The sequence below is a fragment of the Zalophus californianus genome, chromosome 5, assembly GCF_009762305.2.
Source record: "Zalophus californianus isolate mZalCal1 chromosome 5, mZalCal1.pri.v2, whole genome shotgun sequence".
Classification (NCBI taxonomy): domain Eukaryota; kingdom Metazoa; phylum Chordata; class Mammalia; order Carnivora; family Otariidae; genus Zalophus; species Zalophus californianus.
In genome coordinates, this window is record NC_045599.1 from 54,200,776 (window position 1) to 54,338,208 (window position 137,433).

Consider the following 137,433-nt stretch of genomic DNA (forward strand, 5'->3'; position numbering starts at 1 on the left):
TCATGTCACCCTTGGAGCAGCACCAGTGGACGCATGTGGATAATTGTGCTTCTGTTTCTTAGCCAGTATGGAACATTGATTCTTTCAATGACTGTTGTGTTTACAGTATCTACAGGTACCCTTATCCATGGGCTCCCAATTTTTAGAGAATAGACTTTTTTAGTGATTTTTTTTTAGATTTTTTTTATTTATTCATGAAAGACAGACTGAGAGAGAGAGGGAGGCAGAGGGAGAAGCAGGCTTCCCGCGGAGCAGGGAGCCCGATGCGGGACTCGATCCCAGGACCCCGGGACCATGACCCCAGCCGAAGGCAGACGCTCAACCAACTGAGCCACCCAGGCACTTTTTAGTGATTTTTTAAACTAGAGAGCCAAACCCTCTATTGAGTTTCAGCTTATTTACTTCCAAAGGCTCTGGAAAATATCTAGCCACACACTGAACATTTTCTAGATCGGCAATTTTACATTTCAATTTCTTTTTTATTAGCAAATTTTCTCTTTCAGATTTAATCCCATTTACAAGAGAAGATACATCTCTACTTTAGCTGTGGGTGTACTGTAGAATATTTCCTGAAGGCTATTTTTTCATCTTTTGTTTTATTTACAATTTGAACCTTTTCACAATCTTTCCCTTAAAGTAATCATCTCTGAAATTACCTTATCATAGTAAATTTTTTATTTTTATTGCTCCTTTAAGTCAGTTTTTTAAGAGTTCATGTAAGTGAGTGATTTAAATCTTTTATTTCCTATCTTTCCACTTATCAACAGTTTTTCCTATCTGAGAGGCTAAGCGTTAGCTGAACAGATCTGCAGTAGAGGAAATGAAGTATACAACAAAATAGGAAATTCTGTAACAAACTTCTGCCTGTATTCTGAAAGTTTAGGAAAATCCTTAATTATGTTCCTCAACTTGGCTCGACAAAAATTGTAATTCAACCTTCTGACCTAGAAATTTTACAATATAATTGTTCTTTCCTGAAGAAAACCTTGGAAAAAGAATAGCTCATTTAGAAGATCAAGTAAAGCTGACTAAAACAAAAACAAAAATAAAACTGCAAAATGAACTGTTTTCAAAAGGTTAAAAAGTCTTTGAGAGAAACTGTCTTTTGAGTTAGAGGTTTTTTTGTTTTGTTTTGTTTTTGAGGCCTTAGCATATCAGTTGAAGAAACTAATTACTGATCATTTGGTATTTTGGCTCCTATTATTTTTAGAGTTTCTCTTAATGATATTAATTTAGAGATTTGGACGTTTTCTGAGAAAAGTGCAAAAGTTAGAATTGCAGCACTTCTTAAAGGAAATAGACTCCTTCCAGGAAGAAGATGGGACTTTGGCAAAGGTAAACCCATAGCCCACAAGGAAGACTAACCTTTTGGACAGTGCTTTTGGACTTTTTGAAAGGTTCTGGGTTCCCTAAGCAGGCAGAGACTGGAAAGGGGCTGTACAGTCGATAACCTGACAACCCCTGATGCTTGAGTATGGACAAAACAAAGTGAGCTTCTTTCGCTAAATAACAAGAAAGAAGGTACCCTCATGAAGGTTTTGTGGGGGACCCTAGACAATGTTTGACAAACCCTTTTTTCACACATTGATTGCTGATCTAACAGACCTCTAATCATGAGCCCTCAACACTGGCCTAACTTGAGCTGGAAACTTATCAGGCTTATGTTTCAATCTGTTCCCTTATACATTCAAAAGAAATAAAGCAAGCCAGTACAAAACAAAAACATGAAACAAGACTTTGTCCATACAGCTGAGCAGCAGCAAAAACAAGGCATTCAGCAAGAGAAGATACAGGTTAATGGCAAAAACATTTCTCAAATGGCACTCCTCCAAAACAAAGGTCCAATGATCTTGTACAAAGATGTCCATCTAATCATTTACCAAAGCGTGTACCTCTAAACTAAGAGGTCTAATTGCTGCACACAAAGGTCTAGGCCTAAACAAAGACCTATTAGATTACAAATCCTGGACTAACAAAATAAATTTAGCAATATAAACTCAATGAAGCTAGTAGAGATCAGATTGTTACTGAGACTGACTGACTTGAAAACATATCTCCAGAGTAAAGAGAATTTTGCACCAGATGCCCGTGAGTGCACTGGGAATGTTGGAATCCACAGTTCCCTGGAATGCCGCCAAATGAGGGTCTTCTAAACAATCTTGGTGGAACCTCCAAAAACGTCCAATGAGACCATTACTCAACACCTGAAATAAAAAGGTAAAACTAACTCATGGCTTGTTAGGGTAAGAGATGCCAGTGAGGCACAGTCTCTTCAAGCAGAACTAATGGCCAGTCTTAGGTAAGGTTTAGGGGAAGCATGAGGTTCAGGAATTAGTGGACTCTCAGAGGCATGAGTGAGTTGACATCATCTATAGAAGCCTGGTTACGCAGGTGAGATGGTTGTTGGTTAGGTACCACTCAGAGGTGTGCTGTGGAGTGAGTCTGTCCCTGACTGGCTGAGATTCAGGGGTGAGCGACTGACAGAGTGGTTAGCTTGTGGAAGTGCTTTTACCAAGGTGAGTTATTGTTTCACCGAACAGATTTAAAAGCAGTATGGTGGTCACTTGTTACATGACCAGAGTAATCAGTCTTTTCCGACATTTGTGACTTTTTATTCCCGAGTTCAAAAATAAGATAAAAGAAGGAAGAAACAATAAGAGAAATATTGGAAGCTACTCATGATATCAAAAATGGTACAGTTTAGCACTGTGTAACAGGTGCCATCCTTTAAGTTAGATAGTGAAGTCTTTGGTATGAGTGATACTTCTGTGTGTATGGTTGTACTTTATATGGTTGACCAGTAGAAGAAGGAAAAAGGAGATGATTCTGGAAAATGGGTTCTGATTTTGGTCAGTACATATTTTTACATAATTTCAAATTTTCATTCCCTACTGCCATCAATGCTTATTGTACACAATATTCTTCTTTATGAAATATATTTGTAAAACATGTAAATTTGTTGAGAGGATACCCTGTATTCTGCCTGTACATTCCCTTACTTGGTTTTTCTTCTTTATTTCATCATTACAGCAAGATTCTCTTCAGAAAACTTCTTAACTTCACCTGTTTTTCATATTCAATATTAATATCATCAGCCACTTCTAGTTTTAATTTATGATACCCTCTTCATTTCCAAGGCAACCAGTTATAATGTTATTTGCAATCAGAGAGAACTTCATCATAGAGCTAAACATTAGAGAAGGAAACTTTAAATTTATTTTTGGAAAAGAAGAAGAAGAAAAGACAGTATCAGTATGACTAACAGCTTAATCTCTGGATTCTAGACAGATCTGAGTTTAAGTCCTGGTTCTTCCATTTATGAATTGTGTGACCTGGGGCAAGTTACTCAACTGTAACAAGCTTTGTGTTCTCATCTGTAAAATGGTGATAATAAATAACACCTACTTTATATGGCTATTGAGAGGGTTAAAAGCAGTAAATTATGTAAGGAGCTTAGCCTATTTCCTGGTACATAGTAGACATCTGACAAATGGGATGTATTATTTTTGTAATTAATAGGAAAACACATGAAGAACCATGCTAAAATAGATAATTTATGTGTTTCTCTTCTCTTGTTTCAATGTTGTTACTGTGTAAATAAAAATTAGTTGTAGTATTTTGAAACTCTTTTCCTAACATTTATAACACAAAACCCTACTTGGATCTTCACAGCCCTTTAAGGTAAGACATACATTGATAACTATATTAACATATTGTAGTAAGAAAGAGCTTTACCTGGGTAAGGTAACAACGGTGAGATTATAAGGCCAAAGAAATGTATGAGTTCATTTCATGTGGCTAAGGTGTCCAGGGAAGATGGTCATTTATCCTCCTAAAGAACTTTTACTCCAGCCACACTCAGCCCATCCAATGACATAATATGTGGAGCCACGGGCTGCTGCAGGAGAAAATAACAGAGTGCCCAATTAGGACAGGGCCTCCTGGTCCTTATGAATGGCTCAAAGATATAGGGACAGAGAGAAGGCTTGCAAAAAGCCAAGTAATGTTTTTGTGACGTTGGTGGCTCAATCCATTGCACCCTAGGAAAACGAAAGTTCTGACCAACCCTGGTTGAATAATTATCCATTGAATGAATGTACTACAGTATGTTTCACCATTTCCCTTGTGGAACATGTAGTTTTCCCCCAAATTTTTTATGTCATAAATGGTGATGCCACAAGCATTTTTGTAGATAGAAGTTTTTTTCTTCTAGTGAAGCATCGTGATGCAGTGATCATGAGTCCAAACCTGGAACCTTCAAATCTCAGCTCTGCCATTAGCTAACCATGGGATCTTAAGCAATTTGGGCATTCCTCAGTCTCCTCATCTGTAAAATGGGGAGTAATAAAAGTACCTACTTCATATGCCTTCTGTGAAGACTGAGTTAATTTATATGAAGCACTAAGAAATGTCCTTGGCACCAAATGACATTCTAGATAGTAATTAACTATTAATGGTGAAATTTTGTCTTAGGATGAATCTTTGGTTGTAAAGGCATTTATGTTTTTATGCTCTCGATATTTAATGCTAAGTCACTTTTTAAGAAATAACTGTCATTCCATCAATTTATACCAGCAATAGGAAGGTCTGGGTTGTTACTTTTCTACAGCCTGTTCATAGTTTTATGATATTTCTTATACTTTAAAGTTCATTAAATGTGAGATATTACCTTATTGTTGCTTATTTATTTATTTATTTATTTGAGAGAGCGAGAATGAGAGAGAGAGAGAGCACATGAGATGGGGGGGGTCAGAGGGAGAAGCAGACTCCCCGCTGAGCAGGGAGCCCGATTCGGGACTCGATCCCGGGACTCCAGGATCATGACCTGAGCCGAAGGCAGTCGCTTAACCGACTGAGCCACCCAGGCGCCCTTTATTGTTGCTTTTAATGCAAATGTATTTAATTGCCACTGAAGGTATTTTTTAAGTTTTCTCTTGCCTGAATGCTGTTAAAGTCCTTTTGTTCTTTTAGGGATTTGACGTTAGGCTTTAGCTTTGACTGAAGACTGATATATTTAACAATTTTTAGCTCATCTGCCATATTTAGCACAAGTAATTCCCTTTGTTTGTTTTCTTTTTTAACTTCATTAATTTTCATTCTATAGAGACTTAAAATGTTTATAGAGTCATATAGATTCATCTTCTATTTTTTTTCCATTTCTGTTTTCTCTCCTATTTTCCTTATTTTCTTATACTTTGGCTTGTTAATATTTAACTTCCTGGAGTTTTCTCCTAAAAGGTAGAGACTCAGTTAGTCACCATGGTATCCAACTGCCTAGCCCAGTCCCAGCACATGGTGACCAACCTGTAAATATTTGTGGAATAAATGAAGAAGCGAAGGGGCAACTGAATTGGCCACAGTAGTTCACAGACCACATAAAGCTGGGACTACATACTAAGGTCACATTTCCTTCAGTAGCCAAATGACAAAAACCATGAACCATTTCATAGACTCTAAGAAACCCATTCTTCCTTGGGATTTCTCTCCCACAGACCTACTACATGGTCCCCTAAATCAGTCCTCAAGATCATTTCTCACCACTGTTGAAGTCCAGAGGGTCCACCAGCTTCTGATGATCAGCTTCTCCAGAATGCCATTCTCTCCAACCAGTTTCTCTCCCAGGATGGGCACTGATTTCTCCCTTAGTTCACCAAGAAACAGCCAAGACAAGAGTTAAACAGTTAACAAAAATGTACTGTGGATTCAGGGATGCAATAATGACATTCAGTATAGATTACAAACACTGCTAGAAGGTGTTACTTTTAAAAGTTTTTTATTTTAATTCCAGTGTAGTTAAATACAGTGTTATATTAGTTTCAGGTGTGCAATACAGTGGTTCAACAATTCTATTCATTACACAGTTCTCACCATGATAAATGTACACTTTAATCCCAATCACCTATTTCACCCATCTCCCCCACCTCCCCTTTGGTAACCATCAGTTTGTTCTCTATAGTTAAGAGCCTGTTTCTTTGTTTGTCTCTCCCTCTCTTTTTGCCCTTTGCTTCTTTTGTTTCTTAAATTCCACATGAGTAAAATCATATGGGATTTGTCTTTCTCTGACTGACTTATTTCGCTTAGCATAATACTCTCTAGCTCCATCCATGTTGCTGTAAATGGCAAGGTTTCATTCTTTCTTATGGCTCAATAATATTCCAGTGTGTGTGTGTGTGTGTGTGTGTGTGTGTGTGTGTACACCTCTTCTTTATCCATTCATCTATCAATGGACACTTGGGCTGATTCCATAATTTGGCTGTTGTAAATAAGGCTGCTATAAACATAAGGGTGCATATATCTCTTTGAATTAGTGTTTTTGTATTTCTGGGTAAATACCCAGCAGTGCAATTGCTGGGTCGTAGGGTAGCTCCATTTTCAACTTTCTGAGGAACCTCCATACTGTTTTCCGCAGTGGCTGCACCAGCTTGCATCCCCACCAACAGTGCATGAGAGTTTCTTTTTCTCCACATCCTTGCCAACCCCAACACAGTTCAGCCTGGTGTTGTTGATTTTAGCCATTCTGACTGGTGTGAGGTGATATCTTGTAGTTTTGATTTGTATTGCCCTGATGATGAGTGATGTTGTGCACTTTTAGAACACCCAGTGTGGCAGTGGCCAGCTGAGCTCCACCCACAACAGAAAATCTCCAGGCATTGCCACACATTAGAATACTGTCTCCAGAAACCCCTGTGGTGGGAATGGGAGTGTGACTGTATATGTGTTCATCCGTGTGTGTGTGTGTGTGTGTGTGTGTGTGCGCGCACACACATGTACATGCACACACAGGAGAAAGAGAGAGACAGAGATATTCAGAAAGAGAGGTCTCCTCTCCAAATCCATACCCTGCCTCCTGTGGCTGTTGTAAAGATTAAGTTAAACGAATTAACCATTTGGCAGTGGGAACACCCACACATTCAGACTGTAATCTGGCTCCCATGGCTCACACAAGGCAGAAATAAAGGTCAGCAGCGCATTTCCTAGGTTGGAGTTATTCTGTCTTAAATAACACTATGGGAAGGGCACCAGGGTCCAAACCAAGTATTCTTGTACCGAGTCCAGTCTCACTGATTTCCCTTTCACACTTTTTATCTCTAGCATAAAAAGATCAGGCCTACCCAACCCTCTTTGAATGGTCCAGTATAAAAATCTCCCATAAGCAATTAGTTGAACAAAACACACACACTCACTCTATCTGTCCATCTCTCTCTTCCAAAAAAGATAAATAGTACTTTGCAAAGACAGTTCAGCCTAAACCCATATTCTGGGGTGCTATAGTTTGAATGTTTGCATCCCCTCCAAATTCACATGTTGAAATCCTAATACCCAACGTGATGGTATGGAGCAGGTGGGGTCTTTGGGAAAGTGCATAAATTAGAAGGCAGAGCCCTCCTGAATGGGATTAGTACCTTATTAAAAAAAGGTTCCGGAGATACTCCTAGGCCTTCCCACCATGTAAAGATACAATGGGAAGTCTACCAGCAGGAAGAGGGCCCTCATCGGACCCAGCTGGCACCCTGATCTCTGACTTCCAGCCCCCAAAACTGTGAGAAATAAATTTTTGTTGTTTATAAGCTACCCAGTCTGGTATTTTGTTATGGCAACCTGAACAGCCTAAGACAGGGTGTTTTTTCCCCTCTGATTTCAAAAGGACATACACCAGTGAATAAAACCAATTTATGCTTCAAAATCAAATTTGTCAGCTTAGTGGAGACTTCAATTTCCTCCAAAACCAACAATTAAGTACTTGTTCTACATTTATGTAATTAAAAGGGTCTATTCTGCTGCTTTCCTCAAAACTAAGGAAGTGTTCTCCAAGAATGAATTGATGACTCCATCTCTACAAGAAGAAAACTGGAAGCTTTTAAATAATGCCAGCTTTCAAAAACAGTACAATCCTGATGGGCAGCCTCCTGCGGGAGGGATAAAAATGTAGTGTGAGGTGAAGTCCTAAGTTGATTTTTCTTCATATTAATACCTGGTATTCTTACTAGCTCTTAAATCATCTCCGTCATTTGGGTAGACTGAGCTTATATATTAAGTATTTATATAAACTGGGTTTTCTATTCCTTTTGAATACCCTTTACTTCATTTTTTAACTAATACTATATCATTTCCATTCATTTCCTTTAAAATTCTAGTATCTACCAAATATTGTGCCTCCTTATTGTTCCTTTTTTTTTTCCTTTAGAGTGCTATAGTTGACCATTGAAGTATTAAGGGCATTGACCCCCTGCACAGTTGAAAATCCACTGTAACTCTTGGCTTCCCAAAAATTTAACCACTACTAGCCTACTGTTGACTGGAAGCCTTACCCATAACATAAACAGTTGATTAACGCATATTTTGTATGTTGTATGTATTATAAACTGCACTCTTACAATAAAGTAAGCTAGAGAAAAGAAAATGTTATTTAAAAAATCATAAGTGAGAGAAAATACATTTACGGTACTGTACTATATTTATTTTTTCAGTTTTTATTTAAATTCCAGTTAATTAACATAATTAGTATATTAGTTTCAGGGGTGCAATATATGTACTATATTTATTTTAAGAAATCCATGTATAAGTGGATCCACCCAGTTCAAACCTGTGTTGTTCAAGAGTCAACTGTATTTGATAATTCTGTCCATTCGTTTTGCCAAAACAGTTTTGGAGTCACTTTATTGAGCTCTATATTCTTTAGTTTTTAATGGGAATATGTTAAATTTATATATTAATTTGGGAAATATCATCTCTGCTATCCACAGTCATGGTGTGTCTCTGCATTCATTGGTTTTTTTTAATTCTTTCATTAAAGTTTTTTTTATAGTTTACTTTATGTGCCTTACACTTTTCCACATTAGTATCCGTGTATTTTATAATTTACTGACATTGCTAATAAGATCTTTTTAGTTATATTTTCTAGTTGGCTTTTACTGATATCTAGCAAAGATTTGTGTGTTTATAGACTTATCTTGTATTTGCCCATTTCACTGAATGCTTTTAATATTTCAAATAGTTTTGTGGAGGGTGGGAATGGCTTAATTTGGGTCTTCTATTTCTTCAATTAACATTTCTGTTTCCCCTCCTCTACCCCATCAATATTTAGTTCTCACTTCTTTTGGAGATCCTATAAAAATAATTTTCAGGGGTGTATGGCTGAGTCAGTCAGTGACTGTAGACTGTCTTTCCCATGGGGAACATGGCTACCTGGTGTACCCAAGGTTTACTTTTTATGGCTTCAAATATTACGGACCAACTCTCCATTTTCTTCCCCATCCCCCCCAGACCCAAATTCCTGAGGATGAGACTTACTGTTCCTGAAGGAATGAGGTGTCCAACTTGGACCACAGGTGATTAACTGTGGCCAGAAGGAAGAGTCACGTTGCAATAGGACAGCCCTGCTGTGGTTGCATTATAGTGGGAGGGGGGGAAAAAGGGGGGAGCAGTCTTGATCTAAGTCATAGAGATCATTTTAGCTGTACTTTAGAAAGCACAAATTTTACTAGTTAAGTTAATGGAAATCTTTCAGTTTAAAAGAAGTAACATGAACAGATAACCCAACTCTTGGGTTGGGGTCATGAGTTTGAGCCCCACGTTGGGCATAGAGATTACTAAAACATATATTTTATATATATGTATGTATATAATTTTTAGCATTATATTGGAAAATAGTGGTGACACAGAGCACCTTTGCTTTTTTCATTTTTTTAAAAGGAAATATTGCTGGATTTGCTCTACCATTTATAAATCAACTCCATTTTAAATTCTTAGTTTTTCCTTTTTTATGTCAAGAAAGAGCACACCTGTGTCTCACTTTTAAGGTGTTTAAGACTGGATGTTGAATTTTATCAAATATCATCTGGGGCTTTTGTTGCTATGAGACTTTATGATTTTATTAGTGAAATTATTGATATGTGGCTTTTGTTTTGATTTCCCTTTGATTGAATCATTCATGAATTCAGAGACAATTTCTTTGATTCCCCAATCTTGAGTAGGCTTCCATCTCTCTGTCACATTTCTCATTTTATTCTCTTCGTTGGCAGTTACTGCTATCTGGAATTCTCTTGTTTTTTGTTTATGTATTTATTGTCTGTCCCCCGTGTATTGGGGCTTTACTGGTATTGTGGCTTTGAAATTCTTACTGGTCAGATCGTCACTGCCATATTAAATTGTCATATACCCTGATCTAGCACCACAGTGCTATCTTGGAGCTGATGAAATCCAAAGCTGCTTCCTAAATCCTGGTTTTTCCTACAGATCTGTTTGCAAGTCATCTCTGTGCAGAAGTGGCCTTTCACTCAGGAGAGAGCCCTGCATGGAACTGATAGTTTTCAGTTTCTGAGCTAAAGTTCTAAGCCACTGTTAAGTCTTGCTGCCACTGGACACAGCAAGATCAGGGATTTATATATACTTTTATTCAGAGATTGTACAAATAAGACATCATATGTAAGTTTTTCTTAGCAAAATAAAAACCATTTCTAAGCAAATAATAAGATCAAGATTATCAGCACTAGATAAGAAATAACACTTGGACTCCAGCCCAGATATTTTCATTTATTTACCATGTGACCTTGGTCAAGTTATTTATCCTCTTAGATTTCTCCTCTGTAGAATGAAGGAACTGCATTAGATTTATCAATGCCTTCCAGCTGCAATTGAAAATGAATAATTTATTAGAATTTATAAAATTAATATTAATAAACTGCTCTTTTTATATCTAAGTAGTTAAAATAAACCTTGGTAAACCTTTAGGTACTGTCATCTTACCAGAATATGATGGTAGCTTAGTGGGATTCCCCCTCCCCCCCGAACAACAAATCATCTCTTCAAATTAAATCACATGAATCAAATGATTTAGAGATAGACTTCTGCAGTGGAAAACTCTGAGGTAATCTCCTGGGCCCCACTGCTTATTCTAGAAACTGCTCCCCCCCTCTTTTCCCCTCCCACTATAATGCATCCACAGCAGGGCTGTCCTATTGCAACGTGACTCTTCCTTCTGGCCACAGTTAATCACCTGTGGTCCAAGTTGGACACCTCATTCCTTCAGGAACAGTAAGTCTCATCCTCAGGAATTTGGGTCTGGGTGGGCGGGGAAGAAAATGGAGAGTCGGTCCCTAATATTTGAAGCCATAAAAAGTAAACCTTGGGGGGCACCTGGGTGGCTCAGTTGGTTAAGCAACTGCCTTTGGCCCAGGTCATGATCCTGGAGTCCCGGGATCGAGTCCCGCATCAGGCTCCCTGCTCGGCAGGGAGTCTGCTTCTCCCTCTGACCCTCTTGTCTCTCGTGCTATCTCTCATTCTCTCTCTCTCAAATAAATAAATAAAATCTTAAAAAAAAAAAAGTAAACCTTGGGTATACCAGGTAGCATGTTCCCCATGGGAAAGACAGTCTACAGAAACAGGACGCAAGCAGACGATCTGACATTGTTGGTCCAAGGACGAACTATATTACTGTCCCTAGCGTAGATTGTTTAACTCTTCTTTGAGAAATACCTCAGTATACATTCAATAAGTTATTTTTGCCTTAGTTGGTCAAAATCTGGTTTTGTTGCCTCCCTTCCCCCAAAAATCTAACATAACACAACTTCCATCCAAAAAAATCAGAATCTCTTGTCTGCAGAATATTTCCCTGCCAAGGATGACTACTTTGTTCATAGCCTTGTTTATCTCTGTGACTTCTGTAATATTGTCTTGGGTTGTCTGTTCATGTTACTCCTTTTAAATTGAAAGATTTCCATTAACTAGTAAAATTTGTGCTTTCTAAAGTACAGCTAAAATGATCTGTATGACTTAAGAGATATTTTCACCTTGTTTCTTTCACTTCTGAGCCCTTTTCCTTCAGATTCTGTTACACAGAGCACTATAGTTTCCTGTAAAGGAAAACTCTATAGACACAGATCAATAGACGATATCTATATCTATCTATCTATATACTTCTGTTGCACCTGTAAGAAGGGCCTTAATTTCATTTGCTCAGATCTTGATGTGAAAGAAAAAAATAAAAGATGTGTAAGAAATAGTCATTTGAGGCAAAACAACTCAAGATATATTAGAATCATGGTAAATCATCCAAATGGCAATGGGATGGCATCCTGCCTCCTTGCAATCCAAATTCCAGTATTCCATCCATTTTTAACAGAGCAATTATGTACTCCATATATTGGAACATAGTTCTGAGGAAGGAATGCAAATTATTTGAGCAGAATTATTACTAACAAGCATAGAAAGAAGGGTTAATGAGGAAATGGGAAAGGTGTTAAGGGACATAAATTAATGGCTTATCCACAACTATTATTGAAATTTTCCTTTGTTTTGATTTTTCAGATGTCTTATCAGCTTATATGTTCTTCATAATTAAATTCCCTAATGGTTTTTCTTTCTAATTTCTGTGAATACGCATCCCCTCAGAAAAATCCGATTCCAAGTTAGAAAGCCTTCCTTCTGTTTAGTCCTTAGAGACCCTGAGATATGTTTTCCCCCACAGGCAACACAAGTCCTGTGAGATGGAAGCACAGCTTTTATGCCTTAAAATTCACTTATCTGAATGTATAATCATGATCAGTATAGGCAAAGCAAATCCAAATTACCACCTCCACTTTAGGCCAAGTAGAGAAGAGATAGCCCTCATTTCAGAAATCCTTAAATTTTCCCTGACAGGAGTACTAAGAAAAGCGTATTATACGGAATCATAAATTGGTCTTTTGACAAACTGCCAATCGAGTGACTCTTAAAGGAAGAACAACAGGGAATACCAACGATAAGACAAAAGGAATGGCTGAGAGCTGCAGCTGAAAATTGAACTAAAAATGCAGAGAAGGGCCTGAGTGGAAAGAAGCCAGTCCAGCATATATGTAACTTCAGAGCCCCAAGGGAAAATTTCATGAGGAAATCTTTCATTGCTTTAAAATTTATGAATAAATACAGCAGAGAGTCCCTGTGGTTTGGTGGAATGCTTCAATATTATAACCCCAGAATTTCTGGTACAGAAATTAAAAGTTAGAAAAAGAGTTTCCTATTTTCTGTCTCCAGGGATGATTTATTTGAAAACATGTGCATATATATTTAATTTGTAAGTTTTGCTATGACAGTCTATGTTTAACAACATAAATCTTTCTGGACAGAATATCTTCCTTGGATGAGAGGTGAAGATTCACTTGTAAATTAATTTTGTGAGGAATTTTCATGACATACAAAACATGAAAAATTATAGGGCAGTTTATTTGGATTGATTTAAAGGTATTTGGGGGGGTTGATTTAAAGTTGTCCTCCATGGGCTGTAATAAAATCATAACAGGACTCCTAAGATATCAGTGGAATTAAGCCTAAATTTTTGATATTCAATTCCCAGTTGCTAACCGAATCTACTGACTCAAATTACATCCATTGAAATACTTCATTTCTTACTCAAAATTTAAAATGAAACCATGTCCAGTGTATTATCTACCATTTACTTTTTTTATGGTTTTTTTTATTATTATGTTGTTAGCCAGCATATAGTGCATCATTAGTTTTTGATGTAGTGTTCAACCGTTCATTAGTTGCATATAACACCCAGTGCTCATCCCCACATGTGCCCTCCTTAATACCCATCACACAGTTACCCCGTCCCCCCACCCCTGCCTCCCTTCTGTAATCCTCAATTTGTTTCTTGGAGTCCAGAGTCTCTCATGGTTTGTCTCCCTCTCTGATTTCTTCCCATTCAGTTTTCTCTCCCTTCCCCCATGATTCTCTGTGTTATTCCTTATGTTCCACCTACCATTTACTTTTTTAAAAGCAGGATCAGAATTTCTGGTTTAACCGTTAGATGTATTTTTCTCTCCTCTCTTGTATGAAATCCCCTGAAAACGGCAGTAAAGGAAATTTTCTAAAATGTGTAAGTCCACAAGCACAAGGAGAGCTGGAAAGACTACAGCAGACAAGGAATGTTAAATTTGCGAAGATGGAAAGCAGATGAAGAAGTGGAAACTGGCTTAGAAGAACAGAGAAACCTGAAATCTAAATGCCTAATACCAAAATGAGGCAAGCTGATTCTCTCTGTAGAGCCGAGGAAGGGTTCAGGAACTGGTGGTACTGAAACAGGCAGAGATGCAGAATTTGACTGACAACAGAAGAACCTGTTGAAAAGAACTCACGAACCCTATCTATGAAGCTAGACCAGGACTCCTGGCTCACCTTAGAAAAATGGGAGGTTTATTCTCCCCAGTAATTGAGCTAGAGAGGCCCTAGACTTGAGGATTCTAGACCCAATAGAGGGCAGGGATAAGGCACCAAAAGGAAAATAAATCCGAGTTAGGCATGATGACAGATGCAAGCTCGCCCCTCCATCCCTGGCACCCCTTCCAGATACCGTAACACCCACAGGCTTGCTCATTCCTCCTAGTCAAGACGTCAGAACACTTGTCAACTTAAAAGTTGTCTCAGTGCCCCATCACACAATGAAGACACCCACTTGTCCATAATTTCTCCAGCACAACAGAGCTTCCAGTCAGCTTTTCGGTGCCTTACTCTTAAATATGCCTGAATGGTGAGCAAAGTCTCACCAGATATTTAAGGAAAGCTCCAAAGTGAAAAGATGAAAGGCAGAGACAAAAATAAAAAGAATTTGGGGTAAGGGGGAGAATGCAGGCAGTAGAAGAAAACTTCATTTTTAAACTTTGATCAATATCCTCCAAGATATAAGACTAACCCTGAATGTTTCCTGCCATGCTCTCCATAAAAGAGCTGGATTTGAGATCCCTTTAGGTACCACTCTCACTAAGTTCTGCCACTATTTGCCACTATTTCTGCTTTGTTGGGACTAGGCACTCTGCCCAGGCCATCTTTATCTTTAGTAGAGTATAACACAATTGCTCAAAACATTTATCAAAACAGAGACATTCTTACAGAAAAAAGTTTGCATCCCTCTATTATATGGTTAATAATATTGGGGAATGAGCATTATTTTCAGTTCACTGAGCAAAAATCATCACCTGTTCCAAGAAGTACTGAGTGCTTACTTTGGGCTGGGCACTCTTACAGACTATGGACAAGCATAGTCTCTTGTCATGCTCTCCACAGCCTTAGTCGGTGGGTACTGCTATTATTCCCATCGTACAGACACAGAAACCAAGGATACTAAAGGTCACTCAACATCTCCAAGATGACAAAGGATTTGAATCTACCTGTGCCGGCACTAAAGCTTTGCCTTGAGCCTCCATGTTCACTACTTCTCAAAGAAGAAAAAGGAAATCAAATTTGTATCGTAAGGGTGCAAATGGAAGGGGATGTAATGGTATACCGGTGCCATATGTCATTTGATAGATGTATTCCTCAAAAGTCTTGCAAGTTGGGGATGCCTGGGTGGCTCAGTTGGTTAAGTGTCTGACTTCAGCTCAGGTTGTGATCTCAGGGTTCTGGGATCGAGCCCCGTGTCAGGACTCCACACTCAGCGGAGAGTCTGCTTTTCCCTCTCCCTTTGCCCCGCCCCCCCAACTCGTGTGCGCTCATGCTCTCTCTCTCAAATAAATAAATAAAATATTTTTTTTTAAAAGTTTTGCAAGTTGAGGATAAAAATAAACCTAAAGATGTTACAGAGGAAGCAGAGCTGTTCTCCTGGACAGGGCCTCACACAGGGTCTTTACCTTGATAGGGTATTGATAGGGTTACCATGGTCCAGGACACTTATAGGAGTCTTCCCAACAACACTGATGCAACATACTGAACCCTATATCTATTTTATAATAGAAAGGTCAGAACTTGGCAGTTTGCTCATTGTGGTGCCCAAACTCCACATAGTAAACAGCCCCAGTCTATTCAATGAAGTCTGCCTCTTCTATTCTGGTGAACCACTCACTTGACTGAATGTTGTGTTTCTCTGACATAAGATATGCAAATGCATTCTCCCTCCAACCCTAAAAAAACTTTGAATTCGATGGAATCTTGCATTCTTTCTTAATGTAGGACCCCACAACTCTTACAAATAGTAAAATCATACCCAGTTTAAATTAGCAAAAGTTGTGGTTCCAGTGGAGAGGGAAAGGTTGAAGATACAGGAGAGAGGAGCCTGGAAGATCAAGCAGAGGGGAATGGCCTTTGCTAGAAGAAACCTGGGGTAGGCTTTTTTCACTCAGTGTTCTCTGGAAATCCATCCAGGTTGTTGTGTGTTTCTTTTTATTGCTGAGTAGTATTCTATGGTAACCATTTATCTATTGAAGAACATTTGGGTTGTTTCTAATTTGGGGCTGTTACAAATAAAGCTGCTATAAACCTACAGGTTTTGTGTGAGAATAAGTTTTCACTTTTCTGGGGTAAATGCTCAAGAGTGCAATTGCTGGATTATATGGTAATCACATGTTTAGTTTTTAAGAAAGTGCTAAACTATTTTCCAGTGTGGCTATTCCATTTTATATTCCTAGCAGCAATGTGTGAGTGATTCAGATTTGGGTGATGTTGCCTTTTCTATTCTTTTTTCGTCAGCCATTCAGATAGGTGGATATCTCATCTTTTGTGGTTTAATTTGCTTTTCTCTGATTGCTAATGATGTTGACTAGTTATTATTTTGGGGTTTTTTTATTTTACTTATTTCTTTATTTGAGAGAGAGAGCGCGCACTCGCAATCTTTGTGTCTTTTTTCTCAGTCTTGTTAGAAGTTTATCAATTTTACTGATTTTTTTTTCCCAAGAAGCTTTTTGTTTCATTGATTTTTCTCTGTTGTTTTCTGTCTCCAAATTCAGTGATTTCTGCTCTTATCTTTATTATTTCTATTTATTTTCAGCATGCTCTTACATTATATTTGAAGTGAGTCTCTTGTAGACAACAAACACTTGGCTCAAATTTTGATCCACTCTGCCAATCAAAATACAATGATGTTTATACACCATTTATGTTTAATGTAATTATTGATATGTAAGGGCTTTGAGTCTGTCATTTTACTTTCCATTTTCTGTCTGTTCTGTTTTTAATTTTTGTTTTTCTGCCTTTCTATGGGTTACTTGCACATTTTTTGAATTCCATATTGAGTTACCTATAATGTTTTTGAGTGTATCTCTACATAACTTTTTGACTGGTTGCTCTAGTTATTACATTATATATATAGTTATAATTATATATTGTGTGTTATATATAATATATGTGTTCTATATAGTAAATATTATGAATGTATAAGTTATCCCAGTATACTGGTAGTGTCATTTTACCAGTTCAAGTAAACTGTAGAACCCTTATCTCCTTTTATATCTCTTTACCTTCTCCATTTAATATTCTAATTATGTTAAATATTTCCTCTTCACATTAGACAATGTTGTAATTTTTGCTTCAACTGTCAGACATAATTTAGAAGACTCAAGAGGAAAAGGAAGGGGCACCTGGGTGGCTCAGTCAGTTAAGCATCCGGCTCTTGATTTCCCCTCGGGTCGTGATCTCAGGTCTGTGAGATTGAGCCCCACATCCAGCCCCACATCCAGCCCTGCACGGAGCTCTGTACTCAGCGGGGAGTCTGCTTCTCTCCCTCTCCCTCAGCCCCTCCCCCCAATCACGTGCTCTTTCTCTCTTTCTAAAATAAAAATAAGTCTTTTAAAAAAAAAGAGAAGGGAAACCTATTATATTTACCCATATTTTTGCCTAACTTAAGCTTTCTTCCTTCTCAGTGTTCTTACATTCTTTATTTTACAATTTCATTTCTGTTTAGAGAACTTCCTTTAGCCATTCTTTTATGAAAAGTCTGCTAGTTACAAAAATCTTTTAGTTTTCCCTTTTTCTGAAAATGTTATGATTTCCCTTTCACACCTAAAGGATATTTTTGCCAGATATAGGATTCTGGGTTGATAGTTCCTTCCTTTCAACACTTGAAAAATGTAGTGTTATTTCCTTTTGGACTCCATGGTTTCTTTTTTTTTTACACAGATTTTATTTATTTATTTGAGAGTGTGTGCATGAGCAGGGGGGGGGGCGCAGAGGGAGAGGGAGAAGCAAACTCCCCAGTGAGCATGGAGCCGACGCGGGGCTCAATCCCAGAACATTGAAATCAAGACCTGAGCCAAAGGCAGACACTTAACCAACTGAGCCACCCAGGAACCGCCCACCCCCATCCCCCGAGTCCATGATTTCTGATGTGAAATCATTGTCATTCAAATTGCTTTTCCCTTATAGGTAAAATGTCATTTCTTGCTCCTTGTCTTCAAGGTTTTTTCCTTTGTTTTTAGTTTTCAGAAGTTGAACAGTGGGTCTTGCCATGGATTTCTTTGGGTTAATCCTATTTCATTTGTTTATTTTATTTTTTAAAATAAGTTGTATTGAGATATAATTTATATATAATAAAATTTGCCCTTTTAAAATGTACCATAAAGGGGCACCTGGGTGGCTCAGTTGGTTAAGCGACTGCCTTCGGCTCAGGTCATGATCCTGGAGTCCCGGGATCGAGTCCTGCATGGGGCTCTCTGCTCAGCAGGGAATCTGCTTCTCCCTCGGACCCTCCCCCCTCTCATGCTCTCTCTCTCTATCTCATTCTCTCTCTCAAATAAATAAATAAAATCTTTAAAAAAATAAAAATAAAAAATAAAATGTACCATAAAGTGGTTTTTAGTATATTCATAGGCTTGAACAACCTCCACTATCTAATTTTAAACTCCTTTCATCACCCCCAAAAGAAACCCTATATCTACTGGTAGTCATTCTCTATTTTCTCTCTTCTAATCCTGGAAACCATGAATCTACGTTCTGTCTCTGTAGATTTGCCTATTCTAGATACATATAGAGATATATATGGTCTTTTGTAACTGGATCTTTTCACTAGGCATGTTTTCAAGGTATCATATATTAGTACTTTATTCCTTTTTTAGTACCAATTAATATTCCACATATGGATATAATATATTTTATTTATCCATTCATCAGTTGATGGACATTTGAGTTGTTTCCACTTTATGGCTCCTATAAATAATGCTACTGTGAACATTTGTACACAAGTTTTGTGTAGAGATATGTTTTCATTTCCGTGAGGAGTGGAATTGCAGGATGATATGGTAACTCTATGTTTAATTGTTTGAAGAAATGCCAAACTGTTTTCCAAAGCAGCTGCAGCATTTACATCCCCACCAGCAAGTATGAGAGTTCCAATTTCTCTACATTTTTGCCAATACTTGGTATTACCTGTCCTTCTTATTATAGCTGGGTATGAAGTGGTATTTCATTATTTTGATCTGCACTTCCCTAAAAGCTAATTATGTTGTGTATCTTTTCCTATACTTATCAGCCATTTGTATATCTTCTTTGGAGAAATACAGATTCTTTGCCCATTTTTTAGTTTGGTTATTCATCTTTTTTTATTATTGAGATGTAAGAATTCTTTATTCCAGACACAAGTCTCTTATCTGATAGATTATTTGCAAATATTTTTTCTTATTCCGTGGATAAACTTTTTACTTCCTTTCTTGCTGATATCCTTTGAAACACAAATGTTTGAAATTTTGGTGTAGTACAATTCATCTAGTTTTTTCTTTTGTTGACTGTGCTTTTGGTATCATATCTAACAAGTCTTTAGTTTTCCTAACTGAAGGTCATAAATATTTACTTTCATGTTTTCTTCTAAGAATTTTATAGTTTTAACTCTTACAGTTAGTTCTGTGATCCATTTTGAGTTAATTTTTGTATATTATATGAGGTAGAGATCCAACTTTATCCTTTTGCATGTGGATACTCGGTTGTTTCAAGACTATTTGTTGAAAACTGTCTTTCCCCATTTTATTGTTTTGGCACCTTTGCTGGAACTCTGTTCAACTTCTTAAGTCTGTAGGTGTATGTTTTTGTCAAATTTCTCAAGTTTTCAGCTATTATTTCTTTATTTTTTAGTATCACCCTCTTTCTTTTCTCCTTCCAGGACTCAGGACACGAATGTTAGACCTTTTGTTAATTCCATGAAACTCTATTCATTTATTTTTTCAATTTATTTTCTCTCCATTGTTAAATTGGGCAATTTCTATTGCTCTATCTACATTTTCACTGATTCTTTCCTCTGTCTTCTCCACTGTGTTGCTGAACCCATCCACTTTGTTTTTTATTTTGATTATTGCATGTTTTAGTTCTAAAATTTGATTCAGCCATTCTTTACCTCTTCTATTTCTTTGCTGAGACTATTTTTTCCCTGTTTCAAGTGTTTTTGTAGTTGCTCGTTGAAGTGTTTTATTTCTGCTTTAAAATCTTTGTCAGATAATTCTAACATCTCTGTTGTCTTGGTTTTGTCATCTATTAGTTGTTGGGTTTTTGTTTTTCTTTTTTTTTTTTTTTGTACAGTTTGAGATGTTTCTGGCTCTTGATAAGATGAGCACTTTTCAACTGAAACCTAAACATTTGGGGGTATCTTGTTATAAGACTTTGGATCTTATTTAAATATTGTTTTAGCTGGCTTTTTCTGACAAAGCATTGTTAGAGGAAGTGGGGGTGGGGAGCAGGTACCACCTCATTACTGCCAGGTTGGAGAGTAGTCTAAGTTCCTCACTTGGCCTCCATTGACACCCAAGATGAAAGTGTCTCTCTCTCTCTCTCTCTCTCTCTCTCTCATTACTGGCCAGTGGGTATGAAAGTCTTGGCTGCCTGCTTAACTCTCTGACACCATGGGATGGGAGATGGGGTTGGGGCCCCTGTTACAGTCTGGTGAAGGTGGAAGTCTAGGCTTTCCCCTAGGCCTTTGCTGACTTGAGTCGGGGCTGGGGAGGAGTGGTCATGATATTTTCCTGTAGTTTGCTTTTCTTTAGTTTTATCGGTTATTGTCTAAGTGGTTTTCTTTGTTTGCTTGGTTGGTTGTTTTTTGTTTTTGTTTTTTCTAATCTGTTATACTGCCTCTTTTCTGGTTCTTCAGCTAAAGAGAGCAGTATTTTGTTGGGGATTTTTTGTCTGAACCACTGGCATTTTCATGTTTCCGGCACCTTCCATGTCAAGTCTGGGATAGATGAGGCAAAACCAAAACAGAACAAACAAACAAACAAAATCCCCCAGGGAACTAACCATAGTGCTGACTTTGGGTCTTGAGGTCCTTGCGGGTCTGTCTTCTCTCCATCTTTCAGAGTCTTCTTATGTTTGTTTTATACGTAATGTTTAGGGGCTTGTAATTGTACTTACTGGGAGGAATAGGAAAAAGTAGGTCTACTCCATCTTCCCAGAAGTAGAAGTCTAAGTTGACCTTTTTATAAATAGAATCATATTTTAATGACGGAGAGACATTCATAGTTAAAGAAACTTTGAGGTTAATCCTTTCCCAGATAATAATAACTCTCTAATTTATCCTTTTTGTACATTCAAACAGTATAGTGGGTTTGCTTTAAATGAAAAATGTCTATAGATTATTTACACATTTCTAAATATTGACTATAGCTGTTCTCTTTCAGAATTTGAATAAATTCTTCTAAATAATTACTTTTAAAAATGTTTTTTTTTCCTTAATGCCAATCTGAAGATGTTGCAATGGAAGGCAATTCCTTAAACTGTATACTATTAAAGGTTATAATGAGAATTCCCACATCATTCCCAAAGTATATGATGAGAATATTTCTCAGAAGTATTTATTCTCTTTTAGGGGTGCCTGGGTGGCTCAGTTGTTACGCGTCTGCCTTCGGCTCAGGTCATGATCCCGGGGTCCTGGGATCGAGCCCCGCATCGGGCACCCTGCTTGGCAGGAAGCCTGCTTCTCCCTCTCCCAACCCATCCCCGCTTGTGTTCCCTGTCTCACTGTCTCCCTCTCTCACTGTCTCTCTCTCTTTCTCTCTCTGTCAAAATAAATAAAATCTTTAAAAATAAATATTTTTTTTAAAAAAAGAGGTATTCTCTTTTAGAAGATTGCCTGTATCTAAAAGATTGTTTCACATCTTTTACTGTGTTTCTATATATTCACCAACAATTGCCTATTAAAGATATTTAACAATTTTTTGGGGTGCTGGGTGGCTCAGTTGGTTAAGCGACTACCTTCTGCTCAGGTCGTGATCCCAGGGTCCTGGGATCGAGCCCCGCATCGGGCTCCCTGCTCCACAGGGAGCCTGCTTCTCCCTCTCCCACTCCCCCACTTGTGTTCCCTCTCTCGCTGTCTCTCTGTCAATTAAATAAATAAATAAAATATTTAAAAAAAAACAAGATATTTAACAATTTTTAGATTTCCAAACCTATAATTTTTTTTCAATCACCATTCCTCCTTCTCAAACATTTGTTCTTTTATATATATTAATACCTAGTAATACTATCTTTTATTGCCCTCTAACTATCTGCCAGGCACTCTGCTAATGAGCTCTTAATATACTTTATCTTATTTAATCCCATTTAAGACAAGTGAAGCTCAGAAAGGCTGAACTGGAATCATCTGCATACAGGCCCTCTGCCTCCCAGCTTCACGCTTATTTTGACAATGCTACATCTGACAGAGTAAGCATCTTTTTCTTCCAAGGGGAAAGCTTATAGGTATGTTTCTCCCTTAATGCTATTTTGTAATTTCTACCATTCTTTGATTTTTTTCACCTAAGAAAAGAATTAATAAAGAAATTTTAAACATAGGTATCTGTAGTAGGTTTGGGGGTTAAAAATCTAAGTTATTTACCACTTTTAAGTATATGTCATTAAAAATACTGACAAAGTTTTCCTACAGGAGTTCTGCTGTTTTGTATTTAGGTATAAAGAGAAAACATTACTGAATAGCTGCTATTTCATGTGCAAAGTGTGCAAAGGGTAAACAAATAACAGAAAAAGTAAGATAAAATAAGCTACGTTAATAAATCCTTGTTAATGGTAAGAAGATCTACTGTTTAAAACATGTATTTTTAATTTAACCTAGAAGGTAGAGACAAAAATGCTGTATGTATAAGTATCTCTTCATTCAATGCAGAACTATTTCATACTAAATATTTAATTCATTTTCATTTAAATTTCATAGACATGAATATTAATTTGCTCAGTCTCAGTTTCACATTTGATAATATCTTTTCTTTAAAAAGATTTTGGTCAATAAATCCTCTTATATCAAATAATACTTCACTTTTTAAAATTAATTTCAATTATTACATATAATAATCCAAAGTATTATTCAGGTGAATTCCTGACTAATTGCTTTGTCAGTAGTTCTTTACATCCATCATTATTTGCTCAACCTTTACATTTAGAAAGTATTCCTATTATTTTTCTTTAGCAAAGTGAAATGCAGATGCCACACATCCCCTGATTGATATGGCTCAAGGCTCCCTTGATGTCCCAAAAAAGTCCCACACTGGGACTTTTCAAATGTAGAAATAAGCCCTTTTTGTTATTTGGATAAATATACATATTTTGGATAAATGTTCTTGCAGATACACTAAACTACCATTTCAGAAGGTTTACATTAAGTTTTTTTTCTTGCAATCTGTCCCTATTTGGAGACCTCCTTTTGCTGCATGCTCCTGTATCCAAGTGCTATCGAATTAACATTAGGAAATGGTGGGTTCATAATTACGAGCATTTCAGTTATTAAAAATATTTTTTCTTACTATGTTCCACTTCCTAATGATAAAGATAGTCCTTCTATACTCAACATTTAAGTGAAATAAATTGTTTTGTAAAATGACTTGTTGCAAATGAAAATTATTAGCAAGTTTGTTAACAAGCTACATCAATATAAATTTTTTAAAACTTTCTAGTATCGGTACTAGACTTTTATCTAGAATATGCCTGCAAGGCAACAACTGCTACACATTTTCAAAACATAATATATACAGCACTTGCAAGTAGGATAGTCGAAATTGCCGGCATTTTACACGTGTCGATCTTATGAGGAAGAATATTATCAACGGCATCATCACCATAGGATACAATGATTATCCAGCTATGCAAATTAAAAATATTCATATATAGTAAATTTATATATAAGAATAATGTGGGGAAAGGAACTGTTATTTATCAATTCATTACTATTATTATAACTGAGTATAAAAATATCTACCTCTCCCATTTTGAATTATGTTGTTTAGAAAACAGAAGACATTTTAATTTCTCGTGGCGGCTGCTTACGGAGAGGAGGGCTTGTTATTTCTAAGAGCAAGAAACTAGTTTTATTTGAATACACACTCGGACATGTAAAACTTAATTTTATAAATCTTTTAATTTTAACAAACACAGCAGTTGATATGCCAGGTGCAGTATACCTCAAAAGTCAATCACGCAACATTAATGAGCAGGCAGCCTTCTGCCCATATCCATCTAATGAAGCCGTTTGTTTTTCTACCAGCGACGTTGGACCTGTATTATTGGGGGATATGCGGCATGTTCCGTGTTTATATAGGCTCCCGGGGCAGGGCTGTCACTTGGGAGATTACCCCGGGGTACGGAAGTTCGCTGGTGTAGGGTGGTCCTGCTAGGAGGCCCTGGACAACCCCCAAGCATGCACACACGCAGGGCCATTTTGGTCGAGGCCTCACGGCGCAGAGCAGCGGGCTGCAGCGCAGCTTGAACAACCGCTGCCGCACGCCGCCGGGCACAGGTCCGAAGGCCTGGCAGGCCGGGGCCCGGGTTTTCCCAGCCGCGCCGCCGTTGCCTAGGCGACCGCCGCCGAACGTTCCCGAGGCGGGCCCCGCCCCCCGGCCAATCGGACCCGCGCTCGCCGGAGCCCAGATTCTCTTTGTTCCGCAGCCATTTCAGGCCCCGGACGGGAGGCAGCGCCGCTACGGCTGAGGGCCCGAGCGCCAGAGACCTCTGGGATGGTGTGGGACCGGGTAGGTGGCGTGAGGGTGCGCGGCCCCAGCCTGGAGGGCGGGAGCGGAGGCCAGCTGTTCCGAAGCTGCCTGACGGGCCGCGGGGAGAGGCGCCGGACCGGCCGCCCTCCCGGCCGTTTGGAGCCCGGCGGCGGCGGCGGCGGCGGCGCGGTTCTAAGCCCAACAGCTGCCGGCCGGGGCGTCCTGCGGGACACGGGCAGGGGTCGGGCAGCGCTCCTCAGATGTCGGAGGTCAGGGCCTAGGGCCCGGTGGGGACGGCGCGAAGGGGAGAGCCTTCTCGCCGGGGAGCTTTTTGTTACACGCGGCGTTTGAGGGTCCTCGTGTCGCGATCGCTGCCCCAGGACGGCTGCTTCCGGCCGGTTCTGGGCGCTTTGGGACACTGCGGGGCGCTGCCCCGGATGGCCCGTCTTTGTCCCCCCGCCCGGCCCTCTCGGCCCTGGGGTGCCCGGGGCCCGCACACCTTCGCCTCCACACTCAGCTGGCTGATCGCTTTCTCTGGGCTGTTCTTGTCCCTTGGGGGCCTCTTGGCCTCACGACATATTTACATAATTTTAATGTTTGTACGAGCTTTGCGTGGGTTTGGTTTTTGCACTTCCACGCTTTTGTACTCCCATGCGAACACGCAACAGGGAACAGCTGCTGAGGAGCAGACCGGCTACCACAGTTAAAAAGAAACGGCTTTCTTCCTTTTTAAAAATGATCACCTATTTGTCTACTGACTGTAAAAACCAACTGGATGTTGCAAGGATTGCTTACAATTTAAGTCCGTTATCTTAACAATCACTAATCAGTTTGGTTCATCAACAGATGTAGAAATTTAAACTTGGCGGCTGTCTACAAATTGATTTTGACAGTTGTACTAAGGAGCTTAATAACAATCCTGCCTTGAAACAGTGATGACTTCAACGATGAGTTTATAAATAGTACTTTATTTTTCAGCCTAAAGAAAAGATGTTTTTTTTTAAAAAAAAAAAAGTTGTGTCGTCTAATAGCTATTTGGAAATGTGAGGTTGTAAAATGGCTATCGTGACCCACTCCTTTTTAGGATAACAAAAGTTCCTTTTGGATTTTAAGTTTCCCTGTTACATCAGAGCTTTCATATTAGAATGGCAAAGAAGTTATACTTAATGAAGCAGGGGAGCATTCCGTTTTTTGGAGGAAACAGTTTTGTTTTCTACTTTTACCCTGCTCTGCACACCATTCTTAGAGAATGGTTCCACCAAGTTGAAAACTTGTAGCCGCAAAAGGGGAATATTAGTTTGAAGGTGCAGATTTCTTTTTTACTCCCCCGCATATGTAGTCATAAATGAGTAACAGTTTAGCAATCCGGTTTTTACTTCACCTAATTTAATGTGAACCTAATGAACTATTGGTGCTCCATTTTCTTTTTCCTAAAAGGGGCCCCCACCTTGATCAGCCTTGATGTAGTTACATTTTTTTCCTAGGTACTCAGGGAATTAATAATTCCTCCTGCTGAAATATCTATAAAAATCTTTTAAAGTAATCAGGCTTATTACCATTACATACTCTGAGCAGGATAAGATTTTGGTAAAAATATATATGATTCTGGTTGTAAATACTTCCATTATCAACACTTGATATTGTATTCATTGTTTTTATGACTAGTTTTTCTTTTTTATATAATGTTAAAGCCATCACATGAACTCAGGTTTTCTGAATACTGTAAATGAACTGCATTGAAATGTAAATGTACTATCTTTAGAAGAATTGCTTGCTTTTATCCATGTTGGATTCTGCAAATACTGTTTTTAAAAAAGAAATTTGGTTAATAAAGGAAGGCAAAACAGGTGACATATGTCATGAAATGGATTTATCAAGTGTAAACTGCAGAGAGGAGCACAGCAATTAAGTGGGAGTTGTTTTTATTGCCCAGGGTATAAGTTGTGAATATTTCTTTCTGGGGTTGATACTTGAATATATATATTGGTGCCAAAAAGGTCTTGTTCCAAAAAACCAATTTGGTTTACCAGCAAAAGTGAGAAAGCTGAAAGAACCAAAATGATTGATTAACTGATGATTGTTTTCAGAAACAATAGAGAATAATGCCATCTTCAAAAATCGGGATCAGGGACAAAAAATTCCCCAAATGTTGGGACTCTTTCTTAGTTGGTCCCATTCAACCAGGGTCAGGGTAGATAATCCAGTGAGAGTTGGGAGGTGAGGAGTGTCTCCTGGGTCACAGGGCAGATGAACTTTATGATGGAAGATGGATGTCTGTAAGGGTGGTAACTAGATTTGTAGTTTTATGGATGGGTGTTAGTGTAGGAGAGAGTTCCTAGAAGCCATGTCTGGTTACCTCTGGACCTCCTTACTAGAATTCTTTGAAGTACTGAAAATAGGTGTAATAACTAAGAATGGTTAAATGAGTCTTAGTGGTTAAATGAGATAATGGGACAGGAAATAGGGATGCAGATTTGTCTTGGAATTTTCTGGAGTGTATAGAACCCATAGAGGAATGGTGGCTATGTCTTATTCCAAAATGGCACCTAATGGCAGAGCAATTATTTGATTTCAGAACTGAAGGAAAGCCTAAAGCTAAAAGAAAGCTGGTAACTGAAAGACCACAAGATTTGAGGAGAACCTTTTTAATGGTTAAAATTTAAAAGCAAAGCAAATCTTCGAATGTTGCAGTTAGGAACAGAAGCTCTAGGGCCAGACTTCAAATTGTGGTACCTTCTGAAATTATGTGTGAATTTGGGCAAATTACCTAATCTCACTGTGCCTCAGATTTTCTCATCTCATAATTCTGTGAGGATTAAATGAGTTAATAAAGTATGAGTTAATAAAGTATGCTCTTAGAACTGGGGCTGATGTGTCTACGGCCATACGGCCCTGAATGTGCCTGATCTCGTTTGATCTCGTTAGCTAAGCAGGGTCAGGCCTGGTTAGTACTTGGATGGGAGAACTGGGCCTGATGTAGTGAACACTCCATAAATAATAACTGCTATTATCATCATCATGATCATTAATATTTTAGAAAACAACTCATAAAATTATAATCACTAGTATCTAAACAATGAGATAACTACTGTAAACCCACTGATATATTTCCTTCCAGTATTTTTTCTCAGTTTATTTGATTTTTACATAGTTGAGACTTTACTATATGAATAACTTTGCATTCTGCTTTTTTCACTTAGCATCATAAGCTGTTTCTCAAAATAAGCTATTATTTTGTCAGCATCTTTTAAAATGACCACATAATGTGGCTTTCTCATAATTAAACATTTTCCTTTCGGACAGCTAGCAAGTTTCTGATTTTTTTTTTTTTTTTTTTTGCAGTTCTAAGAAACACTACACTGAGCATCCTTTGTACATGAAAAAACTTCTGTGTTTTAGATTATTTCATTAAGATAGATTCTCCAAAGTGAAAATATTGGGTTGGAGTATATGAACATCAAAAGCTCATGGTCCATATTCCCATATTGCTTTTAATTAAGGGAATTTAATAATGGGCTTAAAATAAATTGAGGAGCACAGCATTTATTGCCCTTATTATTGCTTGAGATGGAAAAGAAGAGGGAGTGAATTAACATTTTTTCCATGTAATATACAAGGCATTATTTGTAGGCATTTATCATACATTGTTACTTTTACATTCATTTTGCTCCTTAGCCCTGTATTATGCATGGGAGTTACCTATAGATAGGCAAGTACTTTGTCCATGGACTCATAAGAGTGTTCAAGGTGAATCTGAATCTAGATCTGCCTGATAGCAAAGCTTATGTCCTTTATTTGTAAAATTTCATGTAATATACATATTAGGAATCTTATAATGAATACCTATACATCGAATGAATACGTATACATCGAATGAATACAGAACCTTATAATGAATCTTATAATTTAGTATAGTGGAGCTACTAATTGTAGATCATGGACCACATTATGAAGATAGTAAAACTTGACCCGGAAGTGATGAATTGGTAAATTACAAAGTTAAACCAGACAGGACTTAAGTATCTGCATATATTTTACAAAAGGAAAAAATATCCTTACCTGAGTGAGATGTAATTGGTAATGAATATATAAAGCTCGTTTCTAAAATGATTTGTGGTGAAACACTCTTAGTAACGACCTCAACACAAATAGGGTAGAAAAAAAACAAATCTATCAAATTTGGGGTGTCTATATAAGAAGTGACAATGGCCTATTAAGTAACCAAATTGAAAAATACATTTAGTAAAACCCCTGCTAAAGTTAACTAAGGTCTTAATAGAGAAATAATAAAAAAAAAAATCAGATATTCCAGTTAAGGAGAAGAAGACTACCCACAAGCTGTTAGAAATTAATTATATACTGAAAACTAAAGGAAAAAAAATTTAATTGGATTTTACAGTTGACTTTGAAGCACTCTGAAGCCATTAGTAAAATAATATTCGACAGAGCCCCTTAATCCTCAGGTGTAGAAGTGGCTGCCATAGATAAAAAGGGTCATCTCAGAAAGACTAAGATTTCATTGCTTTTGCCTTTACTAAGGAAGGAATCAAAGCAGAGAAATACTTTATGAAATTGTGACTATTCTAAATAGATGCAAATGAATGATTAGAAATAGGTAGGTGGTATCCACCAAAACTATAAAGAAATAGTCATAAAATTAATAATATGCTGCTATTAAAAATAATGTTTTTGAAAAATAATGAAGTAAAAATAAAAATAGCATAGGAAAGCAGGAAAATTATGGCAAATTTTGATGGATTTATTTTGTGTGCCATTTATTCATTTGCTAAACATTTATTAGTGCTGGGATTGTCCCTTTTCATTAAGAGATTTACATACTACTGAGGAGAGAGAAGTAAATGAAAAAGGTACAACAAAGTGTAGTTACAGCTTTTTGATATAAATCTGTGGAGGCATCCAGCGAGGTTAGTAGTGGCTTCCAAGCAGAGAGTGGGAGAAATGGCTCTGGCATTTCAGGGGAATAGGAGTAGCACTTCAGAGAGTATGTCAGCAAAGATAAGGACCTACTGTGTTCTTGAATCTCCCAGTAGTTCAGGGGCCCTAAACGGTACAGAGCAGGAGTCCACAAACTTTTTATGTAGAGGACTAAATACTAAATATTTTCTGCTTTGTGAGTCATACCATCTCAAATGTGGTACAAAAACAGGGACGGTATGGAAACTGAAGGGTTTGACCAATTTGACTGGTGGGTCTTAATTATCTCTATAGTTTATAGTAGAGGGATTTGATGAAGAGATAACCTACTGGGCCTAGCATGAGCCATTGGAAGATTTGAAACAAGAAACTTACAACATTGATTTGCGTTAAGAGTGGAATAAAATAGAAAAATAGTTTCTTTCCAAGCACTATAAACCATTAGGAAAAGACAACTCTGTCTTTTCTACATAGAGGTTTTTAGGTGTATGAAACTTGGCTGTTTTATCCTCATAATGACCCCATGGTTAATTATTCTTTCTCTGACTAATAAGTGGCAGGACAGGAACTCAAAATCAGGCAGAGAAACTCCAGGATTTCACTTTTTTTTAAAAGATTTTATTTATTTGTCAGAGAATGCACAAGCAGGGGGAGCGGCAGGCAGAGGGAGAAGCAGGTCCCCTACTTAGCAAGGAGCACGATGTGGGACTCGATCCCAGGACCCCAGGAACACCACCTGAGCTGAGGGCAGGAGCTTAACTGACTGAGCCACCCAGGCGTCCCTAGGGTTTGCATTCTTAAGCTCTGTACTACAGTGCCTCTCAAGTAATGCATGGAAAAATCTGAAATTCCCTGTTTGAAATGGACAGGTAAGTCAAACATATAGATCAGAGGCAATGATCCTTATATCGAGAGGATGATTTTAACTTTCTAGATCTGGATTATAACTCTTCGTAGTGGTAGATCAGAGTTTAATATGTCACCCTGATGAGCTTTAGGACAAAAAGAAAAGCAAGGAAAGTAAAGATATTTAAACTTTGTATGTAAAACTTACCAGAGTTTGGCATACATTATATGTTTTCAGGGTTATTGGTGCTGATTGTTTAGAAAGGCAAAATAAAATACTTGGTTAATTCTTTTGTGATAGAGTTCAGTTGGCAGTATATGGGCGTGATCTAAAGAGCCCTGATCTGTGTTTCAAAGAGTTTGTTTAAGCTCATAAAAATGCTGCTTATCAAACCTTTATTAGAAAATATTATGAGACTTAGTTTAGGAAAAGAGCATTAAACAGTGGATCATTGAAACCACAGGTGCTCCAGAACAAGAATTAGAATGCTCCATTAGATTTTTTTTTAAGATTTTATTTATTTATTTATTTATTTATTTATTTATTTATTTATTTATTTGAGAGAGAGAGCGCATGCATGAGCAGGGGGGTGGAGCAGAGGAGGAGGGAGAAGGAGGGGGAAAGATGCTCAAGCAGATTCCACGCTGAGTGCAGAGCCCAACCCAACCGTTGCAGGGCTCTATCTCATGACCCTGAATCACATCCTGAGCTGAAACCAAGAGTCTGAAGCCCAACTGACTGAGCCACCCAGGCATTGGACTTTTAGTTGATTAAGTAATGCTTTACAGAGTCTCTGTTACAGTTTTAAAGGGATAATGGGTAAAGACTTCTGTTGGATAGAAACCCAAGTTATGATAAAACATTTTTGGACATTTTCAACTAAAGATTGTTCATGCTATTGAATGTGACTTCTGTAAGAAGTGACCTAAGACTGATACAAGAGCCCAAGTATTTGCAGAAAGAATCAAATGCCATATAACTTAGTAGTCCCATTAACTACGTTTGAATGGTTGAGTTGAACACAAGTTTCGCTGAAGGCTTGGAGAATTTGAGTAGCAAGTATAAAGAAGAAAGTCTGGCTTTTATGTGTGGAATATGACCAGACTGTTTATAATCAACAAAATGTTTCACTTCTAGAGAAAGCTGGGAGGACCATGGTCTTTAGTTGCTTTATAGCTGGGGAAATGAACCAAATGCGTGTAAGTGATTTGTGCAGGGTTGCCAGCCAGCTCTTCTTCCTGTAGAGAAGAACTGAGACAATCACCCCAGATCTCTGATACGCCTTTTTTCCTGATGTTATTTTGGCTGTGGATGGCACAGAAGGCTTAAAGACCCGTGATCCGAAAGCAGTTGGTCCTAAAGCTCCATGAGTTACACTGGGTTTGTTAGCTCCAGAAAGGCTGTGGCTGTGATTCAAAGGTCTGTGTCGCCCATCCTTCTGCCCTCACACTTTATCCTTCTGTAAGTCAAGGATGAAACACTGGAAAAACTGTAAAGGTAGGAGGTTTTCTCGGAGTCTTGTTTTAGTGCAAATAGTAAGCTCAGATTCATGAGTGTCGTATAGTAGTTTAAGATTTAATGTAGGGATTTGATGGGGAATTTTAAAAGCCAGTAGAGAAATAAAAGGTTGAAGCATGAAAAGGAAAAGGCTCTAATAAAAATCCCAGCTTTACTTTCCCCTTATTTCCTAGAGGGCTAGAGGCTTTTGTTTTGTTGTTGGTACTTGCTGATCAGGTACACAGCAGGCAATTTTTATTTGTAAAACAATTGATACATTCATACTTCCATGAGATTCTAGTAGAGTTTCAGTTGCTCAGCAGTCAGGACAAAATTGTGATTTCAGGTAAAATTATCATTTTCTGAATCTTGGAAATACAAACTCCTGGACATCTCAAATGTTTTGAATCAGGTTCCTCAAATACCTTACAACACATTGAATTGTTGAACTTAATAACATAAAGAAATCTTAGGAATTTGTGTTTGTAGTTTCCAGCTATAAAATCCTGCATATATCAGTGCTTAATGAATGTTTGCTTATTGATTTAATTTCTGCAGTTCCTTCCTTCTAGAATATGCATAGTACTGTAAGAAAGCATAATGAAGAGTTGACTGGAGATTATGTATTTTATGAACTGTAAATGTGGATTCGTTGCTATATGAAATTTTATTTATTTTTTTAAAGATTTTATTTATTTATCTGACAGAGAGAAACACAGCGAGAGAGGGAACACAAGCAGGGGGAGTGGGAGAGGGAGAAGCAGGCCTCCCGCTAAGCGGGGAGCCTGACTCAGGCTCCATCCCAGGATCCTGGGATCATGACCTGAGCAGAAGGCAGACGCTCAACCAGACACTCAACGACTGAGCCACCCAGGCGCCCCTATGAAATTTTTTTTAATGGAAATATTTCATGTGATTTAAAGATTTACTTTCTTTGCACCCAACCCTATTCCAAGGAAATCATGTAGGAAAAGTGGTTTTTTTAATAATAAATGAATCAATTTTTTTTCCTAAGAATCAGTTTAGTATAATGGAAATAATGTGTGCTTTTGAAGCATTTCATTAGACTCCTTTGTCTACAAATTACAAGTGTATGCTCATGGATGATATCTATCTCATAGACTACATAGGTACACAGAACTTTACCATTGGTTTCAAGTGAAGATGATTTGTAAACATGTATTTGTTTTCCATCCCTTCTTAGTTATTACATTAACTTCCTTAGGCAGAAAAATATATTAAGAAGAATCCATTGATGATTCTAACAATTTTTAAATTTTAAACAGTTTTTATTTACTGTTTTCTGACAGTTTTAATTTTAAATGATTTATGAATTATTTTCTTAAAGAGTAAAATAGTATATGACACAAATGATTGAATAGTAAAATGAAAAGAACCAGAACTCTAACCTTTATCAGTTTAGTATATGCTACATGACACATTATTTGTAGTATGTGCTTATTTATTTCTACAATTGAAATCTTATTATCATACATTAGTAAATTTTGCTTGTAATATTCATACTTGTGATTACTGAGAGAATCTTTAGAATTTATTCCCACAAAAGTCTTAAGAACCATTGAAGAAGAATTATAGACCCTCTTTTCTAAGCTAAAATTTATTTTAATTTGCTTTTGGCTTTTACATTTTCGTGGGATTTTCATTTCTTCTCATTCCACATAGGGTTTAATCAAGCTATTTATTGATTTTTTTCTTAAATGGTACTTCTGGAATTATGTACAGTATTTTGAAAAATTATGAACTTGATGAGAGGTGATTTGAAAAAAATTTTCTTAAGTAATCTCCAAGCCCCGTGTGGGGCTTGAACTCAAGAACCCAAGATCAAGTGTCACATGCTTTACCAACTAAGCCACCTAGGTGCCCTGAAATTTTTTTATATTAAACAAAATGTTGGTATTCTTCTTTTAAATTTTTTAGTAATCTTACTTTTCTGTATATCTTTACTTAGTATTTCATTTAAACATTTAAATAAGTCCTAATATTAATTCATTATCATTACATTAAAAATTTTTCCATGCATATAAGATATTTAAACTGTAATCTAAAAAACTAATCAGAAATGTAGAAACTATAGTAATTTCCATTATCTAAGTAAAAGTTAAACTTCCATTCTTTTTCTGAGACTAGGTCTTTGGGATTATAAAACAACTTCTTTGGTATAATTCTTTTGCTTTACAGAAACTGAATTTTTTTCCATTGTTATAAAGATTTTTTATTTCCACTATCTTCTTTTATATCATTGTATCTACTCATTTTAATGGCATAATCTGGGGAAAAGTTCTGCAAGTACTTCAATTTTCTAATTTTATAAAATTTAACCCTTTAGGAGCCATAACCTTTAAGCATTTTCGCATAAAACTTTCCAAACTATATTTCACACCTTCTTGACTTTTTAACAAGTAAAAAAAGGTGTAATTTAAGCTTTTTGATGATTCTATCATTATTATGAATATTTTCTAAGGTCTTTTGCCCTGTCCTATTTATGACTTCAGTTACACTTTTGGAGATTTTTATTATTTATTTTCATTTTCAAAGTAGTATGACCACAGTATTGAAAATTTTTTAAAAACAAAAAATGCCCATAATCTTAACACTAAATCTGCTAGCTTTTCATTGTTTCCTTCTAGTCTTTTTCATTTAACAATTCTCTTTATCTTATACGTGTTTTACTTATTTGTAGTTGTTCTCTACATACAACTTTTTATCACTTTTTTCACTTTCTAATCATAAGCATTTTCCATGTCATTACAAAATTAATGGTCTTTTTCAATGACTGCATAGTAACATAGTAACAGTTGAATGTTTACCCATATTTTTATTGCTGTATTAGAAATAATCCCAGGATAAAATCTTTGAGAATAACACTTTTTTTTCCTTTATTTAGGATTCTTAGGATACAGTCTAAGAAGTGTAATCATGAGGACAAAGGGTATAAAAATGCGTATGGCTCTTGCTACAGGTTGCTGAGTTGATTTCTGTTGGGTTCTATCAGTTTATTCTACCTTCAGCAATTTGTTGGAGTTGATTCATCATATCTTCAGCAGCATAGGGTATTATTGTTATAAAATTATCTTTGCTAATTAGTCTAAAAATTCTACTTCATTATTACATTTATTGATTACTAATAAGGTTCAGTATTTTCCCAGGTTTGTTTGCTCTTGTATTTTGAGAATTTTCTTTCGTGTGTTGTCTATTGGTTCTAAAATAGTTTACCAGATAATTAATATATTAATATCTTGTTGCATCATCTAACTTTGTATTGCTCTGATATGCTAGGAGCTCCCTTTTTTATTTGTTCAAATAAGTCTTGTGTTTATCCACCATATTTATAAATTGTGGTGCCTCCTGGAAATGTAAGAGATACTGGAGGTTCTTTGACATGTGGACTGTCCTAGCCTTGGGAAACCAGTATTACTTGAAAGCTAACATCATAGTGAGGGTAAATTGCCACTAATCCTACATCTCTCACAGGTGTAAAGTATTCATAAAACGAATATCATGAGGAATTTTTTCCCTTGATGGCAGCAGAGGCAGTGATTGCCAGTGTTCAAAACCAAAATAGTATAATTTGGAAAAGGCAGGGGAAAGGTAGAAGTAAACGAGTAAGAAATTCTGCTGTTTGTAAAGAGGATGTACACGTGGATTGGCAGCTGGTTTTATTCTTGGCTGTCTCTGTCTTCCTACTCAGTTTATTCTCCACCCATTTGGGTATATTCATTATATTCCATATCTCTCAGAGACTTACATGTCAGCTCTCCAATTTACTCTGGTTGTTCAAGCTAAGGAAATGGATTTCCACAATAATCATCAGCCTCCTTACAGTTCCTAGAGAACTCCCTACAAAGTTTAATTCCTTCCACTTAAAGCAAATAGAATTTGGGAATAGCTTGTTATACTATAACATTTAACATATATAATCATGTGATTATATATATAGTAGTTACTCAATATTTCTATTATAATTAAGCTGTTTGGGTTCCAAGGAAGAAAAATGCATCCAAATTGTTTTAAGAGAAAGTGAGAGGTTTATATTTAAGTCATTTGTGGAAGTAGAAAGGCATCACAAGCAAGGCAGCTCCCAGGAGTTGTTAATTCTCAGTCTGGTGGACCATGTAATCTTGCTCAGTGGTTCCCTGCTTCTCTCTGTGCCACCCATTCTCCTCTCTGCTTGCTTAGAATTTCCTCCCCTTTGTAATTTTGTCTTGCATGTGCAATCTAATGATGCCCCCCCCCGCCGCCTATCACATCATAACATTTTAGCATCTTCCTTGCGAACTGGTAAGTGGTAAATGATCCTAGTACTTTCTATTCCTATTTATGAGAAAGGAAATTCAGTTGATTTAGCTCATCCTTTCATGCCAGGATTCATCCTATGCGGGGTCAGGTACCTAGTCTTGGTTTAATCAGTCGCATTTAGGAAATGCAGTCACAACTTTGCCATTAGACCCAATACTTAGGCATGGGCTGAGGGCTACCCAGTTCCCTTTAGAAAAAACTTTTGGATTTACTGGTAGATAAGAAGCAGAAAATCCGAATACTATAAAAAAATGAAGGGGGTTAAGAACTTCATGTTATAGAACTGAATCTTCTATGTTTTTAAAAGTTAAAGTCAGATTCTTCTCTTAATTCATTTGTAATGTTTCTGGGTCTTGGTTTCCCCATTTTTTTTAAATAAAAGGATTGTGGGTGCCTGGGTGGCTCAGTTGGTTGAGTGTCTGCCTTCAGCTTGGGTCATGATCTCAGGGTCCTGGGATGGAGCCCCACATCGGGCTCTCTGCTTGGTAGGGTGGGGGTCTGCTTCTCTCTCCCTCTGTGCTCTCCCTCTCTCTCTCTCTCTCTCAAATAAACAAAATCTTTAGAAATAAAATAAAAGAATTGGATAGATGTCTAATGTTTTCGTTCTGAAGATAGTATGTTATGATTGCTATTCTCTGAGTACAGTTAAAGTTGATGAATTCCAGTTTCATGGGCTGAAGGGGATGGATGGTGATAAGGGCGTGATAATCAGTTGGCTAATAACTCAGTATCTCTATTTGGAAGAGGACAATAAGCTTTTTAAGCCAAGATTCAGTTTTAAGGGTATATTCTTATAAGCTGAACACTTTGTTAGTATATATAGTAGATTAGCATTATTGTTTGTGTCCTCAGATTGCCTTACCATCTCACATTTCATTCTAGGTTTTATATTAATTTTTTATGCCTCAGTCTTGGTTCAGTCTCTGTCACAGAGGAAAACAGACTTGAACACTCACAACATGTATGCTGTTGTTTTTTGTGCTAAATGATTAGTTGTATAGTACCATCTGTTATTATTTCTTGCTATTTTTTTCCATTTGTGGACTACCTCTATGGAATTTGTTTTGTGATATTCTTTTCCTGTCTCATTGCATACTGTGAAGACTACCCTCAATTACTTAATTTTTGCCCGTATAAAATTTTTATAGATTGATTACATTTGTATCTGATTTAATTATTCAACATTTTATTTCTAATACTTTGTTCTTCTTATTCTTATTCCTTCAGTATTTCTGTTTTGATTTTTTTATTTCTTTAGAGACTACCACCTCATTTAAATGACAAGTCACACAGCCTGTTTTGTTGCATATCCTTTAGTCGTACAAAAATAATTTCATCTTTGGGGTGCCTGGCTGGCTCAGTCAGTGGAACATGTGACTCTTGATCTCAGGGTTGTGAGTTTGAGCCCCGTGCTCGGTGTAAAGATTACTTAAAAATAAAATCTTAAAAATAATTTCACCTTCATCTTAATGTCTGATGGTACGAACTACCATCAGTAAATCTGTCTTTTTTTTTAATATATATATTTTTTATTATGTTCTGTTAATCACCATACATTACATCATTAGTTTTTGATGTAGTGTTCCATGATTCATTGTTTGTGTATAACACCAAGTGCTCCACGCAGAACGTGCCCTCTTTAATACCCATCACCAGGCTAACCCATCTCCCTACCCCCCTCCCTTCTAGAACCCTCAGTTTGTTTCTCAGAGTCCGCAGTCTCTCATGGTTCGTCTCCCCCTCCAATTTTCCCCCCTTCATTTTTCCCTTCCTACTATCTTCTTTTTTTTTTTTTTAAACATATAATGTATTATTTGTTTCAGAGGTACAGGTCTGTGATTCAGCAGTCTTACACAATTCACAATGCTCACCATAGCACATGCCCTCCCCAATGTCTTATCACCCAGTCTCCCCATCTCTCCCACCCCCCACCACTCCAGCAACCCTCAGTTTGTTTCCTGAGATTAAGAATTCCTCATATCATGGGGCGCCTGGGTGGCTCAGTCGTTAAGCGTCTGCCTTCGGCTCAGTTCATGATCCCAGAGTCCTGAGATTGAGCCCCGCATCGGGCTCCCTGTTCAGCGGGAAGCCTGCTTCTCCCTCTCCCACTCCCCCTGCTTGTGTTTCCTCTCTTGCTGTGTCTCTGTCAATTAAATAAATAAAACCTTAAAAAAATTCCTCATATCAGTGAGATCATATGATACATGTGTTTCTCTGATTGACTTATTTCACTTAGCATAATACCCTCCAGTACCATTCACATCGTTGCAAATGGCAAGATTTCTTTCCTTTTGATGGCTGCATAATATTCCATTGTGTGTGTGTGTGTGTGTGTGTGTGTGTGTGTGTGTGTGTGTGTGTGTACACATCTTCTTTATCCATTCATCTGTCCATGGGTGGGCTCTTTCCATAGTTTGGCTGTTGTGGACATTGCTGCTATAAACATCTGGGTGCACGCACCCTTTCAGATCACTACATTTGTATCTTTGGGGTAAATACCCAGTAGTGCAATTGCTGGGTCGTAGGGTAGCTCTATTTTCAACTTTTTGAGGAACCTCCATACTGTTTTCCAGAGTGGCTGCACCAGCTTGCATTCCCACCAACCATGTAGGAGGGTTCCCCTTTCTCCACATCCCTGCCAACATCTTTTGTTTCCTGACTTGTTAATTTTAGCCATTCTGACTGGTGTGAGGTGGTTTCTCATTGAGGTTTTGATTTGGATTTCCCTGATGCTGAGCGATGTTGAGCACTTTTTCATGTGTCTGTTGGCCATTGGGATGTCTTTGGAAAAATGTCTGTTCATGTCTTCTGCCGATTCTTGATTGGATCATTTGTTCTTTGGGTGTTGAGTTTGAGAAGTTCTTTATAGATTTTGGATACTAGCCCTTTATCTGATATGTCATTTGCAAATATCTTCTCCCATTCTGTCTGTTGTCTTTCGGTTTTGTTGACTCTTTCTTTTGCTGTGCAAAAGCTTTTTATCTTGATGAAGTCCCAATAGTTTATTTTTGCCCTTGCTTCCCTTGCCTTTGGTGATGTTTCTAGGAAGAAGTTGCTGCCTGTGTTCTCCTTTAGGATTTTGTTGGACTGTCTCACATTGAGGTCTTTCAACCATATTGAGTCTATTTTTGTGTGTGGTGTAAGGAAATGGACCAGTTTCATTCTTCTGCATATGGCTGTCCAATTTTCCCAACACCATTTGTTGAAGAGACTGTCTTTTTTCCATTGGACATTCTTTCCTGCTTTGTCGAAGATTAGTGGACCATAGAGTTGAGGGTCCATTTCTGGGCTCTCTATTCTGTTCCATTGATCTATGTGTCTGTTTTTGTGCCAGTACCATACTGTCTTGATGATGACAGCTTTGTAATAGAGCTTGAAGTCCAGAATTGTGATGCCACCAGCTTTGCTTTTCTTTTTCAACATTCCTTTGGCTATTTGGGGTCTTTTCTGGTTCCATACAAATTTTAGGAGTATTTATTCCATTTCTTTGAAAAAAGTGGATGGTATTTTGATAGGGATTGCATTAAATGTGCAGATTGCTCTAGGTAGCATTGACATCTTCACAATACTTGTTCTTCCAATGCATGAGCATGGGACGTTTTCCCATTTCTTTGTGTCTTCCTCAACTTCTTTCATGAGTATTTTACAGTTTTCTGAGTACAGATTCTTTGCCTCTTTGGTTAAATTTATTCCTAGGTATCTTATGGTTTTGGGTGCAATTGTAAATGCGATCGACTCCTTAATTTCTCTTTCTTCTGTCTTGTTGTTGGTGTATAGGAATGCCACTGATTTCCGTGCATTGATTTGATATCCTGCCACTTTACTGAATTCCTGTATGAGTTCTAGCAGTTTTGGGGTGGAGTCTTTTGGGTTTTCCACATAAAGTATCATATCATCTGCAAAGAGTGAGAGTTTGAATTCTTCTTTGCCGATTCATATGTCTTTGATTTCTTTTTGTTGTCTGATTGCTGTGTCTAGGACTTCTAATACTATATTGAATAGCGGACATCCCTGCCGTGTTCCTGACCTTAGGGGGAAAGCTCTCAGTTTTTCCCCATTGAGAATGATATTTGCTGTAGGTTTTTCATAGATGGCTTTTATGATATTGAGGTATGTACCCTCTATCCCTATACTCTGAAGAGTTTTGATCAAGAAAGGATGTTGGGCGCCTGGGTGGCTCAGTTGGTTAAGCGACTGCCTTCAGCTCAGGTCATGATCCTGGAGTCCTGGGATCGAGTCCCACATCGGGCTCCCTGCTCAGCAGGGAGTCTGCTTCTCCCTCTGATCCTCTTCCCTCTCGTGCTATCTCTCATTCTCTCTCTCTCTCTCAAATAAATAAAATCTTTAAAAAAAAAAAAAAAGGATGTTGTACTTTGTCAGATCCTTTTTCTGCATCTATTGAGAGGATCATATGGTTCTTGTTCTTTCTTTTATTAATGTATTGTATCACATTGATTGCTTTGCAGATGTTGAACCAACCTTGCAGCCCAGTCTTAATGATAATTTTAGTGGGAGGTGAAGTGCAAAGGGAATGAATATTAAGTACCTACCATTGCAGCATTTTGCATTCTCATTTAATCTTCTCTTCATCCCATTTCACAAAAAACTAAACTGTGCCTTAGAAAGTTAAGCTAGTTTTCTCAAAAAGACAATTGGGAGGACTGAGGTTTGAACCCTTATATGTAGGACTCTGGAACCCATGCTTCCTTTATCTTCCAGCTTACCAACAATAAATAGTGTAGAACAATATTCAGCTTAGGAACTAAAATTGTAAAAATTGATTTCCTTTCATAAATTGTTTCTCCTGTCTCTGCTTTCTACAGTTGAAATCTGAATGATATGTGCCTCTGTTAAGTGTGAGAAAGATTTCAGTGAACAAAGGAAAGATTAGGTAAAAGCTAATGGTGATCAGCCTACTAACCACTTACCATTTCTGTTTTTAACCATTTAACCACTACCTTTCTGTTTTATTGGCTAAGGTACTCCAGCCCCTTTTCCAATTCAGCCTTTGCCAAGAGGTATAGTGCTATATCCCTTTTTCTGTTTACACTTGAAAATGTGAACTAGTGAATCAACTCATTACACCATAACAATCAAGGATATAGACATGAATGAGAAATTCTTAGGGCTCTGTCACTTCAGTACTTTAGGAGCAATCTAACCACAATGACACAGTATACTTGTAGTTAACAAAATGATGTGTAATGGTTTTCCTAATGTGCTAATTTTTCTAAAAATTATCAACTTAGATTTCTATCAACTGTATAGTGTCTCACTTTATAAACACATAGATTCTAAAATATTGGCTCATACCTTGTATTGACTTACTTTATAATTTCAGATGTGTTACACAAAAATGTTAGACTATTTGCATCATAGCCCTTTTTTACCAACTCCTTAAATATAGTAAGTGTAGCTATATAATCAGTAACTTGCCTGGTACTGATATATTTTAAATCATTCAATACCAGGATTTTACCAAGAGCTATCAATATATATGTTCACACATAAATAGTGTAGAGCAATGTTATTTTAAAACAAACTACTAATTATGCTTAAATATTTTATGAGCCGTGAATTAAAGGAACAGTTTGGAGTAGAAGAAACATTGGAATAAGAATAGGAAGGCCTCCATTCCAAACCCAAGTCTTTTTTGGTGGGGGGAAAAGGGGGAGAAATAATAGTAAAACACTTATTTATTTTAAGAAAAATGTTTTAGTTTTATTGAGATACAGTTGATATATGACATTGTGAAAGTTTAAGATGTACAGCATAATGATTTGATATATGTATATATATAAAATGATTACCACAGTAAGCTTAGTTAACATCCATTATCTCACATAGTTGTAGTTTTTTAAATTATTACTGTTTTTTTGGTAAGAACTTCTAAGATTTACTCTCTTAGCAACTTTCAACTTAGTTAACTGTAGTCACCATGCTATACATTACATCCCAGAACTTAATCAGCTTATAACTGGAGGTTTGTATCCTTTGACTGTCTTTACTCATTTCCCCTCCCTGCTTTTACCCTGGCAAGCACCAGTCTGCTCTCTGTTTCTAAGATTGGTGTTCTTTTTATTTCTCAAATAGGTAATATACAGTTTTTGTCTTTCTCTATCTGACTTATTTCACTTAGCATAATGCCCTAAAGTTTTATCCAAATTGTCACATATGGCAGGATTTCCTTCCCTTTTTTATGGTAAATAATATTCCATTTTACACACACACACACACACACACACACACACACACACACAGTTGACCTTTGAGTAACATGGAGGTTAGTGGTGCTGAGCACTGTGCAGTCGCAAATCCACGTATAATTTTGACTCCCCCCAAACTTAATTACCGATTGCCTACTCTTGACCAGAAGCCTTACCAATAACATAAAAAGTTGATTAATTATGTTGTATGTATTATATACTTTATTCTTAAAGTAAGCTAGAGAAAAGAAAGTGTTAAGAAAATACATTTATAGTATTTGTATCAAAAAAAATTTGCATCTAAGTGAACCCATACAGTTCATACCCAATGTGTTGTTCAAGGGTCAACTGTTACATTTTCTTTATCCATATATCTGTTGATGGACACAAATTTATTTCCATGTCTTGGCTATTATAAATAATGCTGCAGTGAACATGAGGGCTCAGTTATCTTTTCAACATAGTGATTTTATTTCCTTCTGATAAATACACAGAAGTGGAATTGCTGGATCATATGGTAGTTCTATTTTTAAATTTTTGAGGAACCTCCATAGTGACTGCACCAATTTACATTCCCATCAATATGAGTTCCCTTTTCTCATCATCCTTGCCAGCACTTGTTATCTCTGTTCTTTTTGATAATAGCCATTCTAACAGGTTTGAGGTGTTATGCTGTTTTGGTTTTGGTTTTTATTAGTGGTGTTGGGCATCTTTTCATGTACCTGTTGGCCATTTGAATATCTTTGGAAAAATGTATATTCAGGTCTTTGTCCAATTTTTTATCAAATCACTTGGATTTTTTGCTATTAAGATGTATGAATTTCTTATATATTTTGGATATTAACTCCTTAGCAGATAATGGTTTGCAAAACTTTCTCCCATCCTGCCTTAGCAGATAATGGTTTGCAAAACTTTCTCCCATTCTGAAGGGTGCCTTTTCATTTTGATGATGGTCTCCTTTGCTATGCAAAGGTAAAAGGTAAAATGGTTTTATTGCCTGATTGCTTTGGCTAGAACTTCCAGTACTATGTTGAATAGGAGTGGTAAGAATGGGCATCTTTATTTTGTTCCTGATTTTAGAGGAAAGGCTTTCAACCATTCACCATTGAGTATGTTACATGTGGGTTTGTCATAGATGGTCTTTATTATGTTGAGATATGTTCCTTCTACACCAAATTTGTTGAGATTTACCATGAATGGAAATTGAATTTTGTCAAACGCTTTTTCTGCATTTCTTGTGATCATACGATTTCTTTCATTCTATTAATGTGATATATCACATTGATTGATTTGTCTATGTTGAATTGTCCTTGCATCACAGGGATTACTCCCACTTGATCATGGTGTATGATTTTTTTAATATGCTGTTGAATTCATTGTGTTAGTAATTGTTGAGAATGTTTACATCTATATTCATCAGAGTTAATGGCCTATAGTTTTCTTCTAGTGTCCTTAATGTGACTTCACTATCAGAGAATTGCTGGCCTTGTAAAACGAGTTTGGAAGTTTTCCCTGCTCTTCAATTTTTTGTAAGAGTTTGAGAAGAATTCATGTTAATTTTTCTTTAAATGTTTGGTAGAATTCACTAGTGAAACCATCTGGTCCTAAGCTTTTCTTTATTAGGATTTAACTTGATGCAGTCTCCTTACTTATTATAAGTCTCTTCAGATTTAGTTTTGGTAGGTTATATGTTTCTAGGAATTTATCCATTTCTTCTAGCTTGTCCAATTTGTTGGTATATAATTGTTCATAGTAGCCTTTTATGATCCTTTGTATTTCTGTAGTATCAGTTGAAATAGCTGCTCTTTCATTACAATTTTATTTATTTGGGTTCCTCTTTTTTTCCTTAGTCTACTTAAGGGTTTGTCAATTTTACCTTTCCAAAGAATCAACTCTTAGTTTTGTTGATCTTTTCTATTGTTTTCTTAATCTGTATTCCATTTATTTCTGCTCTAATCTTTATTATTTCCTTCTTTTTTCTAACTTTGGCCTTACTTTGTTCTTTTTCTACTTCCTTGAAGTATAAAGTTATGTTGTTTGATATATTTTCTTGATATATGTCTGTGCTTATGACTATAAACTTTCCTCTTAAAACTGCTTTTGCTGGGATGCCTGGGTGGCTCAATTGGTTAAGTATCTGCCTTTGGCTCAGGTCAAGATCCCAGGGTCCTGGGGTCGAGTCCTGCATTGGGCTCCTTGCTCAGCGAGGAGCCTGCTTCTCCCTCTGCCTGCCACTCCCCCTGCTTGTGCTCACGCCCTCTCTCTCTCTGTCTCTCTGACAAATAAATAAATAAAATCTTTTTTTTAGGGGCGCCTGGGTGGCTCAGTTGGTTAAGCAACTGCCTTCGGCTCGGGTCATGATCCTGGAGTCCCGGGATCAAGTCCCGCATCGGGCTCCCTGCTCAGCAGGGAGTCTGCTTCTCCCTCAGACCCTCCCCCGTCTCATGCTCTCTCTCTCTCTCTATTTCATTCTCTCTCTCAAATAAATAAATAAAATCTTTAAAAAAAATCTTTTTTTAAAAAAACTGCTTTTGCGGCATTCTATAACTTTTGAGATGTTGGATTTCCCTTTTCATTTGTATTAAGGTATTTTTTTATTTCTCTTTTGATTTACTCTTTGATCCATTGGTTGTTCAGGAGTGTGTTGTTTAATTTCCATGTACTTGTGAATTTTCCATCTTTCTATTACTGATTTCTAGTTTCACCATTGTGATCAGAAAAGATACTTGATATAATTGCTATCTTGAATTTGTTGAGGTGTATTTCATTTCATTGTCTAACATATGATCTGTCATAGAAAGTTTTCTGTGGGGATGCCTGGGTGGCTCAGTTGGTTAAGCGTCTGCCTTTGGCTCAGGTCATGATCCCAGGGTCCTGGGATCAAGTCCCACATCGGGCTCCTTGTTCAGCAAGGAACCTGCTTCTCCCTCTGCCTGCCACTCCCACTGCTTGTGCTTTCTCTCTCTCTCTCTCTCTCTCTCTCTCTCTCTAAAAAATAAATAAAATCTTTAAAAAAAAAGTTTTCTGTGTGCGCTTTGAGAAGAATATGTGTTCTGCCTCTCTTGGATGGAATGTTTGTTAGGTCCATTTGCTTTATAGTGTTGTTCAAGTCTACTGGTTCCTTACTGATTTTCTGTCTGGATGATCTACCCATTGTTGAAAGTGGGATGTTACAGTCCCCAACTATTGTATTGCTTTTTATTTCTCCTTTTAGTTCTGTTTGTATTTACATTATATATTTAAGTGCTTGGATGTTGGATGCATCAATATTTACAGTAATTATATAACTTCTTATTGGATTGACCTATTTATATTAATGTAATGAACCTCTTTGTCTGTTTAGACCATTTTTAGTTTAAAGTCTATTTTGTCCAATGTAAGTATTGCTACCCTGCTCTGTTTTGGTTACCATTTACTTGAAATATCTTTTGCCGTCTCTTCAACCTCAGCCTGTGCATGTCCTTAAAGCTAAAGTAAATCTCTCAATGGGCAACATATTGTTGATCTTGTTTTTTTTTTTTAATCTATTCTCCATTGTCTTTTGATTAGAGAATGTAATCCACTTCATTTGAAGTAATTACTGATAGGTAAGGACGTATTATTGCCATTTTGATAATTGTTCTTTTGACTGATTTGTAGATTGTTTCTTTCTTCCCATCAATTGATGACTTTTTATATTGGTATGCTTTAATTCCTTTTTCATAATCTATCAGATTTGTCTTCTATGGTTACCACGAGTTTTACATACAGAATCTTATAAGATCCTGTTTTAAGCTGTTGAAAATGATGTGACTAAAAGTTAAGTGTATGGGAAGTATTACTGCTGTGAGTCTTTTTGATTAAAAATGAAAAGTTTAAGCTAGGCTCTCCTTCAGAATAGAAGTAGAGATAAAAAGCTTCTAGGACAAACAGAAACTAAAAGAATTTGGGATCACTAAACCAGCCCTGCAAGAAATATTAAAAGGGATTCTTTAAGTGACGAGAAAGCCCGAAAGTAACATAGACCAGAAAGGAACAGAGACAATATACAGAAACAGTGACTTTACAGGTAATACAACGGCACTAAATTCATGTCTTTCAGTAGTTACTCTGAATGTAAATGGGCTAAATGCCCCAATCAGAAGACACGGGGTATCAGATTGGATTAAAAAAAAGCAAGACCCATCCCTATACTGTCGGCAAGAGATTCATTTTAGACCCAGAGACACCTCCAGATTGAAAGTGAAGGGGTAGAAAACCATTTATCATGCTAATGGACATCAAAAGAAAGCTGGGGTGGCAATCCTTATATCAGACAAATTAGATTTTAAACCAAAGACTGTAATAAGAGATGAGGAAGGACACTATATCATAATTAAAGGGTCTATCCAACAAGAAGATCTAACGGTTGTAAATATTTTTGCCTCTAATACAGGAGCAGCCAATTATATAAGCCAATTAATAACAAAATTAAACACAATGATAATAATACAGTAATAGTAGGGGACTTTAACTCCCCCCCTCACTGCAATGGACAGATCATCTAGGCAGAATATCAACAAGGAAATAAGGGCTTTGAATGACACACTGGACCAGATGGACTTTATAGATATATTCAGAACATTCCATCCTAAAGCAACAGAATACACATTCTTCTCAAGTGCACATGGAACATTCTCTAGAATAGATCACATCCTGGGTCACAAATCAGGTCTCAACCAGTACCAAAAGATTACGATCATTCCCTGCATATTTTTGGACCACAATGCTTTGAAACTGGAACTCATACACAAGAGGAAATTAGGAAAGAACTCAAGGGCGCCTGGGTGGCTCAGTTGATTAAGCGACTGCCTTCGGCTCAGGTCATGATCCTGGAGTCCCGGGATCGAGTCCCACATCGGGCTCCCTGCTCAGCAGGGAGTCTGCTTCTCCCTCTGACCCTCTTCCCTCTCGTGCTCTCTATCTCTCAGTCTCTCTCAAATAAATAAATAAAAAAAAAAAAAAGGAAAGAACTCAAATACATGGAGGCTAAAGAGCTCCTACTAAAGAATGAATGGGTTAACCAGGAAATTAAAGAAGAATTTTAAAAAATCCATGGAAACAAATGAGAATGAAAACACAACTGTTCAAAATCTTTGGGATGCAGCAAGGGTGGTCCTAAGAGGGAAATATATAGCAATACAAGCCTTTCTCAAGAAACGAGAAAGGTCTCAAATACACAACCTAACATTACACCTAAAGGAGCTGGAGAAAGAACAGCAAAGAAAACCTAAACCCAGCAGGAGAAAAGAAATAATAAAGATTAGAGCAGAAATCAATGAAATAGAAACCCAAAGAACAGAACAGATCAACAAAACTAAGAGCTGGTTCTTTTGAAAGAATTAATAAGATTGATAAGCCCCTAGCCAGATTTACCAAAAAGAAAAATGACCCAAATAAATAAAATCATGAATGAAAGAGGAGAGATCACAACCAGCACCAAAGAAATACAAACAATTATAAGAACATATTATGAGCAACTCTATGCCAGCAAATTAGACAATCTGGAAGAAATGGATGCATTGCTAGAGACATATGAACTACCAAAACTGAACCAGGAAGAAATGGAAAACCTGAACAGACCCATAACCAGCAAGGAAATTGAAGCAGTAATCAAAAATCTCCCAACTAACAAGAGCCCAGGGCTTCCCAGGGGAATTCTACCAAACATTTAGAGAAGAATTAATACCTATTCTTCTGAAGCTCTTTCAAAAAATAGAAATGGAAAAAAAATAGAAATGGAAGGAAAACTTCCAAACTCTTTCTATGAGGCCAGCATTACCTTGATCCCAAAACCAGACAAAGACCCCAACCAAAAGAATTACAGACCAATATCCATGATGAACATGGATGCAAAAATTCTCACCAAAATACTAGCCAGTAGGATCCAACAGTGCATTATTCACCACAGCCAAGTGAGATTTATTCCTGGGCTGCAAAGGTGGTTCAACATCTGCAAATCAATCGATGTGATACAATACCTTAATAAAAGAAAGGACAAGAACCATATGATCCTCTCGATAGATGCAGAAAAAGCATTTGACAAAGTACAGCATCCTTTCTCGATTAAAACTCTTCACAGCATAGGGATAGAGGGTATATACCTCAATAGCATAAAAGCCATCTATGAAAAACCCACAGCGAATATCATTCTCAATGGGAAAAAAACTGAGAGCTTTTCCCCTAAGGTCAAGAACACAGCAGGAATGTCCACTATCACCACTGCTATTCAACATAGTATTAGAAGTCCTAGCCTTAGCAATTAGACAACAAAAATAAAAGGCATCTGAATTGGCAAAGAAGTCAAACTCTCACTCTTTGCAGATGACATGATGCTCTATGTGGAAAACCCAAAAAACTCCACCGCAAAATTGCTAGAACTCATACAGGAATTCAGCAAAGTGGCAGGAATATAAAATCAATGCGCAGAAATCAATTGCATTTCTATCCACTAACAGTGAGACAGAAGAAAGAGAAATTAAGGAGTCAACACCATTTACAAATGCACCCAAAACCATAAGATACCTAGGAATAAACCTAACCAAAGAGGCAAAGAATCTGTACTCAGAAAATTATAGAACACTCATGAAAGAAATTGAGGAAGACACAAAGAAATGGAAAAACGTTCCATGCTCATGGATTGGAAGAACAAATGTTGTTAAAATGTTTATGCTATGTAGAGCAATCTGTATATTCAATGCAATACCTATCAAAATACCATCAACTTTTTTCACAGAGCTGGAACAAATAATCCTAAAATTTATATGGAACCAGAAAAAAACCCAAATAGCCAAAGGAATGTTGAAAAAGAAAAGCAATGCTGGTGGCATCACAATTCCAGACTTCAAGCTGTATTACAAACCTGTCATCAAGACAGTATGATACTGGCACAAAAACAGACACAGATCAATGGAACAGAATAGAGAGCCCAGAAATGGACCCTCAACTCTGTGGTCAGCTAATCTTCAACAAAGCAGGAAACAATGTCCAATAGAAAAAAGACAGTCTCTTCAACAAATGGTGTTGGGAAAATTGGACAGCCACATGCAGAAGAATAAAACTGGTCCATTTTCTTACACCATACACAAAAATAGACTCAAAATGGATGAAAGACCAAAATGTGAGACAGAATCCATTAATATCCTAGAAGAGAACACAGGCAGCAACCTCTTCGACCTCAGCCGCAGCAACTTCTTGATAGACACGTCTCCAAAGGCAAGCGAAACAAAGGCAAAAATGAACTATTGGAACTTTATCAAGATAAAAAGCTTTTTCACAGCAAAGGAAACAGTCAACAAAACTGAAAGGCAAATGAAAGAAGGGGAGAAGATAGTTGGAAATGTATTATCAGATAAAGGGCTAGTATCCAAAATCTATAAAGAACTTATCAAACTCAACACCCAAATAACAACTAATCCAATCAAGAAATGAGCAGAAGACATGAACAGACATTTTTCCAAAGAAGACCTGCAAATGGCCAACAGACACATGAAAAAATGCTCAACATCACTTGGCATCAGGGAAATAAAATCAAAACCACAATGAGATACCACCTCACACCAGTCAGAATGGCTAAAATTAACAAGTTAGGAAAGAACAGATGTTGGCGAGGGTGCAGAGAAAGGAGAACTCTCTTACACTGTTGGTAGGAATGCAAGCTGGTGCAGCCACTCTGGAAAACAGTATGGAGGTTCCTCAGAGGGTTGAAAATAGAGCTACCCTACAACCCAGCAATTGCACTACTGGGTATTTACCCCAAAGATACAAATGTAGTGATCTGAAGGGGCATCTACACCCCAGTGTTCATAACAGCAATGATCACAGTAGCCAAACTATAGGAGCCCAGATGTCCATTGACAGATGAATGGATAAAAAAGATATGAGATAGACGTATACACACACACACACACACACACACCACACACACACACTGGAATACTACTCAGCCATCAAAAAAAAAGAAATCTTGCCATTTGCAATGACATGGACGGAACTAGAGGGTATTATACTAAGCAAAATAAGTCAATCAGAGAAGGACAATTATATGACCTCATTCATATGTGGAATTTAAGAAACAAAACCGAGGATCATAGGGGAAGAAAGGAAAAAATAAGACGAAATCAGAGAGGGAGACAAACCATAAGAGACTCTTAATCTAGGAAACAAACTGAAGGTTGCTGGAGGGAAGGGGGGTGAGGGGATGCGGTAACTGGGTGATGGGCATTAAGGAGGGCGTGAGATGTAAGGAGCACCAGGTATTATATGATTGATGAATCACTGACCTCCACCTCTGAAACTAATAATAAAAATAGTTTACCATTTTGAAAGAAGATAAAGCTTCACAAAGACATCAGACCAAAATATGCAAATTAACTGTATAGTTCTTTAAGGTCAATATTAATAAGCAACCCCCCACAGGCATATTTTGCATTATCTTACTATTCCAATTAATTGCCAACTATTTTCAACTAGATAGTTAACTCAAGTTTGATGTATAGAGATGACTTAGTATGGAGAACCATAGTTTCCTGATCTGTATAGACATAAAATTTAAGAAAACCTTTGTGTGTAATGAACACATTTCGCTAACGTGATTTTAAAACCAGTGTGAATTTTTGTGCTTGGGCTGTGAAGTAAAGATAGTAGGTATGTATTAAAGGTATTTTGATATAGTGCCTTTATAATAAACTAGTCCATAAATTTAAAAAATAAATAAAAATAAAAATGAGTAGTTTAAACTCTGTAGCGCCTGACTGGCTCATTTCGAAGCGTGTGTAACCTGATCTCAAAGTTATGAGTTCGAGCCCCATATTGGGTGTAGAGACAACTTAAATAAATAAAACTTAAGAAAAAGAAAAGTTTAAACTCTGGAAAGAGGAGTTAAAACTCTGAAAAGCAAGGTGCAGTTAACCACACCTGAACTGAAGAAGGTAGACACTAATCAATAGAGTTACTGAATTTTTGGTTATGCATGGAAAAGAGAAGTCTACTCAAGAAGTCTAGCCAAGAGTTCTGTTAATGGTTAGTCACATGTCCATGAAAGTGGCAGAATGAGAATAATACAACAGCATGCTTCAGTGGACAGGCTCTGGAGTCAGGTACATCTGGGCTTAGGACTTGCCTTTGTTCATTATGACCTCTGTGACCTTGGATATACTTAACTTGACTTAAGCCTGTTCCTTTTCTGTAAAATGGAAATGATAATAGTCCCTACTCGTGGAATTCAATGAGATGATACATTTAAAGCACTTAGTGTAATAACTCGCACGTAGAAGTGCTCCGTAAATGATAACAGGGTTGCTGTTATTACTAGGCACAGTTGAGACTTTGAAATCACACATATTTGGTTTTAAATGCCCAATCTGCCACACACTGGCCAGGCAAGTACTTAACCTCCCTCAACCTCAGTTAATACAAAATGGAGTTAATATCTACCTCATACTGCTGTTGTGAATATTAAATGAGCTGAAGTATATGGGAAGTACCTGGTTGTAGATTGGATTGGGTTTTGAGATCGGGTTTTCCTTCTTACCATCTGTTCACTCTGATACTAGACTCCTTTTTTTTTTATTTATTTTTAAATGTTTGTAAAGTATTTGAGTCACATGTCTAGTCATCTTTAAAGGTCTTCCTGAAAGGGCACTCTAAGAATATATTTATTTAAATTTCCCTTAGTACCTGTTTTCCCTTTTCTTTTTTGTTGTTAATCTTTTTTGCTTTTAGATGACAATAAATTGTAATGCCTGAGGATTATAATTTTAACCTCTTAGCATAATTCTTAGAAGTGAACTAGATCATTCAATCAATCAGGGATGATTTAAAACCTGTTATGTGCCTCACACCTTGTAACATCGGAGGAGCCATATGCTGTGGTCCCTTCTCTTTAATCTGAGCGCCTTTCAAATAGCTTGGGCTGCACAGTTGGGTTTTGCTTTTTCTGTTTTTCGTTCCTGAGCCTTGATCTCTGATTACTTTATAGAATCTCTTAAAGGACTTTGTAGATTCACTGATAGCTATAATTTAACAAGCCTGTTGACATTTTGATTCTTTGACATTAAAACGCCTCATTTTTTAAGTTATTAATAATCTGCTACCTTTAGATTTTGCCTTTTTTTCTCTCATACCTGAACTTTGATTTGAGTTCTCATAAAAATTTTATTAAGTATCTTTTTAAAAAAAAATAGTCTCTTCTTAGCCCTTTGGATATCTCTAATTTTTTTTTCTTCCTTGTTCATCATAGCATCTTTTTGTAAAAAGCCAGTATAAGAGACATTGACTTTGGAAGTCTACAAATCTGATTCACATTCAGCAAATGACTTAAGTTGTATTTTGTTTTATCTGTTTGTCAAATGAAGATAATACTTACCACCTAGTTACAACAAAGCGTTGTTATAAAGATTAGATTTAGAATATCTTGAACTTGTGTACTCAGCACTATTGAAATATCTCATTTTTATTATATGTTCCCATATACATACTGCTCTGTTTATTGCTTTTATTTATTTATTTTATAATAGTGAAATATGATTTTTACTTTTCTCTTTTACCTCATGGCAAAGGTATCAAATATATGTTATTCCTTTAGAATACAAATGGTTTTATTTACAGTTAGTTTCCCAGTTTACAGAAATTGATGTTTCTGTTAGGCAGTGTATCAGAGGCTTAGAGACGGGACTCTGGAGCCAGATTAGTTAGGTTTGAATCAGGGCTTCGTTTATTATGTAAGTAACCTTGGGCAAGTTTAAATTTAACTTCTTGGTGCCTCAATTTACTTATCTGCAAAATATAGGTAATTTTAATACATTATAGAGTTCATTTTTTGGTAATTCCTGTTCGATTCTCAGGTAAAAAGTCACTTCTTCAGGGAGGTTCTTTCCTGACCTCCTAAAGGGGTAAGTTTAATGTCCCCCCAGCCCTTGTACTTGTTCTACCATAGTCATTCTCCTACCATAGTGCTGCTGTCTGGGGTGAGTGTGGGGGTCCTAGAATTGGTGAAGTGCTATTGGTATTTAGTCGGTGGGGCTGAGGGATTCTAGATGTTTACCATTAAGAATTATCTTAAGCCCTGAATGACTTTTGACTCTCCCACTTAGATGGTCACATAGGTGAAAAAATGTTAGCCTAAAGCCTAACATGATTTTACATATACACATGGAATTTTTTGCAGGATTTTAATTAAATGTTGGGTTTTCCAGGAATAAAACTACTGTACTATTGAAGGAAGCGTATGCCTTGTGTTCTTTGGAGTTGTTCACCGTTTTGGGAAATTATGTCAATGATAGCAACAGTTATCACATTCTTGTAATTCACCATAGAGGTGGAAACATCTGACTCCTCAGTAAATATTTTTTTGAATGTAATTGAAATTAGAAGGGAAAAAAGCTCTGAACCAAAGGTGGGGGGGTAAAGCGTGTTTCTCTTTCCTGGCAGAATATATTTATGTTCCTCTCTCTCCGTGTTGCACCTTATTCATATTCTTCATTCATAGAGCACACATTTGTCTCTCATTAAATCAGAGCTTAGTTTAGTGAGGGCAAGAACAATATTTTATTCACCTTTGAATCTTTGCTGGTCATTGAGCACATGGTAGTTGCTCAGCTTAATATTCAGTTGAATTAATTGCAACAGCAGTAGTATTTATTCAACAAATATTTATTGAATCAGACTCTGCTAGGCAAAGAGGGCAAAAGACACTGTCCCTCTTCTCAAGGAATACATGATCTATTGCTAAGACAGAACTGGAAATAATTATAATATAATATGATAGTTTCCTAAATGGCGATAGCTATAAACTTTAGATCTGTAATGAAAAAAACATGTAAGTCTTATGGGGAAGTCCTGGAATAATACCATGGAAGAAAAATAGTATCCAGTATTAATCATAGTGCCAAGGAAGACTCTCAATAAATATTTAGAAATTGGATAGATGAGCATAGCTCTGAAGAGTGCAAAGGAGTTTGCCAAATTGTCAAATGTAAAGAGAATATTCCAGTCAGGAAATCCTATTCAGAGGCTCAGAGGTATAAGAGGCTCAGGTGGTACTGGTGGAGCATAAAGTTTGAGGTTAAGTCATAAGAGAGAAAGCTGTTGCTAGAGGTGATGAACCAGATCATGAATGGCCTCTTCCATGAAAAAGAAGTTAGATTTTTATCTTGCAGGCAGTAGAAAACCAATGATGTGACAAGTAAAACTACTATATTTCAGGGGCACCTGGGTGGCTCAGTTAAGCATCTGCCTTTGGCTCAGGTCATGATTTTGGGCTCCCTGCTGAGCGGGAAGCCCACTTCTCCTTCTCCCTCTGCTCTTCCCCCTGAACATTCTGTCTCTTTCTCTTTCTCTCTCTCTCTCAAATAAAGTCTTTAAAAAAAAAAAAACAAACTATATTTCAAATCATACCATATGCCAAGCAGGTACGTATAATCCTACTATAGAGTTGATACAGTCTCATTTGATAGTTGAGAAACTGAACTTCAGTGAGATTAATTAACTTGCCCAGGTTTTCACAGCTACTAAGTGGAAGAACTAGGATTTAAACTTAGGTTGGTTGAGTCCAGACCTCCCATCTGCTTTTTAAACTATATTTTACAGCCCCTCCAGCAGGGAAGAAACTAGATTTATTTTTACTTTTTTCAACCAGTGTCTTTACCTCACATGATTTTTCAACTCTGGCAAGTTCAAAATTTTTATGTACTTGTAAGTTCTTAACAGTTTGGGAGTCTTTCATTTGCTGACGGCCCCAAATGGTATCTTAGAGTAACTTAGCAGACTACTTTCCATTCTGGTGTCATCTTCTATCTAGCTAGTTCAAGTAACTGTCTTGCCTAATGAAGAGTCTGGTTGGTGGGGAGGGTGGTCACCATGGAATGCCATGGCCCAGTCAGCATGATTTGCATACTGTAAAAGAGAAAAATTTGAAGTACTACTTCCCTTTTTTGAAACATCTAGATCTTAGTCTTCAACATGAATAAAGAATAGTATAAAGAATTACTTTAAGAACAGCCAGTGTTAATCATGATATTCTATTTATTATGGATGTAGTTTACTATTTAAATAGTGAGTTCTGCCTCAGAATTCTGGTGTCCTCGGTTAGCTTGAAGTACTTCAGATGTTATCTAGATTTGTGATCCCTCTGGCTACCCTAGCAGAGGATTCTTCCTAATTTTAATGGCTATTAAAATGTGGTAAGTTCTGGAGATAGGGGTTGTAATTGCACAACAATGAGAACGTACTTGATGCCATTAAACTGTACACTTAAAATGGTTAAAATGCTAAATTTTATGTACATTTTACCACAATAAGAAAAACGTGGTATAGAAGTTCAAAATGACCTGAGATCCCTTATCAAGCAGTTTCCAAATATTTTTGAGAATCTTTTGTCCCCAATAACTTGAGTTAGAATCTTCATTCTACCTATCCCATCGTCATAGGCTGATCAAATTAAATGTTCTTAATACTAAACTGTTTGGAAAAAAAAATTATACTTGGGTGCAGGGATAAAGACAGAAGCATGATAATGATATTATGGGGCACTCATCCTCAGGATGAATGTGATAAAGATGCCTTTTGGACTGGCTGCTATTGGCCCCAACTGCACTTATTCAAAAGGGCAGCTAAGGAGTTAAGTAGGCTATCCAAACGTCACCTCCACTGGTGTGATGTGCATGGTTGCAGCTCCAACTCATAACTAAAGTTCAGATTTTTAGGTTCCCTCCTCTTAACCTCTCCCTGCCCCCCTACCCCAGTATCAGGAGCAATTAAGTTTTCACCCATTAGATTCACAAAAATTAAAAGAATGTGCTGGTGAAGATACGGGAAACATCCATATTGTTGATGAGTGTGAATTGCATAACTTTTTAGAAAGTAATGTAATAACTGTTAGAAATTTTTAAGTGCACATACTTTTGGTCTATTAGTCCCACTGGGTTGCCACTACTGTGTAGAGACATTAGTAGAAGATTATTTTTTGTGTGTGTTGTTTATTGTGGTTAAAAAAGAAAAAAAAAGTAGAGGCATCCTGGAAGCCAGTCAAGAAGTGGTTGAACAAATTATGTTCTATCCATTCTAAAGACCCATATGCAGCTATTAAAAATGAGTTAAATCTATACTTTGGCCGGGAATGATGGTATATTATGTGTTTAAAAGTTGTAGGATTAATAATTTGTAGTATGATCCTAAAACAGAACAAAACCAGAACTCTATGTATGTTTGAGAAAGAAAGGTGTAGCAGGATTCATACCAAACTTATAACGGATTCGATCATGGACATAAGCTTGGAGGTAGGATTGAATTAACTTTATGTGGGGGCGCCTGGGTGGCTTAGGCGTTAAGCATCTGCCTTCGGCTCAGGTCATGGTCCCAGGGTCCTGGGATCCAGCCCTGCATCGGGCTCCCTCCTCCGCAGCAAGCCTGCTTCTCCCTCTCCCACTCCCCCTGCTGTGTTCCCTCTCTCACTGTCTCTCTCTCTGTCAAATAAATAAATAAAATCTTAAAAAAAAAAAATTTATGTGTACAACCATGTTGTTTGATGTTATAATTTTTGTAATTTTTAACAAGTTTCTGAAGTAAGAGGGAAGGAGGAGAGATCTATAATGATAGAAATTAATAATAGGGATTACTTTGGATGACTGGGAAATGGGTACAGTGGAGACCTTGGCACTGGTAATGATCTGTATTTTGATATGGGCATTGGTTACACAGGCATCTTCAGTTTGTAATAATCCATTTAGTTGTTTGCCTTTGATTTATATAGGTTGTGTATATATCAAAGTGTATTAAAATTACGTCAGCAATACAAGGGAATATGATTATGTTTTTAAAAAAATACATTCAGTAAATACTTAATGATACATGAAGGTGGGCAAAAAACAGGACAATTCCATTATAAAATATGTACATATAAGCACACAGAGTGAGGACTGGAATAAAAACACAGTATTAACAGATATCATGTCTAGATGATTATTGTTTTTGTTTTTGGGCTTTCACTTTGGGTAGTTTAGAAGTCTGTAGGAGGTGGTGAGCAAAGCCGCATTACAAGATATTAACCAGAAAATAAGGGTGAAGGAAAGAGGAAAGGTTTTAAAAGATAAAAAAGGAAAGAAAAAAAAAAAAAACACAATGCTAACTAGAGACATGCCCTAAGGTCAGGTAATTTTAACCCCTGCTGGGAAGGGACTCCTACCAGGAAGAGACTCCTACTAGGAAGGGACTAATTTCATCTGTCAAACTCTCACGTAGTAATAAAGCCATATGCAATATTCTTTCATCATACTGTTTGGTTTTTACAATTCTTAAGTTTTGTTTTTGTTTAAGCATTAGTTTTAATGAAACTGTGTCATTGATATAATAGTTTCAACTGATTGTAGCAGATGCAACTCTTAGTAGCTTAAGAAACCTATACTCCCCCCCAGTCTTCACTAATTAACCGTGGTAATTTGCTCAGATCTTTTTGAGCCATAGTTGGCACATGGGAGCTAATAATACCTCCCCAGGTTGGCTTGAGAATGAAATGAGAAAATGTATGTGAAAACACTTTAATGGAATTAAATACGATCCACTTATAAAATTACGTTTTCTTGTTTTTCCCTCACCCCAAGTCCTTAATTGTGAAATGTGGTTATTTCAGATGGAATTTATTTCACTTGAGTTCAGAAGTTCATAAAAGAATGCAGTTTTTTCAGTCACGTTCTGCACATGTAAATGCAACATTGTTTATCGAGGTGTGGGTTGTGATTACAATACAAATTTAATATTTTAGACCAAATATTAGTGCTATGTATATCAAGTTGAAATGTAAACTTTTTAATTTTTTCTAAGTATTGTCAGGAATTATCAGGCTTTTTTCCCTATTCCAGTCATTGTTCATTATTCACTATGTTAACTTAAAATGACTAACCCAAAATCAGATCTCTTCAGGTGTTTCGTAGGGTTTCGATAAGAACTCGACTTCTGATGAGTCCTTTAATCAGTAATAATCTGGACAGAACTCCAGTTGGGTTGGGTTGGAGAAAACTGCGTGGCACTAGGACCCAGGGGGCTCCCGTGAGCGGATCTAGGGGCCAGATTGCAAATTCGCGGTGACTCAGTCTGGTCGGCTCCTTGCGCTCGGCGGCCGCGGCGGCAGCAGCAGCACCAGACGTTGGCGGCCGAGCTGCTAGGATCAGTTCCCCCGGGTTTCGCCGTCCGAGACTTCTTTCGGGGCACCCCAAGCAGGTCCGAGGCGTCTGGGGAGTAAAGGGGTCGTTCTGGCGGGGAAAGGGGGGTTGCTCGGCGCGGGAAGCCCTCGGGCCTGTGCACGGGGAGTAACATTTGCTCCGTCTCTTCCTGTGTCTGGCTTTATTTGCAGCAAACCAAGATGGAGTATGAGTGGAAACCTGACGAGCAAGGGCTTCAGCAAATCCTGCAGCTGCTGAAGGAGTCCCAGTCCCCAGACACCACCATCCAGAGAACCGTGCAACAAGTATCCTTTCCGAGGCCTTGCCGCCGCCCGCGCGGCTCGCCCCGCGCGGGGCCCGCTCCCGGCGGCCGGGTAGCGCCTGCCGCCCCTCCCCCTCCTCCCGCTCCCCGGATCCCTCCGCCCTCCGCCCGCCCGCCCGCGGGGAGAGGCCCGCCCGCCGCCGCAGCTCCTGCCCGGCGCCTCGCGCACGCGGCCCTCGAGCCCGGTCTGGGGTGCTGCCGCCGGCTTCCGGCCCGCGGGAGGCGGGGGCTCCCAGCCGCCGCCCGCGATCGCGACATGTGCTCCAGCCGGGCCGCCACGTCCCCGCCCGCCCACCGCTAACCTGCCCTTGGGGTGGAGAGCTGCGCGGGCGGGCGCGGCCCGGGGGCGGCGCGGACCCCGGCCCCAGACAATGCGCTCCGCGCCGAGGGGGCGGCGGGCCGAGCGGGCGGCGGGCCGAGCGAGAGTCCGGGTGGAGGGCCGAGCGTCGCCAGAAATGGGGTGGAGCTGGCGCGGGGTTTAAACTGCCGCCGCGTTGGGCCTGGGGTTTCTTCGAGGCCCCTGCCTTAAAAGTGCTGGAAACCTGCAAGTTGGGGGGCGGGGGGTCCTCAGGTCTCATCCCGGAGCTGCTCTTGCTCACACCTGTTGCAAGCTTCCTGGCTCCCTAGTGAAATAGTCCTTTTGGCTCAAAGGCTGACTGCTCAGTTACTCCGTGTTTACCGAGTTTCCTGGGGTAGCGGTCATATTGCTACGGTTTTAGAGACCGAAAAGGTTAAAAGCAGCAGCAAAATCTCTGCCTTGTGTGCTGTCTGTGGTGCCCTGAACGGTGGACAAATGAAAGAGCTCTTACTGGATAGGATAAAGGAGATGGATTCACCCAGTCATAAATAAGCTTTTTCATTAGCTTATTTAGTCTGTTCCTTTGAGGCTAAAGGATTCTTTAAAAAAAAAAACTTAAAAGCTGCTGTTTTTGCAGAAACAATTTGATTTCTATTGTTAGTGAACAGCAAAACTATAGAATTTGGTAAGTAAGCTCTTTAGTGTAGTTTAGGCTTATTTGAATATAATACACTGTAAAGGTGAAATTATATACAATTCCGTGAGAAACTCTGGTAGATAAGTTTTGAAGTCGAAGAAGTACTGCATTGCTGTAAGTTAAAACTTTAAATAGGTGAGGAAGTACCTAGCTTCTTAGTTAATGTACTAATTTAAAACCGGAGGGTATAATGCTGCTAATACTGAGGTAAGAATGGTAGCTTTGGGGTGTGTTGGACCTTGTATCTGAAGCCTTGCTGTAGCCCAGACTTAATTTGTGTTGTCATGGCTGTAGGAATGATAGAAGTTGACATTTAGTGAATTACAGGTAATTGTACGACAGTTATTTCTTAAGTTAGCCAAGCCCATAACCATCTTGTAATTTCTTCTATAGTACTATATATCATTATTTCCTGTTTTGGTATGTATTTATTAAATACCTTTTATATGTCCGGTACTGTGCTTGGGCTGACAATTTTAGTTTATTCTGTGGGCCTGGAGCATAGTATGCCTTCTGCATAAGGAACAAATTAAATTTCAGTAGACAAATAAAAATACACGTTGCTTTATATTTTCAAAGTGCCTAATGATGGATGACTTTGTTCTTTTGTGTGTCCTTAGGAAGCATTTATTTTATTGTTGTTTTTGTATAGGCGTGAGCACCTTTTGCAAGACTATTAGTAATATGGGTAGATCGCCCAAGTTCTAAGAAAGTAAATCTTACAAGGAAGTTTTTATGAAAAATTAGCACATCATCTTGTTAATATTGGCTATTTACTAAAGAAAGAAACCAGTGGTTTTTTCTTGGTCAAAGAAAGTAGACTTGGGAAATTTTCTAAAGAATGTCTTTTGCTAGTTTATTTAATGTTCTGACCACTAACTATTGAGGGTATTCTAGTATGAAATAAATAGCTAATACAATGTACCTAGAGCTTGTACCATGGGTTTAAATAAAAAAACTTTTAGATCTCAGTAAAAACATTTGAATATTTCTGTCTAATAAAACACAATTAGTATTATTAAGAATATTAGATGTTAAGAGGGCGTGAAGAAAGATATAATAGAACATTATGTTACTGTTGACAGCCAACAGAATGAAATACCTGCAAATTTAAGTCACTTAGAAATGTTAGATTTTGGGGAGGTGTGGACAATTGTAGAACTATTGCAATTCAGTAATTTCATACTGACCTTATGTAATAGTATTAGACTTGATACATAGATTTGTGTATAAGTGGCATTTTTATAAAGTTAATTTCTCTAAATGATCTTTAAAGACCTGTTTTCTTTGGAATGCTTTTCATTTTTGTCATTATTTTTATACCTAAATACCATTCTGATTAAGTTTTTAAAGTCAAATAAATAAAAAATTCTGTTTTGAAAGTTTTTTTGCTATGTTGAGCATTCTGAAGGTGAAACTTGGCTTATGTTGTAATGAATATAATTGATATAAAGTATTGAGTTTAATATTTCAGCCATAAAGCGCCTAGGAGATTTAACATAACCATTAGTGTGCGCTTGGAATAGTGTGTTGATGGTTTTAATAAGGTAACTTCATTCTTAAAAGAATGCTAGATTAAAAATATCATGAAAGGGATTCTTGATTTTAAACGCTTAATTTTTTCCTTAGATTACATTGAGAAGTTTCCTTAACTACTGTTTGTTCTAGAAACTGGAACAACTCAATCAATATCCAGATTTTAACAACTACCTGATTTTTGTTCTTACAAAATTAAAATCTGAAGGTAAGTAAGGTTTGTAAAAACTTGGAAAGGTCTTTAAGACCTATTAAAATATGAGAGTTACTCTCATTTCAAAGGTTTGCATTTTGTAGTAACCACTAGTCCCAGTAGACTTTATTCATTTCACAAATATTTATTGAGCACCACTTAACTTCCAGGCTCAGGGGCAATAAAACTAAACAAAATAAGGATCTCTGCCCTCATGGAACTTACATTGTAGCGAAAGGTGTTCTTCATAGAGTTATTTGAGTATTGAAGATTCCTTTCCTGAAACATTGTCATACACACAATAGGCACTAAAATACTATTGAGTAACTGGCCTCTAAATGAAAATATTATACCCTGTTCAGTGATGTTTCAGAAGCCATAGAGCAATTAGTTAAAAAAAAACAAGGGCGCTTGGAGATGGAAAACAAGTCTCAGACACTTACACTGATTCACCTGCCTTGCTTTTTTCAGCTATATAATGCCTGTGTTGGACTACCAGACTCTCTGTAAGGGTTCATCCGCAAGGTTCTAGGGGGTTAATGGCCTTAAGGTGTAGTAAAATCTCACTAATCTTTTTTTTTTTTTTAAGATTTACCCGTTTATTTTAGAGCCACGTGCACAAGTCGGGGGAGGGGCAACGGGAAAGGGGGAGGGAGAATCCTTAGACCTACTTCTAGCTGACCACCCAGGGCTTGATTCCAGGACCTTGAGATCATGACCTGAGCTGAAATCAAGTATCGGCCACTCAACTGATTGAGCCACCCAGGCACCCCTCTTTAATCTTGTATTTGTTAAGATTTTGATAATTTATACAGCACAGTGATTTTTTAATTAATTTCAATATTCTAGCTAATTTTAGGGATTTTAATTTGTGATTGAGGGATGTAGTGGAAACTTTAAAACTTTCTAAATCTAGGTTTTAAGAAACTAGAAATTCTTTCAGCATAAATTTAAATTCAGCAATTAATATTCTTAGTTTCTTAAATATACTTGATACTTTGGTTTCTTAATATAGAAATTCTATTTTTCCCACATACTAATTTGTAATCAAATCAGTGTTACTTGTTTTTTAAAGAACTTTAGTATATAGTAAATGAATTTTTGTAAACTCATTGTTCTACTTGAAAATTTTAAACTTGGGCACCTGGGTGGCTCAGTTGGTTAAGTGACTGCCTTCGGCTCAGGTCATGATCCTGGAGTGCCGGGATCGAGTCCCGCATTGGGCTCCCTGCTCGGCGAGGAGCCTGCTTCTCCCTCTGACCCTCTCCCCTGTCATGTACTCTCTCTCTCATTCTCGCTCTCTCAAATAAATAAATCTTTAAAAAAAAATTTTTTTTTTAAATTTATTTTTCACCAAGCCATCTACTCTTTCATGTCAGTGTGCACATCCTAAATTCCAAATATTAAAGATTGTTAGGATATTATACTTTCTTGAAGCTTTTTGGGGATGTAAGAATAAAGTATTTTTATTTATTTTTTTATTTTTTTGAATAAGTATTTTTAAAAGCAGACATAGAATTCAAATAGCAAGAGAGGTTGTGTGTAACTACCTCCAATTCATTAGTCACCATTTCTCAAAGGACATAGAGCTAAACATTTGTGTAACAGTTAATATTTTTTCTTGTGTCTTATTTGGGACACAAGTTTACAACGTCTAGTTTTCTATTTAAAAGAAAATTGGCATTGGGGTCATCATATTAGTGAAGGAACATAAATGACTTTTTTTTTTAACATTTATTTCAGAGGACACACAAAATGCTTATTTAGTAATCTGTTCACCATTCTCTTGTGAATTTGTTTACACGGAATTTTTACATGGAGTAAAATTTTAGATCTGGAAGAGACCTCAGAGATAAGCCCATCTAACAGCAAATCGAGGTCCAATAGAGTAAAGGCTTACCTTTTTTTAAAAAAGTAAATGGTTGATTGGTGGCTTTTTGGATTTAGGACAGGATATGTTTTACCTTAACTAAAGTAAATATTTTAATATAAAATACTTTTTAATTTTAAACCATTTCTGCTTTGTATTGTGACTTAAGACTATGTTATAGCATTTATTGTAAAAACAGTAGTGACTTATAAACAAATACGTGCCATTTAAGATAAAATTATATGACTGAATTATTAAAGGCTAACTTAGACAAAAGGATTATTGCTTGAAGAAGTTAAATATCTAGATATTCATTTATTTTATGGCAGTTCTAAACTTGCCAGAGAATTTAGAACTGTTTTTGTTTCATTTTAATTTATTCATTGGAATGGGTTGTAATTGAATCCAGAAAGAAGTTTTTTAAACGGTGACAAAAGGTTTTAGAGTATATTGTTGTGATGGCCTGAATGGGGTTTATTTGCAAAGAAACTTTGCTCTCCTTTTGCCCCTCAGTATGTGTCACCCTAGAATATCTCAGTGCCAATCAGACTATGGGAGCATACTGCAACCTAGAATAAGCTCAGAGTATTCTATTTTTTAATAGCGTTTGTAAAACAGTAGTCCTGTAATAGCGTATTCTGTTCACTACACCAGCTCTTCATGTCCTCCAGTCTTGTGAGGAGGGTGATACTGTAGCATGCATCAGAGTCTAGGCTTGAGCCAGACTCCTGAAGTTCATATTTTGGCTTCCCCACTTAATAGCTTTGTGTGACTTTGGCACAGCCCTCAGTTTCTTCATTTGTGCAGTGGGGGTAATAACTCCTGTCTCACGAGGTGGTGAGGATTAAAAGCACACTATTTGGAATGCACTTAGCAGTGTTTAGTACCTAATAAGCATTAAGAAGATAATAACTGTTGCTAATACTGGTGGTGATGTCAATTGGTAAAGCATCAGTTACATTCTACTAGTATTAAATTTCTTAAAAATTTGTTAACACCCATCTAGGGACTAAACTTTTTCATGTAAATTCTATTTTTAACTTATGGAAATTTTAAAACTGTTTTATCCTTTTTTTTTTTTAGCTCAGAGTCAAGTGAGAAACATGATATAAATGAACGTCAGTTATTTGTATGTGAAGGTGATCCCATATATTCTTTGTCCACTTAATTTTTTAATAGGATATTTTTAGTCACTAATACTTTCAGATCTGTAATTTGATGTTTATATCAGGTTCCAATAAAGCTTGAGTACAGTGGCCATATATAAACTAAATTAACTCTTAAACTAAGTCAGTGGTTCTCAACCAGGTGCAGTTTACCCCACCCATCCCACCCCTCCCACCCCTTCAGCAATCCAGACATTATCTGGAAGCATTTTTGTTGTCACAATTTGGGAAGGGTGATACTGGCATCTGTGGCCAGTGATACTACTAAACATCATAGGATGCACAGGACGACACCCAACAAAGAATTATCTGACCCAAAATGTCAATAATGCCAAGGTTGAGAAACTCTGAACTACAAATCATGGAGCTAATCTTTCGATAATCATTTATGATACCTTTTTTTCCCCTGGTTATAGCAAAATTACTGGAATGTTGCAATCAAGTTTTGACTATAAGTATTTTAAAAGTTACTGCTTTTATGTATTTTGAAATGAAAACTACTTTAAAAGTCAATAATACTGTTTTATTACAGATGAACCCACAAGATCATTGAGTGGTCTCATTTTGAAGAATAACGTGAAAGCACATTTTCAGAACTTCCCAAATGGTGTGACAGACTTTATTAAGAGTGAATGTTTAAACAATATTGGTGACTCCTCTCCTTTGATTAGAGCCACTGTAGGTAAGTTATATTTTTATGGTAGTTTGCTTATCCGGTTTGTAACTGGGTTGTTTTTTGAGATGATAGACTATTATAGGAATTTTTGTCATCTGCTTCATGTTGAATTGTGAGGGGGGAAGGGAGTTTTTCATTGCCACTTTTGAAATGTTTTGGAAATAATGTTCATTATTATAGTAAAATCCTTCAAGTAGTGAGACCAGAGCAACTGGTAGTTGCTTAATCAAAGTTCCTTGAAGTGGGACATTAACAGATGATATTAATTTAGGACTGCTGCCTTTTATTTGAGTTCCTTATTATCTGACTTCCTTGTGTAATACATGAGATACAATTTCCAGCTTCACTTTCTTTACATGGAAATAAAACTTCGTAAAACAACTTAAGAATAGGACCTTAGGTTTTACTATTTACTAGGTCTACCCTTGTTTTTAATATTTGCCTTGTCTGTATCTAATTACAGCAATTTTTGAGTCTTTCCAGAGTGTCCAGCTTGAGTAAAAGAACTATCAGTTTATGTAATATTGAATTAAAATGTTTAATTATAATAGCTGGTATAAATAGGTTTGGGAGTAAACACACCGACTTTTGGTAATAGCATTCATGGAAGCAGAAATAGGAGGACTCAAGAGTGGCCTACTAACGGGCAGTATTCAGTATGCCGTGGGCTTTAAGCAGCTAAATTTTTACAAGGACCTGGAAAGCTTCTGTTAATCTGGCAGGTTGGTTGAATGGAGGTCAGTTAAGAACCTTCATAATGATTAAATCATTTTCATTGAAAGTTCTTTACTTTTGTATTTTTTGTCTCATGGTGGGTTTGAAAAGTACCCAGTTCATCTTTTACTTAAAAAGCAAAGGCTCTCTGACATCTCTCAAAATATACATGTCTTAAATACTGTCATTATTAACACTGATTTTAAATGGGATGGAGGGCATTTGTGATTTGAGAAAAGGGAATTCCTAATTTGTTCTAATGGACCCTCATATACCTTCCTAATGTTTTGCCAACTCTTGACACTGGTAAAAAAGAATGGTGAGGGTATGCCAGACTTCTCAAATATTTTTAATCTTAACAGTACATATTAGGAATCTTGCCAAGGAAGTTTATTTGAAAAGACCACATTTCGTTGACTATGTGGTAATCCATTAGACAAATGTAAAATTGTTTCTCTTGTTAAAGAGTGTATGGTTGGGGGGCGCCTGGGTGGCTCAGTTGTTAAGCATCTGCCTTCAGCTCGGCTCAGCTCATGATCACAGGGTCCTGGGATCAAGCCCTGCCTTGGGCTCCCTACTCCGAGGGAAGCCTGCTTCTCCCTTTCCCACTCCCCCTGCTGGTGTTCCCTCTCTCGCTGTGTCTTTCTCTGTCAAATAAATAAATAAAATCTTTTAAAAAAAAAAGTATATGGTTGGTTTGTAATTTTATTATTTTAGTGACTATCCTTTATGTGTGTTTATATAATATGGGGAAAAGATTTTTGGGGGAGTGGATGAAATTATACGGTCCAGTTAAATTTGAATTTGTTGGTCGATCAGCATTCTCTAATGCTCTTCTAGCACAAGTAATGAATGTCAGCTGTCTGTTGGTGCCAAGTTGTAGCTTGGCATTTAATTTTTGTTACTGCTTGTTTTAAGATATGTTTAGTTTTCTTTAGGCAGATCCAGAGCTTTTTTTCACCCTCAATTCTTACAAATTTTAACTTTATGAAAGAAAAATTGGCAAGAAGGAGCAGCCTTGATGCTTTTTGATCTTACTGGAAGACTTTTAAGGGTTATATCTTAAAAATGCTATCAATCCATTGACTCTTACCATATAATTTAGGTTTGGTTTTGTTTTGTTTTTAGTGCAGAGTGCATATTGGGCAACAACTTTACGTTTTTTAGCTCTTTTTGCCACTGGGAGCAACCTTCTCAAAACCGTAAAGACAATTTATATACCCAAACAAATAGAATTTGCTGTTTGGTAGTAATCATTGATTATTGTATGCCAGGCAGGGATTTTGTTTGCATATGTCACTGAATTCTCATAATAACAAGAGAACACTTTTTTTTTCACTTTTACAAATTAGCATTTTGAAGTTTAGAGTACATGTAATTTGCCCACTGTCAGAGTTTATACAGACCTTAATTATGGTACTAAAAGGTCTATAATCATCAAACGAAGAATATTATTCATGTTAAATTGTTAAGGCAGAGGGAAACATTAACACAAAACTTTTGTTATGTATTTGTATATTTGCACATTCATTCACTGTCACAACTAAACTACACAACACGTTGAAACAATCCAGTCAGAGTGACGTGATCAGTGAGCATGTGACTCTCAGCCTCCAAAATCCAAGATCACCTTGCCAGTGATTCATCCTTGATCCTGTAGTGGTGAAAACTGGTGGAGGAGCGTGTGGGTCTTTCCATACCAGAGGGATTGTTGCACACATGGATTATTACCCATTGATGGCTCATCTACTTTCATTCTCCCTACCATGGTCCATGGCTGTGATCCATCTTAGCTTAGATCAAAGAGCTGATTTTTGCTTTATGTATTTTTGTGAAAAACTAACAGACTCATACTCATCACCCAGTGATAAGCACTGCTCATGTTTTGGTATATTGTCTTTGTCTATATATTGTACAATTTCTGTGAAGGAGGAACACATTTGACCCTTGAACAATACAGATTTGAACTGCGTGGGTCTGCTTATGTGTGGAATTGATTTTTCAGTAGGTACAATAAATGTATTTGCATTATGATTTTAATAACATTTTCTTTTCTCTAGCTTTATTGTAAAAACCATATAAAATAATGTCATACACAAAATTTGTTAATCAACTACCATTGAGGCTTCCAGTTAGCAATAGGCTATTAAGTTTTGAGGAGTAAGCAGTTACATGTCGATTTTCGACTAGGGGGCCAGCACTCATGCCCCCCACATTGTTCAAGGGTCAGCTATAATTTTAATGAGTCAACTATTCTTGTTGGAAAAGTGCAAGTTGTATAGACTTTTTGTACAAATAATTGTTAAAAGTACAAAAGAGGGTAAAGTGTTGGAAAACAAGATTAAAAACCTCCAACTTATGCTGTGGTTTTTCTACAGATGTGGTGAAAAGGGGGTCCTTGGTGAATGTTACTATTTATGTAGTTTGGAGGTCTTGGGCTGATGTGGGCCATTTAAATGAATGTGTGTGCATGCGTGCATTCACGTGGCAATATCTAACATAATGCAGTCAGACTTCCTAAATATATGTGTTTTCTTTTAAGGTATTTTGATTACAACCATAGCCTCCAAAGGAGAATTGCAGAATTGGCCTGACCTCCTACCGAAACTCTGTAGCCTATTGGATTCTGAAGATTACAACACTTGTGAAGTAAAGAAATTTGCTTCTTACATTTTCTTCTCTTTTTCTTGTCATGTTGTGGATTTGTAACTTTTGGAAAAAATAACTTCTCTGAGACATACAACTTCAAAAACTTGAAATCTTCAAGTTACCCTCTTATTTTACATTAGTGACCAAATATTTATCTTACAGTTTCTATAAGGACTGTTAAGTTATAAAGCCTCTTTACTATAATTACTACAAGGAAGTATAATCAGTTAATCCATTAATGTGGTATTTTTCGAAGATAGGCTTAAATTTACCAACCATGAGCACTTTTTTGCCTTCTCTAAATTGTTTCTGTGCCTCTTATTTTGTGACATGGCTGAAGTATATGTAATCTAGCTTTAATCATGTAGTAATTATGTCCTGTTTGCCACTGATCAGTAGCAAGCTTTCCATGTGGGAAAGGGAGTCTATGGATTTCTCACTATTTATCAGTACTTTATCAGTTTGTGTAGACATCTGTTTTGAGTGGAAACCATTTTAGGTATTTTGCCTCTTTAAAGGAATAACCTAACAAAAAAGGCAGTTTGTTGCCAGATCTGAAAGAGGGAAAGGCGGGACTGGAGAGAGGGAGTGAGCAAAGGGGTCTTTAAAGTTACGCTTCTCCCTCCCTGAAAAAAAAAAATCTTTCTCATATATACATTTTCTAATAACACCTTAGAAATACATTAAGATTACAGAAAAAATAATACTAGTACTCAAACATTGAGTAAGAGTTGATTAAAATTTAAATTGTGCTTTGGTATAGTGGTAATAATATGAAAGGAGATCAGAATTTTTTTTTTAAGATTTTATTTATTTGACAGCAAGAGCAGGAACACAAGCAGGGGGAGTGGGTGAGGGAGAAGCAGGCTTCCTGCCGAGCAGGGAGCCCAATGCGGGGCTCTATCCCAGGACCCCGGGATCATGACCCAAGCTGAAGGCAGACACCCAATGACTGAGCCACCCAGGTGCCCCAGGAGATCAGAATTTTAAAACAAGCACTTACCAAAAATAAAAAATTAAAACTGCAGTAATCATGGTATTATGGAGCTTCTATATAAGTCACATTTTAAAGAGAAAGTATTCTTCAATTAACTGCACCATGGAAATAGGCACCAGGTTTCTGCTGCTGATGGAATTACAAGCAGTAAATTAGATGTTTGAGGTAATTAGCAGGTTATTGTGTGTAGGAGCTCTAGGTTGGCTCCTTTGGTGTAAAAATGTATAGGGAAATAGTTGCTAGTTTGAATTTTCTGCCCTTTTAACCGAATTTGTCATTATCCAGTGAATGGTTTACATATACATAATTTTTAAATGATGTTAAGACTTTTTTCTGACTTAAAATTAACAAGAATATTTAGAAGTTAGCTTTTTATTGCAGTCTCTGCCAACCAGAATATCCTCTAATTTTAAGTTATTAAATGCTAAGATAAAAACGCACCATTATATTTGGACTGAGATTTTAGATAACTTAGTGGCATGGTGATTTCTCTCTTAAAATTGATGACTAAATTTGTGGATTTTACGAGGCAGTATTTTATGTGGGCTGAGAACATTAATGCATACAAATTACAAATTAGTCAATATTCCTCAGTTTGCTTTTAAAATGGCTTCATTTTTAATTAATTGTAATAATATAAATGTCTTTCACAGGGAGCATTTGGCGCCCTTCAGAAGATCTGTGAAGATTCTGCTGAGATTTTAGATAGTGATGTGTTAGATCGTCCTCTTAACATCATGATCCCCAAATTTTTACAGTTCTTCAAGCACAGTAGTCCAAAAATAAGGTATCTGTGTAGCCAATATTAAATTAATTCATGAACTCTAAGCCTGAACACTCTCTTATTTTGCATCACCTAATATTTTTGTGATTGGCAAAAGATACTGATGTTCCACAAAGGTGAACTTCAGTAGTTGAAATTTACTCCTTTTAATAGCAAAACCCATGAACTGTTAACTTTCTGATGAAATTGTAATTGAACAGGATAGTTCTTTAACTTCTGTATGGCTAATTACATTTGTAGTGATTAACAGGCATGCTTTTAAGGTACTTTGTGTAAGGCTGAAATTCATTGTGTTTTGGGGTTGTTTGTGTTTTAATTTATGGATCTTGCCAAGTTACATGTACCTTCATTTGCAGGTGTGTGGTAAAAATTCCGCCAATATGACATCTGGATTATTTAGTAATTTTAGATTAAGAGTTTTGCATCTGATTAAAAACGTTTTGAGCATGAAGGTGGAAGGTTTTATGAGTACACTTTGAAATCAGTAGGCCTGCTTGGCCAGAAGTTAACCTTGGCTTGCTTTGTTTTCCCGTATATCCCTAGTTTCTTGAACAGTGCCTAGCATATAGTTGTTGAAATACTATATTTAAATATTAAATTAACTTTTGACTAATTTATCTTCTGTTGTCCTATCAAGCTATAATTATCATGATGCTTTCACACTATTTAAGTGTGTAAGATTCCTGTCTGTAACTACACCAGAAGTTCCGCCAAACTGCTGTACTTTTTTTTCCCCTCTTCTCCAATTACATGTTTTAATCTAACTTGTCTTTTGTTTATTGTTACTGTGGAAAAGTCATTGCTGTTCTGATTGTTAGTTGCTTTGATTTTTTGTTGTTTCCAGTTGTCAGTGCTTCGTGTTTTTATGTAGAATGATCAAAAACCATATTACTATTTAAAGTAGAAATTATGCAGTATCCTAGATGTGGTTATTTAAGGATATCCATCCAACAGCATGAACTTTAATGCATATGCTATAACTTAGTTTAGATGTCCTTTAGAGCTTACTCCAAGATTCCAAGCTGTATTCAGAGGATTATGGTTTAAACAGTGTGACCAGAGGGTAATCAGGCATCTTTTTCTTGCTTAAATTCTGTATTTAGTTCTTTTTCTTTTATCTCGTTTAGTTTTACTTTTCATCTTAAGTGGTACTTAATGCAGTGTTGTTCTCAGAGAGGAAACTTTTAATAGATGCTCATTTAGGGTAGTGTCATGCAAATAAGTAGTAACATTTTCAAAATAAAATGCTACTCATCCCTAAATAGTTAATGAGATAGAGTTCATGTTCCCTAGGAAGTTGTCTTTTAATCTTTGAACTAAGGTGATGAAAGAAATTGTGGTAATTTGCCTGTTACTTCTCAGAAACTCAATTTTTTGTGTCCAATTCTTAGCAAGTAAAAGAAAAACAGAAAAATCCAAAAGACATATTCCTGGCAATTATGGCCATTGCTAGACATAAGAGTTTTTTGTAATTTTAATACATTTTTGTAGCTGGTCATTTGTTTAAACTTAACTAGGTAGAGTTTAGTAATACAGAAATGTTTCCATTCAGTGAATGTTCATTATTACCCATTTGAGAATCTGTTCTACGTACCATTAAACATTTTTCTCCATTTTAATGTATATTTGGATAAATGTATCTGCTATATATTTTAGCAGTACACTAAACTCCATCTTTATAGGATTTTATTCTACATTTTTATTTAATAACTTATTTATACAGCTTAACTGATAATTTCCTATGTACTCTTAGAAATGTTTTTCCATCTCAATACCTGTTGAACTTGGAGAATATAGAATGAGGCAAAGGAATGTAGTTTTATCCATCGCATGACTAAGCAATTGAAAAATTAGAGCCATTTTATTTTTTAAATCCTACCAGAGGTACACAAAGTTGGGTTATGATTTTTAGCTCATGACGTTCTCATCATGGCCCACTTCCATTTCGTCTTTATTTATTTATTAAGATTTTATTTGTTTATTTGACAGAGCGAGAGTGCACAAGCAGGGGAAACAGTAGAGGGAGAGGGAGAAGCAGGCTCCCTGCCAAGCACGGAGCCCGATGCGGGGCTCGATCCCAGGACCCTGAGATCATGACTTGAGCCGAAGGCAGACGCTTAACCATCTGAGCCACCCAGGCGCCCCCCATTTTGTCTTCAGTTACTTACTATTTTTAATAATCACTCAAATCTACCACCTAAAACAAAAGCTAAGGTCTTGATGACAACCCACATTTAATCCCAACTTTTCCTTCTCTTGCATTGTTAAAAAATAATTTTTTTTTAAAGATTTTATTTATTTGTCAGAGAGAGAAGGAGCACAAGCCGGGGGAGCGGCAGGCAGAGGGAGAAGCAGGCTCCCTCCTGAGCAGGGCGCCCAACGTGGGGCTCCATCCCAGGACTCTGGGATCATCACCTGAGGCGAAAGCAGATGCTTAACCAACTGAGCCACCCAAGTGCCCCTAAAAAATAAATGTATTGCATATATATGTAAAATGCATGTCTGTGTGTGTATGTCTTTGCTTTTAACTTTATAAAAAGTATTTCATGAATTTAATCTTTGGCAGCTTTTTAAATTTAATATGTTGCTAAGATTCATCCATATTTTGTCATTATAGCTCATTTGTTTTGGCTATTGTATAGTACTTGGCATCGTGATTACACAGTTTATTCATGTTCCTTCCCCCCCCGCCCCCGCCAGCTTTTGGGTGGCTTCCAGGTATTTGCTGTTGTGGTTAGTGCAGCTGAAAACATTTATTTGCTTGTCTCCGTTTGTCTATTTGCAAGAGTTTCTCTAGAAAGACAAAATCTTTGGGGGAGGGAATTTCTGGGACGTGAGGCAAATAACAAGGAAAGAACACCAAAGTTTTCCGGGGTAGTTGCGTCAATTTATACTCTATTAACAAAGCATAAGATTCTCTGGGTACACAGCATTTAGTATTGTCATGTATTTTAATTTTTGCCAGTCAAATAGATAAAAAATTGTGTTTCATTATGAATTTGATGGTTTACCTCTCTGTCATTAGTCATGTTGAACATCTTGTCATAGGTTTATTGGCTGTTTGTAGTACCTTTTTCTTTTGTCTTTTTCTCTTGGGTTATCAGAAGAGGGAGACAGGACAAACGAAATAATTTCATGATGAGTGCTGTGGAAAAATAATGAGAATAAGGGGTTAGACAGTAATTCACAGGTATCATATATAGAAGGTTTTTTGTAAAGGTAACATTTGTGCAGAGACCCTGCACAAAGTAAAGTAGCAAATCTTTGAAAGGTCAGGGAGAAGGACATGTAAGACAGGGAACAGAAAGTATAAAGGTCCTGGAGTTAGGGACAAGCCTTTTACAGTGACAAAAGAAGAAAACTTTGTAGCACGGTAAGAAATGAAGTTAGGAAAGTAGGAGTAACCACACTGTAGTGGAATGTCTAGGCCGGTAGTCAGCAAACTGTGAGCCATGGGGTCAAATTCAGCCCATAACATGAGCTAAGAATGATTTTATACTTTAAAAGGCTGTGTTTGGGGGATGGGGAATGAAGCTGCTGCAGAGGTCTTATAATATTTACCACTTGATCTTTTGTAGGAAAAGTAGATTGTGTTTTTGGAGCAGTCTGTACAAGGGTATAATGTGATGTTACTCATCTGTGTCTAAAAGGTTGTAGTGGGGTTTGGTATAGTGGAAGTCAGAAAACCAGTTAGAGCCTGTTGGAGTAATCCTGATAGGAAATTATGGTTTGGACTGGGAAAGAAGTGATTGGCTTTAAAGGTAGTGCCATTAGGAATTGCTGTGGAGTTGAATTGGCTATGTCTGAACACAAAGACTATAGACTTTTCCTCATTTTTAGTTTTAAAAGGAATAAATAGCCATTATTTTAAAATCTGTAGGTATACAGAACAGATTTCCATTATGCCTCTGTCCACCTTCCCACTCTTCAGAGGTATACACTATTAAAAATGTGCACATGTCCTTTTCAACACTTTACACTTGAAGAGAAGTACTAACTTAATGCTCTGGAACCTGTGTTTTTGACGTAATATCACTTATATTCTGTGTTAAATATACAAAGAAATTTAACTCATGCTTTTCAGGGTGTGTATGTGTTTATACATATATAGGTATGTATAAACACATACAGTATGGTTATACATACACCATAATTATTTTATGGAGGAATAGTTAAGTTCTTGTCAGTCTTCTGTAAATAGAAAAAAGCTGTAGTGAGTATGTGTTAAATTTTAAATTTTATTTCTAGGTCTCATGCTGTTGCATGTGTCAATCAGTTTATCATCAGTAGGACTCAAGCTCTGATGTTGCACATTGATTCTTTTATTGAGGTAAGATTTGTCTCTCCCCCTCCCCCTTTTGCTTTTGGGAAAGTTAGAAAATGTCAAATTATTTCTCATAGTATTAAAATTGGATACAGTGTAGACTTGGTGATTTTTGTTAACTGAAAATAAAAGCATTTTTCCTCTATTAAACTGATTTTTTTACTTATGGTACAAACCTCGATTATGGTTTGTGGGTGTTTAATATCTTAACTAGAAATTTTTTATTTTAATATACTATTCAAATTCCAAATGTAAATTGAGTCTCCCAGTTCATTTGCAGTAGTTGAAACAAAACATTTGAGTCTGAATAATCTTAAACTTAAGATTAACCTTAAACTTACTCTTTATTAAGAATCTGAAGGCACAGACTAATAAAAGGCTGGTGCTTCATTTCCCATTGGTTTCCATTGTAGAATTAGAGGTGTTGGGGGAAATTTGACAATTAAATCTCTGGAAGCATTTCTAAAGGCCCTTTTACCTTTTTGGTAAAAGCAAAAAGTCAAGCATATTTTTCTGGCCATGAGCTCAAAGCAATAGAATTCTTTTTCAGAACTACTATCACTTAATAACAGCTTGTTAAAGTTGTTAAAGTTCAAGTTGTTAAAGTTCCTTAAGCACTTCACTTTTATTTTCAGTGTTCATTAAATGAGACTTAAATAGTCTTTTCCTCTCCAGCTATTTTTTTTTTTAAGATTTATTTATTTTTAGAGAGTGAGCCTGGGTTGGGAGGCGCGGTGGGGAGAGACTCAGACAGACTCACTGCTGAGTGCAGAGCCCAACGTGGGGCTCTATCTCACACCCATGAGATGGATGACCTGAGCCAAAAGAATGGCTTTAGATTATTTATCAAAATCATACTTTTTGGCATTTGTCATCCTATATTTAATTAATTATTCATGGCCTAATATTGCAGGCCTGTTATTCAATTCAGTCTTTATTTGTACCTTATCTTCTTAGGGTTTCTTTAAATGTTACTAATTTACAGATGACTGGTTATTATGTATAAACCTTTCCAATATATTGGAATGCTTAACTAGAAAAAAATGTTTCTCATGCAATAGAACCTCTTTGCATTGGCTGGTGATGAAGAACCAGAGGTACGGAAAAATGTGTGCCGGGCACTTGTGATGTTGCTTGAAGTTCGAATGGATCGCCTGCTTCCTCACATGCATAACATAGTTGAGGTAACACGGGTGACTTAAAAGCGCTCTCCTCCTTTTTCGCCCAAGAAAGATCTTGGGAACAAAATGTATAATGTTAAATTTGTATAACACATTGTTGGCAGTGAACTATGAAAAACAGTTCATGTTTATCTTAAAATTATAAGTTCTCTTTATGGTGACTTTTCTTTCGTGAGATTTAAGGTGTTTATAGAGGGGGAAAGTTATTTAAAGGAATAGCTAGCTTTTAATACGAATAACTAAAATATTTAAATTATTTGTGTTCACTAGATATGTGTTAGGCTAAATGATAACTAGAACTGTGGTAGGTTAAGTGGAACATTCTTGTGTCATTGCAGTTTGGAATTATAAGTGTTTGTTTTCCACCCATTATTGGTAAAGCTGATCTGATCCACTTAACGATTTATGGTAGAAGTGAAATTTCTGAGTAGAAAATACGTAATTGTATAGTTAGTTCGAGCAAACCATTTAGATTTTAAAACTCTTTCAAATCCCTATGCAATTAAAATAATTTTACTAGGAAATTCTGAGTACGTTGATCATTGGTTAACCATATTTAAAGGAAGTAATACATAGTAACAAGATAGAATTATTAGAAGAACAAAATAACTTGTTTGGGCAATACTCAGTCCTGCTAGCTGCAGACTGTACCACCTAATTTTCATATTACTGGATCATAGTACGTGAGTAGTATATAGAGCTTTCCAAGTGTATTAAATAATACATTATTTAGATTCTCCTTTTCACCTCCAGAGATTTATATGGTGTGGAGAGGGAAGATCTTTTTTTAAAGGATGGGGGTCTAAGACCTATTAGCAAAAGGCTAGCATCTACAGTGTATAGCAACTTCTTTTCTAAAACATAAGGAAATATAGTTGTAAAGATATGTAGCAGCATTAGATGGGAATAAGTGACATTTTATCTGATGAACCTGTTCTCTCTGAAGTGCTTAGAAGAATCAGGTCGAGTAGGTTGCAGGTTTAGTGAAAGTTGGAGCTAACCAGAAAGTTAAAGATATTTTATCATTTTCTGGGGCCATGTCACGAGGGGGGGGTGCTAATTTAAAATGCTACAGTTATTTAGCAATACTCAGCATAGTAGGACATGGTGTGGAATGTAATAGGGGTTGGCCTATCACAACTCTTGTGCTGCCACATTTTGCCATGTGAGATGTTTCAGTCTAGAAGAGGCTATGTACAGAGGCTTCATTCAACACTTGACCCCATTTCCAGGCCCAGGTACACTGGGAAATCATATGCATACCTTTGATTGTATATTTTGTTTTTGCACGTGAAGGTTTTTTAAAGAGGGGAAGACACTGCCTTTGAATTTCAGATCAGATGTTCCTACAATTAAGAGTGAATTTGGCTTGGCATGTTGGACACTACAGACTATAGTTGCATTAAGAAACGTCCCTACTTCCAAATATAAAAAAATTAAGTTTTGTAATTGTATAATATGTATATATCACTTTACATATGTGAAAATACATACAAGAGACAGGTTGAATAATTGTTATAAAAAAATCCTTCATTTTTTAATGAAAGGTATAATGGACTTTTTTGATGTTTCTAAGAAAACTGTTTATTAATACATGTTTAAAATCTCAGTGGTTTCAGGGCGCCTGGGTGGCTCAGTCGTTAAGCGTCTGCCTTCAGCTCCGGTCATGATCCCAGGGTCCTGGGATCCATGCTCACTGGGGAGCCTGCTTCTCCCTCTCCCGCTCCCCCTGCTTATGTTCCCTCTCTTGCTTTGTCTTTCTCTGTCAAATAAATAAATAAAATCTTTAAAAGAATAAAAATTTTAAAAAAGTAAAATTTCAGTGGTTTCATAAAAGAAAACACGCCTATCCGGAAGCAGATACACCATACATAGTTGGAACACTTTTCATTAGGCAGCATTCTAAAGCAGTTGTTCTTAAGTTTGACTGCATTTTAGAATTGACTCGGAAACTTTTCTTAAAAAATCCAAAGCTGAGGCTGAGAATCACTGTAGAGTTCAAGGCGATAGCAGAGGACCTTTAACTTGCTGAGAAAGGATTAGGTTTATTCTAATTTTGTGATTTAAACTGATTAATATTAATGCTTCTTTGTTTTCAGTACATGCTACAGAGGACGCAAGATCAAGATGAAAATGTGGCTTTAGAAGCCTGTGAATTCTGGCTCACTTTGGCTGAGCAACCCATATGCAAAGATGTACTCGTAAGGCATCTTCCTAAGTAAGTGTTCTTTCTTTTGAATGCTACCTTGTTCCTAAATTTAACAGTGATTCCTTATTTTTACATTTTTATGTTGCATTCTGCCATCGGGGAATGAAGTTCTAAAGAAGTCAGACTTACTTTTACTTGGCATAACCATAGGTTGTAACTAAAGAGATTTTTCAGGAAGCAGTTTTTTGGTTTTTTTTTTTATTACAGATGGTTTATTCTAAATCATAATCTTAATTTTGGATAATTCATGGCATGGTTCTTTTTTTTTTTTTTTAATCATTTCAGTTTGACTCTAGACTCTGATGGGGTTTTTTTCTTCCCAGAACTGATTTTCCAGTAGTTGTGATGCTATTCAATTTTTGGTTAGCGTATTACTAAGCCTATTTTTAACTCAATGCTATTTTATCAGGTTTTTAAAAATATTTCTTTCCAATTTTATTGAGATATAATTGACATGAAACATTGTATTGGTTTTAGGTGTACAACATAATGATTTGATTACATGTATTAAAATCATTTACTTTTAGAAGAAGTAATGCTTAACCTTTTTTTGAAAATAAAGTAATACAGCCTCATGGAAGAACATTAAGATGTGGAAATTTTCAGGGGCACCCAGGTGGCTCAGTCGATTAGGCGTCTGCCTTTGGCTCAGGTTATGATCCTGGGACCCTGGAATTGAGCCTTGTCAGCCTCCCCGCTCAGCAGGGGAGTCCGCTTCTCCCTCTCCTTCTGCCCCTCCCCCCGTTCATGCTCACTCACATTCTCTCTCTCAAATCTTGCGGGCACCTGAGTGGCTCAGTTAATCATCTGCCTTCGGCTCAGGTCATGATTGCAGGGTCCTGGGATCGAGCCTGCATTTGGGATCTTTGCTCAATGAGGAGTCCGCTTCTCCCTCTCCCTGTCCCTCTGTGACAGCTCTTGCTCTATCTGAAATAAATAAAAATAAAAGCTTTTTTTAAAATTTTCTCTTTTTATTGGGGCGCCTTCCCTGGCTCAGTTGGTAGAACATGCTACTCTTGATCTAAGGATCATGAGTTCAAGCCCCATGTGGGCGTAGAGCTTAACTTTTAAAAAGAAAGGGGAAAAAATTCTCTTTTTTCATTGGCTACATGAGGCTTTAGGAGAAAGCTCCTTTACAATTAGACCTAAAAATAATGATCTGCCATACAAGATTCATTAGACACATGCCGTGTTGCTACGTGGTCACAGTTAATCCCCGAATCTTACTTGCCAACTTCATTTTCTTACCCATCTTTATCAGTCCCTTATTTCCTGCACATCCTTTCTTTCTTTCTTTCTCTGGCACAGACATCAGTGATCCACAAATCAACTCTGTTGACCATAAACGTCCAGCTACCCTGCATCTCTCCTGCTTTGGACTAATAAACTGTCTTTGCGTCTTAGGCTGTTGGGAAAAGTCCACCACCAGGAGGATTGATGGCTATAGAAATCTGTGGTTTTCAGTGTCAAGTGGACCCTTCATGCTGCTAGTTTTTCTTGTTCCAGATCACCTTTTATCTTCCATTCACTAGAGCAACTATTCAAACCATTATTGCTCTTCTGAATTCTCTTCTTTCATTCTCAGCACTTCTGCTTTATAGGGAAAATAAGTGACCCTTCATCTTACCCCAAAACTTAAAGATAGATTTTCATGTGAGTTGTCTTTTACCTAACCAGTGTTTCAGCTGATGGTCTTGGATAGCATAATGTTTTTCTTCAGGCACCTCACTCCATCAAATAGCTATATTCTCTTTGAACTTTCTCTTTCTCTTCTTTCTCCATAACTTTATAATTTTTTCCATCTTAGAATAGACAGGTCTCACTGTCTTTACTTCTTTACTTCACCTCATAGTAACTGCAATATTTTATAGCCTGCCATGTGTCCTCACTGTTTCCCCCAAATTACTGACAGAGATGATAAATGATTTAATTGTTGGTGATTGAAATGGATCTGACTCTGCTGCAAAATGCCTGTAGCTTGTAAAATAGTGTTATTTATTATAAATTTGATATAGTTGTGTGTTTTAGCTATAATGTTAAATTACTATTAATCTGTATTTGAATTTAGAAGGACTTTCAACGTGAAAGTGTGGCTGTCCCACATTTTTTATATCTATTTAGGGAATTTTAAATCCCACTCCTTTTTCCTATTTACTATTCCTTTAGTTAACAAGTGTTTACAAACTTACCTCATGGATGGTAGAGTTGTACTCAAAATTGGTTTTGCACGTATTTATTTAATTGACATTGAAGGCTTTAACTCTTTGAAGTAAGGCCTCTACAAAGGCCTAACACATGAATATAGAGATGAGAGTTTCTTATATCTGGTGTGGGGAAAGAAAATTATTTTTGGAGTCAGGCCAAACTGATTTTGAATTCTGACTCACTCTCCCATTACTTAAAATTAATGACCTTGTGGAAATAATGTGACCTCTCTGAGCCTCAGTTGACTCATCTGTAAAATGAAGATCATAATATCTTTCTCACTAAATTATAAGGAAAGTGCTTATTAATAAACCCACAGCTGGTAGTCATGAGTATGAATTTCTTTTGGCTGTTCACATTTCCCAAGCCACTCAGAACAATTAAAGGTAGAATTCAGAAGCAGAGAACTGTGGACTTTTTTTTTTTTAGATTTTATTCATTTATTTTGAGAGAGAAAGAGAACATGCCAACGGTGGGGCGGGGGGGTCGATGCAGAGAGAAAGAATCCCAAGCAGACTCCCCGTTGAGTGCTGAGCCTGGAGGTCTAGGTGGGGCTTTATCTGCTGACCCTGAGATCATGACCTGAGCCTAAATCAAGAGTCGGACACTCAGCTGACTGAGCCACCTAGGTGCCCCTATAACTGTGGACTTCTTAAATGTTTCTCAAGTTTTCTCAAAACCTTTTATCCTCAGATTTCTAAGTTGTGTCATGGGCCAGTGAGAAAGGAAATCATCAAAACTTAAGAAACTGGTCAAAGCTTAAAATTCTCATAGCTACAAAAGGAACTGAAGTTAGTATTTTGACCTTTTATGTGTTTTGGTAAATTTTTTTTTCCAACTTTTCCACAGTACCTGGGATTCCATGTTTACAGACATCTTGGTTCTGTTTTAATGATTACCTTAATGCTTCAGATTAGATATGATACCCTGATTTAAGCATTTTCTTATTCGAAATTTGTTCTTAATTTCTCTCCAAAAATACCAGTTTCTTTTGTATATTCTTCCTAGGTAGTCTGTTTATACAAGTAATTACATGGGTAATCTCACTGTTCTAACTCCATTGGAACCATGCTAAATGTGTTTTACACGCTTTTGTTTCATTTTTAACTTTACTGTAATTTATTTTCAACCAAGCCCTAAATGACAGACATTCAGATTTTTTGCAGTTTTGTTACTTCATCAAGAAACCTACGTCTTTAAGAATTGGGAGTGTTTCTTAGGATGTTCAAGATAAATTCTTATGGGAGAAATTACTAAATTTTTTGTTACTAGTTTTTTTCTAACCACTATTGACAGTCTACCTTATTTTTGATAAGATTCCATCCGGTAGATCCCATGCGTGAGTATGTAAGGGGCCTGGGATATGTATTAGGAATACTCATCATTTGAGAAGGGCAGACATCACAGAATATGCTCCAAGACCAGATTAGCAGTGGTGGTTGTCTCTTTGGTATTTCTAGTATATGTAAAATCATTAAGACTTCTTAATAATTCTTAAGAGATTTTTAGATCTTTGTTTCATGAATTTATTTCTTTATAGATTGATTCCTGTATTAGTGAATGGCATGAAGTACTCAGATATAGATATTATCCTACTTAAGGTAAGGAAACTGTTTTCTGATGAATAGGCAATGTTGTTTTTTATTGACTTTAGAGTCTTTGAATCTGACTAATAGCATATTTATTTAAAATAGACCCTGTGTAAGTATGTTTCTTTTTATATATTATATGCTGCAGTGTTCAAAGATAGAAGCCAACAATGAATTTGGGTGCTAATGTGCTTTCTAACTTCACTGGAACCAGATGGTGACACTGGTAGAGTTAGCATAAATTTCCTTTTGATTCAAGTTATTTGTAGTTTAATTTAAAATATATTAAATATGGTCTGAATTTTATTCAGGTACTCTGGATTATTCCAGCTGATGGGAGATAGTGTAATGCAGTTAAAAGGGCCTGAACCTAACATGTGTTATATGATAGTTTTTTCTCTCCTCAACAAAGAATTATTTTCTGCAGAGGGGAGTGGTTCTTAATAAAGAGGTGTGGGGGTTACTTCAGAACCATGTACATGGCATCATCTCTCAATATTCTGATTCTTTTACTCACGTATATATTAGCTTATAATGATATTTGAATATCATCAAGATTTTTCTTTAAAAAAAAAAACAAAACAGGGTGATGTTGAAGAAGATGAAACAATTCCTGATAGTGAACAGGATATAAGGCCACGTTTTCATCGATCAAGGACAGTGGCTCAGCAGCATGATGAAGATGGAATTGAAGAGGAAGATGATGACGACGATGAAATTGATGATGATGATACAATTTCTGACTGGAATCTAAGTAAGTCAAAAAGAAAAGTTGCCTTGGTAGCAACTTTATTGAGAACTAGTTCGTACATTGTACAATGCCCTCATGAAAGAGTACAATTCAGTGGTTTTTCATATATTCACAGTTATGCAACCATCACCACAGTAAATTTTGGAACACTTTCATCACTACAAGAAGAAACCCTGTTCTTACTAGCAGTCACTCCCCATTTTCTTCCAGTCCCCCAGCCCAGAACTCCTACCAGTCTCTATTCTGTCTCTGGATTTGCCTATTCTGGATGTTGCCTATAAATGGAATCATACGATATGTGGTCCTTCATGACTGATCTTTCACTTAGCATGTTTTCAGTGTTTGTCCGTGGTCTGGTATGCGTCCATACTTTCTTTCTTTATAATGTGGAAAAATAATGATTATATGGATATACCACATGTTATTTATCCATTCATCAGTTGATGGACGTTTTGTTTCTCCCTTTTAGCTGTTGTGCTGATGCTATGAACATTTACGTAAAGTTTGTGTGTGGACATATGTTTCACTTCTTTTGCAGGTACAGGAGTGGGATTACTGGTCATGTGATAACTCTTTGTTTAACCTTTTGAGAAACTACTAGGCTGTTCTCCAAAGTGGCCCCACCATTTAACTTTCTTACCAGCACTGTCTTTAAAGAGTCCCAGTTTCTCCATATGCTTGCCAACTTTTGTTCACCTTTTTGTTGTAACTATCCTAGTAGATGTGCTTACCTTATTGTGGTTTTGGTTTGTGTTTTCCTGGTGGACCTGTTCTTATCTGATACTCTATTTCTTAAAGACTTCTTACCTCAAATTGTCATTTCTCAAAAGGCCATACGTTTTATTTGACATTATGAAATAGGAACATTGGCCACAAGCTTTTCCTGTTTTCTTAACATAAACTTACTTTTCATGATAATTTGCATGCGTTAGTTAATCATCAAGGATCAGTGTAAAATAGGATAAATTGCTTTTCTTTCATACTTAAACTTACAAAAGAAGTGTTGTAAAATCTCCTGTTAGTTATTAGCCTTGGCTGCAAATCCCTATCTGTTGAAGTGGCATTCTGGGCTACAGTCTAGTGAGATGAGGGACTGAGACCTGTGTTTTGTTCTTGTTGGTGTGCTGATTTTTAAAGCTTCACTGCTCTAGTTCAGGGTTTCTCAACCTTGGCACTGTTGACATTTTGCCACATAATTCTTTGTTGTGGTGGCTGTCATGTACATTGTAGGATGTTGAGCAGCGCCCCTGACTACTCATAGATACCAGCAGCACCCCACCCCACACACAGTTGTGACAACCAACAGTGTCTCCAGAAATTGCCCGTTGTCCCCTGGGAAACAAAATTGCCCCTAGTTAAGAACCACTGCTGCAATTCAGAGTGTTGAAATTTCTAGTAACTGATGAACCAGTTAAAGATATGAATCATCAGCCCAGACTATGTAATTCACTTGGTTAAATAATGTTAATTCCTCTTTCCCGTTTAGTTTCCTGTAACAGTTCCTTTAGAGTGTCCAGTATGCCCAGTACTAGGGCAAAGACTTGGCATGTGCATATCCCATTTAATCTTTACAACAGCCTTAGGTTGGTAAGGAAACTGCAAAAAGAGAAACTTACCCAAGGTTGGCTAATTAACATGGCTAGTACTAACGGCACACTTAATTTTGGAACCCAGATCTCCAACAGTAAGAGAGCCCAAGGTCTTCACAGCTCTCAGATTGTAGTAGCCCCTATTATCTACAGGGGTATATGTTCTAAACCCCCCTCCCCCCAGTCGGTGCCTGAAATCACAGATAGTACCAACCCTTGTATGTACTGTTTTTTCTAACACATACATACCTCCGATAAAGTTTAATGTATAAATTAGGTACCATAGATATTAACAACATTAATGTTAAAGTAGAGCAATTATAACAATATACCATAATAAACATTATGTGATGTGGTCTCTCAGAATTTCTTACTGTGCTGCATTCACCCTTCTTGTGATGATATGGAATGATAAAATGTCTACATGATGAGATGGGGTGATTGAACTAGGCATTATGATACAGTGTTATGCTACTGTTAACCTTCTGGTGATACGTCAGAAGGAGGAGCATCTGCTTTCAGCCTGCACTTAACGGAGGGTAACCGAAACCATGGAAAGCAAAACTGATGCAGTGGGGGGCTACTATACCTCATAGTATATCCCTCCTTTTAGGCTGGAGCAAGATTATAATATAGGTAACTTCACAAATCAATAATGTACATTGAATTGGGGGAGGGAACTACTTCTCTTAACATCCCACCCATTTTTATATCCTTCCAGAAGTTTTTCTATTCACATGCAGGAAAATGTGTGTGTGGTGTGTGGTGTGTGTGTATGTGTGTGTATATATGTATATATATATATATATTTTTTTTTTTTTTTTTTTTTTTTGAGAAGAGGCTGACTTCCCAGCAGTGAAATGAGATTAAATGTATTCTGTTGGTTCTTTTCCATTTATCATATAACTAACTCATTCTGTATCAGTACATAAAGATTTCTTTGTCTTTCATGGTAGTATAGTACTCATTTATATGGATCTACCATACAGTATAACTAAGACCCTTACAGATGAGTAAGGTGTTACTTCTAGCCAATTGAACAGCCTTTTTTCAAAAAGGATTTTAATATTGTTTAATGATTTGTATTCAACTGTTTAGTATGTCTAATCCCATTGGGAAAAATTTTTTATACTTGATTATATCTTTGTTTAAAATTTTTGTTTCTTGATTATTACATTAAATGAAATCTGAATTGATACATAGTTCCATGGCTAATAGTTCCTTTATCTGGAAGGAATGTTTTCTGGCTTACTTAACGCTTCATGTGCTGGTGACTTCGTGAGATTTATTTGCCTAACCTCCTGCTGAGTCATTACGTATTTGATTCTGAATGATCTATCACTAAGAATGTTAAGTAGAAATAATAAATGTATACATTTTACTGCAGGTTTGTAGAAGTGGGCATCATATCCTAGAAGCATTAAATTGAGTGGAACAGTGTTTTGATTTTTCTGTACAGACAAAAGAATCCTAGTGTGACAGTCATGTACAGAATAGAGTATCTTCATAATTAGTTTGCTAATTCTTGGTCATAAAATATTTCTTGTTGATAGAGACAGACTGCCTCCTATTTAATTGAATTCTTTGAAACTCTAGATGTATGAATGAAGTGTTGTAACAGATACAATAATAGGGTTATGATAATAGAGTTTAATGTAATATTTTTGAATTAAATATTTCTTCAGGAAAATGTTCTGCTGCTGCCCTAGATGTTCTTGCAAATGTGTATCGTGATGAGCTTTTGCCACACATTTTGCCCCTTTTGAAAGAATTACTTTTTCATCATGAATGGGTTGTTAAAGAATCCGGCATCTTGGTTTTAGGAGCAATTGCTGAAGGTAAGTCTAGGTCAAAACTGAACTGTGAAGTCCTTAATAGGCCCTAATGCAGATGGACCACTTTAAGGAATGTTATTCTAATAAGCATTGTTATTCAGTCTGGAATTCATACACCTTTTTGCTTTTGTGTTGCTGATGTGGAATAGATGACACTATGATCTATATTAACCTTAAAAAAGATGTTCAAATTCAAAAGCCGTCTTAGCAAAATCAGAGACGGAGACGAACCATAAGTCCTATGACTCTTAATCATAGGAAACAAACAGGGTTGCTGGAGGGGAGAGGGGGTTGGGGGATGGAATAACTGGATGATGGACATTAAGGAGGGCATGTGATAAAATGAGCACCAGTATTATATAAGACTGATGAATCACTGACCTCTACCTCTGAAACTAATAGTACATTATATGTTAATTGAATTTAAATTTAAAAAATAAAAGGAATGAACTGGGAAAAGAGATACCTAATAGCATTAGCAAATGATATGAACAGATAACTAACAAAAATGGAAAGACAAATAGCCCTTAAACACATGAAAAGATGCTCAACCTCACTCACAGTAAAAGAATGCAATTTAAAAAAAAAAAAAAAGCCATCCTAGGATAAGTTTTTACCTTGAACCAGTTAACTATTATTAAACAGCCATAGGCTTATTTCTAACCCCACCGAGATATTTTATAAATGCTTCTGTTACAATAAAAGGAGCAGAATGAGAAGACTGATGTCAGAAGCATCCCCCTTGCTAGAAAAATAATTTTCTCCATTGGTAAGTGCAAGAAACATGGTAGGAGCCTCATTAACCCCCCTAAAGGTTACTGTGTCTTGGAGGTAAGCCTGTATTTACAAGAGTATTTTGTAGGCACTTCTGAAAGCCGTAATTTGTGTAGCAGAAGTAAAATAAGTTTTCCTAACCCTACCAGAAGACCTAGGAGCAAGTAGCTTTCATTTCTTTTTTTAAATTTTGGAACAGATTATTAGAGACTATTTATTGCAGTGGAGATGATCTCAATGTGTTTTCTATTTTTTTTATCTGAATATTTTTCATGGCTGCGTTTATCAGTTTAGTATTCAACTGAAATAATTTTGTTTTAAATGAATTTTTACACTTTCTGAGAGATTTGTTACTTTTTTTTTTTCCAGGTTGTATGCAAGGCATGATTCCATACCTGCCTGAGCTCATTCCTCACCTTATTCAGTGCCTCTCTGATAAAAAGGCTCTTGTGCGTTCCATAACGTGCTGGACTCTTAGCCGCTATGCACACTGGGTAGTCAGCCAGCCCCCCGATACGTACCTGAAGCCATTAATGACAGAATTGCTAAAGCGAATCCTGGACAGCAACAAGAGAGTACAAGAAGCTGCCTGCAGGTGGGACAAATCCATAACATTGTAGATTGTGGGGAAAGGGAGTGGGTATTTCAGTGAGAAAATAACTTTTAGCTTTGTGGTGGAATGTTGGTTTTAAACGATTAATGGAGCTTTTATTACCTGTAGTTTTTATCTGATGATTCTGTAAATCAAAACGTGAGTCAACTAGGTGTCAGTCTTAGCTGTTCCTTCAACTCATTTTTTTTCTCTGTGGCTATGGTAACAGAATTCTCTTTCATCCTAATTCTCGCAGACATCTGGAATGGTGATAGTGGGGGTCTGGCTCTTAAAGGAATAACAAAGTTTGAGCAGATTCACGTTATTAGTTTTAAAGGTCAGCTACCACAACTCCATAGAAAGTCCTACAGTGACTTACCATCTTTCACTTAGTGAATCCACTCCAGTAGCTGCTCTGTCGTTTGGGGCTGTCTGTGTTTTTATATCAGATCAGCAGTTAGTTTCATTACTATAAATATTCCAGTTTTCTGGAACAAACCTTTGTGTTCTAAAAAGGCCTTACATATTTATAGCTCTTAACTTTTTAATTAGAATTGCTTTACTCTTGACTTTGTTAATAAGAAATAGCTGTTGAAAAAGAGGAAAATAAATTTAAGTGGAGTTGTACTTTACCAGATGGGAAGCAAAAATACCTGAAAGCATTCTGATTGAAAGAACATTGAACCAAAAGGGCTTTGGTATTACTAGCACTAACTACATTTTTTTTTTTTTAAATGAGGGGCGGATACAGATTATGTTTGGTTTCCTGCAGATTTTTTTTTTAACTATTAGTTGTTAGGCATATATTAAATGCTGTGTTTACAGTCCCTGCCATCTTAAACTTAGAGGCTAGTATAGAATACTAAACGACTATATATAATCAAAATTCATGGCAAGTGCTGCGAAGGTTATACATAACATAGTTCACAATTTAAGACCAGGCTTTCACTAACAAATGGCTTAATGTTTTAGGAAATTGCTATGAGTGGGTAGAATAGAAAATAATACAAACCTTAATTTTAGAAATGAAAAGCCAGGTACACCTTAGAGTCCAGACAAATTTAGGCCTAAATTGAAGTAACTACTCAGACTCTGGAGTGTTTGCCTTTTGTGTATATTTGTCTTAGTAGGTAAACCATACATAAGGCAAATCTGTAATAACAAACACACTGTGCATTCTAATGTATGGTGTAGAACTTTAGACCAACATTTTTAAGCTTTATTGAAGAAAGATTGACAAAAATAATCCATATATTTAAAATGTACAATGTGATGACTTGATAAACATATACATTATGGAACAGTTAGCAAGATCAAGATCATTAAGACATCCATTACCTCACATAGTTGACATAAGTTTAAGTCTTTTTGTGTGGTGAGAATGGTTAAGGTCTACGCTCAGCAACTTTCAAGTATACAACACTGCATTATTATAGTCCCCATGCTGTACTTTAGATCTTCAGAATTTATTCTTATAACTGCAAACTTGTGCCCTTTGACCACCTGCATCATCCCATTTCCCCCTCCAGCTAAGAGAAACATTTTGGAGGTCATGACACTATGCTAAGTTTGTTGAGTGACTGAATATAAGAACCAACAACAGTTTTAGATTTTACTACTGTGGTGAAGCAAATGCCCATAGGTGACAGCCTCTTTGAAAGAAATAGGGAAGAAATAATAAAAATAAGCCTCTGGTATGGTGAGGTAAAGAGATAGGCATATAAAGTGTAAATGTTCTATAGACTTATTTTCCTATCTCTGTCATAAACTACAGCAGTAATAATATCTCTCTCTCTCTCTTTTTTTTTTTTTTTAACTGTAGTGCCTTTGCTACCTTAGAAGAGGAGGCTTGTACGGAACTTGTTCCTTACCTTGCTTATATACTTGATACCTTGGTCTTCGCGTTTAGTAAATACCAGCATAAGAACCTGCTCATTCTTTATGATGCCATAGGAACTTTAGCAGATTCAGTAGGACATCATTTAAACAAACCAGTGAGTATCTGTGATTAACTATTAAGAAAAGAATATGTACCATATTTATAATCAAAAGGTTAACATATATTTAGAAATGAAATTGGGGAGATGTGAACACTTAGTGTGGGCTACTTTAATAATATAGATCTTAAGATATCAGCAAGTATATTTACTTAGATAATATTACAAGTAAATAAGTTCTTGGTGTGGAAATCATATCAGCATATCACATGAATGCACCAACACTTTCGAGAAAAGGGATGATAAACGTCTTACCTGTGGGTTTCAGCTTTTACTTAATTACAAGTATTTATCTACCACTTCATAAATACTAAAGTTTTAGAGTACCACATCTAGACATTTTTGTTTTCTCACTGGAACTTAGAAGTATGGGGAATATACACTAAGATAAGACAGTTAGAAATTGGGATAATAATTAGTTAGAAATGCTAAATAGTGGTATGGCTAAGGATCCAAACTCTGTTTTTAGTAGAGTTAAAAAGAGGATGGTGGAATTGGCTTTGTTTAAATAGGATTTAAATAATAGAATTTCAGGCTCAGAATTCCCAGCAGAAGAATAGATTACATGTTTATAATTGCTATATGAAAAGTCTTTAAAAAATTATGTATAGAAGTTATACCTAAAATTTGGTGCAGGACACTTCGTGGGTTTGCTTCAGTGTTGGTTGGTTTTGTTAACATAGTATACAGCAAGGACCATACTACATGTTACAAGCTCCAGGACTGAAAAAGTTCAGAGTAAACTTACGCAAATTATCCCTGATTATGATCAAATAGTTTTTGGGTAGTGGTATATTTGTATACATTTTATTTCAAAAAGGATATAAGATGACTTAAAAATAGAACAAGGTTATATAAAAGCAGAAAATGAAAATTTTAAAGGTGCTAAGAAGAGCAGACTGTCTTAAAATGCATTCAGTAATGATTTTACACAATTACTCTAAACAGATTTTAATTTTCATAGACCCAAAATGGACTTGTTTACATATGATAGTGGAGCTTTATGTGTTTTTCACGAATAGGAATATATTCAGATGCTAATGCCTCCACTGATCCAGAAATGGAACATGTTAAAGGATGAAGATAAAGATCTCTTCCCTTTACTTGAGGTATGCTAAGCTGGGTAACCTTTAGTTAATCTAATAGTGTGTTTCATCAAAAACATGTGTAAATATAAAATGTGGGGATGTGTGAGAAGGAAATGTTAATAAATGTACATTTTGAACCATTTCTGTCAAAAATGCTGAATAAGTGTGTAACTGCCCTTAATTATGGTACATCCATACTAAGAAATACTGTTAAATAGAAAAACCATAATGGATGTGTTAAGTTGGTTTTTGTTTTGTTTCGTTTTGTTTTTCTTAAGGTTGTCCAAGGATTATATTACATGTTTTCTCACCTGCTCTGCTTTGCTCTGCTTCAGTGATAATCAGTTATCTTGGAGGTCTTTCCATATCCGCATATATATGTCCTATATTTAATTGTATTTCTTTATATAGATACATATAGCTATACCATGACAATATAGTTCCAATTATGTGTTATATACATACACACACACACACAACTATTTAATGTGTTCTGTACCTATTGTATATAGACACACATAGTCAAATGTGAAGTAGCATTGAGTCTTGATGCTGGTAAGGGAGGGACTTTGTTTCATACCCTTTCTGTCCAGGTTGAGGTTTGATAGTTGATGTTATTCAAATAATTGAACATGCAATTAAATATAACTTAAATGAATTGATACTGGTAAAGCCATTTCAATCATCGTCATTCTTGTTTCCCCTGTCATTTCAGGGGTCATCACTTCTGCCATGGTTTGTCCCTAGCCAGAGAAGTAAAAACTTAACATGACTAAGCAATGGCTGATTCTGGGCCCAACAAACGAGAAAAATCATTAATTTACTTTAAGGCAGGGGCTCAGAATATGCCCATTAAAAGTCCACCCATATCGTTGAGCAGGATGAGAGGATAAACAAATATCTCTTATATTTGATGAAAAAAATAAGCACACATAATAGTTAACCTGGTTCTCTAATGATAATGTTCATTACAGAAACTTTTTTGAGGAAACCTCCCTTTACCAGCAGCAAACTTAACGGCAACGGGTGGCATCTAAAAAGGAGAGGTCTGGAAAAGATAACCTACTATTGTAGAATAGTAGAGCAGGCTCATAAATGACCAGAAACTTACTGAGTATGCTCTTAAGCATTTATCATAATTTTAAGTATATCCAGAAATTTACATTTGTACTTTATTCTTTCTAGTGCCTATCTTCAGTTGCCACAGCCCTGCAGTCTGGTTTCCTTCCATACTGTGAACCTGTGTACCAGCGTTGTGTAAACCTAGTACAGAAGACTCTTGCACAAGCCATGGTATTTTTAAAAAATATTTATATCTACCGTCCCTGGCATCGTAAACATTTTTCTAAGGATAGACATAATGTATACAAATTTTTTAATCTAATTGATTCAGACTAAGTTTTTTAAAACTTTTGGTCTGATTTCAGCTGAACAATGCTCAACCAGATCAATATGAGGCTCCTGATAAAGATTTTATGATAGTGGCTCTTGATTTACTCAGTGGTCTGGCTGAAGGACTTGGAGGCAACATTGAACAGCTAGTAGCCCGAAGTAACATTCTAACGCTAATGTATCAATGCATGCAGGTGAGACTTGTTAAATTAAAATGTATCAAGACCTGATTCTCTGTGTCACCTTGGGGTTAATTTGTTCTTACTCCTTGTAGGATAAAATGCCAGAAGTTCGACAGAGTTCCTTCGCCCTGTTAGGTGACCTGACGAAAGCTTGCTTTCAGCATGTTAAGCCTTGTATAGGTATGAATATTTCCTACTGCTATGATGTGCTTAACATTAGTTTTACATCAGTTATATTTCTGTATTATTAAACTGAAATGTCATGGAATTCCAACATTTATAAATGTACTAGTTAAAGCTGCTCTGAGTGAAGCAGGTAGGATGGAACACCCTTGCTCCCTTGAATTTATAATCACTTGAGCAGCTCATTAGGCTCCAGTCGTATGACTGGAGAAAAGCTGGAAAAGTATTACTTTAGTGTGAAGGACATGCCACCTGTGAAACCTTGGTACAATATGCAAGTTTACTGGTAATTTTGAGTAGCCGCCCTTTTGGGGGGTTAGAGGTACCCACAAGTAATAATAGTCTTTCTCATAAACCAGTGTACTTTTTCAGATATCATAGTAAACTTCAAACAATTTACTTCGAAAGTAAATAATTTGGTTTTGTTTTTGTCGTAGCCTTTTGTGACGGTAATAAGGGATTCCTCGAATAACATAAACTGAATTGCTTTCAAAATCATGGATTAAATGGGTTTTTGGTTTTCTTTGATTTCTATATCCCAATGTTTTGGATGCTAGTTTCTTATGATACACGATTTAGTGGACCATGGTTTAAAGCATGGACCTGAAATGGTTTTTTCATTTGATACAGTTGTACTTAGCGTTTTTTTTGGCTTTCTGCCCCCAGTTTTATTGAGAGATGATTGACGTATAGCATTGTGTAAGTTTTGGGTATACGACATAATTTGATATAGGTATATATTGCAAAATCACAGTAAATTTAGTTAACATCCATCACCTCATATACTTAAAAGATTTTTTTTCTTACTAAGAGAACTTTTAAGACCTCTCTTAGCACTTCCAAATATACAGTACAGTATTGTTAACTATAGTCATCATGTCATACGGTGCATCCCCAGGACTGACTTATAATTGGAAGTTGGCACCCTTTGGCCAACTTCACTTCCCAGTTGTGCCTTTGAATAACAACTGTATTTCTGAACTTTGGATAATAACATTAATTATGGTATATTAAACCCTCAAGTTTAAGCCTAACTACTGTAAATGAGAGTGTAATGAATTCTTATTTTATGGAAGGCTTTTTCTACCAATACTTAACCACCTGATGTAGTTTTTATGAATTTAAACTTGTATGAAGGATTTTCTTTATTTTTCTTCTTTAAGACTTTATAAACCATGTATCTCTTCTTCAGGAGGTACACTGTGTCTATCATTTTTTTGTTTCTTTTTTTATGTTATCAACCGTGATGATCATTTTCTAGATCAGGGTTTTTCAACCAGGGGCAATTTTAACATCTTCAACCCCAAACATTTGGTAGTGTCTGGAGACATTTAACCCTGGGGGTGTGTTACTCGTACCTAGTAGGTAGATCTGGACCAAATTATTAGTATTGCTGAGATTTAGAAACCCTGGCTTAAATCTACTGACTTGGGGCACCTGAGTGGCTCATTTGGTAAAGCATCTGCCTTCAGCTTAGGTCGTTATCTCAGGGTCCTATGATCCAGCCCTGCATCTGGCTTCTCTGCTCAGCGGCCAGTCTGCTTCTCCCTCTCCCTCTGTGATCTCTCTCGTTTTCACTCTCTCTTAAATAAATAGTCTTTTAAAAAAATAAATCTGCTAACTTATTGGGGATTTAAAAAGATGCTACTCTAATTCTTGATTTAACAGTGAGAATATATACATAGAGACGTTTCTCATACCAGTGTATTATTACCGTGAGGTACAAACCATATAGGGGAGGCAGGATAATTACTTGATTCTTTCTCTTTGTTTACCAGTTTTCAAAATAATGAATTGATTCCCAGCATCTTCCACAGGTATCTATATTGTGTTTCGGAGTTCAGTTTTTGTTTGTGTTTGGTTCTTTTTTGAGTGTCAGTATGAATTCATGATGCTCAAATTGTCCTACCACTGGCAGTGGGAGCATAATCAAACTGGCTCCTTAGTCCTTCCTGGTATGACAAAATAGTCCAGGCTTGTTTTGTACATTTCCTGCCTTTAGCCTGCAATGAGACACTTCTCTGAGAGCCCTCCTCATTCCTTTTAAGTGGAAAATGATGTTTAGAGACCATAATCTGAGCACTAAGGTCAAAGTTACTTTAAAAGCCAAAATCATTGATTTTTTTAAAAAATTTGTGTGTGTGAAAAACTAGCTTTGAAGAAAGTTGTATCATGTTTTCCTCATTTATAATTTGAATTTTTTCCATCTGATGACGAGCTATTACTCTGACCAACTCATTTTAATGATACCTAAAATAGACCAAAACTTACGTTTCCTGGTCTACTTCATAGGAAGTTCAGTGGCCAAATAATGCTTTTTTCACTTTAAATATTATCAAAACCTTTTAAAATTTGCTATTTCTTGCCTAGATTTCAGTTTCCACCTAGTAGATTTCCTTTAAAGCACAATACACTGCTGTTGAAAAGTTTACTACATGGTTGTTAAAAAATTTTTTTTCTAGCTGATTTCATGCCTATACTGGGAACCAACCTAAATCCAGAGTTCATTTCAGTCTGCAATAATGCCACATGGGCAATTGGAGAAATCTCCATTCAAATGGGTAAGATCTTTCTCCCCTTTAAAAGCACTGTAAATTTTTTAGATGCCTTTGTATTTTTGTAATTGCTTTTTCTCTTTAACTTAAGTGGGTTTTATATATATATATGTTTATTATTAATCTATGTCACAGTTAATAAAGGGAGCAAGGTATTTTATGTTGATATTTTAACATTAAAATTTTTCTCTTTTGTTTTCTCTTTTGGGGGTGATTTAGGTATAGAGATGCAGCCTTATATTCCTATGGTGTTGCACCAGCTTGTAGAAATCATTAACAGACCCAACACACCAAAGACGTTGTTAGAGAATACAGGTACCATATGACTGAACTGTTATGGTGAAGAGAAAACTATTTGCCTTTTAAAGTTAAGATGCGTAGAGAAACCAAAGCAAAGCTAGCTTTAGAAACCCAGCTTATCATTAACAGCTGTTTGAGATTTCAGTAATGATCCGTACTGTTTTAAGTGTATTGCATAACCAATTTTCAGAGACTTTAAAAAACACTTCTCCCCTATTCTGTGTTTTAATCCTCCCTCAAATGGACCCTAGCTAAAATAACTATTGAACAATATGAATTTTAATTTTATGTTAATTCAGAGAGTAACTGGCAGCTGGGAAGTAATTTTTTTTTTTTAATCCATAAAATTGTGGCCAAAAATAGACATCAGTGTAGGGGCTAATTGGTTAACAATGGCATGTGTATTTTGTATTTCATTGTATATTTTCCTTCAAATTGAGAACTTAGGCAGTACCTTGTGGGATTTTTATTCAGGAGGCTTGTTTCTCTTTTGCATTTATAGAGAGCATGTTGATATTAAAGAGTACCTTCCATACTATAGAACACATTTCAGGGTGATTTCTTTCTACCCTCCCTGATTTTTGTTAATAATGATAAAAGATGTGAATTTTGTTTTCAATCAGGCACATCCTCTTCTTTATATAACTAAGATAATTCCAGTAAATATATTCATAGTCAGGGTTTTACCGAAATACTGGACAAAGATTAAAATAAGGTCTTCTAAATAAGAAAACTTTGTTTTCAAAGACATTTTAATTTTATATTTTTTAATTATAGAAAGTATATATTTTAATGTGATTAAAGTTGATATGTTTATTGGTATGGAAGGAAATCTTTGAATTAAGAAACAGTTATATAGCTGTTTGGCTGTATGGGTACTGTTTATATCATAAAGTGAATTAGATTTTCTTGCTGAAAAGTACAAAAATCTGTGTATTAGGATGGTTATGAAATCTTGTCAGGTTTTTATCTCTTTAGAATGCAGTACCTATACATGACATTCAGATTTGGAACACCTGCCATTATAAAATTACTGTTGAACCTAAAGAAATTTCCTATTTATTTTTAAATGTGAATGCATAACTGCAGATAAATGTTGAATGTAATGTATATTAAAGTTTCTTGTGGGATATCAGCTTGTGAATTTGTTAGACAATTCCTTTAACAAATTGGCTTTATAAGTTTATATTCTTAAGTATGATTCTGCTCTAAACCAAAAAGTAGTTGATAATGCCCATCAAGTTGACAGATTAAATTGATATGATTGAAAAACACTTGGGATTCGCTGGATTAATCTTATCACAAGTGGCTGCAAAAAATGTTTCCAGTATTCCTTATCCAAAAGGGGCGGGTGGATGTTAATTACAAAAATAAAACCATTGTCAATGGCTAATGTCTGTAGATTTTAGCAACTTAATTACCATTTTCTTAATATTTCATAAAGCCAATTCCTTAGTGTATGCAGTTATTTGCTCTTTTTCCAATTAGTATATCCTACACTGAACTTTTTCAATGGACCATCATCTGCTTTATCGCATGTTTCATTGGATTGTTCATACTTGCCTGTTTAATGAGAATGTTGCATAGTTTGTGTCTTTTGAACATAGGTTTTCTTTCTCTTGCTTCATATGAATCTGCTGGATTTTAGTATTATCTGTGTAGTTTGCTTCAAGTAATCCTTAAACATTTTTCTTTACCCCCCCACCCTTTTTTTATGAAAGGTTAGCCTGTAAGTTTTTGAGAGAACACCATTAAAGCACCTTATGGTTTGTTTTCTGTTTGTATTTTTTTTCCCGTTGTGTATAAATGTATTTATATGTATGTACCTTTGAATTGCAGAATGCAGTTCTGAGTTGCAACTTCTTTTAGCTCTTCGTAAGTTTAAGGACTTCCTGAATGAATTTTGATGGTGAATATGTTTGAGTAATTCCCACTTCGAAATTTTTAAGTAAAATATTAGCATGTGATCAGTATAATGTTTCATCTATTTTGTGCTATGCCTTTTATATAGCAAAGACAGATTATTTGTTCCTTTCGTCCACATTTCACATCATTGCAGTGGACTGTAAATTTCCTTCATGTCAATTATGGTTTGTGAAATTAGTGGGCTGTTACCCGAGTTGTTACCATTATCATCACCATCAGAGGTTAATTGGAATGGAATTGACACAGCACAGCAATTTTCTAATTCATTCATTCGTTGCATACTGCAACACCTAAAATTTGATGGTTGATTTTGATATCAGGCAACAAATGGTCCACCAGAAATGTTAACGAACAAAACTACCTAAATTGCGATTAAATTCCTAGTTGATTTTGAAAGATTGGAAATCACTTATTTAAAAAGACATAGAGAAGTAATTTTAACTGTTTTAACTTCTGAGAACTGTGTTTGAGTAAACAATTCAGAAATGTAATCATTCACATTTACTAATATTTCTTGGGGGAAAAACATAGATTTCATTATTAAATTCTGAAATTTCAACTGGCTTTGAATGGAGAATCTCTAAATCCATGCATTTAATCGCTCATCTTTTGATTAACAGAATATCTTCTTACTTGATTGAGCGAGAAAAGCAATTCATCATGGTTTTTGGTGTTCTCTCAACCTTTGAAGTTTTTTTAATTCCTTTTGTTTTCCTTTTTCCAAGAGTATGCCATATATGTTGCTGCCCCTTATTTTAGGGGGTGGTAATAAACAGCACTGGTGAAATCTTATGTTTATTATCATACACAAATTCTGTTGGTTTCTGTTTCTGAGTTATTTGTTGTTTTTTCTTTATTTTTTCTCCTTCCCCCTCATTTGCTCATGTCTTGGTTGGCGTTTGGTGGTGTATAACCGTGATTGCGTTACCTTAGCAATAACAATTGGTCGTCTTGGTTACGTTTGTCCTCAAGAGGTGGCCCCCATGCTACAGCAGTTTATAAGACCCTGGTGTGTATTATTCAATCTTTTTTTTTTAATTCATTTTTCTTCACTCTTTCTTTCTCTTTCTATCTCACTTTTAGATATATTTTCAGTTGGTTACAAAAATCACAATCCTTAATCATTGCCAACCATGTGACTAATCTTGTCCTAGCAGGTTTGTGAGGTTTTTCAGTAGCATCGTCATGTATATTTATTTTATGTTGTGGCTAACGACTAATTGATGCATGGGATAAGATTGTCACATGCTTGCTGTGTTAAAAAGCTTGATTATACATGAAAAGCATTTAAATATCCACCAGTTAAATAAAGATGCATGCAAATTCTATAAATTTAGGTTTTTGCATTGTTTCTTTTTTAGAATTAATTTGAAAACTTGGATTGCATTAAGAAATACATGTTTAAATTACGTTATGTATAAAAACCTTATTTGCTTGTTAATGTTAAAGTTAAACATCTACACCATAAGTTGTGTAATAATAGTTTATATTGTGGCAGTAAATCCTATGTTCTGCTTCTTTCAATTGATAATCTTTCAAGTCATTTTTAGTAGTGTTTAATGGAATACAAGTCATAATACAGTTTTAAAAATTCGTAATTTACTTTTGGCTCAACCTCATTAATACTTTAAATGGGAGATTAGAATCAACTGTCCCTTTTAGAGATGTGGTCTCTTAATAAGAAAATGTGAATTGCAAGGCTTCTGCTGTATTGAGATTAGAGGGGCCAAACGTGCAGGAAGAATGAGAAAGCTTATTATGAAAATCCTTTGAATTTAAACATTATCTCTACTGTGGTGCTTATTCCATTAAATACTGTCCATTAGTATTGTGATTGAAGCTGCTTTTTACTTAAATGCTGACCTCAGTCTGTAATTTCGTAGGTGCACCTCTCTGAGAAACATCAGGGACAATGAGGAAAAGGATTCAGCCTTCCGTGGGATTTGCACCATGATCAGTGTGAACCCCAGCGGAGTAATCCAAGTAAGAAGCCACCGAGACTGACTAACCTTTAGTGCTCTGAGCAATGAAACCTTGAAGGGCCAATTACTTTAACACTTGGATTAGGGAAGTATCATAGATTACACATTTGTGGAAGATAATAAAGAAGTGTTTTTAAAAAGCTGCAGACTTCTGAATACTTTGAAATGATAATGCTTGTTTATGACTCCCTCACTCTTCTTTTGTCATGAAGCAGATAGCACATTAGGATATTGAGGTTGTAGTCTTGCCTTGAATTAAGCCAGAGCAGCTTTCGTCCACATTCGCTTTGTACATGCCTCCTTCCATTGAGTTTCAGTTTGTTGAATTTCCAGATAGCGACACTTAAGAGAGTGACCCAAGTGTAGTAGGTTACTTTCTCTTATTTAGAATTAAACTTAAAAATTCAGTAGTGGGGGCGCCTGGGTGGCTCAGTCGTTAAGCGTCTGCCTTCGGCTCGGGTCATGGTCCCGGGGTCCTGGGCTCGAGCCCCGCGTCGGGCTTCCTGCTCGGCGGGGGTCTGCCTCTTCCTCTCCCACTCCCCCTGCTTGTGTTCCCTCACTCACTGTCTCTCTGTCAAATAAGTAAATAAAATCTTTAAAAAAATGTTTTTTCCAGTATTCAGAATACTGAATTAACCAATGAAAATGCTTTTAACTTGGAGAGTTTAGGATTTATTTCTCTTTGTCTCCTGTCTTTGTTTAGATAGTATCTGGACATTTTTAGCATTTAAAAAAATTATTTGGCAAAAGTATCCTATATGAGTCTGATAACCTCTGGATCCAAGTGTCAAATTGCAAGACACACAAAACAGGAACACGTTGATTGACCGCGTGTGTCTGAAATCAACAAAAGGCAGGAGGTGGAACTCTAGGTTAAGTATCCCAGGTTGCTCGGCAGATGAGTTGTAAGGAAAAGAAAGTATGGGAGGTATTTTCAAGAAAATAGCCTTTCGTTTCCAGGAGGTACATGCTTTGAACATTACTTTTAATTAATATCTTTGATACCTCCTGTCTTGTGTTAATGATTGTGTTGTTAATTTGTTTAGAAATATTATTAATTACCAGCCATAAAACTCAAATTAATGTTGTGATAGGCATTGAAAACTTATAAATTAGAAATGGAAAAAATCTTTTGACTAATTTCACATTTGTAAAACAATAACTTAGTATGAAAACAGGCCGGTACTATCTTTGGAAATAGTTCCTAGTTGCAAAATAAATTCCTGGAATTAAGCTTCTGGTTTTTTCAATGCTTAAGAAGTTTGTGTCATCTTAAATGTGTTTTAGAGTTATCTGATACAATGTTATATTAAGAGGAAGCATTTTCCCATCAGGATTTTATTGTTTGTTTTTGAATTAACATTTAAGACCGTGAAAGTAAGTAACACATACATATCAGAACATAAGCAGTATCTTAATGCTCTGTATTGAACTGCTGTTTCAATATGATAGTCAAGATTGAAAAATACTTAAATGAAACATTTAAAGTATATACCTTTTGTCACCTTGTTCTTATAGTGAGAATAACCCAGTTTTTTCTAGTGATTGAGCATTGGATTTTTTTGTTTGCACTGGGTCGGGTTGAGTTAGGTATTAATTACAACTACATAATTAGTTTTTCTTTCTAGCTTTTGGTCATTTTAAGTTTCAGTCTGAAACTGAAAAATTTAAATCAAGCTTATTTGGCATATACTTAGCTTTAAGTTATTTCTAGGCCAGTCAGAACTGTGAGATTATTGAATTTATGTATTTCTTTATTTCAGCAAATGAAGGTTTTTAAAATTGGTGCTCATTTGGTACTTTCATTCTGTTGTTGGTGCTAAATATTTACTAGACTGGGGCTCTGGGATGTAAAAAGAAATACAAAAGCACATTCCAATATAAACAATGAGTAGAGGTTTCTTGATGGTGAAATGATAGGGACAGGCATTATTTTATAATTCCTTATCATAGTTGATTTTTAAAAAAATGGTTACAGCTTTGTAATAGAACTTGAAGTCCAGAATTGTGATGCCACCAGCTTTGCTTTTCTTTTTCAACATTCCTTTGGCTATTCGGGGTCTTTTCTGGTTCCATACAAATTTTAGGATTATTTGTTCCATTTCTTTGAAAAAACGTTGATGGTATTTTGATGCGGATTGCATTGAAATGTGTAGATTGCTCTAGGTAGCATTGACATCTTCACAATAAGTCAGTCAGAAAGACATGTATCATATGATCTCACTAATATGAGGAATTCTTAATCTCAGGAAACAAACTGAGGGTTGCCGGAGTGGTGGGAGGGATGGGGTGACCGGGTGATAGACATTGGGGAGGGTATGTGCTGCTATGGTGAGCCCTGTAAATTGTGTGGAAGATTGTTGAATCACAGACCTGTACCTCTGAAACAAATAATACATTATATGTTAAAAAGAAGATAGTAGGAAGGGAAAAATGAAGGGGGGGGGAATTGGAGGGAGAGATGAACCATGAGAGGCTATGGACTCTGAGAAACAAACTGAGGGTTCTAGAGGGGAGGGGGGTGGGGGATGGGTTAGCCTGGTGATGGGTATTAAAGAGGGCACGTATCAAACGGAGCACTGGGTGTTAAACGCAAATAATGAATCATGGAACACTAACATCAAAAACTAATGATGTAATGTATGGTGATTAACATAACATAATAAAATAAAATTTTTTTAAAAAAAAATGGTTTTTTTCAGGTAGGATTCTATCATGATAGGTACATTTTGCTGTGTTTGACAAGTAGCAGTCTAAGGTGTATTTCCTGCTTGTTACAGGATTTTATATTTTTTTGTGATGCTGTTGCATCGTGGATTAACCCAAAAGATGATCTGAGAGACATGTTCTGTAAGGTAAGGTAACCATAAAGTCTTGATGATAAACATCTTGGGACTATTACAATACTAGTTGGAAAGCTTAAATTATTTTTATATTTCATATGAAACAGACTCTGCTTAAATCAATATTGGTAGATCATATGTGTATACACACACACACATCCATATCCCTTGTTCTTGGCAAAGAAGTTGGCTTGGTCTTTTCTTAAGGTACAACAGTGAGTCCGTATCAGTAGGGGGGGACACACTTAAAAGATATTTTCTCAAGCAATACCACTGATTCATGTGGTCCCATTATCCCACCTATCCAAAATAGCATGTATTTTCAAAGATGGCTGACTGAGATTTGGAGTATAATGGAAACTGTTGAACAAAGTAAATCTGAAGTGGTTTCCACAGGGATTAAATCTGTATAGTTCTTTGTTTTAGTAGTGTCCCTTTGGATTAATTCCAGTCAGTACTGAATCATAACAAAATAAGAAATAAAATGTTACCCATTTGAACCCTCTGATATTAAAATTAGTCAACTGTGGTTGCAGACATGAACTTAAAGTTTTGTTATGTTTCCAATATGAAAAAACTTAATGTGGCATAGAAATTTATCCCTTGGGTGAATTCTGTACCTTTTTGTTTGTTTTCCATTAGTGATAGGTCGGAGTTTGCTTCACATACATCTGTTACTAGGACACTTGCTTGAATTCTAAACTTTTCAAAAGCAAGGTTTAGGGTATATTATGAGGTGCTTTTAGGCAAGATGTGATATGGAATCCAACAAAGTTTGAGAATTATTGATTTAAAATGGATAAAATTTTAGAAAAATAAAGTCAGTAAGTGTTTTACTTCAGAAGCTCTGCAGATTGGAATTTTTCTCTTGCTTGGTGATGAATAATGATTTTTTTCACTTTTTGCAGATCCTTCATGGATTTAAAAATCAAGTTGGGGATGAAAATTGGAGGCGTTTCTCTGACCAGTTTCCGCTTCCCTTAAAAGAGCGTCTTGCAGCTTTTTACGGTGTTTAATCTCATACACTTGAGCTGCAGTCCCATAATTAGGGGTAAGTTGTAAGAAGTTTGTGGGAAGTTTTCAGGGTAAAGAAACTTAGGTCTGCAATCTGAAATTGCTGTGTTTTCTACAGAGGTTGAATAAAACTCCTGCAGTATTAGACTTGGAATTTAAAATTACTTAAGGCTAGAGAATTTTTTTTAGAAACTAGCAAGCAAGGTAAAATACATGGTTCTACTTTGAATCCTGAGTAAAAAGAAAACCAAATTAGTATGCTGTTTGGATTACTCAACAAACTAATCCTAGTTTTTAAATTTTTGCCCTATAAGAAGTCACCCACATTCACTTTGGCAGGGTAAACATTATTTGAATTGTGGTTCTGTAATCTCTGATATATCAAGGACTTCTGTGTTGTGAGCTTTTGAGAAAAACCCGCTAAAATTGCAACTAGTTTTGGGCTCAGTGGATAGGAATATTTAATATTCGTTTTTCAGCATGTATTTTATTGAGCACCTACCATGTGACCTGCACTGTATTTTAAAACGGACAATGGACGAGTCTGTTTGGATTTGGGGTAGTAGAGGGATAAATCCATTTGGACTCTTGTTCCTTCAGTTTTTCTGTACTTTAACAATCCTGATCTCATAGCTTCAGTTCCTTCATTGAGTTATTTTGAAGATTAAATAGTAAACTATATGTGATGCCAGAACATAGTATATTACCTAACACACTAAGTTCGCTCAATAAATGTTAGGAATATGGGTCAGTACAGTGAACAAGGATAATCTTTAGGTTTTGAACATGAACTCTGAGACACACTTGACTGGAGAGCCAGAGAGTATACTCAATGTGTGTCCAGAAGATGTCCACCAAATTTAATTATGTTCTCTGTTGGAGTTTTGTTTGCTCTCTTGCTTACTTTGAGCTAGGTTTTAAACCTGGGAAGATTTCCACATACATGCTGTGTAACCTACAAGGCAATAGAAATGGACTCGCAGCCTCCGGAATATCTCAGAGCCCTTTGTGTATTGCCCCCCTGTAGTGTTGAGACCTTTGGCTGTTTTGTGGCTTTAGCATTTTGAAATAGTGCTTAATCATCTTTATGTTAAATCATGAGAGTGTAATGGATGAGGAATGACTCTTAACATCAAGGCCTGAAAGATACAACAGTGAGCAGAGTCTTTAGCACTTTCAGATTTATTAACTTCTGTGATCTCTATCGTAACACCAATTATGAATTTATTGAGTTGATCGTGTTCTGAAACAAGGCATGAAATAATTACCTGCTTTCTAATTAGGGGTAAAAAGTAGATCACGATCTTCTATTCCTGCCTTTTTTCAGAGGCAGAGAAAAGGTGCTGCTTGCACTTTCCCACAGATGGGCTAATCGTCCTCTGAATTCACATCAGTCTTCATCTATGTCCAGTGTTTGGCTTGAGTGGGCAGTAGATTTTTGTTGTGAAATGACCACTGTTAGGCACTGGTTACAATATCCTAGTGATCTAATTTTATTTCTTAATGTGCATCAGAATCACTAAAACTGCTAGTGTTGAAAAGGTCCTTTATAGGAAAATCAAGAAGTCTGAGAACATAGGAAATGACTGGGTAGGATAGGATCAGAAGAATTATTAATAAGGAACATCTAGAAGGAGATGTTAAAATTTACTTTTTCCTATTTACTGACTGTAGTAACCTTAGTGCAGTGTGAACACCTTTAGTTGCCTTGTAAGCTATAACACCAGACAACCAACAGGAAGTCATGTTCTTTTATTTTTTGATGGATTAGAATTTTTGTTTGCTTGATATTGGACATTTTGGCAAAAAAATAATAATGTTTTCATTCTCACCAAGTAAAGGATTATTTTAAAGAAAGTGTTACTTGATTTTGAAAATGTAAGGCAACTTGTTAAGTGAAGAATAACCAATTCCCATTGGGGCCCATTGTTCTAAGGGGGATAAAAAATTAGACTGATAGCATCCTACAAGGCAGCCACCTAAATTTCATCTGTATAATGTAGTGCTCCACACATCTCTCTGCATGTCCCCAGCTTGGTGTCACTTTTCATATCTGATGTAGATGACTGTTAAAAGCCATAGGGGAAGGTAGCAACATGGGTTATCATTGACTGTTAGCATGATCTTCGGTAATTTGTCCAGTTTTCATTTTCTCTAGTTAGAGGTAGCATTCTTACTTGATTTATTTTGCGTTCACTGGCTTTAAGAGAAACCATTGTTAAAATATAAAATTGTTTTGTTTTGTTTTCTTACAGGTCCTTCAGTCTTGGAGACTATGAGGGAGCCTCTGCACCCAGGGAAAATGTTACCCTTTACAGGGGGGAAGGGTAAACCAGTAGGGAATACAGTACAATCCCAACCCTACTGGGAGGGGCGGGAGGGAGGTGTTGCCGTCACTGTATTAAGTCGATGTTGGGAAACGTTTTAACATCTGGAGCCTTTGTGGGTGGAAATCTGTCTCCAATTACAACTCCGCACTGGATGTGAAGAAGCAAAAAAAACAAAAAAAAAAACAAAAAAAAAACAAAAAAAAAAAACAAAACCTATTCAGTCTACTCACAAAACAGTACATCCTGGAATATTATGGGGAATTGTACCAAAACAAGAACCACATAAATGATGCATAGGGATAATAAGAAAGAGGAAAAATTCTATAGCGCACAATAAAGGAAACCTAAGAATGGGGGTTACAAACAGTAAAGAAGCTTTTTTTTTTTCCCCTTAATTTAAAGATTTTTATAAATTTTCCCACGTGTTGGGGCCTTGTTTTTGCATGCTGATGAAGAACTACACAAATGAAGCTAATAGAATTAAAATCAGCTTGCCTACCCATAGTAGAAGCAGGTTCTTGGAAGTTACAATTTAAGGTACCCCAAAAAAAGTTGGAAATAAAACGAAACAAATTTAAACAATGAAGCACCCTGTGAAATGCCAAATGAGTCACTCCTTTTACCTTTGTGGGGTGGGCAGGGAGGGAGGAATAAATGGGGTTGGGCATATCAGACTAAAGATTGACATCTTGATTTTGCATTATAACATTAATGTAGTGGATATAATTTGATGGTTGTACTTCATTAGATTTAATTTCTAGGCCAAGACGTTCTTTTTAAAGTGCAGTTTAAGGTTCAGGCATGCATTCTGGCTCATAGTGATTGAAAGTACTTTAAATTAGTGGGAAAGTAGCATGCTTGCATCACATAGAGTGAGATTGGTATTCATTTACCTCTGTTGCGCCAGTTTGTGTTGCAGTTTACCAATTCAATATAGCCCTGCATTTAAAATTCCTTTTTAAGATTTGTGGATTTTTTATTTTTATTAAGAATATAGATATAAAGTACTGTAGTTTACAGCTAGGCCTTGAAATATCTTTTTAGGATCTTGTTAGGAGTAAGATTGATATTGTATCGTGTGTAACCTGCACAAAGTGGAAAGCTGATATACCTGTGCAGAATCTTTGCCGATGTGCTGTCAGTGTGATGTGCTTTCTGCATGGTTATATACTACTAGTGATGTTATCAGAACTGCTAAAACTTACAATACATGGTAAAAGATCTGTAAGAGGCTGCATAAATGTTAGTCGGCACATAAAGACAATTGTAGAAGTTGAAGACATGATTGCTATATTTCAATGTTTATTCCCACTCAACATATTGCCTTCTAAGCTTTCTTTTTTTGTTCAAAGCATGATCTTAAAGATATGTTTAAGTTAATGGATGTAATGCAGGGTTCCTACACTGTATTGGCGCATGTTGGTGGCCCTCTGTGCCCTAGATATATGCACACAGGGTGCAAGTAAACAGCTACAGAGTGAAAGTTGGTTTGGATCCTCCTCATTTCATTTGTTTAGCTTTTCTGTTATTTTTCTCTACTTACATGTATTCCTGTGAATAAATCCTTGTTAAGTTAACCCTTTACTTTTCCTTCCATGTGTATTTTCTTATATACTGTGAATGTGAAAACCTAACTGGTACACTTGATCTTGTGTCCATATGAAAGTGCAAGTCTTTATTAATTTGGATTGCCTGAACAGTGTATCCCATGATGATGAAGGAAAATGGAGAGATTTTTCTTTTTAACTCTGCTGGTCAGAGATGAAGCCAACACCTTTCCATTTTTCAATGCTGCATATTTAATCTGCAACAAAAATGTTAAGCCATAACAACCTTTTTATATTTTAGTTTGTCACCTTTGCATTGCAGAATAAATCCTGAATAACCATTTTTATAAGCAGTTGCTCCTCTTTGCATGGTTCTGTTCTTCTAAAGGTGTTGAATGATACAGCCATTGCACTGAAGTTTGAGCTGTATGCGTGTGAATTTAAAAATACCGTTTCAAAAAATTTCAGATGCATGGTAGCATGCAGAAAAGGTTTTTGTTATTGTGTGTGTGTGTGTGTGTGTATATGTGTGTATTTTTTTAAACATGTTCTTTCACCTTTTTTCCTCTACTTTGGCTTTGCAAATTTCAGTCTGTAGAGCCTGAAATTAAATCCTATTTTACAATGTCCGATTTTTTTTTTTTTTTTTTAATTCTAAGTTGGATCCAGAGGGTATGTAGCATTTTGCTTTCTAGTACCTTGCTTCACTGGGAGCTCAAAATTTGCTTCATAGTCTTCAAAACCTGATTAAAGTAGCTATTTTATCCTTAAATCCTAGTGATTGTCTATAGTTTCTCAAATATTTTTTAGAATTTGATATGGGAGATACCTTAGTGTTCTGGAATAAGTAAAATTTAAGTCAAAAAGATATGGCAGAATTCTTCTCCAAACACTTTACTAAAACAAACATAAAAAAACAACCTTCAATAAAGTTATCTGGACCTGTGATTGACAATTCTATATTGACTGAAAAGCAATTTGTCACCTATTCGATTAAAAATTGGTTTTCACTTAAGCAGATAACATAAGAATGTGCCCATTTTTGTAGTCGCTTAACTGTTTTTAAATTAAAAGGAAATTTAATTTAAAAATAGAAAGTAAAATTAAGTAAACATGACTGGCAACCTGATTGGGTTGGGTTTTTTTGTGTTTTTTCCCCCCTTGAGGTTATTGTTTCTCCCTAATTTATATTTCAGATACATAGTATAGCATAGGAATTTGCAGAAGCCATTTAAGTTATCTTTAGAGGTAAGCTCTGATTTAGCATTTATTATTCTGATAAAACTTAATACATCATGGGATATATATAAAGCAACTTAATTCTTGTGGTGTAGTCTTAATAGTTTTGAATGTTGACTGAATGTCTATGAACTTGTGTTTGTCTTTGTTACATTCCAGTGTTTCTGCCTCTTGGCATGCTTAAAGCACGGCTTACTTCATCTGCTCCTTACACACTAAAGTGCTGTTAGTGTGCTCAACTACAGAAATAGCCGCTGCTAAGTGATGTAGATTTTCTACTTGAATATTTTTATGTTGTAGGAACCTCAGGAGGTCAGTGTTTACTGTTTTATATATGCCTTCTTTTTCCTGTTCGAGCTTCTCTCTTTGAAGGATTCTAACAGAACAAAAGCTGCTGATCAACCTAAGTTGGAAACAGAAAGTGTATTTAATATAATTTAAATGCATGTTTGGCAGTTCAGTGTTGTAGTCAGTCCATTAGGTGAACTTAGTGCCACAGAATTCATTAATTCAGGAAAGAATTTTGCTTTTTGTATTGTCTAATCTCTTTAATAACTTCATACTGTGTAAAAAAAAATCACTTTTTTATATTTTTTAGTTGGTTATTTCCCAAATAATCAACGTGTAAATAATCTTTAAGAGCCAGTTCTGATGCTTTACATTATTGCTACTTGATTTTGTGACGCAAGTTAGGTTTCAGAAGAATAGATTTTAAGACACTTAACCAAGCCATTACATCTTAAAAACGAAATAAGTAGCCTACATTTTGTAATTAACATATTGATAAACACTGTGATTTTTTTTTTGTTAAGACTTTTTCATTGATCTGAATTGCTTAAATTGCATATATTGTAAAATAGGATCAGATGTATATTTTAAAATAATTTCAACTGACTTTATTGAAATGCTTTGTCTACTCAGTTACGGAATATTCAGATACAAGTTTTATCTCAGGTGAATACTCTTGTATCCTTTTTGCTTTGGTGACATATGCTTATTAAGGGGTCATCATACTTAATTTGTTTTTTTAGTATATTTCATTAAGAATTTTTGCATTTAGTCGGATTTTCCAGTCCTTATTCTAGCAGACTAGGGTGGCAAGATCCCTCCTGGCAAGCCTTTTGCATGCAGGTTTACCTTGAGAGAGAGTTCAATTTGGTCCTCCTTTTCACCAAACCTTCAAGATAGGGAAAATGGATTTTTTTTGTCCTATATTAAATTACCCTGCATAGCTGAAATGCCAGAACTAAACTAATTATATCTTAAGCCCTTTAGTCTAAATTTAACTTTAGTCCTTTGCTATAAAGAAAAAAGTGGGTTTTTTGCTTCATATAATCTATATTATTCATATTGAATGTATTAACAGATAACGGTGCAAAAGACACTCTTCCCAAGAGAAGAGTGTACCATGCATAACTGCAATTTAAATCCTTTAGTAGTACTTAAAATAAAACACACAGCTTTGCTTATTGAGGTGTTTTTGTTTATGTTTTTTTGCAAATATTACAAGGGGGAAAACACTAACTGTTGCTACTAGTACTGTTATTGAAGTGTAGGCCTTGGAATCTTAAAACTGGTCTTCAGATTAAGGGATAATCTAGTTGAAAAATCAGATCAATAAAGAGCTGTGTAACAATATCATCTAGTAATTATACCATGCAAGAGCATTGTATACCTTAGTACATTTCATATTGTATTAAATATGGAGATATTTCTAATGCCTCTTAAATTTTACATAAAAGTCATTCACTTGTACACTTTCCAGGTGACTTGTGACTAATTTTTTCAATCTTATTTAGACCTTTCCCCCATTGGTATTACATATGTAGAGGATTCTTTATCTTTATGCCTAATTATTATACATACTAATTTTAAGGTACACATTTAATTATAGCAACCGTTTATTGTGATTTGTATCCCAGAATGTATTGTGTTTTTAAAAAAAAAAAAAATGTATGCATGATTTTGAGGGAAGTTAAAACGGTGAATGTTTTTTTCACCTCTTGTACATTTTAAAACCAAACCAAATTTATTTGCCAAGCACTGTATCAACAATTAGGAAAATAGTATTTTCCCTTTTGTTAAAATTTTTGTTCATCTACCATAGAGTGAGTCCCCTTTTACTATGGCTTGGTATTATGCAGAGTTAGTTGTTTTGCAAATCTAATTATCTTCCTCAAAGCTTACTATAACATGGTTAGCCTATAAGGCAGTGTTTGTCCCCTCCTAATACCAGCCTCATAAAGGGGTTTTACTGTACTTTCCCCGTATTACCTTATTGATGTTTTCCTATGTGGATATATAACCAAATTAAGATTGGATGATTTTTATGGAGATAATAATTAGACAATACTGTAATTAATTTTACTTAATAGATTATCATCTGTGAGAAGAGATGTTTAAACGTGGTTAATGACTTCACTTCATATTATAAAGCAGTTTTACAATTAATATTCATGTTAACATTGGGTGCAATAATTTAGTAGTTTTAGCTTTAGTTATAAATAACTGGATCTTTCTGCTGACAACTTAGGTTGTATGAGTTATGCTTAAAAGCTTTAAATCTGATGTTTCCTGTACCTGCCACACTATGTTAGAATGTGTCCTTCAAATATATCCTCCTGCAACTTCTCAAACTGTACTAAATTGATATTTCTTGAAGTCTAACTCTGTGCTAACAGATCTTCATTTTAAATAGAATATGGTTTTAATTTTTGATAAGCTGCTGAATTTTAAAGAGAGTTTTTTGGGGCCACCAAATATTTTGGATCATGCAGAGAATATATATTGTACTGTAGTAATTTTGTATTTACATTTGTATGATGTGACATAATAGATGTGAATGTTAATCACTGCTTGACTATGTTAATAAAGTTGTTTAACTATAGATGTTTCACTCTGATTTTTAATGAAAGGAAATGAGCTTTCCCTCCCCCCCCCATTTTGGATCCAGATAAGTCTTGTTGTGTTGTTTTTTGTTGTTGGGGGTTTTTTTCATTTGAGGTTTTTTTTCTTAACTTACACATAGTACACTCTTGTTTGACAACCATTTTTAAATTGAGTATTTTTTTGTTTGTATAATTCAGTAAAAATTTTTGCCCCATGTTTTAATTTAACTGCTGTTGGTGTATTTTCTAAACAGTAGATTCTAGGTTTACCTCTTGGTGGACACAGGAGGGAAAAAATACTGCTCTGCAAAAGGAATTAAAAGACGAAGTCCTGAATAAAACATTGTAAGGATAGACTGCATGAATGTGTATGAATGTTTGTCCTATTAAGGCTTCCTATTTATCCTTCAAAAAATTCAGACTTGGTTTTTGGAAATTGATAGTTACAAAAATAGTTGTCAGGTTGTAATCCATTATTAGAGTTGCATGTGACTAAAATTAAATGTATTAATACATTTCAGGAGAAATGTGTGCACAGCTGTTGAATAGTCTTTTTTATTTGAGATTTGGAACATCTCAGAACAAGGAAGGAACCTGAAATTAGATCAGTGCACCCCAAAAAACATTAAGGGATATGAGCCTCCTCAAATTTCTTTCCTTTTGTTACCTGCTCATGAAAATATTTGAGATAACCTCAGTTGTGTTGGAGAGGGGAAAAAAGAATTGAAACTTGGTGGTATCTTACTCTAAAATACAAATCGCATCTGCAAGAAAGAATATAAGATTTAAGGATTTAGGACTTGGGTTGTAGGAGAAGATACTCAAAAGCAGCCTAGTTATTAGTTACTCAGGATCCTGATTTGCTGCTGCAATCTCAGAAATCATTCCTGAAGCTAAAAAAATCTTTTTTTTTTTTTTTGGTAAGTCTTTAACATTTTAGTGAGACTGAAATACAAACTTCATGATGTTTTCACTTTATACTTTTGAACTGACAGGCATTTTTATCCTGTGATGAGTTCATAATTCATGTGACTCCATAATGTACAGATGATGGGAAAAGAAGCACTTGAACTAGACAGCTCCTGAATATGGACTTTGCCTCATTCCCATACAGTTGAATATAGAAACTGCTGAAGCTGTGACTGCCATTTTGTAATCCTTGATCTGAGTTGTGTTCACTTGATGTAAAAGAACCTCTGGAAACATCCACATTGATGTCCAGTCCAACACAATCAAATTACAATGTAGAAATTCAACACAAGTTCTAAGCCATTGGCAAAAGTGACAACTGGAAAAATTGGTATACTAAGAGCCTTTAGGCTTTTATGCAATTCATTCCATGCCTATTACAGCGATCTTTCCCTGACAGTTGGTTTTCTTATAAGTGTTCCTTTTCAAGCTTTATGTTGCCTTTTGAAGAACTTCGTTAAACATTTTAAGAATTGACTACTGTGCACACAGGAAGATAGTGAATTGGTGCATTGTTCTCGGTATCCAAATTTGCCTGTTAATATACATGGATGTGATAGCTACATTATTGCATGGACAGTTTATAGAACCATCTTACTACTAGTGATGGGCATTCAGAAGTCCTCAATTTTTATTCAGAAATAAAGTCATGATGAATGTCCCCATGCTGAAATGTTTGCATATGCCTGCAGTGATTTCTTAGTGCACTTGCCATATCGAAAGAAGATGGCTGTGGCCCGGCTTCCTTTCAGATAATATAACATTTCCATACCCGGCAGCAACTTAAGTGGGTGATACCGTGTGCTGTAAATTGTCATTTAATAGCAAGGTTTTCGAACTTTAGGAAATTGAATATACAAAATCTGTTTTCCTATTACATATTTAACAGTTGTCTAAGTCTTTTGTCACAGGCCCATTCCCTGGTTTCATGGAACTTAGATTCTCTGGTAGGAATGCAAATAAGAGTGCCATGGTGGCAAATGCCAGGGAGAAAACACAGATGGAAGATAACAATGGTGGGGAGAGAGCCTTGATATTTTTAATGAGGGGAGATAGAGAAGGGTCTAAAGGGTGTCATTTGAGCAAAAACGAAGGAGCAAGCCCAGGGATGTTTGGGAATGAGTATTTCAAGTAAAGGGAACAATAAGATTCCTTAAGATGGTAGCATGTTTGGCATGCAAATGAGAAGGGTGTACCGTTAGAGCAGGCTGCAAGGGAGAAGAGTAGTTAGTGGTGATCCAAGAGGTAACTGAAGGGGCCTGGAGGTATAGGTCATTTTTGCATTTGAGTCAAGGAACCATCAAAGGGTTATCTGGATTTGTTTTAAAAGAATCCAGATTTGCCAACATACGGGTATGGGTTGTGAGGGAACTCAAGAGGACTCTTGCTTGGTCTGACTTGAGCCCCTGGAAGGATGGAAATGTCATTAACTAGAATTGAAAAAAATCTAGCATTTGGGTTGAGACATCCCTGTGGGGAGAGAAGTAGAGTAGGCAGTTAGGAGTACAGGGCAGATGACCTGGCTACAGATAGAAAACTGGTAATGTATAAGTGGTGCTTCAAACCATGAAGGTGAACATCGTTTGAGGACTGGGGAAGAACGGATGGTGACTAAACCAGACACACTCCCAACACTGAAGTGTGAAATGATGAAACTAGAGAACCATGATACATTGATGTATAGAATAAGAACTTTGCATTTAGCTTAGCACCATGGAAGCCATTTGGGCAGACTGATGGGTATAGAAGAATCAGAATAGGAGCTATGTTCTTCGTCCAAGGGTTAAGAGCCCATAGGTTTTCCTTTCCCTCAAGGCCAAGTAGCTTTGTTTCCTAAAAACTGAAATTGTTCAAGAAATGTGGAAGCTTTTCAAGAGTGAGCAGGTCAAAGTGGCCAGAGATTCAGAACTTCCCTAAATAATAGGAAGCTTGTCTAAAGTTTAAAAACTTTTCCCCAAAAGATTAGCAACAGTTTTTTGTTTCGAGATAGGATTATTGCAGAGTTCGTAAGAAAAAGCAAGAGATGCCAGAAACATTGTGAAAGAAAGGTAGTGGTGAGGATGGGGCAAGCCCAATCAGCTGTTTTTTAATTATGGCTACAGGAATTAAAACTGCTTCAAGAAAAGGCAGCTCGAACTAAGTCTGGAAACATCTAAATATACATGAAACTAGTATATGACACTTAAGTGAAAAAAGATGGATTATTTGACAGCTGTTGGGGAAACTGGGTAGACATTTGCAAAAAGAAAGCTTACTCCTACCTCATATTGGGTAAGAAAATTCTAGACAGCTCTAAATGAAAAATACTAATAGGAAAACTTTAAGTTTCTTTTATATAATCTTGATGTGGGATAGGCATTTCTAGGTCTGACACCCCAAAAGTCTTGAGATTGGTTTAAAAAGCCTAAAAGTTCTGCATGACAAAGTAAAAACTTGGAGGAAACTTTGCAGCTCCTTTCTCAGAAAATGGTTAGTTTTCTTTTACAAAGACAAGTCAGTAAGGCAACCCAATAGAAAAATAGTCAAAGGATAGTAATAGTTCACAGAAGACTGACTATAGTTTTATACATATATTCAAATCAGTCAACTGAAATTTATACTTAAATTGCTTTGACATAGATGAATGTTAGAAAGGCTTGGTGACGGTGTACTCCTCCCTGGGGAATACAGAAATGGGAATTCATACATTGTTAGTAGGCATGAAATTAATACAAATGAAGGACAATTTAGAAATCTCAAAATACACCTCAAAATTACAAATACACATCTACACCCTTTGACCTTTAAATCCTTCTCTGAGTAATCTATACAATAGTCCACAAAAGAAAAGATGCCACATATCTTTCACACTCACTAAATAAGCAAAAACTGAAAACAGTGCACAACAGAGGAACAGGAACTCCCAGTGCTTATTTAGCGCAACTGCTTTGGAAGCCAGTTTGCCATTAGTTGAACACTTGTATGTGCTAAGACAGTAATTCTATGTATATACCTTAGAATAGCTCCATATATGTGCCAGGAAACATACAAGAATCTTCATATTGGCATTGTAATTGCAAAAAATAAAATAACAGTCGAAATGTTCTACAGAATGGATAAATTTAAAAGCAGAACTGAGCAGGGGCACCTGGCTGGCTCAGTAGGTGGAGCGTGCGACTCTTGATCTCGGGATTGTAAGTTTGAGCCCCACCCTGGGTGTAGAGATTACTTAAAAACAAAATCTTAAAAAAAAAAGTCCTGAGCAAATTAGCTAGTTTAGGTAGAATGCCTACAGGAAAACCATTCATATAAAATTCAAAAACAGCCAAAACTAAAAAATAACATGAATAGGGATGCATACATGTATAGTACAAAATACATGTATAATACAAAATGAAGATGATTACATCTTGGAGAAGTGAGGATGCAATCATGAGTGAGTTGTGGCTACATTTTATGGTTATTCTTTAAGTGGTACATAAATAAGTACTCATGTATATTTCACACATAAGTTCCTAGCAAATTCATCTTTTGTAATAAAATCAGACCTAAACTGAAAAAGCAGGCAAGTTTCTGGTAACACATCATGTGTTAGCTCAAGATCATTTCAATCCAATATACTTAGGAACTAAAGATCCATAAGAATTTTGTTGTTAAACTTCTGAGGTATTCAATAGTTTGTACAAGACCAGGTAATATAGTTCTATATTCACATTTCTGGCAGTTTTACTGATAAACTTCTCTAAGTATTTGATTTTTATATTTTCACTTTCAGGCACATATTCCCAAATAAAGTATATTTAAGATGTTGTCTTCTTAACACTTATTTCCTTATCACAACTCAGACTTTCAAAAATTTAACTCATGTTCGAAAGCCCACTCTTTATATGAGAGAAGGGAGTTTTTTGGGTTTTTTTTTTTTATGAACTTTGGGATTTTATAAGAATTTCTTTTTGTTAAGCCTCGTCCTTTTTGTCAGTTGTAGGCATGCACATTTTCTTTAAGGTTTTGTTTTTGTTTTCGAGAGAGAGTGCCAAGAGGGGGTAGGGTCAGAGGAAGAAGTATGCTTCCTACTGAGCAGGGAGTCCAGTGCGGGACTCGATCCCGGGACTCGATTCCGGGACTCCAGGAGCATGACCTGAGCCGAAGGCAGTCAGCCAACCAACAGAGCCACCCAGGTGTCCTTTAAGGTTCTTAACATGAACTTTAATTGTACACCCAAGGATGTATAAATCAAAATATTTCCACTAGATGGAGCCATTTACCTAGATTAACCCTGTTAGTACACTGTTTTGTAGGAACATAATGCATATACATATAAAGTGCAGATTTTCACCCCAACACGTCATTATTACATGAAAATAATCTTGAATTTTTTTTTTTCTGAATGCAATTTTTAAACTTCAATATTATTCTCCCTTAGAACATAGGGAATCTTCAAGATGCTTCCTTAAATTCACTACAGGGTATTATGGTCTAGGCAGGACATCTCACACTTGAACATGGGTACATGTTACCTGACAATCTTGTTTAGGAGCAGATCCTGATTCAGTAAGTCTGGGTGGGGCCCAAGAGTGTACATTTCTAATAGATTTCCAGACGTCACCATGGTGCTTGTTTACGGACCTTACTTTGGGTTGGCAAGAACCTAGAGAGTTCTTAGGAACCTGAAGTTCCCTTATTGACAGGAGGGACTAAATGGTTATGCAAACTTCACAAAAGGTTAGGGTCTTTGTGTGTCTTGTCTGCAGTGCCTGGAGCAATTCCTGAAACAAAAGCAGATGCCCAGTAAATGTTGGTTGAATGAAGACAGTGATTGCTTTGTGTACATTAAGTCATTTAATCTTCTTGACAGTCTATGAAGTCAGCTTTTTTTTTTTAGATTTATTTATTTACTTGAGAGAGAGTGAGAGAAGCAGACTCCCTGCTGAGCAAGGAGCCCAATGCAGGGCTCAGTTCTAGGACCCTGAGATCATGACCGGAGCCAAAGGCAGACACTCCACCCACTGAGCCACCCAGGCGCCCCCAAATCAGCTTCTATTATTATTATTATTACAATTATTATTCCACTTCACAGACAAGGAAACTAAACCCCTATGTAGTGGAACCGGGATTTGAACTCAAACACATAGTTGAACTTGTCAGTCTGGCCCCAGAGCCTGTGCTTCTAACAAAAATACTATACTGCCCCTCATTTTTAGGTAACCTCTCACCAACAGAGAGAAAAAGTCACAAAGTGATATAGACACTTACTGTCCAAAGGCTGTTGTAATGTATCGCTTTATGGCCACTTGTTCCTGACAGATTGGGGGTTTGCTTGCTGCTACATAGTGTCCCAACAATGGGAGTCAAGACGGCACACTATCAGCATGCTGACCATTTCCCCATTTTCTGAGTTGGCTTACAGATTGGGGTGGGAAAGAAAGAAGAGACATTCAACTAAGACCCACTCTGGGTTCATGAAGGAACAAGGTGCCCCCCCAGTACATACCTTTTATCTAATTTGGTTAAGTTTTGTAGTTTCATTGACCAAAGGAATGAACAATGATCCCAAATTAGAGATGACCAATAGACAAAAGCTCCTTACATGCCCCTTGGGATCCAACCACATGGAGTCATTTAACATCTCTCTCGCCGGTGTTTGCTGAGCCAGGATCCTGTGTTGGGCCATCTCTGGCTTTCTACTGGGAATTTCTATTCCAGTTATACCATCATATTGTCAGAAGGAACTTTTACTTTATATTTATTTGTATTATTTTTTCTGATCTTCTAGGGTTACCATTTGATCTCAGTGGCAAACCTGGTCAAAAGGAGATGGATCTACCAGAAGTCTACCAGAAGTCACTCATTATTTAAACAGTCATGGGGTGAGTTGTACTCATAAAGTTTATTCACTATTACTGGAACAAATTTCCTACAACAAATTCTATTTTATATGCTTTCTGGTGAAAACATAAATTTCTGTAGCTTTGCATTTAACACTGAATTAATACCCCAGTAAAAACATTTTCATGAAATAGTTTATGAAGACCCATGGATCTCTCAGAAAGTTCCTATCTTCTTCCTAGGAAACAGAAAAGTCAGAGCCAGTATAAATTCAAATTTCCATGAAACCTTTTCCCTACCTTTTCGGTGGCTTAGTTCCCTGAGATCCCAAGGTCCCTGGCACGTAAGTTCTCCAGTCTTCTCTTCCATAATGAATAACTATCCTAGCTCAGTACTTTGAAGAAATATTTACCATGTTAAAATTGTTTCCTTCCTCTGGTTCTTATGGGCCAAATCAAATTTTCAGAAATTTCTGTGTCATCTGCCTCTTGCTACATTTCCCAGCTCACATTCACCCTTGTCTTGACACTCCTTCCACACCGACATCGTTGTGCCTCCAACATGGGTGAAGTGAGGAACATCTTACAGTCTTCCCACCATCTGTCCCTACATCTCTTCCTTTTTGATTCTCATGGCTTATATTCTTTTTGGTCATTCATATTTTAGATTGGGTATCACTTCCCCATGGGAGCCTTTCCTCACCACCCAATCCAACCTGCAAGTCAGTTTCTGTCATATCTCGGTTTTATTTTTCTGCATCACTGGTTTAGGTCATCATGTTTCTTTGAATCCCCTCCGATCTTTGACAGTTTCTCAGTTTCTTCCTTCTTCTTCCTGACCTTGACAATTTTGAGGAGTATTTGGTATTTCATAGAATTTTATTTTATACTTCTCAATTTTGGATTATCTGCTGTTTTTATTTTAAATTGGGGTTATGGATTTTTTTTTTTTTTTTGGAAAGTACCGCAGAAGTGAAGTACCCTCCTCACTGCATCACATCAGGGTATTTGTGACATCGATGTGACTTATAACTGGTGACGTTTACATGGATCCCTCTGTTAAGGCATTATCAGCCAGATCTCTCCGAAGTGACATGATGTTTTTCTCTCTCCATATTCCATTCTTTGGAAGCAAGTCTTTAAGTCTAGCCCTCACTCAAGAGGAAGGGAGTTAAACCCCACCTCTGAGAAGGGGGAGTGCTTACATATATCATTTGGAATTCCTCTCTAAAGAAGATGTGCCCCTTCTCCCTTATTTATTTGTTTGTTTGTTTATATCAGTATAAACTCCTAGAGATTTGTTTTATTCTTTGGGTTATAATCCACTACTGCCACTATGTGTTGCTCAAATGGTTCCAGCTTTGATTATTGGGGACACTTTCAGGATGGTTTCTGTGTACTTTGGACATGTCCCTATCCTTTCTTATTTTTATTTTTAGTACTTCCTTACTTTCTGGCACTAAGTGATGCTCCAGATTCATCTTGTATATTTCCTGCTCCAGCCCTAGAATCAGCTGTTTCTCCAAGGAGCCCCGTTTCCTTTTTTGGAGAATAGAATTTGAAACCCAAGATCTGGGTGCTGGATGTACCAACTGCTACTGGAGTATAACTGTCCCTACATCCTCTCACTGGACAGAGCAAGGAAATAAATGTATATACACTAACCCATGTAACACGTATCTGTATTTATTTCTGTATCAGTATGTAAAAATAAACATAAATTTATACTGATATCTCTAACTCTAATCCATTCTGGTCTTCCCTTCTGCCCCGCCTTGCTTATTTATAACTTCTTTCTCTCTGAAAGTAATAACCCAGCACCACTTATCTTCAAAGTATTTACTTATTTGCTCAACTCCAGTAAACATGTAAAGCAGTTTCAGAATTTCTAACCGGAACCACTGAGAGAAACAAATTTACCACCTCGAGTGCAGTGCTCATGTATAGTTCTCTTTCTTCAGCCTTATCGTACCCAGTCAGAACACCACGTCCTCACCTTGCCTAGAGCTCAGCTCCTCTTTTCACCCTACACGTAGACATACAATTAGATTCATTTGTATCAATCTGCATTTCATACTTTGATTTCTGCCTCCCCCAACTTCTTGGTTGATTTTTTAAAATCAGCCTCCAGTAAAAGTTCTATGGATTTTGACAAATGTAACAAATCATTTCTCCACCACCCCAGTGTTAGGCAGAACAGTTCAGTACCATAGAACATTTCAGTTCAGAACAGTTCAATACCCTAAAAAATTTCCCCATACAACAACCCCTTTGTATTCAGCTATTCTCCTTTTCAACCCTTGGCAGCCTCTGATCTGTTTTCCATTCTTATAGTTTTGCCTTTCTAAAAACATCCTATAAATGAAATCATACAGTATATGTATGTAATCATACAGCCTCTTGAGTCTGACTTCTTTTACTTTGGTGAAATGCTTTTAAAATTCATCTATATTGCATGAATCAATGGCTCATTTCTTTTTATTGCTAAGGAGTATTCCGCTGTATGAATATACTACAGCTTATTTATTCTTTCCCTTGTTGAGGAACATCTTGGTTGTTTCCAATTTTTGGAAAATTCTGAATGAGACTGCTATAAACCTGCACATACAGGTTTTTTTTTTTAAAGATTTTATTTATTTATTTGAGAGATAGAGAGCACGAGAGGGAAGAGGGTCAGAGGGAGAAGCAGACTCCCTGCTGAGCAGGAAGCCCGATGTGGGACTCGATCCTGGGACTCCGGGATCATGACCTGAGCCGAAGGCAGTTGCTTAACCAACTGAGCCACCCAGGCGCCCCCACATACAGGTTTTTGTGTGAACATAAGGTATTCCCTTGGGTAAATATTAATGGGTAAATGTTTTTGTTTTAAGTCTTTAAGTTTGGGGGCAATTTGTTACAGAGAAATAGATAACTAATATTTTCTTTTTTTCCTGAATCATTTGAGAGTAAGTTGCAGATGCTGCTTTATCCATAAACACTTCAGTAAGTATTTCATAAAATACTCTCTTGCATGACCACACGAAAGTGACCAAAATTAGAATCTAATTTGCATACTAATTCAATTTTTACTCATTGTCCCAATAATGTCATTTATAACAAAATAAAATGTTCATATCACTCGTTATATTCAGGCAGGCAGGTGCGTGTCTCTTTTTATCCTTTAATCTGGAAAGATTCCTCAGTCATTGTCTTTCATGATACTGACATTTTTGAAGAGGATAAACCAATTATTTTATAAAATGTCCCGCCATTTGGGTTTATCTACTGTTTCCTTACTATTGGATCAGAAATATGCATTTCTGACAGGTGCCAGTTTGTGCTGTTATTAGTCATGTCAACTTTGATCTCTCTCTGTCGCTCTCGCTTTTTTTTTTTTTTTTCTTTAGAGAGCATGTGAGCTCATTCAAGGAAACTTTGAGATTTGCTTAAACAACACCTTCAGATTAGGGATCTTTAGTATTAGAGTGCTTTTATGTATTTCTGGTGGCTGACAAAACTGTACTATTTATTTATTTATTTTTTATTTATGTGAGAGAGAGAGAGCATGAGCAGGAGTAGGGGGGTGGGTTGGGAGGGGTAGAGGGAGAGAGAGAATCTTAAACCAGCTCTATGCCCAGTGCAGAGCCCAACCCAGGGCTCCATCTCACAACCCTGAGATCATGACCTGAGGCGAAATCAAGAGTCCCACGCTGGTGTGGCTGGGTGGCTCAGCTGGTTAAGCGTCTGCCTTTGGTTCAGGTCATGATCCAGGGGTCCTGGGATAGAACCCCACATTGGGCTCCCTGCTCGGGGGGGGGGGGAGGGAGTCTGCTTCTCCTTCTGTTCTCTGGCTCTCTCATTCTCTCTCTCAAATAAATAAATAAAATCTTAAAAAAAAAAGAGTCCCATGCTTAATTGAGCCTCAGGCACCCCAACTTTGATCTCTTAATTAAGGTGCTGTCTACCACATTTCTCAAATATAAAGTTGCTATTTTTCCCTTTGTAACTAGTAAGTATCTTGTGGGCAAATACTGTAAAATTATGCAAATATTCTGTTTCTCATTGAACTTTCACTCCTTCATCTCAGCTTTTTTTTTTTTAAGATTTTATTCATCCACTTGACACAGAGAGAGAGAGTGAGCACAAGCAGGGGGAGTGGCAGGCAGAGACAGAGGGAGAAGCAGGCTTCCCACAGAGAAGGGAGAGCCCGATGTGGGACTCGATCCCAGGACTCCGGGATCATAACCCGAGCCGAAGGCAGTTGTTTTTAACCAACTGAGCCACTCAGGCGCCCTTCATCTCAGCTTTTATTGATTACTCTTAAGTCAATTATTATTATGCAGACTGTCAAATTGTGTTTTCCTACATTTTTTAGTTGGCCTTCTATTAGAAGGAAGGGCTTTCCTTTCTCACTGTTGTCCTTTTATGTGTATTATGATTACTACTGTGGATGGATTTATCTTTGCTTTTTATCTGTCCCAATTCTTTTCTTTTCTCTCCTTGACTTTTTTGGGGGAGATTGATTATAGCTCTCTCTTCTTTCTTTAATCCCATTTTTTTCCTATTAGTTTGAAAGTTATATTCTTTGATGGTGATTTTAGCTTTTTTAATGTGCCTGTCTAATGTGTCACTCAGTGCTGTCTACAATTAACCAGTATCTTTTTTTTTTTTCCTTTGGAACAGTGCTGGGAGCTTAGAATGTTGTAACTCTCTTCATCACCCTCTCCCACTTATGTGCCATTATTGAATATTACTTTAGTTTCTTGCTCTTTTTTTTAAAACTCTATAAAGTATGCATTATATTTACTTTTATATTTGACTTTTTGACTTTTGTTTGGGTTTATCCACGTATTTGCTATTATCTTTCCTTATCATTTCTTTTTGTATCTCTAATCCTTTATCTAAAGTCAATTTTTATATGCCCAAAGTATATATACTTTAGGATTTCCTTTAGTTGTAGTAAACTCTGTTTTTGCTTGTCTAAAAAAAAAAAACACTCTTAATTTTGTTTTCTTTGTCAAAAGATATTTTGGCCTGGTAGATAATTCTAGGTTGACATTTATTTTTTCTTAGTACATTAAAGATATTATTCCACCCTCTTGAGTTGTACATTGTTGCTGTTGAGACAGCAATTTTCAGTACAAATGCCTTTGAGGCAAAGGGGTGGTGGGGTAGGTAATCTGTTCTTTTTTTAAGATCTTTTTTTGTCTTTGGTGCATATTTCACCATGATGAATCTGCATGTGGAAATATTTTTAATTTATCCTGCTTGTAATACACCGGACTTGCTAGGACTGATGATAAATGTCTATTAATAATTTTTATCCATTCTCTTTGTTAAAATTAACTACTTTATTATTTTTTATTGATGTATAGTTTGCACACAATGTTACATTAGTTTCAAGTGTACAATATAGTGATTCAACTTCTCTATAAGTTATGCTATGCTCACCACAAGTGTAGCTGCCATGTGTCACCATACAGTACTGTTACAATATCATAGACTCTACTCCCTATGCTGTAAATTTCATCCCCGTGATTTATTCATTCCGTAACTGGAAGCCTGTGTCTCCCACTCCCCTTCACCCATGTTGCCCATTCACCTCCCAATCCATTCTCTTTTAAAATATTGAAACTTCGGGGCGCCTGGGTGGCTCAGTCATTAAGCGTCTGCCTTCGGCTCAGGTCTGGTCCCAGGGTCCTGGGATCTAGCCCCGCATCAGGCTCCCTGCTCTGCGGGAAGCCTGCTTCTCCCTCTCCCACTCGCCCTGCTTGTGTTCCCTCTCTTGCTATGTCTCTCTCTGTCAAATAAATAAAATCTTTAAAAATAAAAATAAAAGCAACATAGTATAAAAAAATTTTTTTAAATAAAATATTGAAACTTCTCTTTCTTTATTTTTTAATCTCTTATTTACTTCTGGAACTGCCATTAAATGTTTGTCAGAACTTGCTCTATCATCTCTATCTTTTAATATTCTTTTACTATTTTTATCTCTCACTGTCTTCAGAGATTTATCTTTCAGATCACTAATTCTTTCTTTAGTTGTATCTAATCTGTCATTTAACCCTCCCATTGAGTTTTTTCTAAAATTTTCTAAAAGATTTTATTTATTTATTTGAGAGAGAGCATGCACAAGAGCAGGGGGTGGGGAGTGGGTGGTGGGGAGGCAGAGAGAGAAGGAGGGGGAAAGAATCTCAGGCAGACTCCATGTCCAGTTTAGAACCTGAAGCAGGGTTCCATCTCAAGACCCTGAGATCATGACCTGAGCCAAAACCAAGAGTTGGACACTCAACTGACTGAGCCACCCAGGCGCCCCAGCCTCTCACTGAGTTTTAAGCTTTAATAATTATAACATTGACCAAAATTCTAGTTGACTCTTTTTCAAATTTGGTCATTTTACATAGTCTCTAATTCCTTGATCTTCAATCTTTTTTTGCCTTTAAACATATTCATTGTAGTGGTTCATACTCCACATCTGATAATTTCATTATCTGAATTTATTGTGTGTCTGACTCTGGGTATCTCTGATATCTCTATCACTTATGGTGCCTGATTTGCTTGTGTTTTGTGATTTTTAACTTTGCTCTCATATTCCTTGAAATTTTATTCACTGAAATTCTTGAGCCAGGGGTTTAAATTATTGTCCCCCAGAGAGGATTTTTAAAAAAATTTCTTTTATTTATTTGAGAGAGAGCATGAGCGAGAGGGAGAAGCAGACTCCCCACTGAGCAGGGAGCCTGATGCGGGGCTTGATCCTAGGATGCTGAGATCATGACCTGAGCCAAATGCAGACTGAGCCACCCATGCACCCCACCCCAGAGGGGATTTTTATTTTCCTCTGCTACTTATTTGGCATGTAAATAGCCCAGGGCCACTGAAATAAGTTCTCTGCTTGAGGTGTTTGTTTGTGTTTTCAAGCAGCATGAATCCAGACTACAAATTCATGTAAGTGCTAGCTTGTGTTTATTTTAGCAGAGATTTGCTTTCTCCATCCACTGTGAAGGCCAGGATTAACAAGTTTCTTTGCTTTTCCCTTCTTTACAGTAGATTTGTTTCTAGTTCACCTTTACCTTGATAACATTGCCTCTGATGTACCAAATTATGCTAAATGTGATGTTGTAAATCAGTAACAAAATGAAAATTTAGTAAACACTTGTGTGATAACTTGAAGAAAATTCAGTTAGGTCCCTATACCATGCCTTAAAATATATTCTTAAGAGATTAAAGATTTGAAAGTGAAAAGTGAAATTAGGGAAAGATTCTAAATATACTCTTTATATTCATTTTCTTCTGAAGCAACTCAACAATTTGGCAGAAGTGCGGCAAATTTGGTCACTATAGAGTCCTCAGGGTAAGTACCACCGATGAGACTGAAGTTTTGGATTTTATGGAGTCAAGCAGGGGATATCCAGGAGTGTATCTATTGCTGCCTGACAAACCACTTCAAAACCTGGTGGCTTAAAACAACAACAGTCCTTTATTTTGCCCATTAATCTGCAATTTGGGCAGGGTTAGGAAGGGAAGCACATCTCTACTTAACATTTCATTGGCTGGTAGAACTGACCTGGGGACTGGAGGATCCACTTTCAAGATGTGTCATTCATATGACTGGTAAGTTGGTCCTGGCTTTTGGCTGGGATCTCAGCTGAGGATGTGTTCCTTGGGTTTCAGTTTCTGGCTGTATGGACCTTTCCATAGGCTATGGGCTTCTTCATAGTAGAATGGTTTGGTTTCAAGATGTAGTGCCCCAAGGTAACCAGATGGACGTGGTGTTGCTTTGTATGACCTAGCATCAAAAGTCACGTAGTATGATTTCACTGTAATCACAATCCTGCCCAGGTTCAAGGAGAGAAAACATAGACCCCTCCCTGCCACACCTTTCAGTGGGAAGAGTATTAAAGTCACATTATAAGAAGAGCATCCGGTATGGGAGATATGGTTTTGCCCATTTTTGGAAAACACATTCCCTTACAAGGGGATAGGCTGGCTGTAAACCTGGCTCTTTAATGTGACCTGGGACATAGCCTGCTGAGCTCCTGGATGATCCTGCACACGTGAGAAGGACCTAGGAACTGCTGCTACCTGATTGTTTCACAGTGCTTTTGGAGTTTTCCATCAGAGGGGAAACCACTACAAATCGTCCCACACACCTACCTGGAATCCACCTCCAATACTGACTCACAACTGTCACAAGACTTCCCAGTTTGGAATCCTGCCTCAACGATTTATTGACTGTGTGACCTTTCTGTGTCTCAGTTGCTCCTTCTATAAACTTGGGATAATAATAATACCTACTTTAGAAGATTGTCATGATGATTAAATGAATTAACTCATGGAAAGGCGTAGAGCAGTGTCTGCCATAGTTAACCTGAAGGAGATTCTACCTCAGGGAAAGACTCACTCTGTTCTGTCCCATCCCATCCCCCATGTTTCCAGAGTGAAGTAAAAGTTGCTCCTGGCCAAGGAAAGCCTTCCAAGTGTTGGGGTCCCAGTTGCATCAACCAAAGAGTCACATGGAGGAGATCTGGAATTGACTACCTTCTGAATAAATCAGAGCAGTCATCTCATTTGGCCCATGAGAGTGGAAAATGCTCACCTGGATCCTTCTGCTTTGGCCACTTGCTGCCCCTAGCTGCCCTCCACCCTGCTCCTCTCTGGCCCTTGAGAATGGCCTCCATGAGCACAACATTGTTTTCCCATCCAGAGCCCATGTGGGGATGCAGATAGCCTCATTCAATTAATTACCCAAGCTTCCTTAGAAATTTCTCAGCAGCCAGTGAGCCGGGTTACTTGAACCGTCCTTCAGGACAATGAGCCTACAGGAACACCAGTGATCAGAGGAGGACAATCAACCTTTGAGAAATAAGAGGAAGTGACTTCTAATGAAAACAAGTTAAGACATGAAATAGGAGAAGGACTTCTGCTTTGCCACCCCTTCTCCAAATCCCAGTTAAGTAGCAAAGAAATAGAAAAACAAACTCAAAACAGCACAGGAATACCAGAAAGGGTGCGTCCAGCAGACCAATATAGTAAGGAACTTTTTGAAAAGAATAAAGGAAATGGGAATTGATTGAGAGACAAATCTACCAGAGCAGAAGAACCTAAAATGCTTACAGAGAACAGGGCACTGGAGCAGTTAATGAAATAAAGAAACAGTTGAACCATACCCCTAAAACTCTGCCAAATCACCAACTCCTGGAGTTGCTCCTACAGCAGCTAACTCCATTGTATGGTCTTAGATGAAGGCCATGGGTATAGTTTTCCAAAGTAATTATTTATCTCAGCAGACGAAGGTTCTTAGGAGTCTATGTGCACAACTTTTTCCAACTCCCACAAGTGATGTGATGTTGCTAGCTTGAAATTGGCCCAGATAAGGAAAATTGATACCATGGAAATCAGCAAATGCTGCAAATCAAGGTGTGCTCCCCTCATCCAGAGCTGGTTGTTAAACATTTACCAGCATACTACTCCTCCAGGGTAAGCTAAGATTGGAGGAAAAGGACAATGCCCGGAGGGTCAGAGAGACTATGCTAAGAAGAAAGTTACCTACATAATCTGCCTATCCCATGAGGCAGATTCCTGTAACCAAAGCATGCATTCACTGCCAGGTAAATAGGACTTCTTATTTGAAGTGACGAAATGCATTCCAACTATGAATGAAGTTCAGTTCAGACCTGCACATACAAATAGGAACAGAAAACTAAATTTTGGGAAAACCAAGAGCATGAAAGAGAACAGCAAATTCAACAAACAGAACTCGCCTGGGATAAAAATATAGAGTTAATGGAAACAGATTAAACATAGTTAATATGCTCAGAGTTAGTTGAAAGTGTATCATGCCCAAAAAAGAGACCACTGTTGTAAAATACAACCAGAATTGATGAAAAATTTAAAATACGATTTCTAAACCTAATAGCTGGGCCAAATATGCAACAAATGAGTTGGAAAACTGAGTTGAGAAAATTCTTCCAAAATGGTATGCCACCCCCCCAAAAAAGTAAGAAGAAAGACAGAAAGAGAGGGAGGGAGGGAGGGAGAAAAGGAGGGAAGGATGGAATGGAGAGAAAGAGCATGAGAAGAAAGAAAAAGAAAAAGAAAGAAAAGAGAAAGAAAAGAAAGAAGGAAAGAAAGAAAGAGAAAGGAAGGAAGGCAGGCAGGAAGGAAGGATGGAGGAGAAAAGAAAGAAAAGTAATGTTAAAAGACATGGAAGATAGATATAACAAAAATTGTAGGTATAGGACTGTGAGAATAAAAGGGAAGAAATTATCAAAGAAATATGAAGGGCATCTGGGTGGCTCAGTCGGTTAAGCGTCTGCCTTCAGCTCAGGTCATGTCCTGGGATCGAGCCCCACGTCACCTGCTTCTCCTTCTCCCTCTGCCATTCCCCCCCAGCTTGTACTCTCTGACTTTCTCTATCGCTCTGTCAAATAAATAAATAAAATCTTTAAAAAAAAGAAAAGAAAAGAACATTTCCCAGAACCAAAGAGGGACATGAAAAGAAGGGGCCTATTAAATGCCAAGGAGAATTAATGCAAAATTATCTTCTGAATGTATCCAAGTATTAACATGACAAAGAAAAGTCAAGTCTTTTCCTGCCTCTGTTTTTAGAAACCACCCATAAGTAATTTGAAGAATGAGAAACAATAACACCAACTCCATATCTGATGAAACTAGAAGGCATCTGAAGCTAAAATAGGAAGGAGTACTGCTGGCCTGGCAAAGGTCAAACAGAGATGCAGGGAAGTTTGGAGCCCAGAGCTGCAGAGCTGAGGAAAAGCCAGTAGAAACCATGACTCCAAAGTAAAGTACGTTGCTTGAAGGTGAAAATCGATAGTCCCTCTTGCAACAATGGAATGAAGAGGTAGGAACTCCTCTGGAATCAGTTTGTTACTGAGAAAAAGCTAAAGAAGTTAATTTAAGCATGAAATATCATAGACTAATGATATTTTTTAGGAAGTAGTCTGGTGTTGAGGGAGGAGGGAGAGGGAGAGAGACTGTGTTCTTGTCATCCCTTGCGTGCAGACCTCAAGTAGGCTACAGAGAAGCAAAATCTAAAGGAACTGATGCACACACATAACCATGTGTCATGAGGAGAGTTTCTTCTGACCATGAAGGCAGTCTTGACCTTTCTCACACAAAATTCCAGTAAATTGCTGTCTAAATAGCTTGTTTAAAGCCGAATAAGTTCAGAAAGAAAAAAAAAAGAGAGAGAGCTGTCGTAGGAACAATAGAAAGAGACAAGAAAGAATGGTAGGGAGGGGGAAACAGGCAAAACAAATGACAGATGAAGAATTCTCACCTGGAGCAGATAAAAATGAGACAAAACAAATTGTCATGAATTAAGTTTTAAAATTGTATCTCTATTAAATTCATCTGTACAAAATAAGAGCATCAAGCAGAAATATTTAAGGGAACATACGATAAAAACATGAAGACAAGTTTTTCTTCATGTTGTGATATAGGATAGTTGGGTTCAGGGAGAAATGGAAAGAAAAGAAAAATGGTAGAGAGGCACCTGGATGGCTCAGTCAGTAGAGGACATGACTGTGGATCTTGAAGTCCTGAGTTTGAGCCCCATGTTGGTGTAGAGATCACTTTTAAGTTGGGGGGAAAAAATTGCAGATAGAAACATGACATTGGAAGCAGCACAATGGAAGATAGGTTTTGCTGAAAGCACAATGTGGTAGGTACACAGAGGATAGGGTTAAAAAAATACAGAACAAAATGAAAAAGCAACACTATCATTTTGGAAAACAAGGAAAAGAAAATCTATGTATGCATGATTGGTGTCTGTCAGTCTAAACCTGAAATAAGGTAGTCAAGGTATCATTCAAATGAACATTTAAGAAGTATCTAAGATCTAATTCAAAAGAATATTTCAGTAACCAAAGACTTATACCAAGATTGAAGAGACACAACTTATTAGCCAAATCTACTTGCCAGATGCCAAAATTTGTTCTCCCCTTCTTCCAAAGAGCTGGGCATATGACTGGAAGCCCTGCATCACTGTTGGTGAAGAGTTGTCCTATGATCTGAAACACATGTTGCAGACAGTTCCCCTAGGGAGAAATAAACTTGATTTTGTTAGGACCATTTCATTTGTGATCTATCAATAATTTAGCCTATCCCAACAGACTCACAGAAAAAGTGAATGTGGAACATCTACAGGAAGATATATTGTAATACATTCGTTTGACTTCAAAGAAAAATAGATAACCTTTTGAACAGACAGGTTGAAAAAATAATGTAAAAAAGGAAAAATAATTCAGGCTAGCTTCAGACTTCTCCACAGGATATTTCCTACTAGGAGAGAGTAGAACAGCCCTATAAAATTGAGTAAATAAAATCTGACACAATAATTGTACACAACCAAAGTAGTCAAATAGTCACTGAAGCAAAAAAGGTAACAGGGGAACACTTTACTTTTGTTCTATTTTGAATATACCTTCGGTGGTGATGTTTGTATTTTTTCCTCCCAAGCATCCACTAAATTTTGTTACTTTTGGTTGTTGCCCTAACTCCCAATCCGAGTTTCACCACCATTTTTTAACATCTGGGAAAAAAATTATTTTGATTTCTTTCTTCCCTTTTAATATTTAAGTTCTTATCTACTTTTATTTTATGTATTTTTAAAATAGGCTCGATGGCCCATGTGGGGCTCCAGCTCACAACCCTGAAATCAAGACTTACACACTCTACCAACTGAGCCAGCCAGGCATCTTGTAACTTTTTATCGTTTTTTAAAATGGGTAGTGCATCCACATGGAACAAAACTCAAAAGGTATAAAAGCCAGTCTTCTTTTATTTCCTGTTATCTAGCTCCTCTCTTCAAAGATCATCACAATGGCTTCTGGGTCTTTTGGCTAAGACTAAATTCAAAGGCAGCAAGGTTACCAGTTTCTTATATATCCTCCCCAAGATAGGATATATACACATAAGAAAATACTCATAATATAATATACATAGATTGTGTATATATGTGTAAAATGTTTATGTATATATATAAATGTGTGCACATATACATATATGTTTGCATATATGTATACATATTATAGTTTTCTTTTTTTTAAGATTTTATTTTTAAGTAATTTCTATACCCAGTGTAAGTCTCGAATAACCTTGATAACCTCGAATAACCTTATAACCCTGAGATCAAGAGTTGCATACTCTACCAAATGAGCCAGCCAGGGGCCCCTATATTTTTTTTCTTTTTATGCAAATGGAAATTTGTTATACACTCTGTTCCACACCTTGCTTTTTTTCTATTTATTAATATATCTTTTTTTTTAAGATTTTATTTATTTATTTGACAGAGACACAGCAAGAGAGGGAACACAAGCAGGGGAAGTGGGAGAGGGAGAGAAGCAGGCTTCCCACCAAGCAGGAAGCCCGACGCAGGGCTCGATCCCAGGACCCTGGGATCATGACCTGAGCCAAAGGCAGACGCTTAATGACTGAGCCAACCAGGCGCCCCTATTTATTAATATATTTTGATGAATCCCCATAACCACCAATACAAGCACGTGCACCTGCAAAAAGAAAAAGAAAAACAAGAAAAGATGCCATAAAGAACAGTATAGAGCTATTTTTAACAAGATATAAACTACTTAATCTAAAGGGTTTATCTGTGAATAATGGAGGAAAGAAGAAATACAAGTGAGATTACCCAGAAGGTAAAGGTTTAGCAGCTTTCCTTTTTTTGGAGGAGTTATACTTGAAGACAGATTGAAGAAAGAATTGGTTTTAGCTAGCATGTGGGAAGTGGGAAGAAAAAAGCAATAATAGACATCTTCTGGACCTAAATGAAAAAAAAAACTAATGACAGTTTGTTCTTGAAACTATTAAAAAAAAGCATTTTAAGGCAGATGTCATCCAATGAAGTTGCAAGGTTCGAAATGAAATTTTATTTTGTCGCCTTTTGATCTGGCCAGTTGGGCCCAGTCCAGTGGCCTCCCTGCAAATAGTTCATCAGAATTTGTGGTCTTAAGGATTTGATAGAGAACATTACTGTCATGCCTACAGACTGATTTGGTTGTCTGTTCCCTCTGCCTGTCAGAAGTGACTGTTTTTTAATACAATGACCAGACATCCTGTTTAGGGTGGGACAGCTCTAGATTTTGCCTGGAATCTGAGTTTTGGACAGTTACATTTTTTGCATGTTTCAGAACTGACTGTGAGGAGAGAAAAGACTTTTTTTTTAAAGAGTAAGATATAAAAATACATTTGTTTGAAATTTTTATGGGATCCTTAGTACTTCGCATTCATATTCATTCGGAGAACCTGGGTTAGAGAGACAGTAACCAAGGAGCTTTCTGATGAACACCAGACCATGAGTTAAAAAAACCAAACACAGGGGCACCTGGGTGGCTCAGACGGTTAAGCGTCTGCCTTCGACTCAGGTCATGATCCCAGGGTCCTGGTATCGAGTCCCACATCAGGCTCCCTGCTCCGCGGGGAGCTTGCTTCTCCCTCTGCCTCTGCGTCTCTCTCTCTCATGAATAAATAAATAAAATCTTTAAACACACACACACACACACACACACACACACACACACACACACACACACACACCCAAACACAAATAAAAGCCTTCGTTGGATGAGTTTAACTTTCACCCTTGACCAGTCATCTTTTTTTGACCTCTTGTGTTTCTTGAGGACTCACCTACCTTCCTTCATAATACTTTGTTCATGCCACTGTTAACAGTGGTTTACCACTGTTAATAAGTTTACCACAAGTTAACAGTAGTTTACCATTGGCTAGTTGTTTGACCTTGGCAATGTTTTGAATCTTCTGGAGCATACTGTCTCATCTGTAAAATCAGGATCAAACAGTAGTGGTCTCAGGACACCTGGGTGGCTCAGTCAGTTAAGCGTCTGCCATAGGCTTAGGTCATGATCCCAGGGGCGTGGGATTGAGTCCCACATCGGGCTCCCTGCTCAGCGGGGAACCTGTTTCTCCCTCTGCCTGCCGCTCCCCCTGTTTGTGCTCTCTCTCTCTCTCCCTGACAAAAAATAAATAAATAACAGTAGTGGTCTTATAGGGTCGATGTGGGGATTCAAGCAGGTAATACATGAAAGGGGCATTCCTCATGCAGAAGTACAATTGCACATGCAGTTTCGGGGACTTTTTCCAACTAAGTGATCTCGATCCTGTTAGACTTATTAGCTGTAAAACTAAAAGCACCCTCCTGAAGCTCAATTTTACTCTGGATCCCATGTCCTTTCCTCTACTCAAGGACCACATTTCTATAATTATCTCCCCTTTCCATCTCTTTGGCTCATCCTCTCTGGCATGCAAGCATGACTTACCACTGCTCATCTTAACACTGTACCCCTTTCAGCCCCGTTCCCTTCAATGTCTGCCTACCCCACCCTTCCCTTTCACAGCAAAACTTCTTGAACAAGTTGTCTTTACTTGTGGTCTTTACTTCCCCTTCTCTCTTCAACCCATTCTAATCATATTTATATCTTCGCCACTTCAGAGAAGGCTGGCTTGCCAAGACTCCTCCCTCCATCCTGCTAAACCCATTGGTCATTTCTCAGTGTTTGTCATCCACTGACCAGTTGTTTTTTTTTTTTAAAGATTTTATTTATTCATCTGAGGGAGAGAGACAGAGAGCACAAGCGGTGGGAGAGAGGCAGAGGAAGAGGGAGAAGCAGTCTCCTTGCTGAGCCAGCCAGGAGCCTGATGTAGGACTCGATCCAGGACCTGGAGATCATGACCTGAACCGAAGGCAGATGCTTAACCATCTGAGCCACCCAGGTGCCCCCATCCATTGGCCAGTCTTAAAACATTCTCTTGGCTTCAGTGTTGTCCCCTTTTCCTGGAGATTCTTCTACTTTGCTGCTCTTCCTTCATTTCTATTGCTGGCTCGGCTCCTTCTCCTGACTGAAAGTGTACAAGTGTCCCAGAGCTTTGTCTTCAGCTGCCCCCTCCTCTCCTCTCTCTCTGTGAGCTCATCTATATTTGTTGATGACCCTCAAATTTACGTCTTCAACCTCTGTCCTGAGCTCCAAAATCATACGTCCAATTGCCTGATGGACATTTCCCCTTGGATTTCCAGTAGGCACCTGAAACCTAACAAGGCCAATCAGAACCCTTGGGTCTTCCTTCCTTTCTCTGAAACAGCTGCTTTCCATATCCTTTCCATCTCTGTGGCACCCTTTTACATCTGAGTTCTCAGGCACAACTGCTGGGATCATCCTTGATTTCTTTCTTCCCCTCACACCCCATGTCCACTCCATGAGCAAATTCTGTCAGCTTCACAGCCAAATTAGATCTTAAGCCCGATCGCTTCTTCTTATCACTTCCACTGCTGTCGGCTAGTCCCTGCTGCTGTCTTCTCTTATCAGGACTACTGCATCTGTCTTCGGTGGCCTCCCCTTTACCACCACCTCCTCCCCCTCATCTTTTTGCACAGAGCAGTCAATGTGATCTTGTAAAACATAAATCAGGTATCTCTGAAGCTTTAAAACCCTCTACTAGCTTACTATGCTTGGAAGCCTAAGTTAGCTCATTGCTAACTCTGGGCTTTGCACGGTTTGATCCTTCAACGTGGACCTCTCTGCAGATGTTTGCCTGGCTCTTTCCTTTGGTTCATTCAGGTCTCTGCTCAAATGTCACTTCCTTAGGGACACTACTCTAGGTGAAGAAGTCACCACTCCCCACCACAATCTATCCCAATTATATGTCATAGCATGTATCACTATCCAAAAGGATCTCACTTATTTATATCCCTGTGGTCTGTCTTCCCACACTCAGTGCAACAAGAGTAGTGGTTATGTGTTTTTCACTGTTGGACCCCCCAGTGTTTAGAAGAGGGCCTAGCTTGATATAGGTGTTTGCTAAATGCTTGTTACATAAATGGTTGGGTGGAGCTCCCTCCTTCCCCTCAGTTGTCCGGGAAACTCAGGGACTATCCTTCTCACTAGTACACTGTGCTACTGCTGAAATCTAGTGCTATCCGGTGTGCAGAAGGTGCACCGAGGTCTCTGCTCAGGCTTCAGCAGATCTTCAAGGGAGACCAAGCCCATTCCCTCTATTCTTAGCTGATCTAAAAGTGCCTCTTCTTGTGGGTTCCTATGGTGACAATTCCTAGTACTCTGTTCTTCCAGTTCCCATATACAGCTAGCTCCTAGGTGGCTAGCCGAGCCCAGAAATACTGCGTTTTAAAAGTTGCTGTGGATTCTACTACCCCAGAGACCCAAAGACCTCTGTGCTAATGGAAGAAAGCCCCTGTGAATCCAGGTCAATTTCCTGTCACTTTCTTGAAAAGAGGGAAAGAGAGAGAGAGCTAGGGGGGAGAGGGAAAAATGAAAAAGGACAAATTGAATTTCTTTGAGGTTATCCTTCTGAACAAAGAGTGATTTGTTCATTTTTCATTTAATAAGTGTTTATTGATTCTCAGCTATACACCAGATACTCTTCTAAGGCACATTATTTTATAATTGTCATCATCTCTATTGTCTTATTTCTTATGAGTCTATATTAGATTATGAATTTTGTAAGAGCAGAGATAGTCTTTTCATTGTGTTAAGTGCCCGTAATTGTCTATTGCTTGAATCAATGAGAGGAGAGAGTTAATGAAAGACCTGGGAAAGATTTGCCCAGTTACATTTATATTTAAATGAAAACAAATAACAGTGATTGCTCTTTAAATCATACTATGTTATTACATTAGAATTACGTAGAATACGTTAGAATACATACCACCCTACCACATACATTTTCTGTTTTCTTTTGATTTTTGTCCACTTATATGCATATTTGTACACCCTTATAATTTTAATGTATCTTCCATGTCAACTTCTGCCTTTCCACTTAACATTAATGACATATTTGTATGTTTTTACATTATTTTACCTTCATGGCTTTCTGTAATTGAGCAATTTCTCTTTTCTTACTTTTTAAAAATTAAAAAAAATTTTTTTAAGTAATCTCTACCCCCAGCGTGGAGCTCCAACTCATGACCCCCCCGAGATCAAGAATTGCATTCTCTGCCAGCTGAGCCAGGCAGGCGCCCCTATCTTTGCTTTTTAATTTTGAGACCTGCGTTGGGTTTCCTGTGATGACTAGCACTGTAAAGCCCTGACCAACCTGTCAGGTGTTTTGTGTTTCTTTCACAGACGTTATGATGGTAAGAGAGTCTATTGGAAAGTACATCTCATTCTGGAGTTAGAGATGATGCACATCAAAGGGCAGGCAGTGGATCCCAGGTGCACTCAGGAGAGAAGAAGGGTGTGCCTAGCAAGCTGCTCTGAAATAAGAAGAGTGTATGTAGGGTGATATTTACCTCTGTTCTGCACTTTGATTAGCATGTTTCTGTCTCCTTGGCCTTGTAGAGCAGCCTGCCTGGATACCACCTAGTAAGCTTTTGCTTTTCTTTCTGTTTTCCGTAAAGCTATGGCTTTCAATATGTTGCTACTGAGTAGGGAAAAACAAGAGAACACCAGACTTCAGGGATCTGCCTCTTTCTCTTCTACCTTTTTTTTTTTTTTTAATAGATAGAGCTGCAAACCTCTATTTTTTTTTTTTTTTTAAAGATTTCATCCGTTTATTTGACAAAGAGAGAGAGATAGCGAGAGCAGGAACACAAGCAGGGGGAGTGGGAGAGGGAGAAGCAGGCCTCCCGCCGAACAGGGAGCCCGATGTAGGGCTCAATCCCAGGGCCCCGGGATCATGACCTGAGCCAAAGGCAGACGCCCAATGACTGAGCTACCCAGGCGCCCCTCTCTTCTGCCTTTTAATGGAACTTAGTTCTTCTGCCGCTTGTTTTCGTCAGGTACAAGATAAGTACAGAGGACTACTGCATCTGACACAGGATGCTGCCCTTGAAGAAATTAGCAGGAAACAGGTGTTTATAGGAGCTTCTCCTCTGCCACTCTCATCTTGGAAACAACTAGAAGTACATTTGCAAAATTGTATTGAAAATAAATGGGGAAAATGTGTTTTACTTTATAGCCCACTTTTCTGGACCAGAACTAGTTTTGTTTTTGTTTTTGTTTTTTAATATTTTATTTACTTATTTGACACGAGGGGTAGGGAGAGCAAGCACAAGCAGGGGGAGCTGCAGGCAGAGGGAGAAGCAGGCTCCCCGCCAAGCAGGGAGCCCAATGTGGGGCTTGATCCCAGAACCCTGAGATCATGACCTGAGCCAAAGGCAGCTGCTTAACCGACTGAGCCACCCAGGTGCCCCCAGAACTAGTTTTAAATGAAGTAATGAGGAAATGGCCTTTGTTTTTTTTTGTTTTGTTTTTTGTTTTTATTTATTTATTTGAGAGAGAGAATGAGATAGAGAGAGAGAGCATGAGAGGGGGGAGGGTCCGAGGGAGAAGCAGACTCACTGCTGAGCGGGGAGCCCGATGCGGGACTCGATCCCGGGACTCCAGGATCATGACCTGAGCCGAAGGCAGTCGCTTAACCAACTGAGCCACCCAGGCACCCAGGAAATGGCCTTTGTAACTAAATGTTGATTAAGGGGGTGTGAGCTGTGACCCCAAGATCAGAAATAAGAGATCAAACTAAGGAATGAAAAGGGGGACATTCTTTGGATATCTTGTCCTCAATTCTGGGAGACAAGTCATATTTTGTAAAACCAGAGAATGTAGATTTAGGTAATTTTGTGTTAATTTCTCCTGTCTTATTTGCTACCA

The 137,433-nt window shown here is 36.9% G+C and overlaps 1 protein-coding gene across 3 annotated transcripts; it reads left to right on the plus strand.

The window, feature by feature from the left end:
• The first annotated feature begins 24,542 nt into the window (after window positions 1–24,542).
• TNPO1 (transportin 1) lies at window positions 24,543–105,662 on the plus strand. Of its 3 annotated transcripts, none has more exons than XM_027605342.2 (25): window positions 24,544–24,674; window positions 58,801–58,914; window positions 61,595–61,670; window positions 65,224–65,373; window positions 68,624–68,730; window positions 70,381–70,514; window positions 74,760–74,841; window positions 75,897–76,019; window positions 78,116–78,234; window positions 81,971–82,031; window positions 82,605–82,773; window positions 86,045–86,197; window positions 87,338–87,563; window positions 89,383–89,554; window positions 90,580–90,666; window positions 91,831–91,938; window positions 92,073–92,231; window positions 92,312–92,399; window positions 94,865–94,963; window positions 95,177–95,272; window positions 98,117–98,192; window positions 99,067–99,166; window positions 101,946–102,020; window positions 102,917–103,059; window positions 105,278–105,662. In XM_027605342.2, the coding sequence occupies exons 1-24, from the start codon at window positions 24,660–24,662 to the stop codon at window positions 103,022–103,024; spliced, it is 2,697 nt and encodes an 898-aa protein (XP_027461143.1). In that variant the 5' UTR covers window positions 24,544–24,659; the 3' UTR covers window positions 103,025–103,059; window positions 105,278–105,662. The 3 variants fall into 3 exon arrangements, 2 of the variants coding, with proteins under 2 accessions (XP_027461143.1, XP_027461144.1); XM_027605343.2 differs by lacking the exon at window positions 24,544–24,674 and adding an exon at window positions 58,526–58,667; XR_003522039.1 differs by lacking the exons at window positions 98,117–98,192; window positions 102,917–103,059; window positions 105,278–105,662 and having other exon boundaries at window positions 24,543–24,674.
• Window positions 105,663–137,433: the final 31,771 nt, after the last annotated feature.

Bases quoted from the DNA above. Each gene is read 5' to 3' on its own strand.
- TNPO1 (XM_027605342.2), top strand. The intron at 61,671-65,223 runs GTAAGTAAGGTT...GTTTTATTACAG, and splicing joins TACAAAATTAAAATCTGAAG to ATGAACCCACAAGATCATTG. The intron at 78,235-81,970 runs GTAAGTGTTCTT...ATTTCTTTATAG, and splicing joins CTCGTAAGGCATCTTCCTAA to ATTGATTCCTGTATTAGTGA.